This window comes from Natrix helvetica, assembly GCF_964273705.1.
Source record: "Natrix helvetica genome assembly, chromosome: 8".
Taxonomy (NCBI): Eukaryota; Metazoa; Chordata; class Lepidosauria; order Squamata; family Natricidae; genus Natrix; species Natrix helvetica.
The window spans coordinates 3,489,554-3,633,732 of record NC_138559.1 but is presented as its reverse complement, the minus strand read 5'-3'; the positions used below and the strand labels follow the sequence as shown (position 1 = coordinate 3,633,732).

The 144,179-nt window shown below is 45.1% G+C and overlaps 3 protein-coding genes and 3 long non-coding RNA genes across 10 annotated transcripts in view; 2 read left to right on the top strand and 4 right to left on the bottom strand.

Moving 5' to 3' along the window:
- The window catches only part of FER1L5 (fer-1 like family member 5), a gene marked incomplete at both ends in the record, with an annotated part of 116,643 nt that extends 99,917 nt beyond the window's left edge, over nucleotides 1-16,726 (bottom strand). Inside the window, 4 exons of the mRNA XM_081960703.1 lie at nucleotides 511-573; nucleotides 2,979-3,107; nucleotides 14,360-14,490; nucleotides 16,687-16,726. Coding sequence (XP_081816829.1) covers nucleotides 511-573; nucleotides 2,979-3,107; nucleotides 14,360-14,490; nucleotides 16,687-16,726 — 363 coding nt within the window. The remainder of the gene's footprint in view (nucleotides 1-510; nucleotides 574-2,978; nucleotides 3,108-14,359; nucleotides 14,491-16,686) is intronic.
- Nucleotides 16,727-16,959: 233 nt separating this feature from the next.
- LOC309395990 (neuropeptide FF receptor 1-like) lies at nucleotides 16,960-44,881 on the top strand (the record flags this gene model as incomplete). The annotated part of the gene is given in 3 exon segments (XM_081960702.1): nucleotides 16,960-17,208; nucleotides 44,016-44,774; nucleotides 44,777-44,881. Coding segments are annotated over 3 exon segments (1,113 nt in total).
- A 14,942-nt stretch (nucleotides 44,882-59,823) lies between these two features.
- Nucleotides 59,824-81,415, bottom strand: LOC309396173. Of its 4 annotated transcripts, none has more exons than XR_014176058.1 (4): nucleotides 81,238-81,411; nucleotides 80,257-80,350; nucleotides 79,776-79,905; nucleotides 59,824-60,002 (listed from the first exon to the last, which is right to left on the bottom strand). It is a non-coding gene; the product is annotated as an uncharacterized lncRNA (long non-coding RNA). The 4 variants fall into 4 exon arrangements; XR_014176057.1 differs by lacking the exon at nucleotides 59,824-60,002 and adding an exon at nucleotides 60,009-61,998 and having other exon boundaries at nucleotides 81,238-81,415; XR_014176059.1 differs by lacking the exon at nucleotides 59,824-60,002 and adding an exon at nucleotides 78,266-78,453 and having other exon boundaries at nucleotides 81,238-81,389.
- Nucleotides 65,381-68,654, bottom strand: LOC309396167 (small serum protein 5-like). 2 transcript variants are annotated; one of them, XR_014176054.1, is made up of 4 exons: nucleotides 68,504-68,648; nucleotides 67,504-67,597; nucleotides 66,875-67,004; nucleotides 65,381-65,547 (listed from the first exon to the last, which is right to left on the bottom strand). XR_014176054.1 is itself a non-coding variant. In XM_081961056.1 (4 exons), the coding sequence occupies exons 1-4, from the start codon at nucleotides 68,504-68,506 to the stop codon at nucleotides 65,439-65,441; spliced, it is 390 nt and encodes a 129-aa protein (XP_081817182.1). In that variant the 5' UTR covers nucleotides 68,507-68,654; the 3' UTR covers nucleotides 65,381-65,438. The 2 variants fall into 2 exon arrangements, 1 of the variants encoding a protein (XP_081817182.1); XM_081961056.1 differs by having other exon boundaries at nucleotides 68,450-68,654.
- A 6,911-nt stretch (nucleotides 81,416-88,326) lies between the features above and the next one.
- LOC309396225 lies at nucleotides 88,327-95,577 on the bottom strand. The gene is made up of 4 exons (XR_014176070.1): nucleotides 95,459-95,577; nucleotides 92,768-92,861; nucleotides 90,714-90,843; nucleotides 88,327-88,483 (listed from the first exon to the last, which is right to left on the bottom strand). It is a non-coding gene; the product is annotated as an uncharacterized lncRNA (long non-coding RNA).
- Nucleotides 95,578-95,727: 150 nt separating this feature from the next.
- LOC309396226 lies at nucleotides 95,728-97,873 on the top strand. Its single transcript, XR_014176071.1, has 3 exons — nucleotides 95,728-96,260; nucleotides 96,524-96,668; nucleotides 97,656-97,873. It is a non-coding gene; the product is annotated as an uncharacterized lncRNA (long non-coding RNA).
- The last annotated feature ends 46,306 nt before the right edge of the window (nucleotides 97,874-144,179 follow it).

Here is a 144,179-nt window from a genome sequence, read left to right as displayed (position 1 = left end):
CATGAGTAAAGGCACAGGTGGATGGTGAATGGCCCCTCCCATGGGGAATAAAGAGGAGTGAAAGGGGAGGGGAGTTTGCAGGAGACAATTAGTTTAATTCATTAGGGTGAAGATCTGCTCCTGACTTCTTGCCATGTAATTGCTGATACAGCATAGTGTTTGGAAGATATTGGCCTGGCAACTCTGCAAGCCTGATAAAGGTCTGTAGTTGTGAAGACTTTTGCTGGGACTTTGCTGGAGAAGAATTCCCTTTAACCTAAATAAAAGAGGTTTTATCAGGACGAGGAGTCGGTTTCATGATCTTGGGAAGCCTAGGTCAGAACAGGCAGGGCTTGCATGCACAAGCACCCATGGACTCCTGTGCACACACATATGCCCTTCGGCTCCTCCACCACCACCACCGGCCCACAGAGAATAACTAGAATGCTGATCCAGTCCACAAAGAAATCGAGTTTGACTATCAGGCCCATAATGGAATTCAGAACTCCAAAAAAGGCATTGCTTGCTTACCTGTATAGTAATAAACTCATCAAAAAGTCGAAGAGGGGTTTCATTGAAATTTTGGATGAAGGTCTACAAGATAAGCAAACCAAACTTTCATGTTACTTTCTTGCCATGGTACACAAGAATGGACTTTAGATTGGCCTTTGATGACTATTTTAAAGCAGAGACATGCTTCTAGTCATTAAAAAACAAATCCCATTTTTCAAAGGCCAATTCTCCCCCAACAAAACCTGCACAGCAGATGTCAGGATTCCAAATTGCTATTTGGAAAGCAAAAGTAAATCAGAGTCCAAGGCAAAGTATTGCTCAAAGTTCCAACTTATTAAGAGACCCACGCTGGCACCTCTGGGAAAACCCGAATCTGAAAGCTTCCCGGTTTTCCCCACCCAGTTGAAAGTTCAAGATCTTTCCCCCACACCCACCAGTCCATCACATGGTTCAATCATCTTCCACTGCCATGCTGGCAGCTTCCACCCATCCGGTCAGTTGCAGAGATGCAAAGACAAAGGATGACCTTGGCTTTCTAGAAAGAATTTTGTTATGGCTACATAGCATTTCACTCCTTACAATCCCCCCTCCCATTTCCCCACCATAGAAAATGCATAGTAGAATGATAGAAAGTTTGGCAGGCCTGAGATCTAAAAGAGAAGATGCTATATATTTTGTCCAATATTGGACAAAAATTTGGAAATGGGTGCAAGAAATTATAGGAGAACAGATAAAATGCAAACCGAAATCTTTCTGCTGGGAATAATCAAAGGGAAATATACAAAGAAAATTAAGTACATATTAACACATCTGCTAATCACAGCTAGAATAGCATATTCCCAATACTGGAAACAAAATAATATCCCCTCGGATGAATTAGTGATACAAAAGTTTTGAATTGTGCAGAGATGGGCAAATTAACACTAAAATTAAAAGATAAAGAAGATTCGGAATATTATGTACCAAATATATTTGGTACAAATGGCTGCAAAACAAGAATAAAATTAATTAAGCCGAAAAACTATATATATGTGTGTGTGTGTGTGTGTTTGTGTATTGTATTTGTGCTGATAAATAAATAAAGAAATATTTGGGCATACCAGGGGTTGTAACACACACATACACACACACACACACACACACACACACATGTTGTATTTGCGCTGATAAATAAATAAAGGGAGACTAGTATGGATCCATTTCAAGCTGTTTAGCTCTCATCAGCTAGCCATACCCTTACTGGGATTTGAACCTGGGATGTGTTACATATTAGGCAGACTTGCTAGCCACTACAGCACCGGTTCTCCTCCTTTATCAGCTAAGCCAGGGAAATAAGTATGTGTTTGTGTTACAACCCCTGGTATGCCCAAATATGGGAGGGAGCTCACTCCTCCCTCTTTCTGTCCTTCAGCTCATCACAGAAAACCATGCAGGCAGAAACCCATATTTTTATTTTTAATCTTGCCTTTTTATATTTGTGTTGTATTTGTAGTAAGGGTATGGCTAGCTGATGAGAGCTAAACAGCTTGAAATGGATCCATACTAGTCTCCCTTTATTTATTTATCAGCACAAATACAACACAAATATAAAAAGGCAACATTAAAAATAAAAATATGGGTTTCTGCCTGCATGGTTACATAAATACATACATACATACATGCATGCATGCATGCATGCATACATACATACATACATACATACATACATACATATATATATATATATATATATATATACATACATACATACACATACATACATATATACATACACATACATACATATATATGTATTTGTGTTACAACCCCTGGTATGCCCATACCTATTTCCCTGGCTCAGCTGATAAGGAGGAAAGCCTGTGGCTTAGTGGCTAAGATATCTGCCTAATATGTATACAGCCCAGGTTCAAATCCCAGTAAGGGTATGGCTAGCTGATGAGAGCTAAATAGCTTGAAATAGATCTATACTAGTCTCCCTTTATTTATTTATCAGCACAAATACAACATATAGATCTCAATCTTACATGGGATCTCAATCTTACATGGGAAAAGACCTGACAACAACAACAACAACAACAACAACAACAACACACGGACACACACACTGTGTATAAAGTTGTGTAAACAAAGAAGCGAAATAATATATACATGTACAGGTATGATGGCATAATAATGTTGATATAATGACTGTAAGGTGTTGTAGAAGGGAAAAAAATAATTAAAAACCTGCTTAAAAAAATAAAAATAAAAGAGAAGGGTGTGTGAACATTCATTCCAAATACCTGATCATTATCTTAAAATATTATTTTTTCTTTCACTTTCTGACAATTAAGACCATGATTTATCATTGTTGCTTGTGTTGTATACTGAGATCTATAGCTACAGTTCAATCCGTTGCATATTAATTAGCTGAGACTTTCTTTTAACTGAGCCAAATGCTCGTGAAAAATCTTCAAATCCCAGAAAACAATGTCCAGAATGCCAACCTCATTATAATATGGATTGTTTCCACGTCTAATTCTTGTCCGGAATGTATAATCTCCAATATTGACTTTCACCACTGGTTTGACGTTGTTTTCTTGCAGTTGTCGACATTCAATGATGATAACTCGCACCTGCAAGGGAGAAATGGGCAGTCAGTTCCATCCATCATGTTTTTTGTATGTGTATGTGTGTTTGTTTATTTATTTGTTTATTTATTTATTAGTTTTTCAAACATGTACAAGATAGCAGGTATAAGTATGAACATGGACATGAACAAAGGAAATGGATACAAATAAATGGGGACAGTAGGACAGGGACGGAAGGCATGCTGGTGCTCTTATGTACACCGCCTTTACAGGCCTCTTAGGAATGGGATGAGGTCCACGATACAGTTTAAGGTTGAAGCTGTGGGTGTGTGTGTGTGTCAATATATTTTTATTATTTTTATATTTAAAACCATGCAGTACCGCGGAGTCGAAGTGACCATACATTCACATCATATACAGCTAGTCTCAACCATTAACAATTAGCCTACTTAATACATTGTCTATCCTTCTAATTGTCTAGGGAAGTTCCACCCTTGAATTAATGAGGCGTGGACCGTTGGCTCTCCTAGTAGCATACTAGGAAAAAAATTTCTGGTTTAAACAAGATTTGGTCTCCCACCATTTGTTCTAACCATGATTGAATCATTTTCCAATATTTTTTTGCCTCATTACACGTCCACCACATATGATAAAAAGTGCCTGGCATTTTTTTTTACACTTCCAACAATTTGGGGCCAGATTTTTAAACATTTTGGAGAGCCGTGCTGGGGGGAGATGCCATCTGTAAAACATCTTATAAAGATTTTCTTTATATACCGTAGCCATTGTTGAAGCTGTGGGGGTTTGAGGATGTAACAACAGGTAGAGAATTCCAGGCGTTGACCACTCTGTTGTTGAAGTTATATTTCCTGCAGTTGAGTTTGGAATGATTTACCTTGAGTTTGTATCTATTGTTTGCCCATGTATTATTGTGGTTGAAGCTGAAGTAGTCGCTGAAAGGTGGGATGTTGTAGCAGACAATTTTGTGTATTGTGCTTAGGTCAGACCGTACGTGGCATAGTTCCAGGTTGTCCAAGCCCAAAATTTTGAGCCTGGTGGCATAAGGGATTTTATTGTGAGCAGAGGAGTGGAGGACTCCTCTCGTGAAATACCTCTGGACTCGCTCAATTGTATTAATGTCCAATAAACAGTGTGGATTCCAGGCAGAAGAGCTGTATTCGAGGATTGGTCTGGCAAAGGTTTTGTACGCCCTAATTAACAGTACAATGTTCTCATGAAGTTTCCCCAAATGGTTAAGGTACTCTTCTAGGTTATCCAGCTTTGTGCATCAGTGGATGGCTGCAGGAACTTCTGTTTCTCACTAGGAAAACATAAATGTTTGTTCCCACCCCCCACCACCATCAGGAATGTGTCATTCCAACTTAGGACCACCATACATGGCCTGTAAAAATCGGGATGACCATGAGATGTCACTGAAGAGATACAGAATATGTGACCATATTGCAGCCATATCTATCTATCTATCTATCTATCTATCTATCTATCTATCTATCTATCTATCTATCTATCTATCTATCTATCCCTCCCTCCCTCCCTCCCTCTCTCTCTCTCTCTCTCTCTCTCTCTCATATATATATATATGGATATGGCTAGCTGATGAGAGCTAAATAGCTTGAAATAGATCTATTGTTAGGGTTCTAAATACCATGCAGAAATAAATCATTGCCCAAGGCAAAACATCCTTAAAGGTGCAATTTATTCCGCAGGCATGTTAGCACGGCTATGGAAAATTCCAACTCTGGAAGTACATCCTCTAAATCCACCCAGTTGAAAGTTCATGATCTCTCCCCACACCCACAAATCCATCACATGTTCCAATCATCATCTTCCACGCTGGCATGTACACCCATCTTCTTCCGGCCAGGTGTCGAGATGCGAAGACAAAAGATGACCTTGGCTTCTACAAAAGAATGTCAACAATCCATTCTACAATCCTACTCCTTTCTATTCCCCCCCTCCCAACTACTACACTATTGAAACAGCATAGAAAATTATAAGAAAGTGTGGCAGGCCAAAGATCCTAAAAAGAACATAACTACAGGCCTGACAGGTGGCCTCTCCTCAAAAGAAAAACGTTTCCTGCAAAGAGAATAACATAAAAGTTAACATAACAAAATTAACCACCTTTTCTCCACCCAGGGGAACCCCTTGACTTCTCGGGAAACTTCCCATTGACTTGCTTTCCTAACTTCTCCACTTTTAGGTTCCCACTGTTCACCCAATTAGCTTCAGACCCAGGGTAACCCTTCCAATGCACTAAGTACTGTAAGCAACCCCTACTCAAACTGAAATCTACAATTTTTTCCACCTCAGATTGTGTTTCCCCTTCCATCACTACAGGAGGAGATTGAGCTTGGGTGGATGCTCTTCTGTTAGACCCAATTACTGGTTTCAACAAGCTACAATGAAATTCTGGGTCAATTTCCCCTAGACTTCTAGGTAGACCGAGTTGAACTGTAACTGAGTTAACTATCTTCACTATTGGGAATGGACCTAGAAATTTTGGACCCAATTCCTTGCTAAGCATTTCTAATCTTATGTACTTGGTAGATACAAAAACATTGTCCCCCACACGGTAGGGGTTTAGGAGTGAGCGACGTTGATCATCTTGCTTCTGGTAGGCTTCTGCCGCAACTGCTAGAGCCTTCTTCGTATTCTCCCATCCTTTCTTTAGCATGTCTATCCATTCACTCAAAGACATGAAAGAAGGAGGTTCTCTAGGCAACTCAGGCATGGCAACAACTTCCATGCCACTGGTAATCTGGAAACCCGCTAATCCTCTGCTGCTGTGGACCACATCGTTGTACGCCACTTTGACGAAGGGTAGCAAGTCCGACCAGTTGTCTCGCTGATAGTCCACAAAACACCGGATGTATTGTTCCACCACCGCATTGGCTCCCTCTGCTGCGCCGTTCATGCTGGGATGAACCTCTGAGCTCAATTCTTGAGTGGACCCAATGGATCTCAGGACCTCTCTCCAGAACTTGGTTGTGAACTGGACTCCGCGGTCTGAAATGATCCTCTTGGGTACTCCGTGCAGGCGATAAATGTGTTTCACAAACATTTTTGCTAATTCGTTTGCGGATGGCAATCCTGAGCAAGCAATGAAGTGTGCCTGCTTAGAAAACAAATCAATAACAGTCCAAATTACTTTATGCCCACTGCTGTCTGGGAGTTCCACGATGAAGTCCATTGCGACCTCTTCCCATGGCCGTTTAGGGCTCTCTGCTGCAGGTGCTGTAGGTTCTGGGCTCTTGGATTCAATCATCCACGGCTGGCCTTGTTCCTCCTCCGAGGCCTCCCCCTTGGTAGGACTCTTCGTCACCTGAAGTTGAGGGTCCTCTTCCAGAGGTCGGTTGGGCATTTCCCCCTCCAAGGCCTCCCCCTTAGTTGGACTCTTTGTCACCTTCAGTTGGGGATCCTCCTCCGGAGATTGTTTGCCCTTTTTCTCTTCCGAGGCCTCCCCCTTGGTAGGACACTTTGTCACTTTAAGTTGGAGATCCTTTTCCAGAGGCTGTTGGCCCAGATGACTTTTCTGTGCGGGCATCTGGGGCCCTCTCTTAACCACCGTGGCAATTGGTACACACGTTTGTTCTTCGGCAATTCCCTCCTCCGAGGCCTCCCCCTTGGTAGGACTCTTCGTCACCATAAGTTGGGGATCCTCTTCCGGAGGTCGTTTAGGCTTTTCCCCCTCCGAGGCCTCCCCCTTAGTTGGACTCTTTGTCACCTTAAGTTGGGGATCCTCCTCCGGAGAATGTCTGCCCTTTTCCTCTTCCGAGGCCTCCCCCTTGGTAGGACACTTCCTAACCTTAAGTTGGGGATCCTCTTCCAGAGGTTGTTGGCCCAGATGACTCTTCTGTGGTGGCATCTGGGACCCTCTCTTTACCGCCGTCGTGGTTGGTGCGCACGTTTGTGGCATTGGGGCTGGAGCCAAGCACTCTGACGCTCTGTGGCCAAGTTGACAACAATGGTGGCATTTAATTGGGCCCCACGAGGAATGGAACCTAGTTACATCTCTAAACTCAGGAACCATTTCATCACACTGCCTTGCTCTCCAACTTGCAGCTGCCCCCTTGGTAAACCCTTCTTCCATGGTGGAGATTGCTTCTCTGTAGGAAGGTGGAGTAAGAACCTTTTGGGGCCTTGCAGATGCACCTTGTCCCGCTTCCCATCTTGCAGGCCTGGCTTTGGTAATCCCTTCTTCCATGTTGGTGATTGCTACTCTGTAGGAAGGTGGAGTAAGAACCAGTTGGGGCCTTGCAGGCGAACATTTTCCCGCCATCCACAATGCAGGCCTCTGTTTGGTAATCCCTTCTTCCATGGAGATTTCTTCTCTGTAGGAAGGTCTGGTAAGAACCTTTTTGGACCTTGCAGGGGAGACTGGAACCGGTGGGGAGGTCAATCCCTCCGTTGGCCACTGCCCAGCTTTCTGCCATGGTGCCATCTGCTGAGGGAGGGCAGGTGCCCACTGGCATCCCTCCCATCCATGACCTGGGGTTAAGACCCATCCCGGGGTTGCCTGCTTCACAGGTTGCAGCTCAACCAATGATGGCTGGCTAGGGGGTTTTACGTGCCAAGGACCCTCCTGCTGGCTTGGAGGAGTTATGGGCCAAGTAGGTGCCCTTTGCTGGCTTGGATGAGTTATGGGCCAAGTAGGTGCCCTCTGCTGGCTTGGAGCATTTCCCCATGCTGATGGCAAAGGAGTTGGTAAGTAGCATCTCTTCCATCCAAGTCCTGGGAGGAAAGCCCAATTTACTGCCCAATTTGCTTCATTTACTGGTTGCAGCCCCATTTGTGGTGGCTTGCAAGTGACAGATGCTGGAAAAATCTCTTCTTCCTGCCTCCTTTGAAATTCCCATTTTGAAAGGGAATCTTTCTCCCAGCTAGTTGCAGGGTGATAAGCCATTTCATTTATTGCCGTCTGGAAGGAGCCCAACCCTCTCTTCTAGGATTTTTTTTTTCTCAACCTTGCTTCCAAGCTGGGGAGAAGGAGGGGGAGCATGCACTCACGGTTTGCTGAAGAAATGTGGTTTGAGACTTTCCTTCGTCTTGTCGTGTCTCCTCCTGCATTCCTCCAGATGCAATTAAACTGGAAGCAGCATTCCATTGCCTTTGAAGTTCCGCACTCAGCTTCTTATCACCAAAAGCTTCTCATTCATTCTTCGCTGATATTTACGCTGTCCCGGTCAGCGTTGGGAATGCCGAGACCCCATCACCAGATCTTCCATCACCAGCCCTTCCCCCTTGATAGGGGGAGGGAGCTAGTGAATTATTTTAAAGTGGAGAGTTGGAATAATGTTAGGGTTCTAAATACCATGCAGAAATAAATCATTGTCCAAGGCAAAACATCCTTAAAGGTGCAATTTATTCTGCAGGCATGTTAGCACGGCTATGGAAAATTCCAACTCTGGAAGTACATCCTCTAAATCCACCCAGTTGAAAGTTCATGATCTCTCCCCACACCCACAAATCCATCACATGTTCCAATCATCATCTTCCATGCTGGCATGTACACCCATCTTTTTCCGGCCAGGTGTCGAGATGCGAAGACAAAAGATGACCTTGGCTTCTACAAAAGAATGTCAACAATCCATTCTACAATCCTACTCCTTTCTATTCCCCCCTCCCAACTACTACACTATTGAAACAGCATAGAAAATTATAAGAAAGTGTGGCAGGCCAAAGATCCTAAAAAGAACATAACTACAGGCCTGACATCTATACTAGTCTCCCTTTATTTATTTATCAGCACAAATTGAACACAAATATAAAAAGGCAACATTAAAAATAAAAATATGGTTTTCTTCCTGGGTGGTTTTCTGTAATGAGCTGAAGGACAGAAAGGGGGAGTAGTGAGCTCCCTCCCATATTTGGGCATACCAGGGGTTGTAACACAAATACATACCTATTTCCCTGGCTCAGCTGATAAGGAGGAGAGTCTGTGGCTTAGTGGTTAAGACTCCTGCCTAATATGTAATACAGCCCAGGTTCAAATCCCAGTAAGGGTATGGCTAGCTGATGAGAGCTAAATAGCTTGAAATAGATCTATACTAGTCTCCCTTTATTTATTTTTATATATATATATATATATATATATATATATATATATATATATATATATATATATATATATATATATATATATATATATATATATATATATATATATATATATATATATATATATATATATATATATATATATATATATATATATATATATATATATATATATATATATATATATATATATATATATATATATATATATATATATATGTATGCTGGTTTTGTTGTATTTGGGTCTTTTCCTGTGTAAGATTGAGATTGTGTTTGCAACGTTTCGGCAAGATCTCACCTGCCATCTTCAGGCTTGGGCTTAAAATGGGAACGGAGCTGCCGACTTTCTGTAAATCTTGGTGGGAGGGGATGGGGTGCTGGCTTTGTTTCAGTAAGTGGAATGATTGGTTGTGTGGTTGTATCATGATTGGTAGATTGGTGTTGATTGGTGCTGGCTGTGTGTGCATTGTTGTTTTGTATTGTAATGGCTTGGGTGGTGGGTGGTGTTCGTTTGTTGGCTAGGGCTGGTTTCCAGATGTTTGGTAGGCGGGAGGTATCATCACGTTTATTCATGTTGTAGGGCTGTTTCTCTATTTCGATGGCTTCCATAATTATTCTCTTGTTGAGGTGTTCTGTTTTGGAGATTAACCTGGCTCCTTCAAAGTTGATTTCATGTCCTGTAGCTTTAAGGTGCTGGAAATCAGTGAAAAGATCCAGCAAAGAATCATCCCCAGAGAGAAATCTTCCAGATGCCCCAAACTCTATGGCCTCCCCAAGATACACAAAGAAGGAATACCAGTCAGACCCATAGTAAGCTCCATAGACTCACCTCTACAGAATCTTGCCAAATTCCTCACCAAACAACTCCAGCCCTACGCAGAATCCATCACGTCACACGTACAAAACTCACTCCACTTCATAGAAACAATAAAGAAACAAAACTTACAATCCAGCGACCTACTCGTGAGTTTCGATGTCATATCCCTCTTCACCCAAGTGCCTATAAAAGAAGCCTTGACAGCCATCCAGAAAAAACCCAACCCCCCTAAACACATCCTGGACCTGACCAATCACTGCCTAACCAACACATACTTCATCCATAATGGACAAAGATACAAACAGATAGAAGGAGCACCCATGGGATCACCCCTCTCACCTGTCATTGCAAACTTATACATGGAACATTTTGAAACCAACGCCTTAGACAAATCTGAACACAAACCCAAACTCTGGCTTAGATATGTTGATGACACTTTCGTGATTTGGCCACATGGAAAAGAAAAACTGGACAACTTCCTCACACATCTCAACAGCCTACACCCCAAAATACAATTCACCATGGAAATAGAAGCAAACAACCAACTTCCCTTTCTGGATGTCCTAATCTACAAAAAACCCAATGGCTTCCTAGGACACACCATCTACTAGAAAAAAACACATACCAACCTCTACTTAAATGCACAATCCCATCACCACCCTGCACAGATCAACTCTGTAGCCAAGACCCTCATCTCCAGAACCAAACACCTAGCCGACAAAGACCACCTGAAAACTGAATTACACAAACTCACAAATGTATTAATCTCCAATAGATTCCAAAGAAAAACAATCACAAACCTAATCCAAAAGGAGACTCCCCCAAAAAACCAAGACACAGAACAGGACAATGGCATCGCCCTCCTCCCTTACATCAAAGGCACCACAGATAAAGTCAGCAAAATTATCCACAAGCACAATATCAGGACAGCCTTCACCACTGACCAAAAAATAGCCAACGTCTTAAGAAGCCCCAAAGACAAAATCCAGCTAGAAAACCAAGGAATCTATGAAATACCATGCAAAATCTGCCCGGCAATGTATATAGGACAAACAAACAGGAGGATAAATGCACGCATCACAGAACACAAGAACACAGTAAGAAAAAAAGAAAAAAAGAAAAAACTTCCTCCCTTTTCCAGCACCTTAAAGCTACAGGACATGAAATCAACTTTGAAGGAGCCAGGTTAATCTCCAAAACAGAACACCTCAACAAGAGAATAATTATGGAAGCCATCGAAATAGAGAAACACCCCCACAACATGAATAAACTTACCAAACATCTGGAAACCAGCCCTAGTCAAGAAATGAACACCACCCACCACCCAGGCCGTTACAATACAAAACAAAAATGCACACACAGCCAGCACCAATCAGCACCAATCTACCAATCACGATGCAGCCACACAACCAATCATTCCACTTACTGAAAGAAAGCCAGCACCCCATCCCCTCCCACCAAGATTTACAGAAAGTCGGCAGCTCCGTTCCCATTTTAAGCTCAAGCCTGAAGATGGCAGGTGAGATCTTGCCGAAACGTTGCAAACACAATCTCAATCTTACATGGGAAAAGACCTGAATACAACAAAACCAGCATACGTACACCCGTGAAAATCTACGAAAACAAATATATATATATCAGATTTTATCAGACTAACTCTTGTAGGTTTAATAATAATAATAATAATAATAATAATAATAATAATAATAATAATAATAATAATAATAATAATAATAATAATAATAAAATTTATTTCTTAGCCGCACCCTCTCCCGAAGGACTCGGGGCGGCATACAACAAAACACATAAAAAACAATATGGACAATACACACACAAAACAAACGAATAGGTGTACATGGAGGAGGTAGGAAGATGAATAAAGACAGTTAAAAACACAATTTAAAATCCCCTAATAAAATTCCAAAAATCACAAAATTAAAAAACCTGTCAGGAGCAGTGTGAACGAACTATGGTTGAGCCAGGCCAGCTACTTGAAATAGGTGGGTCTTGAGCTTTATCCGGAAGGCACGGAGGTCAGAGGTAGTCCTAATATCCGGGGGAAGGTCATTCCACAGGGCTGGGCCCGCAACAGAGAAGGCTCTACTCCTAGACGCCGCCCCCCGACATTGGTGGACGGCACCTGGAGGAGTCCCTCTCTGTGCGAGCGAATTGGTCGCAGGGATGTATGGGGCAGGATACGATCCCGCAAGTAGCTAGGTCCTGAGCCATGGAGCGCTTTAAAGATCGTTATCAAGACCTTGAAACGCACCCGGTAGACCACAGGGAGCCAGTGCAGCTCGCGCAGGAAAGGTGTCACATTGGAGTACCTTGTACTCCCCATAATTACCCGCGCGGCCGCGTTCTGGACCAACTGTAGTCTACGAGTGCATTTCAAGGGAAGCCCCATGTAGGGAGCGTTACAGTAGTCCAGGCGAGACGTCACCAGCGCATGAGTGACTGTGCGCAAGGCATCCCGGTCCAGTAGGGGGCGCAATTGGCTCACCAGGCGAACCTGGTGGAACGCCCCCCTTGCCACGGCCGTCACATGGTCATCCATGGACAGCCGAGCATCAAGGAGGACGCCCAAATTGCGCGCCTGCTCCACCGGGGCAAGTTGTATGCCCCCGATGGGCAGAGATGGAATTAACTGGTTGAACCGGGGGGCCGGAACCCACAGCCACTCCGTCTTGGAGGGGTTGAGCTTGAGTCAGTTGTCATCCATCCAGACCCGTACGGCTTCCACACACCGGGACATCACTTCGACGGCCTCGTTGGGGTGGTTCGGGGTGGAGATGTACAGCTGAGTATCATCAGCGTACAGATGGTATCCCACCCCGAAACCACGGATGATCTCACCCAACGGCTTCATATATGTGTTGAACAGGAGCGGCGAGAGGACCGACCCCTGTGGCACCCCACAGGTAAGGGGGCTCAGAGTCGACCTCTGCTCCCCTGTCAACACACGTTGCGTCCGGCCGGAAAGGTAGGAGCAGAACCACCGTAAAACGGTGCCCCCGACCCCCAACCCCTCCAGTCGGCGCAACAGGATACCATGGTCGATGGTATCAAAAGCCGCCGAGAGGTCTAATAGGACCAGGATAGAGGAACAACCCCTATCTCTGGCCCTCCAGAGATCATCCACCAACGCAACCAAGGCCGTCTCCGTGCTGTGCCCAGGGCGGAAGCCGGACTGGCACGGGTCTAGATAATCATTTTCCTCCAGATGTCGTGGAAACTGATAAGCCACCACACTCTCTACAACCTTCGCCAGAAAGGGAAGGTTGGAGACAGGATGATAATTTTCCAGCTCCGTAGGGTCCAGGGAAGGCTTCTTGAGCAAGGGTCTCACCACCGCCTCTTTCAAGGCGGCTGGAAGGGACCCCTCACCCAACGAAGCGTTCACTAGGCCCAGGAGCCAGTCGCGTGTAACCTCCCAGGATGCCAGTACAAGCCAGGAGGGGCACGGGTCCAGTAAACATGTGATAGGTCGCAGTCGTCCACGCACTCTGTCCAAATCCTCGATGGCAACCAAGTCAAACTCCTCCCAGATAGGTCTCTCAAGACTCACCACGGACGCCTCTACAGGACTACTGGAAGGGATCCAATCCTTCCGGATTTGAGTGATTTTATCCTGCAGATATTTCCCAAATTCCTCTGCCCTACCCTGTAAAGGGGCCTCCCGCAGCCTCTGAAATAGGAGGGAGCGGGACACCCGAAACAGGACGGCAGGGCGGTTCTCTGCGGATGCAATGAGTTTAATATGAGGTTCCAAACATTTTTCTGGAATTGTGTCATTGGGAACAATAAATAGTTGTTTATAAATTAATGAAAGTCTCCATAGTTTAATAAAGAGGACTTTGTATAATTAAAATTGGGACTAGGGAGAAAATGATAGCAGTGTTCCAATATCTAAGGAGCTTCTACAAAGAAATGGAGGTCATCCTATTTTCCAAAGCACTTGTAAGCAGGACAAGAAGCAATGGATGGAAATAATCAAGGAGAGACCAAAGCAGAAGTTTCCAGACAGTGAGAACAAAATTAATCAGTGGAACAACTTGCCTCTAGAAGTTGTGAATGCTCCAACAGTGGAGGTTTTAAAGAAGAAATTGGACATCCATTTTTCTGAAATGGTATAAGGTTCCTACTTGAGCAGGGATTGGACCAGTAGACCTCCAAGGTCCCTTCCAACTCTGTTAGTCTGTTAAGTCCCTAGTACAGCTTTACTTCACTGGTGATACCATATTTGAAATAAATGATTTATGGTGTTTGGACTTTATTAAAGATCCATTTCCATTTGCAAGAATGACTCTTACAACAGAAATGGCATCTGCTGAAAAACTAGCAGTCTTCTCAATGTATTTCTTCCTTTCAAGTATCAAGAGCTGCGCTGTTGCATTACCTGGAACAGTTGCTTCTTGTTGGAAAGCTCCTTCATGGTGGTCGATGCTGGAGCTGGCATTTGAGGTGCCTCGGTTTCCTTCAGAGTAAATTCTTCTATGCCAGAAGCCTTGGCAAAGACAGGGCAACAGACTGGGGAACAGGACAAGAAGCAGCATTATCAACCAGAAGTAGTATTCAGAAGGTTCTGATCAGTTCTGAGAACAGGTGGTGGAAATTTTGAGTAGTTTGGAGTACCGGCAAACCTCTGACTGGCCCCACCCTCATCTATTTTCTCCCCCCCCCCGGAGTCCCAGCTGATCGGGAGAAATGGGGATTTTACAGTATCATCCTCCTGGAGTGGGGAGGAAATGAGGATTTTGCAGTATCCTTCCCCTGGAGTGGGGAGGGAATGGAGATTTTACAGTATCTTTCCCCTGGAGTGAGGAGGGAATGGAGATTTTGCAGTATCCTTCCCCTGGAGTGGGGAGGGAATGGGGATTTTACAGTATCCTTCCTCTGGAGTGGGGAGGGAATGGAGATTTTACAGTATCTTTCCCTGGAGTGGAGAGGAAATGGAGATTTTACAGTATCCTTCCCCTGGAGTGGGGAGGGAATGGGGATTTTACAGTATCCTTCCCCTGGAGTGGGGAAGAAATGGAGATTTTACAGTATCCTTCCCCTGGAGTGGGGAGGGAATGGAGATTTTGCAGTATCCTTCCCCTGGAGTGGGGAGGGAATGGAGATTTTACAGTATCTTTCCCGTGGAGTGGGGAGGAAATGGAGATTTTACAGTATCCTTCCCCTGGAGCGGGGAGGGAATGGGGAATTTACAGTATCCTTCCTCTGGAGTGGGGAGGGAATGGGGATTTTACAGTATATTTCCCGTGGAGTGGGGAGGGAATGGGGTTTTTACAGTATCCTTCCCCTGGAGTGGGGAGGGAATGGGGATTTTACAGTATCCTTCCTCTGGAGTGGGGAGGGAATGGGGATTTTACAGTATATTTCCCATGGAGTGGGGAGGGAATGGGGATTTTACAGTATCCTTCCTCTGGAGTGGGGAGGGAATGGAGATTTTACAGTATCTTTCCCTGGAATGGAGAGGAAATGGAGATTTTGCAGTATTCTTCCCCTGGAGTGGGGAGGGAATGGGGATTTTACAGTATATTTCCCGTGGAGTGGGGAGGGAATGGAGATTTTACAGTATATTTCCGTGGAGTGGGGAGGGAATGGGGATTTTACAGTATCCTTCCCCTGGAGTGGGGAGGGAATGGTGGTTTTGCAGTATCCTTCCCCTGGAGTGGGGAGGGAATGGGGATTTTACAGTATCCTTCCTCTGGAGTAGAGAGGAGATGGAGATTTTGCAGTATCTTTCCCCTGGAGTGGGGAGGGAATGGGTTTTTTACAGTATCCTTCCCCTGCCACACCCACCAAGCCATGCCATGCCCACCAAACCACACCCACAGAATCGGCCACTTTTCAGGCCTTTTTCAGGCCATTTTCGGGCTGTTTTTCAGGCTGTGTTTGGTCTATAGAATGGTCTGAAAACAGCCTGGAAAATGGCCCGGAAAATGGAGGGAAAACAACCAAAAAACAGGCTGTTTTGGGGCCATTTTCAGGCTGTTTTTTCAGGCTATTTTGTGGGTTGAAAAGACCTTTTAAATGGTCTGAAAACAGCCTGAAAGATGGCCTGAAAACAGCCTGGAAAATGGCCTGGAAATGGCCTGGAAAATGGCCCAAAACAGCCAAAAAACAGTCATGTGTGTGCCAGCCAGCTGGTCTTTTGGTTTCCAGCACTCTGGCACGTACACATGTGCACACGTGAATGTGCATTCCGGTTTGGGCACTCAGTGCCGAAAAGGTTCGCCGTCATGGCTATAGCTAATCCAGTCCCTTCACCTATAGACCGTGTCAGTTCTCAGTTAAGTGTGCATACTCAAGGTCTTCACACTAACCCCTGCATTCAGCCCCAAATAGACAGGAATCTTTCCTCTTGGGAAAAATTTGTCCGAATATCCAGGCATGGGTGTGTTATACCACAGCCCTCGATTTACAACCATAAGTGAGCCCAAATTTTCAGTTGCTAAATGAGACAGTTAAGTGAGTTTTGTCCCATGTCATGAACCTTTTTGCCAGTGTTAACTAACAAAAAGCTTCCATTTTTTTACTCCAATTCATTAACAGGAACACATAGATTTTGCCCACATCTCTTTTGTTGTTACAAAACACCAACCTTCTTCTAAACACAAAGAGCTCAAAACAGTCCAAACAAGGAATCAGAAATTAAAATCCATGCAAATTCCATGCAAAACACACTGTAGTCCATCAAAATAAATACCCAACACTTACTTAATTTCTTTAAATCGTGTTTTCTCCGGTGCACAACCATTTTAGGTTGGGGTGGTGAGAAGCAGATTTTTAGAGTTATGGTGCACTGAAAACATAAAATCACAAGAAAAAAAATCAACATTTTTTTGGGGGGGGGGCAATCCCCCTTTTTGTGCATATGTGAAGACAACCTTCTGCTTTAATATTTTGGAAATGAAAACAGAGGCAGTGAATAAAATGGTTTCACAGTCAATTAAAAATTTCCTGCCTGTATTAATATTGATAGGGAAAATAATGTTTATCAGCACTGAAGAGAGGGTGAATGTCATACCCCTGTCGGAGTCTGAATCTGCAGGGGGAAATGAGCTGGAACAAGAGCTGACAGAGACCGAGAGGGTGGCTCCATTGGCCTTGGAGGAAACTGGGGAAGGGGAGAGTCAATCCGGGCAAGGCTTTTCAGGATCAGAAAGGCTTATGGACAAGGAGGAGCAGGAAAGACAGAGCTCAGGCAAAGAGCAAGGACCACCCTCTTCTGATCCTAGAGTACGGAGAGAAGAGAGAAGGCGGGAACAACGCAGACTGAGCTGTCTACAAGGGAGGAGAGTGCCCCTCCCCTTCACAAGGCACACCTGGGGACTGAGATGTAAGGAGGTGCTGGTGGGAGGGAGATTTGTCAGGAACAAGCATTAAATCTGTGGAGCCTTGTGTGCCCTTGCCAATGCCTGGACATTACTGTGCTCTCTTGTGGGGCTTGCCCTGTTTCCCTGCTTCACTGAACTTCTTGCTCTGATTACTGTTTGGCTAACATAGCTTACTTGACTGCTGGCCCTGGTTACTGTTTGGCTAACATGGCTTACTGGACTGCTGGCCCTAACTATCTGGAGCTGCCAGATAACTAGTTTCCAAACACAAGGCAAGGCAACACTTGACACAGAGTCTCTTATAGTCACAAACAGAACTTTCCACTCTTGAAACGACCAAATGAATGAATTGTTTCCTGAAAAAGCCCCCTCCCTGTTCACTCCTCTTTTGATTCCTATGGGAGGGGCCAATCACCTCCAAAGTGTGGCTTTACTCCCAAGTCAACCCTACTTTCTTAGTTGTTCTTGTTTTCTGGCAGCTCTGCACATGCACACACTGGGAACAGGCTCCAGCTGTTCATCTGCCTCACTGCTGTCTAGCTCCCTCTCTGCCTCTGACGCAGAGCCCTCGTCTGAGCTTTCCTCAGCCCCCAGGACTGACCCATGTTCCTCCCCAACCTTCTCACTGTCCAACTCTGCTGCCAGCTCTCCTGGCCATCAGCGTGCCACAACAGGATTACCATAATGTTGGTGGACATCCAGTCTTAATTGTAGTTCACAGCGAAGCCCTTCAAGTTTTAAACACTATTTTTATTTCCTTCCTGACTTACCCCTGTTGGCTGCAGACTTTTGTTTTGCAGACTCTGATTCTTCTTCATAATCATAACATTTGGTTTTTCAGCTGCTGTTCCTAAGGCTACATCTGCACTGCCAAAATCCCTAAAGTTAGTAGAGAAGTGGAAAAGTCAAGATGGCGCTTCAAAGAAAGACAGGTTACTAGTAGCAACCACAAGGTTTAATTGGATTAGGACACAAGTTGGCAACCTTAAACACTCAAACACAGCCATTTGGACCTGTTTCCCACAGAAAAGAAAACACTGGGAGCCACAAAACAATTCCCATGCCTGTCTATTTCCTGAGTGCCCACAAAACTAGGTTCTGTTTTCTTCTGAAACTTTTCTTCTCTTGGATTTATCCTTGGTTGGCCTACTGGTTGGCTGTCGGGTGTCACACGTTGGTGGTTGTGACATACATTTTGAGTGACAGGGAGCCGCAGCAGAGGGATTGAAAGAGCCACATGAGGCTCCAGAGCTGCGGGTTGCTGACCCCTGAATTAGGAGGAAGAAAGATGTGACATCTCAGGAGGAAGAAGGAACTGAAGGAGAAACTTCCTCACAGTGATAGCAATTACTCAATGGAACAGCTTGCATCACTGAGTTGTGGGTACTCCATCGCTGGAGTTTTTTAAAAAAAAGGAAAACCAATTATCCAGGATGGAATTCCTGCCTTGGACTAGAAGACCTACAAGATCCCCTCCAGACCCATAACTATGAAAAAATAACACTTGATAGATGGACAAAAGAGAATGGAATAGAATAGAATAGAATAGGAAAGAATAGAATAGAATAGAATAGAATAGAATAGGAGAATGGCAGGGACGTGCGGTCAGGGGAGGCAGAGCCTCACCCCTCATCATGAAATAATATATAATATATAATATATAATAATAATATATTTCCTCCTATCCCTTTTACACAGCTCCCGCTAAGCTCTGGTAAGGAGAAGAGCCTTTGGGGAGTGAAGAGGAGGAGGAGGGAGGAGGCGGAGGAGGTGCGCGCATGGGGCGGTGCCAGCTGGGCAACCGGCGGAGGCAGGAGGGTTCTCAGAAGTGCCAATAACCTTCCTGCCTCCGCTGTACTTTGTGCACTCCTTGCGACTGCAATAGATGTCCAGATGTGGCAGGGGCTGTTGGGCTGGAAGCCCAAACCCCATTAGCCACAAAAGCCGCTTCTGGACATATATTGCAATCGCGAGGAGTGCACGAAGTCCAGCAGAGGCAGGGAGATTCTCATCATTCCCCAGTGGTTTCGTCATCAAGACGAAGTCCGGGAGCGCCGACAACATTTTTGCCTCCGCTGGACTTCGTGTTGATGATGTTGCCACAGCTGCGGGCGCGGACGGACGGAGGTAGCCAGAGTGGCACCGAGGCAGTCTGGCAGGCGAGTGACTGAGGATCAGGCTGCCTGATCCTCCATCACTCACTCGCTCGCTCTTTCGTCCGCCCGGACCACCTCAGCACCGCTCTGGCTACCTCCATCCAGCCGCGCCCAGAAGCTGCGGCAACATCATCAAGACGAAGTGGCTTGGAGGCGAAGTGCTTTTCAGTGCTTTTCTGTGCATCTGGCGTTTAGGTAGATAGCTGGATGTCCTAAACGCCAGACGCACAGAAAAACACTGAAAAACAGCTGCTGTTGGGTACCACGGAGCACTAGCCAGTGGAGCGCGCTCAGGAAGACGGGAATGGGATCATGTGTGCTGGAGGCTGAGCACACGTGGTCCCATTCCCGCCTTCCTGATGATATCACCAGCCTCACCAGCCATAAACCTCACCGCATGTCACTGGAGAATGGAATGGAATAGAATAGAATAGAAGAATGAAATGGAATACAATAGGAAAGAATAGAATAGGAAAGAACAGAATAGAATAGAATAGGGGAGAATAGAATAGAATGGAATGGAATGGAATAGAATAGAATAGAATAGAATAGAATAGAATAGAATTCTTTATTGGCCAAGTGTGATTGAACACACAAGGAATTTGTCTTTGGTGCATATCCTCTCTCTGTAAAGAGTTTATATAAGGAGAATAAAATACATTCATCAAGATTAAAAATATACAACACTTAGTGATAGTCAAGGTTACTAATAAGCTATCAAATCATACTAGGAAACAAATAAAAACAATATAAATTGAAAGATTCAAGCAACATGGTTATAGTCATAAGTGGGAAGAGATAGATACTAGGAAGGAAGAGAAGAATAATAGAAATACAGCCCTAGTAAATAGCTCAACAGTGTTGTGGGAATTACTTCTTTAGCAGAGTGATGGCATTTGGGGAAAAACTGTCCTTGCGTCTAGTTGTTTTGGTGAGCAGTGCCCTATAGCATCATTTTGAGCATAGGAGTTGAAACAATTTCTGTTCAGGATGTGAGGGGTCTGTAGATATTTTCACAGGTTTCTTTTTGACTCGTGCAGTATACAGGTCCTCAATAGAAGGGAGGGGTGAAATCCAGCAGGTTCTGACAGGTTCTGGATAACTGGTAGCAGAAATTTTGAGTAGTTTGGAGAACTGGAAAATATCACCTTTGGCTAGCCCCAGAGTGGGGAGGGAATTGAGATTTTGCAGTATCCTTCCCCTGCCACACCCACCAAGCCATGCCCACGGAACTGGTAGAAAAAAAATTGAATTTCACCACTGATGGAAGGCAGATTGGTAGCAATGGTTTTTTCCGCAGATCTAATTATCTGCTGAAGATAATTATTGATAATTATTGATAATTATTGATGACTGCCACCAAACCTAATAGGCTACCCATCTCCCCAAAACCCTGGGAGCAAAGAGCTTGTGATAGAAGCTTGTACGGGTGTTAAGAGTAGTTATTTAGAGATAAACTGAGTTCGCTAACTGAGTTGGCCTTGAGAGAATGAGGGGGTTATGTCCCCAACTCAAGTTCTTAACTTAGCTTGGCCCTGGACTGAATATCCCCTAGTTGAATACTCTCCCATTCAAATGGCTCTTTCCACATAGATCTAACAAGCCATGTAGACTTCCACTGGGTTGTAGACAGCAGATTTAGGTGAACCAAGCACTGTGAAATAGTGATACATCAAGACGCAACTCTAAAGCAAGTTGGGTCCACACAACACGTAGAGTCACATGTAGAGCTTTCTGATTTGCTGGAGTGGAGTTGACAACTTGCCTGCTGAGCTTCATTTCTATATAGGCCCATGATGGCGAACCTATGGCATACAGAGTGTTCAAACTACTCCAGCCGTTGCCCCAGCCCAGCTCCACCACTTAGGCACGCGCACTCCCTGGCAGCCAGCTGGTCTTCAGGTCTCTGCTGTGGATGCATGAGGAGGCGCATGCAGTGGATGCATGTGCATATGCACCAGTGGTGGGTTTCAAAAATTTTTGAAATTCTGTGGCCTTTTTGTGGGCATGGCTTGGCAGTCATGTGACCGGACGGGTATGGCCAACTTGACATCACTCATGCACACTCAGTCACATGACTACACCCCCCCCCCCAAGCCATGTGGCAAAAGGTTTTGGGACTCCTATGAAAGGGGGGGAAAGAGAGGGGAAAACCTCCCAAAAATAGACAACTGGAGGATTAAGGGCCGAAATTAGGGAGATCGAGAAGGCAGGACAGAGAGGAATCCAGTAGAAAGCTATCGCATGCTGGGGAAAGAACCTTGGGCGATCAGAGGAGGCAAGACAGAGGGGAATCCAATAGAAAGCTATCACACGTTGGGGAAAGAACTTTGGGAGATGGGAGGACAGAGGGGAATCCAGGAGAAAACTCCTGAGCTTGCTGCTGCTGTCTGATGGATTGTGCTGCTGGACCTCTCCATGCTTCTCCGTTCACCACCTCCACTCCCAGGTATTAGACTTGACACCGAATTGGGCTAGGATAGTGCGGATGGGTGGGCGGGGGGGGGGAGCGAGCAAGCCACAAGGCCGGGGCAGGCATTCCGGAAGTTACTTCTGGATCCACCGGTCGAACCTCCTCTCTTTCACCATCCGGTTCTCCCGAGCCGGTGCAAACTGGCAGAAACCCACCACTAATATGCACAGGGGGCGAGATGCACGTGCGAGGGATGCTCGCATTGCATTTTGGGACTTCGTGCACATGCATGCATCCCGCACTCTGTTTTGGGCCTGGAAGGCCTTCTGCACCAACCTGGAAGCCAAAATGATGGGGGGGGGGGATGCCAGTGGTTGGTTCCACGCGGTACGGCCTGGTACAGCCATACTGGTAGTAGCCAGGAGCAGCAGCCACCATACCGGTACAGTGGCTCGTTGGGCCCACCAGCCTGCCCGCATTACATAGCTGTTTTTGAAGTAACCAGGCTAATTGAGCACATGTACACAGCATGCGGTGGCTGTGTGACCTCCGCCAAGAAGCTGCATGACTGCACGACTGACTAGGACGCCCAGCCCTGTGCGCAGCATACCGGTTGCAACGGGGTCCAGGACCCACCACTGGGGGAGTGTATGCATATGCGCAGCAGTTCTCCCATTGCATTTTGGGGGTTAGCGCACGCATTCAGCACTTGCCCTAAAAAGGTTAATCATCCCTAATATAGGCATTTCCCCCTCTAATCCAGTTGACAGCTATGCATTATGGGGAGGGGGAAAAACCCTTCGTTTTATATCATGGCTTTTCACAGCCATTTCATCCTGATCTGCAGTGCCTCTTATGTCCATATCTACTAGTTGACCTCACTCCAGGGGAAAGATACTGCAAAATCCCCATTCCGTCCCAACTCCAGGGGAAGGATACTTCAAAATCCCCATTCCTGGGAGAAGGAGACTTCAAAATCTCCATTCCCACCCTACTCTGGAGCCAGCCAGAGGTGGTATTTGCCGGTTTTGTTTGTTTGTTTTGTTTCTTTTACTTGGATTTATATGCCGCCCTTCTCCAAAAGGACTCAGGGTGGCGTACAACATTAAAAAACACACATCCCAAAAATTAAAAAAAATTAAAATCCATATCCAAATTTTTTTAAAAAAGACAATACATTTAAAATAAGTTCAAATTAACAGGCCAGGCCGGCTTGCTGGAAAAGCCAACTTTTTAGGGCACGTCGGAAGGACCGGAGGTCAGGGATTATTCGAAGCTCCGGGGGCAGCTCATTCCAGAGGGAAGGCAGAGAAGGCTCTCCCCCTGGGGGTCACCAGCCGACACTGTCTGGCCGACGGCACCCTGAGGAGACCAACTCTGTGGGATCGTACTGGACGGTGGGAGGCTACTGGTGGCAGTAGGTGGTCTCGCAGGTACCCTGGGCCTAAGCCATGGAATGCTTTAAAGGTCATAATTAATACCTTAAATCGGACCCAGAAAACAACCGGCAACCAGTGCAGGACGCCTAAAAGGGGTGTAACATGGGAGCACCTAGGTACCCCCATGACAACCCGCGCGGCTGCATTCTGGACCAGCTGAAGCCTCCGGGTGCTGTTCAAGGGCAGCCCCATGTAGAGAGCATTGCAGTAGTCCAGGTGAGAAAGGACGAGGGCATGAGTGACTGTGTACAGAGCATCCCGATCCAGGAAGGGGCACAACTGACGTACCAGGCGCTGGTCAGGGCTGTCAGGTGTTCTTCTAAACTAAGCCATGTATCCAGGAGGACTCCCAGATTGTGAGCCTTCTCTGAGGGGGCTAAAATTTCTCCCCTATCATCAAAGATGGGACAAAATGTACAAATCGGGATGACAGAAACCACAGCCACTCAGTCTTGGAGGGATTGAGCTTGAGCCTGTTCCTCCCCATCCAGATCCGCACAGCCTCCAGGCATCGGGACATCATGTCGAGGGTATCGTTTGGGTGGTTTGGGGTAGAGATGAAAAGTTGGGCATCATCAGCATATTGATGATACCGTACCCCAAAACCACAGATGATCTCGCCCAGCGGTTTCATGTATATGTTGAACAGGAGGGGTGAGAGAACCGACCCCTGGGGCACCCCACAAGTGACGTGCCTGGGGGTCGATCTCTGCCCTCCAGTCAACACAAACTGCGACCAATCCAACAGGTAGGAGGAGAACCACCGTAAAACGGTGCCCCCCACTTCCAACCCCCCGAGTCGTCACAGTAGGATACCATGGTCGATGGTATCGAAAGCCGCCGAGAGGTCTAATAGGACCAGGACAGAGGAACAGCCCCTGTCCCAGGCCCGCCAGAGATTGTCGACCAACACGACCAATGCCGTCTCCGTGCTGTACCCGGGCCTGAAACCCGACTGAAACGGATCCAGGTAGACAGCTTCATCCAGGTACTGGGGAAGCTAACGGGCTACCACACTCTCGACAACCTTTGCTACAAAGCAAAGGTTGGAGACCAGACGATAGTTGGCTAAAGAAGCTGGGTCCAGGGAAGGCTTCTTAAGGAGGGGCCTCACCACCGCCTCCTTCAAGGCGGTGGGAAAAAACCCCTCTCTCAATGAAGCATTGGTAATCGCCTGGAGCCAGCCTCGTGTCACCTCCCGGGAAGCCAAAACTAACCAAGAGGGACACGGGTCCAGCACACAAGTGGCTGCACTGAGTCTCCCCATAATCCTGTCCATGCCTTCAGTGGTCACAGGGTCAAACTCATCCCAGATTGTCTCCTCAAGATTCATCCCCGTTGGCTCACCCGAATCTACCCAGTCAGAGTCCAAGCCTGTCCGGATCTGAGCGATTTTATCCTGCAGATACTGAACAAATTCTTCAGCCCTACCCTGCAAGGGGTCTTTCCCAGTTCCTTGGTTAAGTAAGGAGCGGGTCACCCTAAATAGGGCGGCTGGGCGGTTATCTGCAGACGCGATAAGAGCGGAAAAATATTCCCTTTTTGCCGCTTCTATCGCCACTAAGTAGGATTTAATATGAATTCTTACTAGTGTTCGATCAGATTCGGACCGGCTGGCCCTCCAGCCACTCTCTAGACGTCTTTTCCGGCATTTTATCTCCCGGAGCTCCTCGGTAAACCAGGGAGCCATCCGGGATCTACACCGGGTCAGAGGCTGCAAAGGCACAACCCGATCCAAGGCCCCAGCGGCAGCCCTATCCCGGGCTTCCACTAGGGCTTCGGTTGAGTTGTGAGCAAGGGATTCAGGAAAAGTCCCAAGCTCCATCACGAACCTTTCAGGGTCCATTAGGTGCCTGGGGCAGAACCATCTAGTCGGTTCCGCCTCCCTGCGGCGAGGGGTAGTGGTATGGAAGTCAAGCCTGAAGAGGAAATGATCAGATCATGACAAGGGTTGAATAGAAATATCCCCTAAATCTAGATCATTCATCCACTGCCCAGAGACAAAAATCAGGTCAAACGTGTGTCCCCCATTATGGGTGGGGTCTTGAATTAACTGAGTTAGGTCCATAACTGTCATGGAAGCCATGAACTCCCGAGCTGACTCGGATGACTGAGTGTGCATTCAGCAGCTCCGGCAGGGCTGATGAAACATAGCAGGGAGATAGGTATGTAACAAAAAGGCCCACCTGAGCTCCAAGGCCCCACTTCATAAAGAGGGACTCACACCCGCCTATCTGAGTCACAGTGACCTCCTGAGGTCTGAGACGTTCCCTGATAACCACAACCGCCACCCCGCCTCTGCCCTGGGCTCTCGGCTGGTGAAATGCCCGGAAGCCTGGTGGGCATAGTTCGCTAAGGGGCACACCCCCCTCATGGCCCAACCAGGTCTCCGTAATGCATGCCAGGTCCGCTCTACCCTCTTGTATGAGGTTGTAAATGAGGGGAGCGTTATGTACCACGGACCTGGCGTTAAGCGACACCAGCCGGAGACCAGGGTCCTGTAATCCCGAGCACCCGGGGGTGCGAGAAGGGCGATGAGGGTCGGAACAGGCGATCGCTCTTAAACAGCAAACCCACATCCTCCGAACATAATTTGGCCCTCGGCCGCCACCATATCTGCCTCTCCCACAAACAGTAGAGATGGTGAACCCCCCAATGGAATGGCTTAGCATCTCCGCGGAATCCCAACCCTTCCTAGCCCTCCCAACCCGCGCCCATTAGTTAGCTCTGGCCTGTGCCCTGGCAGACTCCCCCCCAAGCCTGTCTAAGCCATCCGAATCAAACCCCCCTCCCCCCTCTTAAAATTTGGTTTAAAAGCCCCTGTAAAAAACCCTTAAGAAGTCTCTTCTTCGCATGCCACCTCTCGGGATCCCAAGATCCATCATTAAGGAAGAGTCTTGATAGGTCAGAAGGCCATCCTCAGGAAAGGGGGAGTTCCCGGAAGGAATAAAGTTCTGTCGCAGTATAACATAGAGGACAGTGTGGCATCAACCAAACGGGATGATATCATGGGGAGATGGAACAAGGAGATGACATGTCCACAGGGGGGGGCAGCCGGCAGTGTTCAAGGGGGTAGCAGGAAGCTTATGTCCATCATAAAAATAGTTGATGCTGGGGACAATATGTAAGGGTAATGGACAGCTGTCCAAAATCGCAGCAGATGGTAGCTTGCGAGGTGGTGAAGCGGCCAGTGATGGCGGCAACGAGGACAGCAGTGGCATCTGCAGCTGCTCCAACTTCAACTCCAACAGCTAAGCTCCGCCCACACCAGCCGCACTCACATCCATTGCCAGGGCCGCACTCCGTTGACCCAGTCCATAATATCACAGGAGGGGGGGCCAAATGGGCAAATGGCACAGTACAGTGGCCCAGGCAACGGCGGCAACATGGGGGGGGGGCACAGCGAAGGACCCCCCCCACTCCAACCGCGCCCACGCCAACTCCCGAAGCCATCTTCCGCTGGCGTTAGTATCCATGCCAGCTGCCTCAGCCCCTTTATCGTGTTCATAAGCAAGGAGGAGGGGGGGAGCAACCGGGAGAACACCACAGTTCTCCAAACTACTCAACATTTCTGCTACTGGTTCTCCAGACCTATCAGAACCTGCTGGACTTCACCCCTGAATCTTACTCCTTATTTAATCCCATTTTAGCTTAATTTCCAATACCTTAAGTATCTAATATTAGAACAATCCCATTGTCATTTATTTAACTCTATTAGTTATTTTAACTATGAATACATTTTTTATAGATAACTTCTTTTAAAGCTCTTAATTCTTATGTCTATTCTCCAGCCACTGGTAAAATGTTCCTTCTTTCTACAATTCACCTGTTTTGGACTTTTGTGCCCCATTCAAGGAGTTTAATGACGGCAACAGAACTATCGTCCAGTACCTTCTCATCCAGATACCACATCAAAGTCTGGAGGATAAACACAAAGAATAATCAGCAATGTAACATTTGGAGGTCAGTCACTCACTCTTGTTTTGGACAAATTCACCACAAGCAAGACTACGGCAAGCTGTCAGTTTTGAAGCCATTTTGTGAGCATCTTCGAGGCTGCCACAGTGAGGCTGGGTGGAGCTGTGGGAATGTGAGGGGGGAGATAGCTGAGGGATGTGTACCAGTGGTGGGTTCCAGATCCTATGCAACGGTATGGTGCAACGGGGCCCGGCATCCACCACATGAACATGTGCAGCACGCATGCACATGCATACTTACTGCCTGTGATGCTCTGCGACACCTCCGTGACGCTCCAGCTGCTTGGCAGAGCGTTGCACAGGAACCATATGCTCCATGTGTGTGTGCTGAAGAGCTAAAATACCAGTAAGGAGAGTGGGTGGGTCGGTGGGCCCTCGGGAGCACTGTACTGGTACCCAGTGCTGCCAGTAGGCACTGGTACGCCCATACTGGGGTGTACCGGTCATAACCCACCACTGATGTGTAGCCAAAATAGCATTCCTTCTCATGGAAGCCAAGGATGTTCTACCAGGTGTTGGAAGGGCGTGGTGGACCAAAGCCAGCTGGAGTTGGGATTGCAACCTGATTGGATCACATGATGGACATGTGACCTGGAGGTTTTGCGTTTTGAAAACCCTGGGCCCTTCAGAGTCAGCTTTTCACCAGCTGTGTCAATATGACATCCCTAATAAAATTATGCTTTGAGGAATTTCTAGGCCTCAAGAGTTTTGATTGCTTTGGGGTTATTACTTGGAACCTTGACACCAGGATTCTTTCTGCTGTCTATCCACATCTACAAGTCAGTTTATCTGCTACGTTAAGTTGAAGTTGATGCATGCTCTTTCTTGGTCACCAGCAACATCTGGAATTCTGTGTCATGAGGGGAGTGACATCTTCATGAAGTACCATAGCTATCCACTTCCCTTCCTGGTCCTCTTCTCACAGCCTTCCCATACTCAGTTCTCAGCTTACCAACTCAGTTTATGTTGTATTGTACGTTTTGTACATGTTCATTTAAATATGAAACTTTATTGCCATCGTGTCCCCACTGTTTTAGATATTTCTAGAACAGTGATGGCTAACCTTTTTTGAATCACATGCCAAAAGTGGGGGAAGCGCAGTGGGGTCGTGTGCATGTGTGCTCACCCGTCTAATGCTATGCACGTGACCCCAGCATGCATGTGTGTGTGACCAGCGCTCCCCCCTGCTTTCAGCATGCTTTTTTCACCCTCCCCAGGCTCCAGAGGCTTTCTAGGAGCCTGAGGCGGGTGAAAACAGCCTCCCCCACCCCTCATGGAGACCTTCTGGAGGCTCCAGTAGCTTCCCTGAAGGCTCTGGAGTGCAAAAAAATGCCCTATAGGCAAACGGGAAGTTCGGGAATGGACTTCCGGTTTGCTCGTAGGGCCATTTTTCACCCTTTGGAGCCTTTAGGGAAGCCTCTGAAGGGCAAAAAACGGCCTTAAAAGAAGGCAGAAGTCAGCTGACCAGTGTGCACATGAGCGTTGGAGCTGACAGGGCAACGCCTCACGTGCCCTAACAAATGGCTCCGTGTGCCACCTGTGGCACGCATGCCATAGGTTCGCCCTCACAGTTCTAGACTTTATACTTTCATATTCAAGGCTATGTGGCGTTCTCCTCTTATCTCATTTGTCCTTCTGTATAAAGTACTGTGGAATGGCTTGATAAAATAAGATTTAGAACCTTGGCACTTCTTTTATATTAAAACTGCTATGTTATATTTCAAAGAATGTGCAGTTAGCTTCTTCATCCTTTGAGTGATATCATTTTTTGTTATCTTGCATTCTTACTGGAAAGCAACTCTTTCTGTATTTTGGGATTTTTGCTAGCAAATGCACACCCTCACACAACATAATCTATAATAACTGTATAATCTGGAGGTTCAGTGAAAGAGAATATGGAATTAGCCTAAGCATCCCCACCCACCCTTAGGGAAGCATTAAAAATGCCAGAACAATCATAAAAATGTTTAGGAGGCTAAACAAATTGGATAATAAGGAGTCGGGATACTTACAGACAAGAAAAACTAGGAAAAGTAAGGATTAAGAACAACAGAAAGGAACAGAAACATCAGAGTAACCACATTGTAGCTCCTTGTGGCTCTCAGAACTTGGGGGTTTTCTTGCAGACATTTCATTACCAAACTAAGTAACATCATCAGTGCTAGATATTAGTCTGCAAGAAAACCACCAAGTTTGAAGAACACCAAGGACCTCACAGTTCAACCCTCAGCTTCTAATATTCTCTTCTATCACTAAACCACGTTCTAATCTACATTTTTTCAGTCTTCATTCTCAGGGATTACACATATCCCCCCTCTTCCATTTTCTCTTGTTGATACAGCTTAGCATAGTAGTCTTGTATAATTTTCTTTTTCTCCGCATTTCCTTAATGAATTTGTCCTTGCTCGTCTCTTAGTTGGAGTATTTTCTTTGCCTCTCTCTCTTTTTTCAATTTATATGCCAACCATCTGCCTGGTTTATTTGCATTTCAAAGTAATTCTGTTTGGTGCCTCTAATTTTTTGTGCCAGCTCTTCCTTTTCCAGTAGATCTATTTTATGTTTGATTGTATCCATTTTTATTTTAACATCTTTTTTTGTGGCGATCTCTGTAACTCTTTTTCCAGTTTTTTATAGTCATTGTCTAGAGCTTTATGCGTTTGTCTTTTCTTTAGGTTTCTCTTCCTTGTGTAGTCTATTATCAGACCTCTAGTAACAGCCTTCATTGTATCCCAAAGGTTCTGCATTGATATATCTTATTTTCTATTTTCTTTAAAGAAAAAAGCCAATTCTTTTTCCATTTTCTGTGTAAAATCTTTTTCTTTCAATAAGATATTATTTAATGTCCATCTAGATCTTATCCTTTGGCCTTTCCATTTAATTGTGATTCGATTATGATCCACCCATGTGCTTGCTTCAATCTCAATTTCTTGTACATTACAAATCAATTCTGTTGAGGCCCATATCATATCAATTCTGGAAAATGATGAATGTCTATTTGAATAAAAAGTATATTGTTCTTTTGTAGTATTTCTTTCTCTCCATATGTCTTTTAAGTTTATTTCATCTATCATTCTAAAGAAGGATTTTGGAAGCAGTTTTCTATTTAACTTTGTTGTTTTGTGTGTTTTATAGTCCATGTTCTGGTTTACAATGCCATTAAAGTCTCCCATCATGCAAATATCAACGTAGTCCAAGTCCAAAAAAAAATTGTGCAGTTTTTTTATAAAATTCATCTTGCTTTTCATTAGGAGCGTAAATTCCAATTTAAAGTATTTTTTAAATATTATCCATAATTTCCACCATCAAAATTCTTCCCTCTTCATCTGCATAAATTAATTTTGCTGGAATATTATCTTTAATATAGAAGATCACTCCTCTTTTCTTGCAGTTTGCCAGTGTAGTAAATGTTTTCCCAAGCTTTGGTTGTATTAGTAAATGTTCATGTCTCTTTTGAATATGCACTTCTTGTAGACAAATTAAGTCACATTTTAATTTTTCTAGTTTATGAAATATGTTCTTTCTTTTAATTGTTGAGTTAAGTCCATTGATATTAATTATAATCATTTTTTCCTCCATGTTTATACCTTATATACAGGATTTATAGCTCTAGTTGATCTGGGTTCTCGTTGTTCTCTGAGGATTACACCACCCACCGCGCCTTCTTCCTTATCAATTCCGCCTACGGCTCCTTCTACTTTTTCAGTCTCGATTATAGGTGTCTCCAGTAGTTGCACTAATAATTCTTCTTTTCCAGTTTTCTCAGCCATTTCTCTAAAATGTTCTGCATAAAAAGCTTCTGTCTTGTCAATTGTATCTATTCTGTATCTTTGTCCTTGCCATGTAAATAATAAACCTTCCGGTATGAGCCATCTATAATTAACACCTTTTTTGATCAGGACCTTAGTCAAGAATTGATATTCTCTTCTCTTCTCTCTCACTCTTCTCGGAATTTGTTTCAACACTACAACCTTTTTACCTTTGTATTCTAGTTCTCTCATTTTTTGTAATATTTGTAGTTTGTTTGTTTGTTTGTTTATTAAATTTATATACCACCCCCTCTCCCCCAGGGACTTGGGGCGGTGTACAGACAGTACATATATAAAAACAACAGGGCAGAACACGAAACACTAGACAAACAATGTACACATACAGTCTGTATAATACCCAAACTAATTTATAGTTAAAAACAATCTAAAACCAAATTAAAACCCCCAAATTTACAATTTAAAAAGCCATCCAGGAAGGTCCGTAATAGGTTGTACTCGTAATTACAATTGGGCCAGGCCGGCTGATCGGAACAGGTGGGTCTTGAGTTTCTTACGGAAGGAGCGGAGATCAACAGTAGTTCTAATATCAGGGGGGAGTTCGTTCCAGAGGGTTGGGCCCATCACAGAGAAGGCCCTACTCCTGGGCACCGCCCATCCGCATTGCCTAGTGGAAGGTACCCGGAGGAGTCCCTCCCCTCCAAAGTTTGGTTGCTTACTTAGTAAATCTTACATGGACTTCCCTTGGAAGAGCAATTCTCATTGCATATCTTGCATATACTCGAAATGCTTCATCTATACCATCCATCATCTTCTCTTGGGATGTCTCTAAAACATTTGTCAATATCTCAGATATTATCTGTACTAAATTCTCTCCTCTTTCTTCTTCTATGTTTTGAAATCTTAAAAAAAATTTGGACCTATCCATCTCCCATGCTAATATTCCACTGCTCTCCCTTTTCACATCGCTCACTCTGCTATCTAACTCCTCAACTTTCTTCTCTTCTTGTTGAACTTTTTCTTCAATTTTTTGAACTCTATTTTCATATTTCATCATCCAGTTTTGCATATCTTCCATTTTTCCTTCCATTTTAGCAACTTTTTATTCTATTTTTTGGGTTTGCTGCTCTATGTTTTCAGTCTTCTTTACAATGGTATCTAACTTTTCATCCTTACTATCAGCTCCTGCTTGTAATTTTTGTATCGCTTGCATAATTGAATCTAAAGTTATTCCCTTCTCCTTTTCTTGTTGGAGCATCGACTATTGATCTTTGACCTCCTGCTGGTGAGGAGGCAGGGGTTGTTGTTGTGGAATCAACAGGTGTTGTTTTTCTGCTCATCTTCTAATTTTTTTTCCTTCTACAATCTGGTCCAGTTAATATCACAAAAAATTAAAATTTAGAATTTGTACATCAACTTATGGGGTTAAAAGTTTATAGATAAAGTAGAGGGTGAGAAAAAAGAGAAAAAGGAAAAGGGGGAGAAGAAAAAATAAAGCTCTTTCACTTAGAAAGGAAAGTAAGAGAGAGAAAGGGGAAAGAAAGGAGAGTAAAAAAGGATAGAGTAAAATAACAAAGTAAAAAAAAAGATAGTAAGAAAAAAAAGAATCTTCAATCCAATTTACTCATATTTAAAGCAAACCATCCATTTATGTCTAATATCTTCAAAAAGTAAGCATAAAATAAAGAAAGCAACAAGGAAGAAAAAAAATCAAAAATCAATACTTCAGAGAGCCCCCCCCCCCCGAAATCACCATCTTCCCAGCAAAATAATATGAAAATAGTATAAGAACTGCCACCAAGCTAAGAAAGAATAGATTCAGTCTCTTTGTTCCTATTTTTTTAAAGATAAGAGTCTTTCCAAGGTCACTCTGAGCTTTCCCTTAAAATTTCTGTTTAGTCTAAAGTAGATTTCCAGATACTGAAAGATTCCATAGAAAACAGCTGTTCAAACAAATGTATTTCTGCCTCTCACAGTTCTGGATTTTTGAGGGAAACGGCTCTGTCGAGTAACAATGTTTCAAGTCCACTAGATGGCAGTGTTACTTGTATCAACTCTCAATGCTTGCTTTTTTAAGGTTATCTTATAAACCAAATAATGCCAATATAACAAGAGTAGCCAAATCAAAAGAGAAAAAAGAAAGAAAGAAAGAAAAGAAAAGAAAAGAAAAGAAAAGAAAAGAAAAGAAAAGAAAAGAAAGAAAGAATCTTCAGGGCAATTAAGATTTAAATATGTTCAAAGCCCCCCACAAGGTCCAAAATTAAAAGCCTCAAAAAAAACCCGCAATGAGCCAATCCACATTGAGTTACGATGAGAGTCCAGCCTGGCTTCCGAGAGTAAAAAAAAAAAGGGGGGGGGAAAGGAGCTTTAATTGGTAAACTGATATCCGCCGCTTTTCTCTCTAGTCAGCCTTATTTTAAGTTAAGTTTCCAAATTCAGGGTGTTCTCTTTCCCATAGAAAAAAGGGTTTAAAAAACTCTCACCAACACGACATGCTTCTCTCCTGCGCTTACGTGTAGGGGCTGTCAGCAGCTTCAGCAGCCTTGTGGCTGATTCGCGATCGCTGGCAAAGGGGGCTTTTTCCGGATCACCAGAGACTTTGCGAATGTCTCTGGGACCACTGGATCTCCCCCTACCTTTCACCGTCTCTTCGGGACAGCTTAGACTCAGATCGAGTCATCCAGATGATCTGAATTTAGACGGCTATTCCAGAGAAATTGGAACAGACATCTTCTCGCTGCGACATCAGCCCCGCCCTCCCCAAGATATTTTCTGCTGAGACTAAAGCAACCAATATAAACTCCCCTTCTCTACTTGTATTTTTAATGTGCTTTCAAACTGCTAGATTGGCAGAAGCTGGGACAAGTAACGGGAGCTCACTCTGTTACGTTGCGCTCAGGATTTGAACTGCCGACCTTTCTGATCAACAAGGTCAGCATCTTAGCTACTGAGCCACTCCATCCTGACTCTTCATTATTAAACAAACTCCCAAAGGAGAAATTTCTCCTACAATGAGTTCCTGGCTTGTTTGAAAGTTAAGAGACCTGTGTATCATGTTAGATTTGGGACAAATAAAATGGCAATGAGATCCTCTCCAGTTTTCAACCAGATAAATGTGCTGATTGGGCCATTGTGAGCCCTGAGATAATTTAAAACATCTCATCACCAAAGAAGGCTCTAGAGTGTTGCACTATATTTTGTCATATATCTCCTTCCCCTTTCTAAGTTCTTATTAAGGGATTTTTATTTTCAAATATGAAGAAATTAGGAGGGAACTAACTCAAAAACCGAAACTGTCACCAGGGTTAAAGAGTTTAGGAAAAATATAGACTTCATTGATCCTAGCTTCAGTTCTGGTAACTTTATGGTATAACCAGACACCCTTCTGAACAACAGTAAAAAAAGGGGGTTTGCTGGAATCTTTTTTCCAGGACATTTCTCAACAACTTCCTTGTCTAATTTACCTCATTCCAAATTGGGTTTTGGTCCTTCTGCACCACTCTTGTGCTTCTTTCAATGCCTAGGTGAAAAAAAATAACTCTGGTTTAATTCCAGCTGTTTCCTGATGCTTTGCCTCTCACAAGCTATTCACGCTGATCGATCTCTATCTTCTTTAAAAAAACAAGTTAAATACATATTATTTATTATTATTATTATTTTGACTTCTTAGTCGCCCCCTCTCCCCCAAGGGACTCGGGGCGACGTACATCAGCAGCGGTCACAACAATACAATATGGAGGAGGTGGAACAATAAATAAATAAATTACAATAATTTAAAGCAATTAAAAACCCCAATGATAATTAAAGTTAAAAATTAAAATTAAAAATGCCCAAGAGGTGGAGAAGCTCTAAATTAAGCCAGGCCGGCTAGTTGGAACAGGTGGGTCTTAAGTTTCGTGCGGAAGGAGCGGAGGTCAATTGTTGTCCTAATATCAGTTGTTGTCCTAATATATAAAAGCCAGCTTTCTGAAATAAAGGATGGTCCTTTGTAAGAAAAGATGTATGATTCCTGCCGTGATACAATTAGTGCAAATTTTGCAAAATGCAAATAGGGCATGTTTGCATACTTCCCCTGCTCTTCGTAGAGGCAGGAAATGGCTATTTTCTTAAATTTTATCCTCCTTGGCATTTCCCCAATTTGCATTCATAATCAGAAGGTTTTTTTTAACTGAAAATATAGACAGATTGGCTTTTTTAAGTTCCCCAAAAGTAGGTTATGGACATAAACTATTTTAATATGCAAGAGCAAATAGGATTCGGATATGGTTTTACCTCTGAAGGTACCAACCACGAATGTGTTGGGTTGAATCGCAAGTTCAGGAGGCACGTGAGCTGACAGAACAACAATATGCAGCATCTTTGGTTCTACTCAGCTGTTTTATCTCTCAAAAATATATTACTGAGCAATTTTCATGATCATCTCTCTTTCTGGAGCCCAGTGGCCTGTGACTATTGAAGACCGTGCATCAGCTCTACAACTTCTTCACTCCAGGATCCACTTGAAGTCTTTTTTCAGAAGGTCCAGTGCAAACGATTCTGGAAGTGGAACTAAGGAAATCCGATGTCACAAAGCATAGAGCAAGGGGCTATGACAGTGATGGCTAATCTTTTTCCCATCGCTTGCCAAAAGCAAGGGGAGCACAGGAGGGTCATATGCCGGCATGCCCACATTCATAATTATATGCGCCCTCCTGCCCATGCATGCAAGCATGATCCCGCCCTCCCCCCGGGCATGTGCACGATGGACCCTCACCAGGCTCCAGAGGCTTTCTAGGAGACTGGGGAGGGGGAAAATGGCCTCCCCTGCGCCCCAGAGGCCTTCTGGAGGCTAGAAACAGCCCATTTTCTGACTTCAGGTTTATATGTTGGGCCATTTTTTGCCTTCCTGAGGTTTCAGGAGGCTTCCCTGAAGCCTCTGGAGGGTGAAAAACATCCCAACGCGCAAACCGGAAGTCCATTCCCGAACTTCCGGCTTGCCCATTGGGTTGTTTTTCACCCTCCAGAGGCTTCAGAGAATGGCCGAAAATGAAGGCCGAAATCAGAAATCAGCTGACAGGGCAATGCCTTGCGTGCCCTAAGAAAAGGCTCTGCGTGCCACCTGTGGCACTCATGCCATATGTTTGCCATCACAGGGCTATGACATAAAGCAAGGCAAGCAGCTATGACAACTTTAGGAAGTGAACACATAACTCAAGGTCTTCCCACTGGCTAATCAACTGGGTTGTAAAATATGATTTAAAATCATAGGGTTGGGTGGGGTGCCCTTGGAGGTCTTCTAGTCTAACCCCCTGCTCAAACAGGAGACCAGCGGTCCTCAAACGTTTTAAACAGGGGGCCAATTCACAGTCCCTTGGACTGTTGAGGGGTTGGACCAGCTGGGTGGGTGTGGCTAGGTGGTCATGTGACTGAGTGGGCATGGCCAATTTAGCAGTCCATTAAACCTACAAACAAAGTTTTTATGCTCCTGGAGATGGAAAGCAGGTTAGTGAAGGGATGTGGTTGCCTTGAGGGTGAGTTTGGTGAGGAACTTCTCTCTCTCTCTCTCTCTCTCTCTCTCTCTCTCTCTCTTTCGCTCTCTCTCTCTCTCTCTCCCTCCCTTCCTTCCCCCTGCCTGCCTCCCTGCATACACACACACACACACACACACACACACACACACAAACCAGCTAAGCCATGCCCAGGCTCTGAGCCATCTGAGTCACCAAACAGTCCCCATTGGCTGACCTGTTACCATGTCTATTCCAATTCATGAACTCTTATACATTGACAAATAGTCAACTGGATTGAAATGGATCTTGACTGGAATCTGGAAATCGATGATTAGGATGAAAGTCTTGAGTGTTTATATCAGCAACTTGCCAGGAAGACTAATGAGCTAGAACTGGAGGTAATAATTAAGACCTCATTTTTTCCCCTCTCTACATTTTTTTTATCTGTGAAAAAAAAACCCAAGTGGCTAATGATGATAACTAAAAATTGGGGGGCGGGGGGAATCTCTATTTCCAGACTTAAAATCTAATCACGACTATAAAAAGTAGTAGGATGAAATGACATTAGAAAAATGAGGAAAGCAAAGCATTCCGTGCACATTTTTTTCTAATGTACCGAAGGAAAATTGGACAACACTTGAATGAAAATGGCACATTAAAAAAAAGGAGATGAAAGGAATGTTTTTGCAGCCAAAAAATAATCACTGTGAAAGAATTTCATTAAGAGAAAATTAGAAAGGCATTTTGGGTAGCAAATGCCAGCTGCATAAAATACTCAGACTGTTGTCAAAACACAACAACAATAGCAGCAGCAGCAGCAACAATCTACGATCAAGTTGAAAAGTATAACACTGGCATGTATATAAATAATATATATTAACAGTCAATAAGCATTACTGGATATATTAAGTCACAGACAAAGCCTCTGAAAGCGATGGAGCAAAGTATTTATGGGATTTTTAAATTCAGACTGATTGACATCCTGAACATAATACTCTAGACATGATTGCCATTGAAAAAAAAACTGTTTGATTTATCGATACAGTCATTCCATGAGAGTGCAATTGTGTTTATTTCAACAAATTATGCCAAGGACATGACTTCAGCAGCAATGTTGAAGGCAAGAAATGGGAGAAGCGGAGTGTCAATTCGCGAAGCCTTTCTGACCAGCTCTCGAGTTGCCATAGGCAGGAGGATGGGAAACTGAGCCTCGCAGCTGCAGCAAGGAAATTGCACTTCAGTCAAAACCAAGCACATTCCAGCTGGTAACATCAAGGTCATCTCCATGGAGTTCCACAGTGGCCAGAGGGAGGGACTTCTACAACATGCAAAATTGCTTTGTTGGGGAATGTGACTGATGACACACCTTGGGGGGAGGGGGAGACAGGGTCAGAGCCAAGGCATGAATGAAGTGAGGTCAGAGTTGGCTTCACTTGGTCCATGCAGCTCTGACACTCCTAATAAATAACTGGAGTTCTTTTGAAACTCGGCTTGAGGCTCATGATTTAATTAGGGCATCGGTTGGAACTCCCTTAAGGGAGGAAAGTCACAGCGGTGCCAATGCTTATGGGATATTAGACACAATATCAAAATGCTTTAGAAAAAAGAATTTGGATTCCTAAATTTGGAGCCCAATGACACCCCAACTACAAACAACCGTTGGCTACCACATACATAAGACACAAGTTTTATGATTCTTTACAAATGTATCTTGTCTTTTTATGTACACGGAGAGCATCTGCACCAAAGACAAATTCCTTGTGTGTCCAATCACACTTGGCCAATAAAGAATTCTATTCTATTCTATCCCTAGTCACAAACGGAAAGTGGAAACTTTTACCTTTTTATCTTTACGAAGGAAGAATTAAGGGAGCTGTTTCATCCTGTCTCAGTTCTTTACTGAGAGTGAGATGCAGGCAACATCAAGGGGAGAAATCAGAAGAAAAAGTTTGAGAGAGGATGCTTTCGTGGAACCTGGAGGCTCCAGCTATATTATCTAATATAGCCTTCAGAAGCTACTGGAAAATTTTGGAAGAATTCTATGTGGGTTCTTAGATATTTGGGGGGGGGGGAAATTCAAAAGGAAATTGTTGGCCAACTTTCAACATTGTTCAACCAGTGTACAGATGTGACTCAGAGCTGAATAATGCCTTAACTTAGTAGGTAGTGTAAATATTGTAAAGCTTAGCCATGCAGAGAAGATGTGTCATTAATCAAAGGTGAAGAAATGCTGGTAGGACTATGCAGAGGACAAGTGGTGTGTCCATTTCGTTCTGGTGCTTTCCGTGGTGCTGCAAAGCTTAAAAACATAATAATTTTGTCTTCTCCTGCTGCTGCTGCTTATAGATTTATACTGTCTCTTTGAAAGCTTCACATCTGCTTAGCAGTAAGCAGGTATATAATTCATAACAAGTGCAAATTTGTTATATCCGAGATTTTAAATCCACGGGAACAGAAATAACAGTATAAAAATGCAAAGGGGGCATGCAGAATTATGTTTTTCATGTCTGTAAGCTTGAGAACAATTGCAAATCAGAGGGTGAAACTTTATTTTTTTTTCTCCATGCACACTAGAAGAAGGTACTGGCTTAAAAACCAGGAGACTGGGAATTCTAGTCCTGCTTTAGGCATGAAAGTTGGCTGGGTGACTTTAGTTCAATCACTCTTTCTCAGCCCAACCCATCTCTGCAGAGTTGTTGTTGGGACAACAGAATGGGGAAGGTGCATTAGGTATGTTTGCTGAGGTGAGTTAATTAGGAAGCAATGCAAGTGAGATAAAAAAATATCTATGCTAAATTACATCAATCTTGTTAAATTAGGGTTTGTTGGATCTGGGCTAAAATAAATTTGGGTGACCAGTAGATGACAGTCAGAGCTAGAATTTTTGGCAACGCTTTGCTGCCACCTGCACAATCATCTCAATTTTTACACTTTGAGGCACACACAAACAAAAAGCTTGTGTGCATTATATGTTAACAGGCTGCGGAGGAGCCATAGAATTAGAAGATAGAATAATGCAGTTGGAAGGGACCTTGGAGGTCTTCTAGATCTATGGCGGGAGATCCTATACTACTCCAAACAAATGGTTGTCCAATCTCATCTTAAAAGCCTCCAGCGATGGAGCACCCACAACTTCTGGAGGCAAGCTGTTCCACTGGTTAATTGTTCTCACTGTCAGGGAATTTCTCCTTGGTTCTAGGTTGGATCCTCTTTGATCCTCTTCCATGCCTTCCTTCTTCTCCTTCCCTCAGGTGCTTTGGAGAACAGATTGATCCCTTCTTCTGTGTGGGAGTCCCTTAAACATGATTGATTGATTGTTACTGAATATCAATTTGCATTTCCCCATAGTTTTAGTAATAATAATAATAATAATAATAATAATAATAATAATAATAATAATAATAATAATATTATTTAATGCTTCTAGACCGCCCCCTCTCCCGCAAGGGACTCGGGGCGGTGTACAGTTCATACAAAATATAACAGGATACAATAAAATTAAATTAAATATGTACAGTTGACAATTGACATGGAGGAGGTTAAAATGTAGTTAAAAGAACTGTACAAAGCAGATATAAAATAAATTCAAACCCCTAAAAACAAATACAGTAAATTAAAAAGCCCCTAAAATAACCAGATATAATACATTTGCCAGGAGGGACAGTTGAATTATGCCAGGCCTGCTAATCGGAACAGGTGGGTCTTCAGTTTTTGCCGGAAGGAGCGGAGGTCAGAAGTGGTTCTAATGTCGGGGGGGAGGTCATTCCAGAGGGTTGGGCCCATCACAGAGAAGGCCCTACTCCTCGGTGTCGCCCGCTGGCATTGCCTAGTGGACGGCACCAGGAGAAGTCCCTCCCTGTGTGAGCGTATTGGCTGCAGGGATGTATGTGGGAGGATGCGATCCCGCAAGTAATGTAGTAATGATTCATGCCACACAATTTTGTGGCCATGCATGACCTACTGAGACAGTAGACAACCAATTAAATATGAGCCAGCAATGTGCGGTGGCAATCAAAAAAGCCAATGAAATCCAAGTGGCATTACCAGAGGGACACAATCAAGATCAAGTGAGATACTAATACCACTTTATAAAGCAGTGATGGCGAACCTATGGCACGTGTGCCACAAGTGGCACGCGGAGCCATTTGTCAGGGCACGCGAGACGCTGCCCCGTCAGCTGGCGAGCGCGCATGCGCGCACTGGCCAGCTGAGTTCACCTTTTTAAAAGCTATTTTTCGCCTTCCCCAGGCTCCAGAGGCTTTATAGGAGCCTGGGGAGGGTGAAAAGAGCCTCCCCAGCCCCCCCGGAGGCTTCAGGGACCATCCGGAGGCTTCCCTGAAGCCTTCGGAACGCTTAAAACGACCCTCCGAGCAAACCGGAAGTGACCGGAGGGTTGTTTTAAGCGCTCTGAAGGCATCAGGGAAGCCTCTGGAACGCTTAAAACGACCCTCCGAGCAACCCGGAAGTCACTTCCGGTTTGCTCGGAGGGTCGTTTTAAGCATTCCGAAGGCTTCAGGGGAGCCTCCGGACGGTCCCTGAAGCCTCTGGAGGGCCTCCGGGGGGGCGGGGGAGGCTCTTTTCACCATCCCCAGGCTCCTATAAAGCCTCTGGAGCCTGGGGAGGGCGAAAAAAGCATGTAAAAATGGGGGGTTTGCGCGTTGTGCGCGCATGTGCACTGGGGGGTTGCACATTGCATTATGGATGTGGCACGCCCGCACATGACCCCCCCTGCGCTCCCCCCACTTGTGGCACGCGAGCCAAAAAAGGTTTGCCATCGCTGTTATAAAGCCTTAGTAAGCCCACATCTAGAAAACTGTATTTAGTTTTGGTCCCTACGCTATAAAAAAGATGTTGAGACTCTAGAAAGAGTGCAGAGAAGAGCAACCAGAATGATTAGGGGATTGCATATTAAAACATGATGAATGGTTGGAGGAACTGGGCATGGCTAGTCTAGTGAAGAGAAGGACCAATATTTGAGGGGCTTCCAATATTTGAGGGGCTTCCCCAGAGAGGAGGGAGTCAAGCTATTTTCCAAAACAGCTGAAGGCCAGACAAGGAATAATGGATGGAAACTGAACAAGGAGAGTGTCAATCTGGAAATAAGTAGAAACATTCTGACAGCGAGAGCAATCAACCCTTATAACAGAAGTTGCCTTCAGAAGTTGTAAGAGCTTCATCCCTGGAAGCTTTCAAGAAGAGACTGGACTGCCCTCTGTTAGAAATGTTGTAAGGTCTTCTGCTTGGGTGGGGGGTTGGACTAGATGACCTACAAGATCCCTTCCAACTCTGTTAATCTGAAAAACATTGACTATATGACTTGGGCTTGCTAGGTTACAATGGGGTTGGTTAGTTTGTGAGTCTGGTGTGTCTCCAAATACAGCCTTAGAATTAAAAGAAGCAAAGAAAGATGTCTTAATTTACAAGACAAATTTATGGATGATTCTATAAGCCTTACCTTGTAAGATGGTGTTACCAAAGAGTTAAAAATATTTTTTTTGAAATAAGGAAAAACTTGTCAAAGAGATCCTTAGGGTGATTTGAGTACTTCTGATAAGTGCTTGTAGAAGCCCAAAGGAAAAAAATAACAGAAACTTCAAGGATTATTATTAAAATGATGCTCCTCAGATTTATTTGGTTTTCTTAAAAATAATTCATAATCTGAAAAGACCCAGGAAAGAGAATTCTTAGCAGTTGCATATGAGCATCAGAATTTGCTGCTGGCCAGCCATACTTCGCTAGATGCCCATTTGCCTCACATAATGTGAGAGGGCATCTGTGGGATGACAAGGGGGTTGGGATAAGGGGGAATCGAAGCCCCACATCATGTGAGAGCCGCCGGCTGGTCCAAGGTCACAGCGTGGAATGCAACACCCTTTGTCACCCTGCAAAACGACTGTTGTGGCCCCACCATCAGAACCAAAAATTCCAAATATGGTAGGCTTGATGGAAAAGCAGAAGGAGACAATAGAGACCCATTTCGGTAGAGTGCAACCGATGCCCTAATTAAATCATGAGCCTCAAGCTGAGTTTCAAAAGAACTCCAGTTATTTATTAGGAGTGTCATGACCGCATGGCAAGGGCATGGCAAGTTACCAGGAGTTGAACTCCTCCTAAAAGAGATTATGTGTTTACTTTCATAAACAGCTAAGTGATGATGGGAACACCCACTTTTTAGCAAAGTACTATTTAAAATGCTCCCTGTGGAGAAAGAGACAACAGGAATTAAACATTGTTTGAAAAGAAGAAGTCATTTTATGGGTTGTTAAACCTTAATCTTATGAACCTGGAACCATTGTGAAATCTCTTACTCTGTTGTGGGCATTTAAAGCTTTGGATTCTCGATAGAACGTTTTGTTCAGATTCAAAATCTATTTATGTAGAATTGTAGGGCTGGAAAGGACCTTTGAGGACCTAGTCCAACTCCCTGCCCAAGCAGGAGACCTTATACCATCCCAGACAAATGGTTGTCTAATATCTTCTTGAAAACCTCAGGTGATGGAGCACCCACAACTTCCGGATGTAATCCGTTCCAATGATTAATTGTCGCAATTTTCAGGAAATTCATCCTTAATTCAAGACTAGAGCTCTCTTTTGATAATCTTCCATCTACTGCTTCTTGTCCTGCCTTCTGATGCTTTGGAAAATAGGTCAACCCCTTCTTCTCCGTGACAGCCCTTCAAGACTTCTATCACATCACCCCTAAACCTTCACTTTGTTGGGCTCTGGAGCCGCATGTGGCTCTTTCATCCCTGTGCTGCGGCTCCCCGTTGCTCAAAATATGCATCACATCTGCCAATGTGTGACACCCGCTGGCACATGATTTATTGAGCTTTTCAAGCCCCAGTAGGCCAACCATGGATAAATCCAAGAAAGGAAAAGTTTCAGAAGAAAACATAAAACTTAATTAAGTTTGAGCCAGTCAGTATCGAACTCCTGGCAGGGGGCAGAGTTTGCCTGCAATACTGCATTTTAACCACTGTGATACCAGGAAGGAGAAGGAGAAAGGGAATATGAGAGAGAGAGAGGAAGGAAGGAAGGAAGGAAGGAAGGAAGGAAGGAAGGAAGGAAGGAAGGAAGGAAGGAGACTTATTTACAACTTTCCAGCCTTCTCTAAGTGGTTTACAGAGTCGGCTTCTTGCCCCCAACAATCTGGGTCCTCATTTTACACACCTCGGAAGGATGGAAGGCTGAGTCAACCCTTGAGCCTGGTGAGACTCAAACTGCAAGCAGCCAGCAATCAGCAGAAATAGCCTGCAGTACTGCATTCTAACCACTGCACCATCATGGCTCATGTGTGTATATATAGATTAGGAGTGGGGTTCCTAGGTATTTATGTATCGGTAGTCATCTCTCTTGTGCCCAGCACATTCCTGGCTCTGCTACTAGGATTTTTTGGAGCTGAAACCCAAACTTCTGGAACGGGTACCAGATTGGAACAAAGATAATACAGATTAGTTTTGCTTTTTCTAAGTCAGTTTCTCACTTCTGTCTCTGCATTGTTCTCCCTTTCCATGAGAGGCTCAGCCTTCCCAAGGCCTCGGTGATTATTATTGTGGTGTGGTTGCTCTCCGTAGCCATCATGTGCCCTTCAGCCATCATGCTCACTGTTGGCCAGCTGGAAGACCACTACATGGTTCTTGGCAATGACAAGAATGCCACTTACCCCCTCTACACCTGCTATGAAGCTTGGTCAGACAACAGGATGAGAAAACTCTACACAACAATTCTCTTTGTCCATATCTACTTGGTGCCGCTGACACTCATTGTCTTCATGTACGGAAGGGTTTGCCTAAAGCTTTGCAATTCTACTGTGCCCATCCCTGAACACTTGCCTTGTGCCAACCGAGCCAATGGAACCTCCAAAAAGAGAATCAAGGTCATCAAGATGCTAATCTTGGTCGCACTCCTCTTCATGCTCTCCTGGTTACCTTTGTGGACTCTCATGCTGTTGGTGGATTACATGGATTTGGCTGATGATCACCTGGACTTGCTAACTAGTTACGTCTTCCCTTTTGCTCACTGGCTGGCTTTTTCTAACAGTAGTATCAACCCTGTCATTTACGGCTACTATAATGAAAACTTCAGAAGGAGCTTCCAGGCTGCTTTTAAGTTCCAGTTCTGCTCCCAGGAGATGACCATGCAGGAACTTTATTCTGAGCACCCACTCGGCCCCATCAACAAAATCTTCACCCAGGCAAACTCATCTAACTCTTCATCCTCGCAGCTGACTCCTCGAGGAAAACTCAACCCAAGTACCCAAGTTCTATCTTAGAAGACATTGATAAAATTATGACTTACCATGTTGTTAACCAGGCTTGGAAGAAAACCAGAACTTAAGAACAATGAAAACAAGGGTGTTAATGAAAAAAACCCCACCTTTTCCCATACATTGCTACTTCTCCACTTGCCCCCAAATCTCAGCCGCTCTATGTTGTATAATGTAGAACAATGTTTCTCAATATTGCTGACTTATAAGGTTTGTGGACCTCAACTCCCAGGATTTCACAAACTAAGGATTATTCAGATAAGAAGGAAAACAAAAGAACATCAACCTTGATTGAATAAGGATGTACAAAATCATGTCTTAGTTTTATGACTTCCTATCAGGGTGGTATTCAGCTGGTTCTGACCAGTTCTAATGAACTGGTAGCAGAAATTTTGAGTAGTTCGGAGAACGGGTAAATGCCACCTCTGGCTGTCCCTGTCCCCATCTATTTGCTGCCTCATAAGTCCTAGCTGATTGGAGTTCCACCCGATTGGCTGGGTCTTCTTTTGTTGCCCTGCACAGAATGAAGCTGAAAAGCAGGTTAGTGGGGTGGGGAGGAGAAGGAATGGAGCTTTTACAGTATCCTTTTAATAATAATAATAATAATAATAATAATAATAATAATAATAATAATAATAATAATAATAATAATAATAATAATAATAATAATAATAATAATAATAATAATAAAAATTTGAATTTATTAGCCGCTCCCTTTCCAGATAGGACTTGGGGCGGCGTACAATAGAACATATAAAACATAAAACATATATACAAACACATAAACATACATATATACAAGGACATACATGCACGGAGGAGGTAACAAGTTACATCACATTAAACAGTTAAAAATCACCGTTAAAATACCCCAATTATAATAACACAATTTAAAATTTAAAATTTAAAAAATTTAAAAGGACTGTCAGGAGGAATAAGAAAAAATTTACGGTTGAGCCAGGCCAGATAATTGAAAGAGGTGGGTCTTCAGCTGTACACGGAAGGAGCGGAGATCGGAAATAATCCTGATGTCACGGGGGAGGTCATTCCACAGGGCTGGGCCCATCACAGAGAAGGCTCTGCTCCTGGGTGTCGCCCCCCGAGTTTTCCCTGGAGTGAGGACAGAATGGTGATTTTACAGAACCCTTCCCCTGGAATGGGGTGGGAATGGAGTTTTTATCGTATCCTTTGCCCAGGAGTGGGGAGGGAATGGGGATTTTGCAGTATCTGTACCCCAGGAGTGGGGAGGGAGTGGAGATTTTGCACTATAGTTCCCCTGACATGCCCACAAAACCATGCCCACAAAACCAGTAGTAATTTTTTTTGAATCCCACCACTACGGTCACTAGCTCACTGGATGGAATGTATTTATTTGTACAAATGAATCCCAAAAGCCAAACAACCAGACTGAAAAGAAATAGCAACAACTTAATGCAAGCCACAAACCAGCCTCAAGAAATGGTAATGATCACAGAAAGTGTGTTAATTTCAGGTACCAGAAAGCAACTAAAATTGCCAGGAGTGATATGGGGAAAAATTCCCATTGATGCGCCAAAGATAGTCAACTGGATTCTGGGTGAAGTTCTCTGGAGGAAGCAATCCATGGAAAAGGAAGCTTCAGGGATGTCCAAAAGGAAGGGCATAAAAGTCAAGGTGATTGTGCCATCATTGACACCATCTTGACTTGTTGACCTCCACTGCAGACACCTTTGGTTGTCTTGATGCAATAGCCAGAAAGTCATCTGAAATAAGGAAGACTCTTCTCCAGAGCAGATCACAATTCCCAAGGAAAAACAGCAGGTTTGAACTGAGTTCTTCGCAATCTTCCACTGGTTCACTCCTGATTTTATAATAATAATACTTTATTTACAGTCACAGACCAAAACACGAACAGTACAAAAGAGACACAGCAACCAGTCACCAAAAGCCCAACTAAGGGAGGTTACAGCTCTCTCCTCTAATGGTCACAGCTCTCAAGAAAAACCTGGAAACCTGAGAGGTGATGTACGAGGAGACATCCCCAAGGCAATGCACATACAAATCACGGCCATCAGGACCAGAAGGGACGATTTCAGGAAGAGACAGTAACCTAGATCTGTCCGCGCTATACATAGGGCAAAATAGAAGGACATGCTCCGCTGTCTCAACCTCGGCTCTGTCACAAGGGCACAGCCGCTTATTAATCGGGAGCCTCATGTAACGACCATCCAGAAGTTCTGAGGGCAAGACATTGAAGCGAGCTAGGGAAAAAATCACTCCTGATTTTATATATTCAATTTCTACACCACCCATCTCACCTAAGGGACCCTAGGTGGCCTGCAACAACCCCAACCAAACCAGCCACTTCTCACTTTCAAAAAAAGGTAAGCATAAGAACACCAAGAACACGCTAACACATTAATGGAATAGTTTCCTTAGTTAACTAGACATTTTTCATCCTCACAAAGGTTTGTACTGAATGTGGCATTTGCTATACCTTGATAAGTGAAAAAATCCAGTATGGTTTCCTGAACATTTTGTAGGACCAGGGGTGGGATTCAGTTGGTTTGCGCTGGTTTGGGCGAACCGGGTATTAATGTTATCTCCAGTTCAGCGAACTGGTAGTTCCGATGACTGGCTGGCCCCGCCCCACCTCTCCCCTCCCAGGAGTCTCCACACACCCCGTTCTAGCCTGTTTTTGCTCCTAGCAGGCTGCAGGGAGGCTTCCTAGGCCCAAAATGGGGCACGAGGGAGGTGCATCCCCCTCCACGGCCTGTTTATGCTCCCAGGAGGCTGCAGGGAGGTCTACTAGACCCAAAGTGGGGCATGGGGAAGGCACCCCCCCGGGCCATTTTTGCTCTCAGGAGGCTGCTGGGAGGCCTACTAGGCCCAAAACGGGGCATGGAAGGGCGGCACGCTCCCCCTGTGGCACATTTTTGTTCCCAGGGTGGTGAAGGAGGCCGAGTGTTACCTGTCACACTCCTGGCCACGTCCACCATAGCCACACCCACCTAGCTGGTCATTAGGGTAGAGAGCCGGTTGCTAAATTAGTTGAATCCCACCACTCTATAGGACCGTTTATAAATGGATCAAATCCATATCAAATGTTTTTTGAGATGAAATTAATCGGAACTATACCAAAAGTTTTTCAGCTTTTAATGCCACTAAAGCTACAGAGACTATACTGTCTAAGGTCCAAAATAAATTATCCAAGGCAAGGCAGAGTAATGGACATTTTCCCCGAGTTGAACAGTCTGGAAGAGTAATTACAGTGTCTGCTGCTGGTGGTACACTTGGTGTATTGCAGAAAAAATTGGATAAAATACAATCTCATCATCAGTTGCTTCACTGGAGTAACACTTTTCAATTTCAACCCGCACATAGGTTTCTGACAGTGCAGGAGAAAATAATTTTCTCTGCCTCTTCTTAAAGCAAAGCTCTGATTAACACTAATAAGATACTGAAAGTAGGACAAAGAACACCAGATATCTAATTTGGAGGCTGTCCGTACAATCACAACTCAAAATTGGTGCTTGCATTCAGTCTGTTCTACCTGCCACCTCTCCATCCTAAATACAGAATCTAGGAACTGTGCAGAAGTACTGAGAAAGTTTAGCAGAGGGAGAAAAGAGATGAATGCACCTAATGATCTTTAAGAAGTTCTCTAAAATGCCAGAGATATGTATAGTGTGCCAGATTCAGATAACAGATTAACAGAGTTGGAAAGGACCTTGTAGGTCATCTAATCCAACCCAAACAGGGGGCCCTACACCATTTCTGACAAATGGCAGGCCAGTCTCCAGGGATGAAGCTCCCACAGCTTCTGTAGGCAACTTCTGTTCCATCTGTGGGACTTCTTCCACTACAGATCTGAACCTTAGATTTCATGTTTAGCATTTACTGATAGAGAGGTTCTCCAGGAATTTCTCCCACTCTTTATCTTTTTAAAGGACGATTCCCTATTTCCCCGAAAATAAGACCTCCAAGGCAAAGCGCTTATTTAGGAGGTCAAAAGAAAATAAGACCCTGTCTTATTTCCAAGAAACACGGTTGTGGCCATATCAAATGATAACAATAGCCATAGCATTTAGCAATAGCTAAGTGCTTTTTTTACATGATGATGATAATAATAATAATAATAATAATAATAATAATAATAATAATAATAATAATAATAATAATAATAATAATAATAATAATAATAATAATAGTGCCACATAACTATGATGTCTCTCTTGGACAACTCCACAGGTTCCTCTTCAGATGTCAGCTCAAGGGAACTGTGAAGCCTCAAAATAACATGAAGGATGATTCCATTCCTGGCACGGCAGGAATTGAGTTGATCGATGGCTCCGAATAGCCGGCAGGAAGAGATTTGAAGGAGCTTCAGTGAAGAAGAGGAGGAACTGCCTTCTGCACCTGATCTAAAAACCCGTAGAGCAGAGAAAAGGAAGGAGCAGCGGAGGTCACCCAGACTACTTAAGAAGTCCATCTGTCTTGATGGGCTGCACCAGGAAGCTGGCTATTTATCACAGTAGACAGAAGGAAATGCTAGGAACACTGTGTTTGTTTTCTAGTTGTGTTGTTTTTGACTGTCGTATTTCCTGCTTCACTCTGTGTGTACACCATGTTTGGAATGGATTCGTGCCTTGGAGACTCTGGGATTTTCTTGCTTTGTGAGTGTAGGGGTTCTAAATACCATGCAGAAATAAATCATTGTCCAAGGCAAAACATCCTTTAAGGTGCAATTTATTCCGCAGGCATGTTAGTACGGCTATGGAAATTTCAACTCTGAATTACATCCTGTAAGTTCACCTAGTTGAAAGTTCATGATCTCTCCCCACACCCACAAATCCATCACATGTTCCAATCATCATCTTCCACGCTGGCATGTACACCCATCTTCTTCCGGCCAGGTGTCGAGGTGCTGAGACAAAAGATGACCTTGGCTTCTACAAAAGAATGTCAACAATCCATTCTACAATCCTACTCCTTTCTATTCCCCCCTCCCAACTACTACACTATTGAAACAGCATAGAAAATTATAAGAAAATGTGGCAGGCCAAAGATCCTAAAAAGAACATAACTACAGGCCTGACAGGCGGCCTCTCCTCAAAAGAAAAACGTTTCCTGCAAAGAGAATAACATAAAAGTTAACATAACAAAATTAACCACCTTTTCTCCACCCAGGGGAACCCCTTGACTTCTCGGGAAACTTCCCATTGACTTGCTTTCCTAACTTCTCCACTTTTAGGTTCCCACTGTTCACCCAATTAGCTTCAGACCAAGGGTAACCCTTCCAATGCACTAAGTACTGTAAGCAACCCCTATTCAGCCTGAAATCTACAATTTTTTCCACCTCAGATTGTGTTTCCCCTTCCATCACTACAGGAGGAGATTGAGCTTGGGTGGATGCTCTTCTGTTAGACCCAATTACTGGTTTCAACAAGCTACAATGAAATTCTGGGTCAATTTCCCCTAGACTTCTGGGTAGACCGAGTTGAACTGTAACTGAGTTAACTATCTTCACTATTGGGAATGGACCTAGAAATTTTGGACCCAATTCCTTGCTAAGCATTTCTAATCTTATGTATTTGGTAGATACAAAAACATTGTCCCCCACACGGTAGGGGTTTAGGAGTGAGCGACGTTGATCATCTTGCTTCTGGTAGGCTTCTGCTAGAGCCTTCTTCGTATTCTCCCATCCTTTCTTTAGCATGTCCATCCATTCACTCAAAGACATGAAAGAAGGAGGTTCTCTAGGCAACTCAGGCATGGCAACAACTTCCATGCCACTGGTAATCTGGAAACCCGCTAATCCTCTGCTGCTGTGGACCACATCGTTGTACGCCACTTCGACGAAGGGTAGCAAGTCCGACCAGTTGTCTCGCTGATAGTCCACAAAACACCGGATGTATTGTTCCACCACCGCATTGGCTCCCTCTGCTGCGCCGTTCATGCTGGGATGAACCTCTGAGCTCAGTTCTTGTGTGGACCCAATAGATCTCAGGACCTCTCTCCAGAACTTGGCTGTGAACTGGACTCCGCGGTCTGAAATTATCCTCTTGGGTACTCCATGCAGGCGATAAATGTGTTTCACAAACATTTTCGCTAATTCGTTTGCGGATGGCAATCCTGAGCAAGCAATGAAGTGTGCCTGCTTAGAAAACAAATCAATAACAGTCCAAATTACTTTATGCCCACTGCTGTCTGGGAGTTCCATGATGAAGTCCATTGCGACCTCTTCCCATGGCCGTTTCGGGCTCTCTGCTGCAGGTGCTGTAGGTTCTGGGCTCTTGGATCCAATCATCCACGGCTGGCCTTGTTCCTCCTCCGAGGCCTCCCCCTTGGTAGGACTCTTCGTCACCTGAAGTTGGGGGTCCTCTTCCAGAGGTCAGTTGGGCATTTCCCCCTCCGAGGCCTCCCCCTTAGTTGGACTCTTTGTCACCTTCAGTTGGGGATCCTCCTCTGGAGATTGTTTGCCCTTTTCCTCTTCCGAGGCCTCCCCCTTGGTAGGACACTTTGTCACTTTAAGTTGGAGATCCTCTTCCAGAGGCTGTTGGCCCAGATGACTTTTCTGTGCGGGCATCTGGGGCCCTCTCTTAACCACCGTGGCAATTGGTACACACGTTTGTTCTTCGGCAATTCCCTCCTCCGAGGCCTCCCCCTTGGTAGGACTCTTTGTCACCTTAAGCTGGGGATCCTCTTCCAGAGGTCGTTTGCCCAGATGACTTTTCTGTGCTGGCATCTGGGGCCCTCTCTTTACCACCATGGCGACTGGTACACACATTTGTTCTTCGGCAATTCCCTCCTCCGAGGCCTCCCCCTTGGTAGGACTCTTCGTCACCATAAGTTGGGGATCCTCTTCCAGAGGTCGTTTAGGCTTTTCCCCCTCCGAGGCCTCCCCCTTAGTTGGACTCTTTGTCACCTTAAGTTGGGGATCCTCCTCCGGAGAATGTCTGCCCTTTTCCTCTTCCGAGGCCTCCCCCTTGGTAGGACACTTCCTCACCTTAAGTTGGGGATCCTCTTCCAGAGGTTGTTGGCCCAGATGACTCTTCTGTGGTGGCATCTGGGACCCTTTCTTTACCGCCGTGGTGGTTGGTGCGCACGTTTGTGGCATTGGGGCTGGAGCCAAGCACTCTGATGCTCTGTGGCCAAGTTGACAACAATGGTGGCATTTAATTGGGCCCCACGAGGAATGGAACCTAGTTACATCTCTAAACTCAGGAACCGTTTCATCATACTGCCTTGCTCTCCAACTTGCAGCTGCCCCCTTGGTAAACCCTTCTTCCATGGTGGAGATTGCTTCTCTGTAGGAAGGTGGAGTAAGAACCTTTTGGGGCATTGCAGATGCACCTTGTTCCGCTTCCCATCTTGCAGGACTGGCTTTGGTAATCCCTTCTTCCATGTTGGTGATTGCTACTCTGTAGGAAGGTGGGGTAAGAACCACTTGGGGCCTTGCAGGCGCACATTTTCCCGCCATCCACAATGCAGGCCTCTGTTTGGTAATCCCTTCTTCCATGGAGATTTCTTCTCTGTAGGAAGGTCTGGTAAGAACCTTTTTGGGCCTTGCAGGGGAGACTGGAAATGGTGGGGAGGTCAATCCCTCGGTTGGCCACTGCCCAGCTTTCTGCCATGGTGCCATCTGCTGAGGGAGGGCAGGTGCCCACTGGCATCCCTCCCATCCATGACCTGGGGTTAAGACCCATCCCGGGGTTGCCTGCTTCACAGGTTGCAGCTCAACCAATGATGGCTGGCTAAAGGGTTTTGCGTGCCAAGGACCCTCCTGCCAGCTTGGAGGAGTTATGGGCCAAGTAGGTGCCCTTTGTTGGCTTGGATGAGTTATGGGCCAAGTAGGTGCCCTCTGCTGGCTTGGAGCATTTCCCCATGCTGATGGCAAAGGAGTTGGTAAGTAGCATCTCTTCCATCCAAGTCCTGGGAGGAAAGCCCAATTTACTGCCCAATTTGCTTCATTTACTGGTTGCAGCCCCATTTGTGGTGGCTTGCAAGTGACAGATGCTGGCAAAATTCCTTCTTCCTGCCTCCTTTGAAATTCCCATTTTGAAAGGGAATCTTTCTCCCAGCTAATTGCAGGGTGACAAGCCATTTCATTTATTGCCGTCTGGAAGGAGCCCAAACCTCTGTTCTAGGGTTTTTTTTTTCCAAGCCTTGTTTCCAAGCTGGGGGGAAGGAGGGGGAGCATGCACTCACAGTTTGCTGAAGAAGTTTTCTGAGATTTCCTTCGTCTTGTCGCGTCTCCTCCTGCATTCCTCCAGATGCAATTAAACTGGAAACAGCATTCCATTGCCTTTGAAGTTCCGCACTCAGCTTCTTATCACCAAAAGCTTCTCATTAATTCTTCGCTGATATTTATGCTGTCCCGGTCAGCGTTGGGAATGCCGAGACCCCATCACCAGATCTTCCATCACCAGCCCTTCCCCCTTGATAGGGGGAGGGAGCTAGTGAAATATTTTTAAAGTAGAGAGTTGAAATAATGTAGGGGTTCTAAATACCATGCAGAAATAAATCATTGTCCAAGGCAAAACATCCTTTAAGGTGCAATTTATTCCACAGGCATGTTAGTACGGCTATGGAAATTTCAACTCTGAATTACATCCTGTAAGTTCACCTAGTTGAAAGTTCATGATCTCTCCCCACACCCACAAATCCATCACATGTTCCAATCATCATCTTCCACGCTGGCATGTACACCCATCTTCTTCCGGCCAGGTGTCGAGGTGCTGAGACAAAAGATGACCTTGGCTTCTACAAAAGAATGTCAACAATCCATTCTACAATCCTACTCCTTTCTATTCCCCCCTCCCAACTACTACACTATTGAAACAGCATAGAAAATTATAAGAAAGTGTGGCAGGCCAAAGATCCTAAAAAGAACATAACTACAGGCCTGACAGTGAGCTCTCTTGTATGCGGATTTAAGTTTGTTTGCTGGAGTCATTTTGTTTGAGCAACCGTCAATTACTTTGTGGACTATTGGGCCATTGCTCTGTCGACTAATCGTGGCCTGCTTGTAGTTGGATTTCATTGGGACAGTTCTGAGTTTTGGTGAAGGGAATTGCTGGGGAATATTGATAAACTCACTGAACCATAGTTATGTGTGTGTGTTGTGGTCCCCCAGGGGCCTGTGGAGCTGGCAGTGGAGTCAGACAGTGAGGAAGTTGGGGAGGAACATGGCCAGTGCTGGAGTCTGGAGAAGGCTCAGACGAGGGCTTTGTGTCAGAGGCAGAGAGGGGGACAAGGCCATCCAGTAGTGATCTGCTGCCTCCGGATCATCCAGAGTCTGACATCAAAGATGGGTGCTGTTCTGTAGGGAGAACGAGGCAGATAGGAACTGAGGCAAGGCAGATTGAAGCTAACACAACCTTCATTAACAGTATAACACAGCAAAATGTAAGACAAATCTTGACCCAGCAAACAGCAGTATTTGACAGCTGACAGCCCTTTTTATACTAGAGCTGTCAGACACTGAACCAATAGAATGGTTGCATTCTCCTGCTAGCTGGCTGCTCACATCTCAACCAATCAGGGGCTGGCAATGATAGTCAATGGCATCATAGCCTCGAGGACTTAACACCACTCTCCTTCCAGTTAGCACATGCGTAGTCAGCCAAATACGCCAGCTGGTGTCAGCTCCGCCCAGATCGCCTTAGTCCAGGGATGGTGGCCAAAGGAGGAGCCGCTGGTGGAGAGTCCTGTGGAACATCAGGAGACTGCGCAGCTGAGTCAGCAGGAAACTTGACTGCTGCGGGACTGACTGGATTCTCAGGTAAGCCTGCCGATGAGAACGCATTGGTGGGGGGTGTTGCATGCGGGTCTGTCTGTGCTGGAGCAGCCTCTGTCGATATTACTTCCCCGGGGCAGGATTGGGCCTGCACTGGATGTTGGTCCACTGCGCTGGTGACTCCCCATCTGAGCTGGTTGATGTGTTGGCACCACATTCGCCCGTCACTGAGCTGGACCTTATAAGAGTAAGGTCCAGTTAGTTGCATGATTTGTCCGGAAAGCCACCTTGGTTTGGCCCCATAGTTTTGGGCGTAGACTGGGTCTCCCACATTCAAGGCCCATGTGGAGTTGCCTGCGAGGGGGCTTTTCTCTGCTGTATAACCGGGATGTAGCCAGTCTAGGGTTGTCCGGAGCTAAGCTGTTCTGTGGGACTTTGCTTGGTGATTGGGCACGGGGTTGTATGCTGTGCGCCAGGAGGTATTGGGACAGTTTGTCATGCCAATGCCCTGGCCCCAGGCGGCCCAATGTCTCCTTAGCTGACCGAATGGTTCATTCTGCCAGGCCATTTCTGGCTGGGTGGAATGGGGCTGTCGAGGCGTGTCGTATGCCATGCTGGCCTAAAAACATCTGGAAGGGTTCCAACGTGAACCGGGGCCCATTGTCAGTCACCACCATGTCAGGCAACCCATGGGTCATGAATAGCCTCCCCAGAACCCAAATTACGGCCTCCGAAATGGTGGATGGCATGAGTGCTAGCTCCACCCACTTTGAGTTGGCATCTACGAGGACCAAGAAGTTCTGCCCTAAGAACGGACCGGCGAAATCCAAATGGACTCGTGCCCATGGAGCCCGGGGCATGTCCCGTTCTCTGATGGGCACAGAAGGGGGAGGCAGTGTAGATTGCTGGCACTGCTGGCTGGTAGCTACCCAGTTTTCTATTTCCTGGTCAATCTTGGGCCACCACATGTAGCTTCGATCCAAAGCCTTCATGCGCACAATGCCCAGGTGAGCAGTGTGCAGGAAACTTAAAATTGGTGAACTAAGCTGTGGGGGAGCTACCACCCTATTGCCCCATAACAGGCACACGTTAAGGATGGACAGCTCATGCTGCCGTATATAATAGGGGTGAAACTCAGGATCTACTGGCCCCTGTGGCCACCCCCTGTGCACCCAGTCCAAAACTTGGGCCAATATGGTGCCTGTGGCAGAGAGCCTGGCAATATCCCAGGTGGATACTAGCATGGCCAACTCTTCAATTAAGAGGACTGAAACTGTAGGAGCAGGGTCCAAAACAGGCGCTGGCAGAGGGCAGCGACTGAGGCCATCAACGTGCCCCAAGTTTTTTCCTGGCCTACATTGTAGCTGATAATTATACGCCACTAGAAAAACTGTCCATCTGGACATTCTTGGAGACAAAATCTGAGGAGGTTGGCAATTCCCTGCCAGAAGTCCTGAGGGGTTTATGGTCAGTCACTGTGAAAAAAATGACCATAAACGTAATCATGAAACCACTTTACCCCTGCTACAGCAGCTAGGGCCTCCTTATCCAGCTGACTGTAATTTCTTTCAGCTGCTGAGAGTGTGTGCGAATAATAGGCAATTGGGGCTTCTGAGCCATTAGGTAGGATGTGACTCAGAATGGCCCCAATGCCATAAGGCGATGCATCGCATGCCAAAGTCAATGGGAGGGGATCACTGTATTGCACTAATAAAGATTTGGATGTAAGGACATCCTTAACTAAAGGCTTGGGCTTCCTTAGACCCCCAATGCCAGGGCGTCTTGGAATCCAGGAGCCTATGAAGAGGTTCTGCCAAAGACACCTTATGGGGTAAAAAATGGAGTAAAAATTAAGCAGCCCCAGAAAGGCTTGCAGTTCAACCTTAGAGGAGGGTGTGGGGGCTTTCTTAATTGCCTCTATCTTAGATGGAGTAGGGTGGATACCTTTGGAATCAACTAGATACCCCAAAAATTCTACACTGGGGACTCCTATGCTACACTTTTCTTGTTTGAGTTTCAGCCCCGCTTGGCGGAAACGGGTCAGGACTGTTCTTAATTTATCGACAAGCTCAGCTTGATCCAAAGTGGATATAAGCATGTCGTCGAAATAGGGTACCACCCCTGGCAGCCCTGGAGCATCCGCTCCATTAGGCTTTGGAAAATACCTGGGGCTACACTGACCCCAAATTGCAAGCGTTTACATTTGAAAGCTCCCCGGTGCATTACGATAGTTTGAGCCATGGGAGTGGCTTCATCCACCAAGAGCTGCTGGTACACTTGTGCCAAGTCTAACTTGGCAAAAATGTTTCCCTGGCCCAAGAAATGGAGCAGATGTTGAACCACTGGCACTGGGTAAGGGTTGGTTTGCAACCCTTTATTAAAGGTGCATTTAAAATCCCCGCAAATTCTAATACTACCATCCTGCTTAATAGGTATTACTATGGGAGTCTCCCAGGGGGAGTGGTCTACTGCTTCGAGCACTCCTTGTGCCATTAATTTATCTAGCTCTAAATCTACTTTGGGCCAAAGAGCAAAAGGCACTCTCCTGGGTTTTAGATGTATTGGTGCTACCTGGGGTCCAAGTTAAAAGAAATGGGGGTCCCATTATATTTACCAAGCTTGTTGTCAAATACGTCCATTAACTCGCTGGCCAGTGCGGCGAAGGAATCTGGAACAATGGAGTGGATGCCGGAGACGTTGAGCCCCAATGCGGAGAACCAGTCAAGCTCCAGGAGGCTGGGCAGATGGCCATCTACAATGATGAGGGGAAGAGGCCCCTGGAAGTTATTGCTGGCTATGGTGAATGTGCCACAACCCACAATGGGTATTGGCTGTCCTTGATAGTCTCTGAGTTGAAGTGGGCACTGCCTGAGTTGAGCTTTGGTCAGGCTGGGCACTATCCGTTTGATAGTAGCCCAAGAGACCAGGGATTTCGAAGAGCCAGTGTCCACTTCCATCTTGCAGGGCTCTCCCTATATGCACACAGTAAGGTATATCTTATGGGTAGGCTTAGTCAGGGACACATGGCTGATAGCCCAATCAGGGTGCTGCTGGTTACCGGCGATGGCAAAGCAGTCTTCGCGGTGTTTGGGAAGTCTTTTTACGAATTGTCTAGACAAGGCGGGCTCCAGAGGTGGGTCAGCGATTGGCATGGCTGTCTGCAGACTGTGGCTAAATGTCCTTTCCTGTCACACCAATGGTATATTGCGGCTTTGAACCTGCAGACTGACCTTGCATGGTTCCCGCCACAACTCAGGCAACCCACCTGAGGTAAAAAATCAGCCTGAGTCCATTTTTTCCTGGTGGCCAGTTTGAGGTGGCTAATCTCTTCTTCCTTGTCTGAGAAGTTTTCTTTGTTGTCTTCTTTGTGGTGGACAGAATGGCCCCTGCTTGCATGGGTGGCCGGTGGCAGAAATCTCTGAATTTCTGCGGTGGAGTTGTCCAACATTTCATATGCCGTGGCTTCATCCATGGTTGCCTGAAGGCTCAGCTCTTTTTGTGCCAGCAAGCGTCGCTGAAGTCTAAGGTCTTTGATACCACAGACCAGCTGTTCTAACAGGGCATCATCCAGCACAGGGAAGTCACAGTGCAGGACCGCTGTTCTGAGGGAAGCCATGTAATCACTCACAGATTCCCCTTCTCTCTGGGTCCTCTGCCTAAACGCATAACATCTGGCTATATGTGAGGCAGTTGGAGAGTAATGATTTTTAAGTTTTTCCAAAAGAGTCGCTCAAGGCATCGAATGGATGGATTTAGGGGCTGCTAAAGCCCTGGCTGTTCCAAACATCTCGTGGCCACATGCACTGAGAAAATATCCTCTTTTATGGCCACTGGACAAACTGGTGAAGTTGTTTGCCTCCAGGAAGCACTCGAACTGCTCGAGGTAGGCGTCCCATGTTTCAGTTGGTGGGCTGAATGCCATGAATGCCGGTAGATTACCCATCCTTAGAAGTATGGAACTAGCCTTGGAGCGACTTCTCATTGCCTATGACTTGAGGCAGCTCTTATTAATGACTTCGCTTTTCCTTTACCTCAGTCCTGATCCCATCCTCATCACCAGTGTTCTGTAGGGAGAACGAGGCAGACAGGAACTGAGGCAAGGCAGGTTGAAGCTAACACAACCTTTATTAACAGCATAACATGGCAAAATGTAAGGCAAACCTCAACCCAGCAAACAGCAGCATTTGACAGCTGACAGTCCTTTTTATACTAAAGCTGTCAGACGCTGAACCAATAGATTGGCTGCATTCTCCCACCAGCTGGCTGCTTGCGTCTCAACGAATCAGGGGGCGGCAATAATAGTCAATGGCGTCGTAGCCTCGAGGACTTAACAGGTGCTTATCAGCATTACCCTGAAAGACTGTGGCAGACATCTATCGGACTCTTCACAGACTGTTTGTGAATCATTACAGGCTGTGAATGACCATAATTCACAGCCATTTACATAAACCAGGCTTGTTGGGACTAAGTGTGTGATTTATGCTTTATCAAGAAGCCTAGGTCAGAATAGTGTGTGTGAGCAGGGTAGCATAATAACATGCCAAAGTTAATACTTTTCCATAAGAAAGACAAAAAAAAATTGGATTGAGGATCTGGAGACAACAGAATAGAACAGGAAGACTTTAAAAACTGGTTGGTTCACGTGATACTTTATGGCCATCATGACTTAAAATCGTGTGGGCAGATTCCATTACAGTCATAAGTCAAGGAATCCCTTTTCCCCTCTCCCAGTTCCAGTTTGGGGCATTTGTAATAGTAGGGAAGCGCAATCTCTATACAGCTCCAAAAAAGCTTTGCCCCAAAATTTAAAAAATGTTCTTTTGGTGGCTGAATTAAACTCTGTTCACCAATCCATGAGTTGGCCCAAAACCACACTGATATACCATGTCCTGTGCAAGCTGCACCTTGGCAGAATGATAATGGTAGCATAAGAGGAACCTCCTGAAGAATGCCAAAATGAAAAATCTACTGTGAATTCTCACTTCTAGTGCTTTTAATTCTTTCTTGCGTTTTATGAGTTTTTCAACGAACAAGAGAAATGCTCAAGCATTGATACACTAACAAACCAATACACAAGCATTGACCCACTGAAACACTAATGCACAAGCATTGATACACTGACTCACCAATGCGCAAGAAATGGTACACTGATACACCACTGCACAAGCATTGATACATGGACACACCAAACTATAGGCTGTATTCTCCTGTACTGCATGGCTGACATGACATGAACTTCATGTTTTACATAACTGTTATTTAATCAAAAGAAAAGGCAAAAATGTTTAGATGCTGATATGAGAAATTTATTCAGGTTCATTTGCACATGAGAAATTTAGTTCTGTTCATCCATGTGAAGAGATCAGACATCACAGCGCTGCGATGGGTCATCAAGTCTATAGAACTCATGTTCACATGTCACAGGATTTACCACTGCTTTGCACCCTTGCCTACCTGCAGGACCACCATACCTTTGAAGGAGAAAAAAGGGAGCAGGAGGAAGAGGAAGAAGGAGGGGTTATGGTCGGTCAAAGTTTCTATCTTCATTGTATCTACAGAATATTTCTCCCATTATTTCTCCCATTATTATAACCAAAGTATGACTCTTGGTTCATGGCTGTCCCCAAGGGGCCCCTTCATTCCTCCAGCCATTCTCTTCTCAGGTCCAAGTCAATTAAAACTCTTCTTGCAAATGAAGAACAAACCACATTAGAAAGATGACGTAGTGACAAACTGTTGGCTTGTGTTATTCTTTTTGTCAGTAAAATAAAGGCTAGTCAAAATTGAGCAAAAAACCCCATAGCCATGGTTGCCACTAGCTTCTTCAAAAGGAACTGTGAGTTTAAGAAGACCCTCCCCAAAATTGTGTACCAGCTCAATCTGGGGGAGTGCCATCCAGTATAGAGTCAAAGGTGATATATGACCTGGTCCTTTGGGCAGGGGGTCAAACCCCCCACCCACCCATTCAACATTGCCACGGTTGAGTCAAAACTGCTTCCTCCTCATCCTCTAAGGACCAACACGGACTTGTCCAGAACCACCACAGCATCATCTATGTGAGTAGGGGTAGGTCTATATCTGGGTTTCATCAGCATTTTGGTCCTGTACCAGATAGTGATGGAGGACTCCCCGCAAAACTCCACATACAGGATGAAAAGGAGAGATGGGAGTCTTGACCCCTGAAGTGTCCACATTGCAGAGGACTTAATGCAATGCAATACAATAGAAGAGTTGGAAGGGACCTTGGAGGTCTACTAGTCCAACCCCCTGCCTAGACAGGAAACCCTATACTGTTTCAGACAAATGGCTATCCAACATCTTCTTAAAGACTTCCAGTGTTGGGGCATTCACAACTTCTGGAGGCAAGGTTGATATCTCCTTCTCTACCAACACCAACTGGAACTGGCCATGGTGGAAAGAAGAGAACTACTGAAGACAATGTCTCGCAGAAAGTTGGTCCGGGAGGGAACCATGGTTGATGGCATTGAAAGTCACTGAGACCTTCAGAAAAGCCCGAATGGTTGCCCCACTCCATCTCAAGCTCTCCAAAGAACATCCACAAGTGTCACTGATGACATTTCAATGCTGTGTCCCACTCTGAAACCAGAGTCTGGGTAATTTGCTTCAACCTGGTCCCTCTGTGCACTCTCTCAATAATCTTCCTCAAAAAGAGATGATTTGAAAGTGGATGACAGTTGTCTGTTGGGTGTAAGCCTCATAAGATGGAAGGTGGTTTCAAACTCTTCCACAGAGGCATTAAATATTTTCAGATCAACCACTTGCTCTCTCCCAGGAAGGAGAAGGATCTAGGTCACCAATTTCACACCTACAAAGACCATGTCTGGTTCCTCAAGAGTGACTGGCCAACTTTTCCTAGAGAACAAGGATCACCCTTAATTACACTTTCCTGTCCATTTCTCTTTCACCAGCAGGTAAGTTCTAAAGTAGGTTCTCACATGCCTTCTTACGTCTGCCTCCAGCAGTGCAATAGGTATCTCTAATGCAGAAGATTTATGTAGAAGGTCTGTTTGTGTGCCTGAATACTTTCTATCTCAAAAAATGTTTGTGCTTTAACCTGTGTTCTAGGCATCTCTAATGCAGAAGATTTACTGGTATATAGAATGTCTGTCTGTCTGTCTGTCTGTCTGTCTGCCTTTCCTTCCTTCCTTCCTTCCTTCCTTCCTTCCTTCCTTCCTTCCTTCCTTCCTTCCTTCCTTCCTTCCTTCCTTCTGTCTGCCTGCCTGTCTGCCTGCCTGTCTGTCTGTCTGTCTTTCTGTCTTTCCATCTTTCTTTCTTTCCCTCCTTCTTTCTGTCTTTCTGACTTACTTTCTTTCTTTCTTTCTTTCTTTCTTTCTTTCTTTCTTTCTTTCTTTCTTTCTTTCTTTCTTTCTAAATATGCCCTATCTCAATAAATTCCTGTGGCTTAACCTAAAAGAAAATGTGCATATTAATATATCTGATGCCTGCCTGGAACCTCTTCCTACCTGTGGCAGCAACTCAATCCAAATTTGGTGCACTCGCATCTTAAACAATGAGCTGTGTTCCAAGTGGACCCAATGAGATACTTTCTCCCATCATGTTCATCAAGACATGTGCTTGGACGCATTGCTTTACCTAAGAAAAAAAGAATGGAAGAGTTGAAAGTTGAACCTTCAACCGAAGCCAAATTGCCATGCTGTACTGAGAAACATGCTGGAGGTTTAGAAATCTGCTCTTGGACAAATGTGACAAATTCTCCATATTTGTTGAATATCATTATATTTTAATGATTGTTTAGATTTGTAAATATCCTTGATCAAACAACTCCTGCATTAATACAGTCGTTATGTCTTGGCCCACCTTAATGAAAACCTGGATTGTGAAAATTAAGCCCAAAACATTTTTCCTGCCATTACTAAACCTTCGCAAGCAGTACAGCAATGATTTGTTCAAACGTAAAAAGAGTTTGATTACCATTTTCAAACTTAACTTCAAATGGTTTCCCAAAGCATGCTCCTTGACATGAAGCCAGCACGAGAGAGAAGAGGATCAGGCTGAAGAAGACTTTCTGAGAAAGGGAAAGAAAAAAGAAAGAATAAGCCATGAGAGATCTTACTCATTGTTTCAGAAACTGGATCTTCAAAGTCTTTCTAATTCCCCCTCTGATGATGCGATGAAGTTCATGAACTTTGGAACAAGCCCTCTAGGTTAAGTTTACAATCTTGTGCAAGTGTGCAGTTCGGTCTCTGTTGCACAAGAGGGTCAACCTGGAACATCTCCCTCCCCTCTTTGTGCCAGCTGCACACAAAAAAGGATACCTAAATATCTCAGCGATTTGTTCATCCACCTAGTAGTCCTCAGGATGATGTATTTTTCAGTCCTTCCCCGCTCCAGAGGCAAAACTTTCCATTGGTATCATTGGGATTGACCCCACCACCACCACAGATATCCCTTAGCCCCACATCAGTTTCCTCCCCTTCTCATACCTTTTTCCACCTGGGATGCTTTGTGGGAGCTAAGTGACAATCCTGACTCTCTATTCCTGACTTGATTTGCCCTTCATACCAAATAGTGCAGAAATGTGTATCTATCCGTAATACGGTTGAATAACTAGAAAATAAACTCTACTTATGAGTCCTTGCTCAAAATGTAGGCCAGCAATGTCTGTGAAACTTATTTCACAGAACCCAAAATGTAATTCATTGGTTTTGCAAACAGTTCTGTTTGTGCCATCTCTATTTAGGAGCTCTGAAGAAGCATCTGATGACATCTGATGACCTTCATTTCTTTCTGCCTTTCTTGTATCTAAATAATGTACAGAGTATTTTTTCCATTATTACAACCACAGCTACAACTCTCAGTTCTGTTGTGGAAAGTGTGACTGTCCCAAAAGAGCCACTTTATTCCTCCAGCCCTTCTATACTCACATCCAAGTCAGTTAAAGCTCCTCTTGCAAATGAAGAACAAACTGTTGTACTTACCATCTTGGCTTTGGGGAAGACCCAGGAAATCTCTTGGCAGCGAGGAAGGACAAGGAGCAGCACTTCCCTCTGAGGCCAGCAAGGAATCTGCTCCTCCAATTTATACAGAAACCAAGACTGCCCCTTGTGCACTTTAAAAAAAATGCTGAGTGAAAGTTTTGTCAGAATAGCCACTGCCAGAAGAAAAAACATTTGCTTTTGACTACCAGTAATTTGTGTTTGTTTTGGAGATGTGATAAAGAGAAAGCATTTCATCTGCTTCAGATCCACCTTCCTAGAAAAAGACCAAATGATGGAAAGATTGAACGTCTCTGGCAGAATGTGAGAAGTTGAAACAGCCAGATGTGCAGCTTCCTCCCCACCTCCTCCCAAGATGAGCCCTACCTATTTTGAGGATTGTAGCCCATTCAGCAATTGGTTGTCCTGCTCTTGGGAGTGGGACTTACTCTCATTACTTTCCAGGGATTCCCAAGCCAAAATTAGGCATTTTAGAGCCTCTGGACTACTCTGAGTCCAGCATTTCCCCCCCTCCCCCTGCAATTTTTGTCTGTCCATTCAAATCTTCAAAAAGGCATTTGACAGCATAGGCTTGCTTTCCCTGCAGACTCCTTCTCTCTTCGTTATAATCTCACAGGTTCTTGCCTACTTGCTCTCTGGCTCTTCTCAAGGAGAACTGCGTACTCTCCCATGAACATTTTGCAGATTTTTTTCCTCTTTGTGTTAAAGGTGCAGAGTGCTTTGCCGCTTCCTTCCTCCTTCCTTCCTTCCACCCTCCCTCCCTCCCTTCTTTCCTTCCTTCCTTCCTACTCTCCTTCTTCCTTCCTTCCTTCATTCTTTCCTTCATTTTTCAGTCTGTCTTTTGGCCATTTTCAGACCATTTTGAGGGCATTTTCTGGGCTGTTACGAGGCCATTTTGGGGCATTTTCCAGCCCATTTTTGGACTAGTTTTTTTTTTGCCATTTTCAGGCTATTTTGGGGTCATTTTTTACCTGAAAAAGGCCAAAACCATCCTGGGAACCATCCTGAAAATGGCTGAAAAACGGGCTGAAAAATGGCCATTTGGGATCCATTTTCATTCATTTTTTGGCCGTTTTTCAGGATTTCACTTGAAAAATGTATGAAAATGACATGGAAAACCACTCAGAAAATGGCCCAGCAAATGGCCTAGAAAAAAACCTGCAAATTCCCCAAAACAGCCCAAAAATGGCACAAAGATTGTCCAAAAATTGCCATTTTCTGGGCTGTTTCTCAGCTCATTCCCCACACACACACACACCTTTTTCCTGGGGAATTTTTAAGGCTGTTATTCACTTAAAACCATGTGGGCAGATTCCATTACAGTCATAAGTCAAGGACTCCTTTTTCCCCTCTTTCAGTTCCAGTCTGGGCCATTTGTAAGAAATTTGCCCAATTTTTTTTTAAAAATGTTCTTTTTGTGGGCTGAATGAAAATCGGTCCACCAATCCATGAGCTGGCATAAAAGCACACTGATGCACCCTTTCCTATGCTCACTTGGGCACCTTGGCAGAATGATAATGCCAGCAAAAGAGGAACACCCTGAAGAATGCCAAAATGAAAAATTCGACAGTGAATTCTCACTTCTAGTGCTTTTGATTCTCTCTTGCTCTTTATGAATGACCAAGAGAAATGTACAAGCATTGGTTCACTGATACACCAATGCCCAAGCATTTACACTGACCCACCAATGTGCAAGCATTGACACACTGACACATCAATGCGCAAGCATTGATAAACTGATACACCAAACTGTAGGCTGTACTCCCCCATACGGGATGGTTGACATTATGGCATGAGCTTCATGTTTTACATAACTGTTACTTAATAAAAAGAAAAGGCAACAGAATAGATTTAAGATGAGGATGTGAGAGATTTATTTGGGTTCATTTACACCTGAGAGATTTATTTCTGTTCATCCATGTGAAGAGATCAGACATCACAGTGCTGAGATGGGTCATCAACTCTATAGAATTCATGTTTACATGTCACGGGATTTACCACTGTTGTGCACCCTGGCAGAAGTGCAGAACCACCATACCTTTGAAGGAGAAAAAAAGGGAGGTGGAGGAAGAGAAAGGTTATGCTCAGTCAAAGTTTCAGATGGCATTTCTGTCTTTATTGCATCTAAATGATGTACAGAGTATTTCCCCATTTTTTTTCTCCCATTATTATAACCACATCTATGACTCTCAGTTTATGGCTGTCCCCAAGGGGCCCCTTCATTCCTCCAGCCATTCTCTTCTCACATCTAGGTCAGTTAAAACTCTTCTTGCAAATGAAGAGCAACCCACATTAGAAAGATGACGTAGTGACCAACTGTTGGCTTGTGTTATTCTTTTTGTCAGTAAAATAAAGGCTAGTCAAAATTGAGCAAAACCCCCCATAGCCATGGTTGCCACAGCTTCTACAATAGTCGCTGTGAGTTTAAGAAGACCCTACCCCAAATTGTGTACCAGTTCAATATGGGGGAATGCCATCCAGTATAGAGTCAAAGGTGACGTCTGAACTGGTCCTTTGGGCAGGGGGGAAGTGATGGCATTTCAATGCTGTGTCCCACTCTGAAACCAGACCAAATAGAGTCTGGTTAATTTCCTTTAATTTGGTCCCTTTGTGCATTCTCTCAACAATCTTCCTCAAAAAGGGAAGATAAAAGCTGTCTGTTGGGTCTAAGGATGGGCTCTTATGAAAGCAGGTGGTTTTACTCTCTTCCACAGAGAGGCATTAAATATCATTGGATCAACCACTTACTCTCTCCCAGGAAGGAGAAGGGTCCAGAACACTGGTCACCAATCTCACACCTACATAGACCATGTCTAGTTTCTCAAGAGCAACTGGCCAAACTTTTCCTAAATAACATGGTTCAGCCAGGATCTGCCCAGCTAGGAGCCAACTCTGAGGAAAGCTGAGCTCTGTCTGAGAGATGGAATATTCCTTCCACAGCCACCCTAGAAAGCTTCCCCCACCTCCGTGTACCAAAGAGGGACCTGATCACCCAAAATAGGGCTGATGGTCAGTTATCTGTAAATGCAAAAAGGGTGGAGAAGTAATTACACTTTCCTCTCCATTTCTCTTTCACCAGAAGATAAGTCCTAAAGTAGGTACTTACATGCCTTCTTTGGCCTTACTCTTTGTCTGCCTCCAGCTGTACAATAGGAATCTCTAATGCAGAAGATTTATGTAGAAGATTTGTTCTTCCTTCCTTCCTTCCTCCCTCCCTCCCTCTCCCTCTGTCTCTCTCTCTCTCTCTTTGTCTCTATCTCTGTCTATCTGTCTCTGTCTATCTCTCCCCCTCTCTCCGTGCTAACTAAATAAATGCTTGTGGATTAACCTAAGAGAAAATGTGCTTGCTTGAAACCTCTTTCTACCTGTGGCAGCACCTCCATTCATCTGTGCCACACCCACATCTTAAACAATGGGCTGTGTTCCAAGTGGATCCAAGGAGATGTGTTTTCCCATCATATACATCAACACATGTACCTGGAGGCACATCTTTACCTGAGAAAAAAAGAATGGAAGAGTTGAATGTTGAACGTTCAACCGAAGCCAAATTGCCATGCTATACTGAGAAACATACTAGAGTTGGAGGCTACTTTGAGAAATCTACTCTTGGACAAATGTGACAAATTCTCCACCTTTATTGAATATCATTATACTGTATTTTAATGACTGTTTAGATTTGTAAGAATTCCTGATGATCAATCAACTTCTGCATTAATACAGTCAGTGTTTCCTGGCCAATTGGACAAAAGTGACTAGTATTCAAATTCTCTGCATTTGATGCAAAGCATGTTATTGATTGGTCAGGTTTGGAAGGACCCCTGAGGATGAAATGACTTCTACATTGATACAAAAGATGTTTTGTGGCCCAGTTAGGAAACCTTTAATTAAAACCTGGGGTGTAAAAATGAAGCCAGCAACATTTCTCTAGGTATTTGCTAAACCTTTGCAAGCAGTACAGTGATGACTTGTTCAAATGTATAAAGAGTTTGGTTACCAGCATGAGATTTCGGTATCAAGGGACCTTGCATGCATGCTCCTTGGCATTCAGCCAGCAAGAGAGAGAAGAGGATCAGGCTGAAGAAGACTTTCTGAAAAAGAGAAAGAAAAAATAAAAGAAATAAGCCATGAGATTTCTTACGAATTGTTTCAGAAACTGGCTGTTCAAAGTATTTCTAATCCCCCCTCTGATAATACGATGAAGTTCATGAACTTTGGAACAAACCCTCTAGGTTAAGTTTACAATCTTGTGCAAGTGTGCAGTTCGGTCTCTGTTGCACAAGAGGGTTAACCTGGAACATCTCGCCCCCCCTCTTTGTGCTAGCTGCATGCAAAAAAGGATAGCCAAAAATCTCAGCGATTTATTCAGCCACCTAGTAGCCCTCAGGATGGAGTATTTTTCAGTCCTTCCCCGCTCCAGAGGCAAAACTCTCCATTGGTGTCATTGAGATTGACCCACCATCACAGATGTCCCTTAGCCACACATCATACCTTCTTCCACCTGGAATGCTTTGTGGGAGGAAAGTGGGAATCCTGACTCTCTATTCTTGACTTGATTTGCCCTTCATACCAAAAAGTCCATTGCTGCATTTGTGTATCTATCCGTAATACTGTTGAATAACTAGAAAATAAACTCTACTTATGAGTCCTTGCTCAAAACGTAGGCCAGCAAACGTCTGGATTGCAAACTTATTTCACAGAACCCAAAATGTAATTTATTGGTTTTGCAAACAGTTCTGTTTGTGCTGTCTCTATTTAGGAGCTCTGAAGAAGCATCTGATGACATCTGATGACCTTCATTTCTTTCTGCCTTTCTTGTATCTAAATAATGTACAGAGTATTTTTTCCATTATTACAACCACAGCTACAACTCTCAGTTCTGCTGTGGAAAGTGTGACTGTCCCAAAAGAGCCACTTTATTCCTCCAGCCCTTCTATACTCACATCCAAGTCAGTTAAAGCTCCTCTTGCAAATGAAGGACAAATCAGTTTATTTACCATCTTGGCTTTGGGGAAGACCCAGGAAATATCTTGGTAGCAAGGAAGGACAAGGAGCAGCACTTCCCTCTGAGGCCAGCAAGGAATCTGCTCCTCCAATTTATTCAGAAACCAAGACTGCCCCTTGTGCACTTTAAAAAAAAATGCTGAGTGAAAGTTTTGTCAGAATAGCCACTGCCAGAAGAAAAAACATTTGCTTTTGACTACCAGTAATTTGTGTTTGTTTTGGAGATGTGATAAAGAGAAAGCATTTCATCTGCTTCAGATCCACCTTCCTAGAAAAAGACCAAATGATGGAAAGATTGAACGTCTCTGGCAGAATGTGAGAAGTTGAAACAGCCAGATGTGCAGCTTCCTCCCCACCTCCTCCCAAGATGAGCCCTACCTATTTTGAGGATTGTAGCTCAAAGTAATTGGTTTGTCCTGCTCTTGGGAGTGGGACTAACTCTTATTACTTTCCAGGGATTCCCAAACCAGAATTATGTATTTTAGAGCTTTGGTTATATTTGTATGATTTTTCCCTGCATCTTTTTTGTCTGTCCATTCAAATTTTCAAAAAGGCATTTGACAAAGTAGACTTGCTTTCCCTGAAGGCTCTTTTTCTCTTGGTTACAATCTCACATATTCTTGCCCATTTGTTCTCTGACTCTTCTCAAGGGGAACTGCGTAGTCTCCCATTGATTTCCTGCAGATTTCCTCCTCTTGCACAGTGTGCTTTCCTCCAATTCTTGGTCTTTGCTGAGACAAGATTTCCATTTTCCATAATTTCAATATTCCAAGACAGTTGATGGCCCAGAGCAATAAGAGGCTTCCATAATTCTCTGCTTCCTTCTTGTGTGGTTCTTTGCACTGCCCACAAAGGTTGCTGTAAATCACTTCCAAAGCATAAGGCGTTTGATGCTTCTCAAGAAATGTGCATCCAATCTTTTTCTTTTAAGCAACAGGAATCCTTGATTGTAGTGGTGGGATTCAAATAATTTAACAACCAGTTCTCTGCCCTAATGACTGGCTGGGTAGGTGTGGCTGGGTGGTCATGTGACTGGATGGATGTGGCAAACTCGATGTCACTCATTACACCCAGCCCCACCTACAGGCTACTCTTCCTTTCCCCAGGCCTTGGGCCTATATGCAATACTTCCAGAAATGAAAGGGTTAACCAACCCTCAATTTCCTGGTGCATATACCACCCAGTGAAAGGATGGGGAGTGACCATTACCAAGGAAAATAAGACATTGGAGGCTGAGCTTATTAAAAAGCAACATATTGTATCATAACAGCTAACATTTCACACTGAGCTAGCAAAGGCAATAAATCCCATTGACTCCTCAGAAGCAATTTACAATTAAAGCCCATGTTCACCCCAAAAATAATAAATAAATAGCAGAAGGAGAAGGATTGATGATACTTCTGTGCAGGCAATTCTAGAAGAAATTAAGCTAAAGCTGGATTAACTCCTCCCTCCCTTCTTTCCTTTCTTCCTACTATCCTTCCTTCCTTCTTTCTTTCCTTTTTCAACTATATTTTGGCCGTTTTCAGACCTTTTTTGGTGCCATTTTCTGGGCCATTTCTGGTCATTTTTAAGGCCATTTTAAGGCTGTTTTTCACTGAAAGAGGCCAAAACTGCCCCAGAAACCATCCTTAAAAATGGTCTGAAAAACAGCCATTTTGGGAGCAGTTTTCACCCATTTCTGGCCATTTTCAGTATGTTTTTCACCCAAAAATGGCCAAAACAGCCTGGAAAATGGCCTAGAAGATGACCTGTAAATGGCTGAAAAATGGCCAAAAAACAGGCCAAAATGGCCACAAAAAAGCCCCCAAATTGGCCATTTTCTGGGTCATTTTCGGCCCTTCTTTCAGCCATTTTTGGGGCCCCTTTTCAAGCTGTTTTTCACTTCAAACCATGTGGGCAAATTCCATTATAATCATAAGTCAAGGACTCCTTTTTCCCCTCTCCCAGTTCCAATCTGGACCATTTGTAATAGCTGGGAAGCTCAATCTGAATACAGCTCCCAAAAAGCTTTGCACATTTTTTTAAAAAAAATGTTCTTTTTGTAGGCTGAATGAAAATCGGTCCACCAATCCATGAGTTCATTTCATTTGTTACATTTTCATTTATTAAATTTATAGACTGCCCCCTCTCCCCGAGGGGACTCGGGGCGGTGTACAGACAAAAGCTAAAACCGTATATACAATAACAATATTAAATACCCCTTATTAAAAACAAATTAAATATAGGGTCTGTACAGTGATAATAAAAATTAAAACAGGTTAAAAAGGCAACCCCTTAAAATTTAAGATGCCGGCCAGGAGGATTGAAAATTAAAACTACGATTGGGCCAGGCCAGCTAATTGGAACAGGTGGGTCTTGAGTTTCTTGAGGAAGGAGCGGAGATCGGTAGTAGTTCTGATGTCGGGGGGGAGGTCATTCCAGAGGGTCGGGCCCATCACAGAGAAGGCCCTACTCCTGGGCGCCGCCCACTGGCATTGCCTAGTGGACGGCACCCGGAGGAGTCCCTCTCTGTGAGAGCGAATTGGTCGTAGGGATGTATGGGGTAGGATGCAATCCCGCAGGTAGCTAGGTCCTGTGCCATGGAGCGCTTTAAAGGTGATAATCAACACCTTGAAACGCACCCGAAAAGCCACAGGTAGCCAGTGCAGCTCGCGCAGGAGAGGTGTTATAAGGGAGTACCTAGTACAACCCATGATTACCCGCGCGGCCGCATTCTGGACCAGCTGCAGCCTTCGGGCGCATCTCAAGGGGAGCCCCATGTAGAGAGCATTGCAATAGTCCAGGCGGGACGTCACAAGCGCATGGGTGACTGTGTGAAGGGCGTCCCGGTCCAATAGGGGGTGCAATTGGTGCACCAGGCGAACCTGGTGGAACGCCCCCCTTGCCACGGCTGTCACATGGTCGTCCATCAACAGCCGAGCATCCAGGAGGACGCCCAAATTGCGCGCCCATTCCACGGGGGCCAGTTGTTCACCCCCGATGGCCAGTGATGGAACCCACTGGTTGAACCAGGGCGCCGGTATCCACAGCCACTCCATCTTGGAGGGGTTGCGTTTGAGTCTGTTGCTTCCCATCCAGACCCGTACGGCCTCCAGGCACCGGGACATCACTTCGACGGCCTCGTTGGGGTGGTTCGGGGTGGAGAAGTACAGCTGAGTATCATCAGCGTACAGATGGTACTCAACCCCAAAACCACGGATGATCTCGCCCAGTGGTTTCATGTACGTGTTGAACAGGAGGGGCGAGAGGACCGACCCCTGTGGCACCCCACAAGTGAGTGGCCTCAGGGTCGACCTTTGCTCCTCTGCCAGCACGCATTGCATCCAGCCAGAGAGGTAGGAGGAGAACCACCGCAAGACAGTGCCCCTCACCCCCAGCCCCTCCAGATGACGCAATAGGATACCATGGTCAATGGTATCAAAAGCCGCTGAGAGATCTAATAGGACCAGGATGGAGGAGCAACCCCCGTCCTTGGCCCTCCAGAGATCATCCACCAACGCGACCAAGGCTGTCTCCGTGCTGTGACCGGGCCGGAAACCGGACTGGTGCGAGTCTAGATAATCAATTTCCTCCAAGTGGCGTGGGAACTGTTGCGCCACCACACTCTCTACAACCTTTGCCAAAAAGCAAAGGTTGGAGACAGGACGGTAGTTGGTTAACATAGCTGGATCCAGGGAAGGCTTCTTGAGTAGGGGCCTCACCACCGCCTCTTTCAAGGCGGCCAGCAAGGACCCCTCTCTCAAAGAAGCGTTGACTAACTCCTGGAGCCAGCCTCGTGTAACCTCCCAGGATACCAGTATAACCCGGGAGGGACACGGGTCCAGTAAACATGTAGTGGCTCGCAGTCGCCCACGCAACCTGTCCATATCATCGGCAGCAACAGAGTCAAACTCCTCCCAGAATGGTCCCTCAAGACTCGCCTCCGACGTCACCCCCGGACTACTGGGGGGGACCCACTCGCTACGGATTTGATCGATTTTGTCCCGCAGATATTCTCCAAATTCCTCTGCTCTACCCTGCAAGGGGGCTTCCCACGGCCTCTGCGAAAGGAGGGAGCGGGTCACCCGAAACAGGGCGGCAGGGCGGTTATCTGCGGATGCAATAAGAGTGGCGCTTGGCCACTCTTAATGCCACAAGGTAGGTCCGTAAATAGGCTCTTACCTGTGTTCGGTCAGATTCGGAGCGTGAAGGTCTCCATTTGCTCTCTAGGCGTCTCTTGCGGCGCTTCATCACCCTTAGCTCCTCGGTAAACCAAGGGGCCAGGGTGGCTCGCTGCCGCAGGAGAGGCCGCAAAGGCGCAACCCGGTCCAAGGCCCCGGCGGCCGCATTATTCCATGCGGCCACCAGGTCTTCCATCCGGGAGCGGGTCAGGGCTACAGGAAATGGCCCAAGCTCCGTCTGGAACCTTTCAGGTTCCATCAGGCGCCTGGGGTGGAACCATCTAGGACCTTCTGGTTCCACCTCCCCGCGATGGGGGGTAGCGCCTGGGAAGTCGAGCCGGAGAAGCAAGTGATCTGACCATGACAGGGGTGTAATAGCTAAATCCCCTATTCCCAGATCACTCTTTTTTTTTTTTTTTTTATAAATGTTTATTTATTTTTTTCTTTAAAAAGACAAGACAAAACATAAAGTACAAGAGCAGGGAAGTAAAAAAAAAAACACATTTTCATCAAGCATGTCGTTTGGTTACAAGTTTTTGTGCGATGGTTTTTACAATTAAGGATGCGGTCACTAATTATCCATTAAATATAGTTAAATATTTCATTGAGCATTGCATGTTCAAATTACCATAGTATTCTTTCTTTTATGACAACCCTTATTTCTTTATCTCTATAATTATGTACTAAGTAGCAATAGGTCTTTATAAAATTGTATCACCGTTCTCTCAAAAATAAAGGTGGAGATTAAGTCAAAGAAAAAAAAGAAACTCATTACTTCATATAAGACATTTCTATTTTCCATTAATCTTAAATTTTCCAGTCATCCTCGACTCCAAATTTAATTTCCCGTTATTATTTGTCAATCCATGTCGTCATTAAATATTTTAATCTATATTCACATCCATTGTTCATTACATCATCATTATTCCATTTTATATTATAAAATAGTCACCAGCCACAATCATAGCTAACAATTTAAATCATCTCACTCTTATACATTAAATACATTATTATTCTTATCTCGTATAAGTAAATGGTCTATTTCATAATAAAGGCTTAATATGTATAGAAAGAGAAAAAAAAGAGAAAGAAAAAAGAGAGAGATTTTTTCAAAACATTAAGTATAACTTTCTATTATTATTACATATGAGATAGGGTAAAGAAAAAGAAAAGATTCACTTCCAAGTTTTTTTATCCAACCATTGATAAAACAAGTCCCATACTTTATAAAATTGCTCATCCTCTAATTCTCTAATTTCAAATGTAAGTTTACTCATTTCTGCACAGTTCATTATCTTCCGAACAATTTCCTCCTCTGTTGGTACTTTCTCATTTTTCCAGTATTTAGCAAATACAATTCTAGCAGCTGTTAACACATTTATGATCAAATATTTCAAGTCTTTATTGTATGTTTCTGGTATTATTCCCAATAAAAAAAGTTCTGGTTTCAGGTCTATATGTTTATGTATCATTTTCTCCAACCACATGTGTATTTTAGTCCAGTATCTTTTAGCTTCAGGACAAGTCCACCACATGTGGTAGTATGTGCCCGGTGTATGTTGACATTTCCAGCATTTTTCAGACTTATTCTTCGACATTCTTGCTATTCTCGATGGGGATAAATGCCACCTACAAAACATCTTATACAAATTTTCTTTATATGCAGTTGACATTGTCATTTTATAATTTTGAGTCCACAATTTTTGCCATTTTTCTAAATCAATCCCATGTCCAAAGTTTTTTCCCCAGGCTAACATAGTTCCTTTCACTTGTTCTTCATATAATTTCACCTCTAATAAATAATCATAAAATTTTTTAATTAATTTTTCATCGTTACCTGTTAAGATTTTATCTAATTCAGTCAGTTTATCATAAAAACCCTCATTTTTTCGATCTTCATTGTATCTAGAGTGTATTTGCACATATGAGTACCAATTGAGTTCAATACCTTCTTGTTTCAATTCTTGTATAGATTTAAGTTCACCCTCTGCATTCAATAATTCAGCATATCTAACTGCTTCTTCCCTTTTAAATACTATTGGATATGAAAAGGCTTCAATAGTTGATATCCAGACTGGAATTTTCAAGTAGTGCAACCTCTTAACCTTCTGCCAATTTAATAACAAAGCCTCTCTTATAAAATGGTCTCTAAAGTAACCATGTTTTTTAGTTCCTTTATACCATAAGTATGCATGCCATCCCAACAGCAAATCATGACCTTCTAGATTCAAAAGCCTATCATTTCTTAGCATTATCCATTCCTTAATCCACATCAAACTAGCTGCCTGATAGTATAACTCCCAATCAGGTAGACCCCACCCTCCCCTTGATTTGGAATCTTGTAACAATTTACGTTTTATTCTTGCTTTTTTCCCTTGCCATATAAATTTCAACACCATTTTATTTAATTCTTCAAAATATCCTTTCCCCAACTTAATTGGAATAGTCTGAAACAAGTATAACAGTCTAGGTAAGATATTCATTTTAATTGTTGCAATTCTGCCAATCATTGATAATTGGAGGTTCTTCCATTTCGCCAAGTCTGTTACAATTTGTTGCTTCAATTTAAGATAATTATCTTCTTTGAGAGTGCTGCATTTGGCTGTTAGGTGAATCCCCAAATATTTAACTTTATTTGTGATTTGCATTTCCAAGTTTTCTGCCAATTCTTCTTTTTGTTTTTGGGGTATATTTTTTGTTAAAATCTTTGTTTTGTCTTTGTTTATTTTTAAACCTGCAACTTTTCCATACGCCTCGATTTCTCCTATCAGTTTAGGTGCAGATTGAAATGGCTCCTCAAGAATGAAGACTAAGTCGTCAGCAAATGCTTGCAACTTGTATTCTTCCTTTTTAATGGTCATTCCCTTTATTTCTTCCTCTTCTCTAATCTTTCTATTTAGTACTTCTAATGTTAAGACAAAAAGCAGTGGTGACAGTGGGCAGCCTTGTCTCGTACCTCTTTTAATTTCAATTGGATCCGTCAGCTCTCCATTTATCATTATCTTGGCTGTTTGCTTGTGATATATCGTTTGTATGGCTTGAATAAAATTCTTACCAAAGTTCATTTGTTCCATTTGTTGAATCATAAATGTCCAATTCACGTTATCAAAGGCTTTCTGCGCATCCAAGAAAATCAAAGCCATTTGCTTCTCAGAGTGGACCTGATAATATTCTAAGGTGTTTAGAATTGTCCTTATATTATCTCTAATTTGCCTCTTTGGTAAAAAACCATTTTGGTCCGGATGGATAAACCCATTTAGGTATTTTTTCAGTCTCTCTGCCAGTATTGAAGCAAATAGTTTATAGTCTGAGTTCAACAAGGAGATAGGTCTATAGTTCTTAATTTGCGTATGGTCTGCCTCCTCTTTGGGTATTAATGTAATATATGCCTCCAACCATGAATTAGGTATTTTACTTTCAATCATTACTTCATTCATGACTTCTAGTAATGGAACGGCCAAGGATTTTTCTAATGTTCTATAGAATTCCACAGGAAGGCCATCCGGTCCCGGGGCCTTCCCATTATTTTGTCTTTTAAGGGCCTCAGTTAATTCCATCATTGTTATTTTATCTTCAAATATAGTTCTAGTATCATTTGGTATTTGGGGGAGTTTGGCGTTTTGTAAATATTGTTTCACTTCTTTCTCTTCTATGTTCTCTTGTTGATACAACTTAGCATAGTAATCTTGAATAATTTTCCTTTTTTCCATATTTCCATAATGCAATTGTCCTTGTTCATCTCTTAGTTGTAGTATTTTCTTGGTCTCTCTTTCTTTTCTCAGTTTATAAGCCAGCCATCTGCCTGGTTTATTTGCATTTTCAAAATAGTTCTGTTTAGCACCTCTAATTTTTTGGGCCAGGTCCTCCTTTTCCAGTAGGTCAAGTTTGTGTTTTATTGTGTCCATCTTTATTTTAATCTCTTTCTTTTGTGGAGATTTCTGTAGTTCTTTTTCCAGTGTGCTGTAGTCTTTTTCTAGATCCTTAGACACTTGTCTTTTCTTTAAGTTTCTCTTTCTTGTATAGTCTATTATCAAACCTCTAGAAAAGGCCTTCATTGTATCCCAAAGATTCTGTAAGGACGTGTCTTCTTTTTTGTTTTCTTTAAAGAAGAAAGTCAATTCTTTTTCCATTTTCTTTACAAATTCTTTCTCTTTCAATATCCTGTTATCTAGTGTCCATCTAGATCTTCTTCTTTGTTGTCTCCAACCTATTGCCATTGGATTGTGGTCTGCCCAGATGTTTGGTTCAATCTCCACATCTAGTGCGCTGCTGGATATGCCCGTTGAAGCCCAAATCATATCAATTCTAGAGAGCGATGAGTGTCTATTTGAATAATCTATTCCCAGATCACTCTTCCACTGGCCAGAGACAAAAATAAGGTCCAGCGTGTGGCCTCCCTCGTGTGTGGGGCCCTGAATTATTTGGGTCAGGTCCATGGCTGTTATGGAAGCCATGAACTCCCGAGCCACCTCGGATGACTCGCCTATCGATGGCAGGTTGAAATCCCCCATAACCAATAGCTTGGGGGTCTCAACCGCCATCTCTGCAATCATCTCGAGGAGCTCAGGCAGGGCCGCTGATGCATAGCGAGGAGCCAAGTATACAATCAGCAAGCCCAACTGTCTCCCTGGGCCCCACTTCACGCCTAGAGACTCACACCCAGATATCTGTGGCACAGTGAACTCTCTCGGCTCCAGATCCTCACGTATAATCACCGCTACCCCACCACCCCTACCCAGGGCCCGCGGCTGATGGAAAGCACAGTATCCTAGTGGGCATATTTCCATGAGGGGTAAACCCCCCTCGTGGCCCAACCAGGTCTCCGTTATCCCTGCAAGGTCCGGCACCCCCTCCGAGATCAAATCATTAATGAGGGGGGCCTTGTTGACAACGGACCTCGCGTTGCACAATATCAGCCTCAGGCCCTGGCTCTGTAGCTCCTGGCCACCTAGGGTGCAGGGGTTGGTACAAATGACCGGGCGTGTCCAATGGCCACAGTCTCCCAACCGACTGAAGAGTCTTCGTCTATCCTCGCACCCACCCCTCCCTACGATCGTTGAAATCAAAAGACCCTCCGATGGAAGAGTATTCTCCCTCCCCTCCCGAGCTCCGCTCACTTCCCTCCCGACCACACCTGTTCGCCTGGCACTAACCCCTCCCTTGGCTGGGCTAACCCTCCCCCCCACCCTGGAACCCACTAAAACATTTAAAAAACATTTGACTAAAAACCCCCTAAGTCTCCGCTTCCTCCAGTTGGCATAAAAGCACATTGATGCACCATTTCCTATGCTCACTTGGGCACCTTGGCAGAATGATAATGCCAGCAAAAGAGGAACACCCTGAAGAATGCCAAAATGAAAAATTCGACAGTGAATTCTCACTTCTAGTGCTTTTGATTATTTTTTGCTTTTAAACAAGCAAGAGAAATGTGCAAGCATTGACACACCGACACACCAATGCGCAACCATTGATACATTGACACACCAAACTGATGCAGGTTGTATTCTCCTGTACTGCATAGCTGACATTATGACATGAGCTTCATGTTTTACATAACTGTTATTTAACAAAAAGAAATGGCAAGAAAAAAGATTTAAGATGCTAATGTGAGAGATTTATTCAGCTTCATTTACACACAAGAGATTTATTCTGGTTCATCCATGTGAAGAGATCAGCCATCACAGCGCTTTGATGGGTCACCAAGTCTATAGTGTTCATATTCACATGTCATGGGATTTAGCACTGTTTTGCTTCCTGGAATATTGCTAATACCACCATATCTTTGAAGGGAAAAAAGGGAGAAAGGAGATGAGGAAGAAGGAAGAGAGGTTATGGTCAGTCAAAGTTTCTGTCTTTATTGTATCTAAATAATTTTTCCTCCCATTATTATAACCAAAGTATGACTCTTGGTTTGTGACTGTCCCTAAGGGGACATTTCATTCCTCCAGCCATTCTCTTCCCAGGCCCAAGTCGATTAAAACTCTTCTTGAAAATGAAAAACAAGCCACATTAGAAAGACGAAGTAGTGACCAACTGTTGGTCTGTGTTACTCTTTTTGTCAATGAAATGAAGGTTAGTCAAAGTTAAGCAATATCCCCATAGGCATGGCTGACGCCATCTCCTTTAGCAGGAAGTGTGAGTATAAGAAGACCCTCTCCCAAATGGTGTACCAGCTCAATCTGGGGGAGTGCCACCCAGTATAAATATGATATATGACCTGATCCTTTGGGCAGGGGGCAAAAGCCCACACCCTTCTATGTTGCCATGGTTGAGTCAAAACTGCTTCCTCCCCATCCTTGAAGGGCTGCAGAGAGGCCTTAAATATTCTCGGATCAACCCCTTCCTCTTTCCCAGGAGGGAGAAGGGTCTAGGTCACCCATCTCTCACCTACAAAGACCATGTCTAGTTCCTCAAGAGCAACTGGCCAAACTTTTCCTAGAGAACAAGGATCAGCCAGGATCTGCCCAGCTAGGGGCCAACTCTGAGGAAAGCTGAGCTCTGTCTGAGAGATGAAATATTCCTACCACAGCCTCCCCGGAAAGCATCCCTTTCCTCCCATGGACCAAGGAGGGACCTGATCACCCAAAATAGGGCTGTTGGTCAGTTATCTGTAAATGCAAAAAGGTGGAGAAGTAATTACACTTTCCTATCCTTTCTCTTTCACCAGAAGGTAAGTCCTAAGGTAGGTTCTTACTTGCTCTCTTTAGCTTTGCTCTTTGACTGTCTCCAGCTGTGCTCTAGGCATCTCTAATGCAGAAGATTTATATATAATGTCTTTCTTTCTTTCCTTCCTTCCTTTTTTCCTTCCTTCCTTCCTTCCTTCCTTCCTCCCTTCTTTCTTTCTTTCTTTCTTTCTTTCTTTCTTTCTTTCCTTCCTTCTTTCTTTCTGTCTTTCTATCTTTCTGTCTTTCTATCTTTCCTCCCTCCCTCCCTTCCTTCTTTCTTTCCTTCCTTCTTCCTTCTTTCTTTCTGTATTTCTTTCTTTCTTTCCTTCCTTTTCTTTATTTCTAAATACGCCCTATCTCAATAAATTCCTATGGCTTAACCTAAAAGAAAATGTGCATATTAATATATCTGATGCCTGCCTGGAACCTCTTCCTACCTGTGGCAGCAACCCCATCCAAATTTGGTGCACCAGCATTTTAAACAATGAGCTGTGCTCCAAGTGGACCCAATGAGATGCTTTCTCCCATCATGTCTATCAAGACATGTGCTTGGACGCACTGCTTTACCTAAGAAAAAAAGAACGGAAGAGTTGAAAGTTGAACCTTCAACCGAAGCCAAGTTGCCGTCCTGTACTAAGAAACATGCTAGAATTGGAAGTAACTTTGAGAAATCTACTATTGGACAAATGTGACAAATCCTCCACGGTGGTCGAATATCATTATATTTTAATGATTTTTAGATTTGTAAGGATGCCTGATGATCAAACATCTTCTGTGTTAAGACAGTCAATGTTTCCTGGCTCATTTAATGAAAACCTGGATTGTAAAAATTAAGCCCACAATGTTTCTTCTGGCATTACTAAACCTTCGTAAGCAGCACAGCATTAATTTGTTCAAACGTATAAAGAGTCTGGTTACCATCTTTAAACTCCACTTTAAAAGGATCCAGAAAGCAGGCTCCTAGACATGTAGCCAGCATGAAAGAGAAGAGGATCAGGCTGAAGAAGACTTTCTGAGAAAGGAAAATAAGAAAAGGCAAGCCATCAGAGAACTTGGTGGTTGTTGAGGCAACTGACTGTTCAAAGTTTACTAATATCCTTTTGATAATACGATGTCGTCCATGAACTTTAGGAAAAGTCCTCTTGGCTAAGTTTACAATCTTGTGCAAGTGTGCAGTTCGGTCTCTGTTGCACAAGAGGTCAATCAGGAACATCTCCCTCCCCTCTTTGCGTCAGCTGCACACAATCCAGGATACACAAATATCTCAGTCCTTTGTCCGCCTCCCAAGTAGTTCTCACTTTGGAATGTCTTTCTGTCCATCCTACCCCCTTCCGGAGGCAAAACTCTCAATTGGTATCATTGGGGTTGACCCATCACCACAGACATCCCTTAGCCCCACATCATACCTTCTTCCACCTAGGATGCTTTGTGGGAGGAAAGTGACAATCCTGACTCTCTATTCCTGATTTGATTTGCCCGTCATATCAAATAGTCCATTTCTGTATTTGTGTATCTATCTGAAATACTGTTAAATAACTAGAAAATAAACTCTGCTTATGAGTCCTTGCCCAAAAATTAGACAAGCAACGTCTGGATTTTAAACTTATCTCACGCACCCCAAAATGTCATTTATTGGTTTTGCAAACAGTTCCATTTCTCCTGTCTCTATTTTGGAGTTCTGAAGAAGCATCTGATGACCTTCATTTCTTTCTGCCTTTATTGTATCTAAATAATGTACAGAGTATTTCTTCCATTATTGCAACCACAGCGATGACTCTCAGTTCTGCTGACAGAGCGTGACTGTCCCAAAAGAGCCACTTCATTCCTCCAGCCATTCTCCTCTCACATCCAAGCCAGTTAAAGTTCCTCTTGCAAATGAAGGAAAACCATTTTACTTACCATCTTGGCTTTGGGGAAGACCCAGGATACTTTTGGTAGGGAGGAAGGGCAAGGAGCAGCCCTTCTCTCTGAGGCCAGCAAAGAATCTGCTCCTCCAATTTATACATAACCCAAGACTGCCCATTGTTTACTTTTTCTAAATGCTGAGTGAAAATTTTGTCAGAATAGCCATTGCCAGAAAAAAAATGCTTTTGACTCCCGGTAATTTGTGTTTGTTTTGGAGATGCAATAAAGGGAAAGCATTTCATCAGTGGGGATTCTGCCTTTTGAGTTACATATGTCATGCCTGAAAGCGATCTTTTCTTTTTGGACTTCAGGTACGCCACACTTTCTACTGTGGGAAAATGGGAGGGGGGGGGAATATATGGAGTTGGGTGATATATAGCCATAATAACATTCTTCTTAGAAAGTCAAGGTCATCTTTGTCTCTGCACCTGGCCAGAACTGGATGGGTGGAATCTGTCTTCATGGCAGTAAAAAGATTGGACCATGGGATGGACTTGTGGGTGTTGGGGCAGGATCTTGAACTTTCAACTGGGTGGGAAAACCTGGAAGCTTTTAGATCCAGGTTTTCCCAGATGTGCCAACATGACATCTCTAATAAAGTGGAATTTTGAGGGAACTCAAACCTCACAATTTAATTTTGTTGGGGGTGTTTTTTGGAACCCTGCAAACATATCAATGATGGTTTTCAATTTTTACTTCACACCCTTTGTGTATCCTATCGTTTATTTAAAACAACCCGGATTGCAAATCGGAAACGTTCTATGAATAATTGAGTGAGAAGAGCCTTACTTCCACATTGCTTTCTGCCCCCTTTTTATGCCTTCTGAGGTAAATCCTGCCTCAGTATTACTGAGTTGATATGTACTCCATTAAAAATAGCGTTTTTGTGCAGTTGTGTAACAACCGTTAGATAAATTCTATTCGAGTCCTTGCCCAAAAGTTACAGCAGCAAATATTGGATTTTGCATTCATCTAGACCAGTGGTGGGCAACCTTTTTTTTTCAACTGAGCCAAATCTCGCCAAAACCACAATTGAAATTTATTTTGAGAGCCACATTTTAAAAACCGAAAATACATAGGATGGTACACTGTTTTTAGTTTCAATAAACTCTGGCATTTGAAGCACGCAAGTCTTAAAGCTGTCAAGTTACAAGATCCTTGCACCCCTAACCCTTTAGAAAAAAACCCCAGGGGTCTTCAAACCTGACAGCTTGAAGACTTGTGGACTTCAACTCCCAGAATTCTGAGAATTGAAGTCCACCAAGGGCATCAATCATATTAGCCCAGGGATCTGCAAAATTGGCTCTTAAGACTGGTGGACTTCAATTCCCAGAATTCTGAGAATTGAAGTCCACCAGTCTTAAAACAGCCAACTTTGCAGACCCCTGTGTTAGCCCAAAGCCTGGTGCTGGGCCTTGCTCCCCCATTGGTGGAGCCCCAAGAAGCGAGGAGGGAGAAAAAGAGACTGAGGCCAAGGAGCTTCCCCCCGCCCCCTCCCAGCAAAAATCTAACCGGGGAGCCGGGCAGTAGCAAATTAGCCAATCATGCGAGGAAAGTGAGGTCTGACCGGGTGGGCAGCGAAACTCCAGGGCTCTCTGTTCTAATTCCCCGTGAAAACTGTTGCCTCTGAAGCGTTTGCTCTACTGTTTGAACCTTTAAGCGTCCCTTTCCCTTTTTTCTTTTCAACCCACAATGATTAGGGAGGATCCTGAAGTCGGGCGGGGATTTATTTATTTATTTATTTATTTCTTGGATTTCTAGACCGCCCCCTCTCCCAAAAAGGGACTCGGGGCGGTGTACAGTCAATGCAGATAAAAATACAATCATAAAACAACTAAATACATTTGGATGGAGGAGATAGGCTGTACAAGAAATAAATATATTCTAAAACCCTAAAAACATCCCCAATTAAAAACCCAAACCCAATTAGAATAAATCCCCGGGAGGTAAAACTAAGAAAGTGCCAGGCCAGCTGATTGAAATAGGTGAGTCTTTAACTTTTGACGGAAGGAACGGAGGTCGGTGGTGGTTCGAATGTCGGGGGGGAGGTCATTCCAGAGGGTTGGGCCCATCACAGAGAAGGACCTACTCCTAGGTGTTGCCCGCTGACACTGCCTAGCGGACGGCACCAGGAGGAGTCCCTCCCTGTGTGAGTGAATAGGTCGCAGGGACGTGTGTGGTAGGATGCGATCCTGCAGATATCTAGGTCCTATGCCATGGAGCGCTTTAAAGATAGTGATCAATACCTTGAAATGCACCCGAAAGGCCACAGGTAGCCAGTGCAGCTCGCGCAGGAGCGGTGTTACGTGGGAGTAACGTGTACTCCCCATGATAACCCGCGCGGCTGCGTTCTGAACTAGCTGCAGTCTCCGGATGCGTCCCAAGGGAAGCCCCATGTAGAGGGCATTGCAGTAGTCCAGGCGAGACGTCACCAGCGCATGAGTGACCGTGCGCAGGGCACTCCGGTCCAGTAGGGGGCGCAATTGGCGCACCAGGCGAACCTGGTGGAACGCCCCCCTTGCCACGGCTGCCACATGGTCCTCCAGTGACAGCTGGGCATCAAGGAGGATGCCCAAATTGCGCGCCCGCTCCACAGGGGACAGTTGTTCGCCCCCTATGGCCAGCGATGGTGTCAGCTGGCTGAACCAAGGTGCCGGTACCCATAGCCACTCGGTCTTGGAGGGGTTGAGTTTGAGTCTGTTGTCCCCCATCCAGACCCCAACGGCTTCCAAACACCGGGACATCACTTCGACAGCCTCGTTGGGGTGGTTTGGGGTTGAAATGTACAGCTGAGTGTCATCAGCGTACAGGTGGTACTCAACCCCAAAGCCACGGATGATCTCACCCAGTGGCTTCACATATGCGTTGAACAGGAGAGGTGAGAGGACCGACCCCTGCGGCACCCCACAAGTGAGTGGCCTCAGGGACGACCTCTGCCCCCCTGTCAACACACATTGCTTCCGGTCGGAGAGGTAGGAGCCGAACCACCGCAGAACAGTGCCTCCGACTCCCATCCCCTCCAACCGGCGCAATAGGATACCATGGTCGATGGTATCAAAAGCCGCCGAGAGGTCTAATAGGACCAGGATAGAGGAACAACCCCTATCTCTGGCCCTCCAGAGATCATCAACCAACGCGACCAAGGCTGTCTCAGTGCTGTGTCCGGGTCGGAAGCCGGACTGGCGTGGGTCTAGATAGTCGGATTCGTCCAGGTGTCGTGGAAACTGCTGCGCCACCACATTCTCAACAACCTTCGCCAAGAAGGGGAGGTTGGAGACTGGACGGTAATTAGCTAGCTCCATTGGGTCCAGCGAAGGTCTCTTGAGCAAGGGTCTCACCACCGCCTCTTTCAAGGCGGTTGGTAAGTAACCCTCACCCAAAGAGGCGTTCACCAGGCCCAGAAGCCAGCCTCGTGTCACCTCCCAGGCTGCCAGTACCAGCCAGGAGGGGCACGGGTCCATTGAACATGTGGTGGGTCGTAGCCATCCACGCAACCTGTCCAAATCCTCGGGGGCAACAGAGTCAAACTCCTCCCAGAATGGTCTCTCAAGACTCGCTGTTGACGGCTCGTCTGGTCCACTGACGGAGGTCCATCCACTCCGGATCTGATCGATTTTGTCCTGAAGATATTCCCCAAACTCCTCTGCTCTTCCCTGTAAGGGTGTCTCTCACGTCCCCTGCGATAAAAGGGAGTGGGTCACCCGAAACAGGGCGGCAGGGCGGTTATCCACGGAAGCAATAAGGGCAGCACAATGTCTGCGCTTGGCCGCTCTTATTGCCACAAGGTAAGTCCGCAAATAGGCTCTTACCTGTGTTCGGTCAGATTCGGAGCGTGAGGACCTCCACCTGCTCTCTAGACGTCTCCTGTGGCGCTTCATCACCCTTAGCTCCTCAGTGAACCAAGGAGCCCGGGTGGGTCGATGCCGCAGGAGAGGTCGCAAAGGCGCAACCCGGTCCAAGGCCCCAGTCGTCGCCCTATTCCAGGCAGTCACTAGGTCCTCGGAGCGGGAGCGGGACAAGGCTACAGGTATTGGCCCAAGCTCCGTCTGGAATCTATCCGATTCCATCAGGTGCCTGGGGCGGTACCAGCTTGTAGAGTCTGGTTCCGCCTCCTCACGGTGGGGGATAGCGCCAGGGAAGTCCAGCCGGAGGGATGAGTGGTCTGACCATGACAGGGGCGTGATGACTAAGTCCCCTATTCCCAGATCACTCGTCCACTGTTCAGATACAAAAATGAGGTCCAGTGTGTGGACCCCTTCGTGAGTGGGGCCCTGCACTAATTGGGTCAGGTCCATGGCCGTCATGGAAGCCATGAACTCCCGAGCCACCTCGGAAGCCGCTCCCGTTGACGGCAAGTTGAAGTCCCCCATGACCAAAAGTCTGGGAGTCTCAACTGCCGTCGCTGAGATTAGCTCGAGGAGCTCGGGCAGGGCTGCTGATGCATAGCGAGGAGCCAAGTATACAATCAGCAAGCCCCACTGCCTCCCTGGGCCCCAGTTCACACCAAGGGACTCACACCCAGGTATCTGAGGGACAGTGAACTCCCTCGGCTCTAAACATTCCCACATAACCACCGCCACCCCACCACCCTTACCCAGGGCCCGGGGCTGATGGAATGCCCGGATGAGAAGCGAGGAGGCAGAAAAAGAAACGGAGCCTCCTCGCTTCTCGTCCCCGCCCGACTTCAGGATCCTCCCTAATCATTGTGGGTCGAAAAGAAAAAAGGGAAAGGGGCGCTTGTTTTGAAGTGCCTGAGAGGAGGGAGGGGAGCGGGCGCTTCAAAACAAGCGCTCCTTTCCCTTTTTTCTTTTCGATCCACAATGATTAGGGAGGATAATAATCCGGCACACAGAAGAGCCGCCGCATTAAAATGTGTAAAGAGCTGCTTGTGGCTCGCGAGCCGCGGCTTGCCGACCACTGATCTAGACCATTCTCACAATGTAATTCATTGGTTTTTCCAAATAGTTCTTTTTGTCCTAGAAAGAGTAACCAATGCCCTTTCAGCCCTCCAAACTTTTCATTGAGAAGTATAAACAATGCCGTTTCATTTCTGAATCCAAACTGAAAAAAATCTGGACAATTTGCTTCATCTTGGACCTCTGTGTACCAACCACCCTTAAAAAGGGAAGATTGGAGATTTTTTGCAGATTCAGGCTATTTGCTGGTATTATTGTATACCCCTCCTTCCATTTTTTAAATATTTGATCTTTTTGCCACTTAATTGGTCAGAGAGCTCTTTGTGCAACTATGCTAGTATTGTGTGGCATCTTTCTTTTTCTCTCTCTGTAGTATCGTAGTCTTGTTCCAGCCCCCAATGTTCTCTCTTTCTACTTTCAACACTGTCAACCCTGAAGCTGACCTGACCGAAGCCTTTTTGGCCACTTCAATGTTGCCACACTGGAGCTGAGGGTTAGGGAGGGGGGATTTGAGATAGAGGAGATTCTGTACCCAAAACATTTTCTCTTGGGAACCAAGGACATTCTCACACCTGGTCGGTGGAAGGAGGAGTGATGCTACCCAATTGCCAGAACGCACCGTGGTTGGACCATGTAACTGATTGTTTGAGAAAGTGGGAAAACTTTTACTTTTAATTAGGTGAAAACTCTGGGAGTTTTCAGAGTTGGTTTTCACCAGATATATGCCATATGATACTTCCAATAAAGCTATTACTTGGAAACCTGACACACATTTTACTTTTATAAGAAAAAGGAATGCTAGTTCTACCAAAGGGCCTATGGTAACTGTGCCATTATGGGTGTCCATAAAAGTCCTTTGGCTTTTTAAAGATTGTCATTCTCTGGGATGTGAGGTGGTGGTAGGTCCATGTGGGCCAACCTGCAGCTATAAAGGCATAGAAGACCAAGTGTTAGGGTGCCAAATAGCATCCAAAAGTAAAACAGAGTCCAAGGCAAAGGATTCCTCAAAGTTCCAATTTATTAAGAAAGCCATGTTGGCACATCTGGGAAAACCTGAATCTGAAAGCTTCCCAGTTTTCCCCACCCGGTTGAAAGTTCAAGATCTTGCCCCCACACCCACAAGTCCATCACATGGTCCAATCTCCCACTGCCATGCTGCCAGCTTCCACCCATCCAGTTCTGGTCAGGTGCAGAGGTGCAGAGACAAAGGATGACCTTGGCTTTCTAGAAAGAATTTTGTTATGGCTACATAACATCTAACTCCTACAATCCCCCCTCCCATTTTTCCACAATAGAAAATGCATAGCAGAATAATAGAAGTGTGGCAGGCCAAAGACCCAAAAGAAAAGATGGCTGCAGGCCTGACACTAAGACTGATGTGCCGTTATTAATGGCATATAGCTGGGACCTTCTCTTAAATTTGCACCAATGGAGATGTTTAATCCCAATTCCTTATCTTCTAAATTTTTCACTGGTATCTACAATGCAACTGTTGTAGGCGAAAATGGCGAGAACGAAGAGCAGAATATGCCAAGGCACATTAGATTCCTGGCTAAGACCCAAACAAAAACTTCTTTAGGTTTAGCATCAGAGGATGGACTTCAAAGAATGTTGAAGCGAGTGATTGGCAGCAAATTCTCACTTCTAATGATTTCAATTCTTTCTTGGTCTTTCTTGTCTTTTCAATCAGCGACAGTAATGAGCTATGGTGGCGCAGTGGTTAGAATTACTTCAGGCTACTTCTGCTGACCGCTGGCTGCCTGCAATTTGGCAGTTCGAATCTCACCAAGCTCAAGGTTGACTCAGCCTTCCATCCTTCCAAGGTCAGTAAAATGAGGACCCAGATGGTTGGCAGGCATAGGCTGACTCTGTAAACCACTTAGAGAGGACTGTAAAGTGCTATGAAGCAGTATAAAAGTCCACGTGCTCTTGCTATTGCGGAGGAAGGAAAGCAGCAATAGCACTGATACACAGCGCAAGCATTGTTACACTGACCCAACAATGTGCAAGTATTGACACACTGACACATCAATGCACAAGCATTGATAAACTGATACACCAAACTGTAGGCTGCACTCTCCCATACTGCATGGCTGACATTATGACACCAGCTTCATCTTTTACATAAGCCTTATTTAATAAAAAAGACAAGACAAGAAAAAAAATGTAAGATGCTGATGTTAGAGATTTATTCAGGTTCGTCCACGTGAAGAGATCAGACACCACAGCGCTGCGATGGGTCATCAATTCTATAGTGCTCAAGTTTACATGTTACTGGATTTATCACTGTTGTGCACCCTCGCATAACTCCAATACCACCATATCTTTAAAGGAGGAAAAAAGGAGGTGGAAGAAGAGGAAGAAGAAGGGGTTATGGTCAGTCAAAGCTGATTTTAATTGGGAAATGCCTCTAAGATTATTTGCCACCTTAGTAAGAGACTCAAGTCAGGATCTTAACCCAGCTAAGGTCCAACTCTGAGGAAAGCTGAAATGCTCTACCTGAAACATGGAATATTCCTCACAACCAGCCAGGAAGTCATCCCGCACCTGCCCTTTACCCAAGAGACACCTGATCACCCAAAATAGGACTGCTGGTCAGTTATCTGCAGACGCAATAATGGCAGAGAAGTACCATATTTTTCAGATTATAAGACACACCGAGCTATAAGACACGCCTAAATTTAGAGGAGGAAAACAAGAAAAAAATAGTTATTGGCCTCCCAAGCCCTCCACATCAGAGGTGGTATTCAGCAGGTTCTGACCAGTTCTGGAGAACCGGTAATGGAAATTTTGAGTAGTTCGGAGAACCAGTAGATACCACCTCTGGTTGGCCCCGTCCCCATCTATTTCTGCCTCCTGAGTCCCAGCTGATTGGGAGGAAATGGGGATTTGGCAGTATCCTCCCCCTGGAGTGGGGAGGGAACAGAGATTTTGCAGTATCCTTCCGCTGGAGTGGGGAGGGAATGAAGATTTTGCAGTATCCTTCCCCTGGAGTGGGGAGGGAACAGAGATTTTACAGTATCCTTCCCCTGGAGTGGGGAAGGGATGGAGATTTTACAGTATCCTTCCCCCGGAGTGGGGAGAGAATGGGGATTTTACAGTATCCTTCCCCTGGAGTGGGGAAGGAATGGAGATTTTGCAGTATCCTTCCCCTGGAGTGGGGAGGGAATGGGGGATTTTACAGTATCCTTCCCCTCGAGTGGGGAAGGAATGGAGATTTTACAGTATCCTTCCCCTGGAGTGGGGAAGGAATGGAGATTTTACAGTATCCTTCCCCCGGAGTGGGGAAGGAATGGAGATTTTACAGTATCCTTCCCCCAGAGTGGGGAAGGAATGGAGATTTTACAGTATCCTTCCCCCGGAGTGGGGAAGGAATGGAGATTTTACAGTATCCTTCCCCCGGAGTGGGGAAGGAATGGAGATTTTACAGTATCCTTCCCCCGGAATGGGGAGGGAATGGGGATTTTGCAGTATCCTTCCCCTGGAGTGGGGAGGTAATGAAAATTTTACAGTATCCTTCCCCTGGAGTGGGGAGGTAATGAAAATTTTACAGTATCCTTCCCCTGGAGTGGGGAGGGAATGGAGATTTTGCAGTATCCTTCCTCTGGAGTGGGGAGGGAATGGAGATTTTGCAGTATCCTTCCCCTGGAGTGGGGAGGGAATGGAGATTTTACAGTATCCTTCCCCTGCCATACCCAGCAAGCCATGCCATGGCCACATAACTAATAGTAAAAAAAAAACTTTAAATCCCACCACTGCTCTGCATGTCCGGTTTTCAACAAAAACAGGCATGTCTTTGGCCTACAGAATGCTTCTGAGTGCCAGAGAGGGCAAAAACAGGAAGCGTGGAGTGTTCGGGAGACCAAAAACAGGACACACAGAGGGTTTGGGAGGCCTATTTTTGGCCTGCAGAGTGCTTCTGAGGGTTGGGGAGGGCAAAAATGGGATGGGCAGAGGATTTGGGAGGCCTAAAACAGGCCCGTATTCAGTCTATAAGATGCACAGACATTTCCACCCACTTTTTTTGGGGGGGAGGGGGGGGACTATGTCTTATACTCCGAAAAATACGGTAATCATTTTTCCTATCCCTGTCACCAGAAGGTAAGTCCTAAGAGAGGTTCTTATTTGCCATCTTTGGCTTTGCTCTTTGTCTGCCCCCAGCAGGGTTCTAAGTTTCTGTAATGCAGAAGAGTTATGTAGAAGATTTATCCATGTATACCTGAATATATGCTATCTCAATAGATGCTTCTGGCTTAACCTAAGTGAAAACATCATCATCTTTTAATGACCCCAAAATCCCTTGTGGGGTGGAGTCTGAGCAACTGAATGGTGTTTAGTGGCCAGATACCCTTCCTGTCGCCAATGCGGAGTTTTGTTCAGTAGATATATTCTCACCATGCCCAGAGAGAGAAATATCTTCCTCTGCCTAGGATTGAACTCAAAACCTCCTGATTGTGAGGCAAGAAGCTCCACCTCTAGGCCACCGTACCACTAACCTAAGAGAAAACATGAGCAAATTAATATAGGTGATGCTTGCTTGGAACCTCTTCCTACCTGTGGCAGCATGACATTCCATCACTGTCGCACTCACATCTGAAACAATGAGCTGTGTTCCAAGTGGACCCAATGAGATGCTTTTTCTTATCGTAGATATCAACACATGTGTTGGGACTCACCACTTTCCCTGAGAAGAGAGAATTGGAGAGTTGAAAGTTGAACCTGCAGTAGAATCCAAACCGCCAAGCTGTTGCAAGAAACCTACTCGAGTTGGATACTACCACCAGAAAACTACTATTGATTAAATGTAAGGTGACCAACCGTCCTCCTTTAGGGAGGACAGTCCTTCTTTTGTAAGTTCTGTCCTCCCTCGAAAAGTGTCCTCCTACATGTCCTCCTTTTTGATATTTGAAGGCTAATCTGTTGCGCGTTATGTGACGTATTTTATTGAACAGTTTTTAATGGTGTTTTTTTTTACTTCATCGCAAGTATATTGAACAGATATTGAATCTTGTGTTGAATTTTTATCTAAAGAAATGCTAGACATTAAAATAGATGACAATAGTCTCTTTGAAGAAATTAGAAGACTGAATGTATATTTAAAGTCTGAAAAATTAATACAATGGGAAAATCAACATGTTGAAATTGATAAAAGATGGGTGGATATTTTCAGCCATTTCAAAAATGAACATATTCCATGTGAACATTTATTTATACTTGTTCAATTTACGTTGTGCTGCCCTGGAACTAATGCAGCAGTTGAAAGAGTTTTTTTCAATTGCCAATGATTTTTCGACAAGTGAGAAATCGAGATTGAATGTTGATACTATAGCTGCAGCATTTGCCGTAAAATTCAATATGAAGGATATTTCTTGTTCAGATATTTCCAATATATTGTTAGAAGATGATACATTGACAAAAAATATTAATTCAATGGAAAAGTACTCATTTAAATAATAATTAACAGGAATGTAAGCATAATTACAATATAAAATGTTGCAAATGTTTTATTATGCATATATCATATTTTAGTGTATTATTGTTGCAATGAATAAAATATTTCTTTTATTTACGATATATTTTTTCCAATTTATTTGACCTCCTTTTCATTGTAAAAAAGTTGGTCCCCTTATTAAATGTGACAAAATTGTAGAGATTCTCTGTCATCCAGGTGGGACACCCATGATCTGGATGACAGAGAATCTCTACAGACCTTTAGCTATACAATTTGGGATGGACGCCCTTGGAATCGTGTGGGAGTAGGAATGGATTTCCAGAAAAATTGGACTACAGGAACCTTTAGTATTACTCAGGTGAACTTGAGGACAGACGTAGATAAACCTCCAAGTGCTTCAAAGATTCTCTAAAAAGATGCAAATGACCAGCTGTCTGCAAGGAATATAAATCCTTCCATTCCCCACCATCCTGTCAGAGGTGAAGAAGCTTCTTGGATGAAAAGCGAAACCTTTTCAAAGAAAAAGCAGGAAAGTCCAGTTGCCTCCTCAAAAAGCCCCTTTGGGACAACCATGACCTGAATGATTGAGACTCTCTACAGAGTTTTAGCTAAACAATTTGGGATGAACACCCTTGGAATGGTGCGGGAATAGGAATGGGTTTCTAGAGGAAAAATTGCAGACTGCAGGAACCATTTGCACCACTCAGGTGATCCTGAGGACACAGAGAAACCTCCAAGCAGCTTCAATGACCCTCTAAGAGGATGCAAATGACCAGCTGTCTGCAAGGAGTATCAATCCTTCCCTTCCCCACCATCATGTCAGAGCTGAAGAAGCTTCATGTATGAGAAAAGAAATATCTTCAAGAGAAAAAAAAACAAAGTCCAGTTGCCTACCGAAAAAAACACTTTTGGAATAAATGTGAGAAGTATATAAATTCTCTGCATTGACTGACTACCATTATATTTAAATGATTGATTAAATTTCTAAGGATCCCTGATGATCAAACATCTTCTGCATTAACACTCTCGGTGTTTCCTGGCTATTAATGAAAATCTTGATTGTAAAAATTAAGCCCACAACATTTCTCCTGGCATTACTAATCTTTCGCAAGCAGTACAACGATAATTTCTTCAAACGTATAAAGAGTTCGGTTACCATCTATAAACTCAGCTCCCATGGGGGCGTGAAAGCATGCTCCTTGACATGCAGCCAGCACAACAGAGAAGAGCATCAGGCTGAAGAAGACTTTCTGAGAAAGGGAAAGAATAAGCCATGAGAGATCTTACTCATTGTTTCAGAAACTGGCTGTTCAAAGTCTTTCTAATTCCCCCTCCGGTAATGAGATGAAGTTCATGAACTTTGGAACAAGCCCTCTGGGTTAAGTTTACAATCTTGTGCAAGTGTGCAGTTTGGTCTCTGTTGCACAAGAGGGTCAACCTGGAACATCTCCCTCCCCTCTTTGTGTCAGCTGCACACAATCCAGGATACCCGAATATTTTGGCCCTTTAACAGAGGCTATCAGATTAACAGAGTTGGAAAGGAACTTGGAGGTCATCTAGTTCAACCCACCACCCAAGCAGGAGACCGTACACCAGTGATGACGAACCTATTTTTATGGCGTGCCAGAATTGCGCACGTGCACGCTATTACACGCACCCGCGTGCCCACTCAATTCCACACCCAACTGTGCATGCGCACGTGACCCCTGTGCATGCACATGCAACCACTCCCCAGGCTCTGGAGGCTTTCCTGAAGCCTGGGGAAGGCGAAAACGGCCTTCCCCGCCCCCCTAGAGGCCCAATGGAAGTCAGAAACGAATCAGTTCCAAACTTCCAGGTGTCCAGTTGGGGCCATTTTTTGCCCTCTCCAGCCTTTGGAGCTTTCCTGAAGCCATTTCCGAGTTCTGCAGGGCTGGGGGAGGCCATTTTTGCTTCAGGAGAGGGTGGTTATGAGCCTCAGGGCACTGGGCGGTCCATGTGCGCAGGGCACTAGACTGGCTCCGGTTGCAAAATGTCAGAAAATTCCCCATTTTGCAAGGCAGCTCTCAAAGAGAATGAAGCGGGATTCTTCCATTCTTACAATGAGTAGTAAGGGAAGTGAGTGCCGGCCTCCTTCCTCCAAGAGCTCGCACAACAGCAAGCGGTGTGTGTGTGTGTGTGTGTAAGGGAGGCTGGCAAAGAAGCCTTGGTTTTCCCACTGCTGCGGCTCTCGGGGCTCTCATCTTGGTGCAGTGGGGGTGGGGGCTCTGCCTTTGCAGAAAGGGAGCGGGTGCATATGTGCAGCAGCCCTGGGCCACAGCATCTTCTCTGCCGCCTCTCTCAGTCCCATCATAGCGTCTGCGTTTCCACCAAAGGCTGCCCACTGGCCAGGCTGGACGCTGATCTCAGAAGGCTAGCGGGCATCGGGATCTGCTGCTAAGACCACGTGGAAGGCAGGGAAGCATGGCAGGGCCAGGGGGAAGGGGGAAGGGGTAGCTAGCTAAGCCACAACTCGCAGTCTTACCTAGCAGGGGCTCAGCGCTTCAGGCAGGTAAGCTGCAGAGTAGAGCAGGGGACTGGGCGGGCAGGGAGAAGCAAGCGGTGACCAGGTAACTGGTTCAGGGGCGAAAAGGCCTCCCCTGGCCCTCCGGAAATATGAAAAACCAGCTAGCCGGCACGTGCATGCGCGTAGGAGCTGACAGCTGGCTTGCCACTCAATATGGCTCCACATGCCATCACCGCCCTACACCATTTCTGACAGATGGCTGTCCAGTCTCTTCTTGAAAGCCTCCAGTGATGAAGCTCCAATAACTTCTGAAGGCAACTTCTGGTCCATGGGTTGGTTGTTCTCACTGTCAGGAAATTTATCCTTATTTCCAGGTGAATCTCTCCTTGATCAGTTTCCATCCAATAATCCTTGTCTGGCCTTCGGGTGCTTTGGAAGATAGTTTGACCCCCTCCTCTCTGTGGCAGCCCCTCAAATATTGGAAGATGCTCTCATGTCCCCCCTGGTCATTCTCTTCACTAGACTAGCCAGGCCCAGTTCCTACAACCGTTCACTGTATGTTTTAGCCTCCAGTCTCCTAATCCTCTTGGTTGCTCTTCTCTGCACTTTTTCTAGTCTCAACATCTTTTTTTATAATGTGGTGACCAAAACTGGATGCAGGATTCTAGGTGGGGTCTTACTAGGGCTTTAGAAAGTGGTATTAGTACCTCCCTTGATCTTGATTGTATTTCTCTGTTAATGCAATTTAGGACTGCATTAGGATTTTTGGCTGCCTTTCAGTGGTGAAATCTACCGGTTCTGTGGTCATGGCTTGGTGGTTATGTGACCAGGTGAGCTCAAAAACCAACTTTCACCTTTACACACAAACAACACAAAAGCCACACAATTGACTCACACACAATGCAAAAGCACACAAAATGGCCCCTGCAACAACAAGCAGGAACCTCACAGAGCCACAAAGAGCTCAAAAACCAACTTTCACGCTTTACACAAAATTAACACAAAAGCTACACAATTGACTCCTACACAACTGACTCACATGCAATGCAGAAGCAGCTGGACTTCACACAAAATGGCCCTTGCAACAAGCAGAAACCTCACAGAGTCACGGTTAGGGCTAATAGGTAGCAAAAAAAATGCTTTAAAAAACCAAAATAAAAAGGGGAAATGTTTCCGACAGTCCCTGGAGAACCAGTAACAGAAATTTTGAGTAATTTGGGGAACCGCCAAATACCACCTCTGGCTGGCCCCAGGAATGGATATTTTGCAGTATCCTTCCCCTTCCATGCCAACCAAGCCACGCCCACAGAACTGGTAGGACAAAAATTGAATTTTCCCACTGGGTCAAACCATTGTACTTACCATCTTGGCTTTGGGGAAGACCCAGGAAACTCTTGGTAGGGAGGAAGGACAAGGAGCAGCACCGCTCACTCTGAGATTGGAATGGAATCTGCTCCTCCAATTTATACAGAAACCAAGACCACCCCTAGTGCAATTTTTTTTAAAAAAAGCGCTGAGTGAAAGTTTTGTCAGAATAGCCACTGCCCGAAGAAAAATATTTGCTTTTGACTACCAGTAATTTGTGTTTGTTTTGGAGATGTGATAACGGGAAACCATTTAATCAGCTTCAGCGACATAATGAAAGGCTGGATAATCTAAAATTTGCAAGATTAAAAGGTCACAAGACAACCTTAACTGATTGTCGGAGATCTAGATTTAGAGATTTTTTCAGGTTTTCAATAATCTTCAGCCCTCATTATCAGAAAATCACAAAATGGGACCACATGACCCTGGAACACTGCAACCGTGATAAAGATATTGCCAAGGGACCAAATTTTGATCCCATGGCCAATGGGGTGTTTTGACCAATGGTCATAGGTGTGAAAAATGATCCTATGTTACTATTTTTCAGTACCGTTGCAAATTTTGAACAGTTACGAAACAAACAGTTTTTGCTGATACCTGGATCAACATTTAATCCACATTTCTCCTGCCATGATTAGACCTTTGCAATTTGTTCAGGTGAATAAGGAGTTGGGTTACCATCTTTAATCTTAGGGAGAAAAAGATTCCCGATACATTCTCCTTTTACATGTAGCCAGCATGAAAGAGAAGAAGATCAGAATGAAGAAAACTTTCTAGAAAGTAAGGAAAACAAGAAAAAGTAAGTCATCAGAGAACTTAGTAATTGTTGGAGCAACTGAGTTCAACGTTTCACAAAGGTCCTGTTTGATAATGTGATGTTGTCCATGACCATAAGGAAAATTCCTCTGGGTTAAGTTTACAATCTTGTGCAAGTGTGCAGTTTGATCTCTGTTGCACAAGAGGGTTAACCTGGAACATCTCCCTCCCCTCTTTGTGCCTGCTGCACACAATCCAGGAGACCCGAATATTTGCTTTACAAATATTTTTGTGTTTGTTTTGCAGATGGGATGAAGGGAAAGCATTTCATCAGCTTCAGATCCACCCTGCTAGAAAAAAGATCAAATGATGGAGAGACTGAAAATCGCCCTCAGAATGTGAGAAATTGAAATGGCCAGATGGGCAGCCTCCACCCCAGCTTCCCCCAAGGGTAAGGTGACCAGACATCCCGCTTTTGGCAGGACAGTCCCGATTTTTAACAATTTGTCCCGCGTCCCGCAGCGTTTTTAAAAAGTCCTGATTTTTGGAAAGAATGCACAAGCTAGGGAATGGCGGGAGAATGGGAAGGGAATATACGATTTTCGGGGGCCATGTGGCTATTTAGCCAGGATCACTGTTCCCTCTAACATTGCAACTGCCGGGCAGTGATTTCTACTGTCACAGGCTCCAGAAGCAGGGGAGGTCCTTTGCAGGCGGCTAGAACTGGCCGCCTGCAAAGGACCTCCCCGGACTTGTTTTTATGAGTGCGTGGCGACTGATGGTAGTTTGCGCCGGCCACGCCCGCTCAAACTATTGTCAGTCGCCCCGTGTTCAGCAAAGCAAGCCAGGGGAGCTCCTTTGTGGGTAGCCAGTCCTAGCCGCTTGCGCCTGGCACTGCGGCTGAAGTGAACCCCGAAAGCCCCCGCTGCCACTAGAATAACTGCTGCCGCCTCCTCCTCCTCCTCCTCCTCCTCCTCCTCCTCCTCCTCCTCCTCCTCCAACAGCATCACCACATTTGCTGCCTGACACTGCGGCTGAGGTGAAGCTGCCAAAGCTCCCGCTGGCGCTCCTGCCCGTGGCAGTGGCGCCTCCCCCTCCACTCGGAGCACCTGAGCTGGGCCCTGTGTTACCCCTTTGGGAACTTTGAGAAAAGCCCTCTAGGTTAAGTTTGCAATCTTGTGCAAGTGTGCATTTGAACTCTGTTACCCAAAAGGTTCAACCTAGAACATCTTCCTCCAGAATACTTGAATCTCTCTCTCCATTGGTGTCATTGGGATTGAGCCCACCATAGATGGGCAGAGATGTGCCTTACCCTCACCTTGGTGGTATCTGCCACTTTTTCATGCCTTCTCCCACTCCTGATGCTTTGGTGGGAAGGGAAGGAACAATCCTGATTCTGTAATCCTGAGATAATATGTTCCCTGTTGTGGCCCAGCAGGAGCCGTTGGAGTTGCCACCACTCAGACAGCGAGGGTCCCTATGAGTCAGCTCAGGAGGATGTGGAGGACCCTGGCCAGGGTTCTGACTCTGAGCAGGGCACAGAGAGGCTGGTTGGCCACCAGGAGGCGCCTGAGGCATGGAGCAGTGGTGAAAGTCAAAGGAAGGGGGCTCCTGATGTCATGCCTTGGAGCAATGGGGAGGAGTCACGGGACAGTGAGTCAGACATCAGCAGTGATTTATTAGATGCTCGTTACCGGCGTGCTACCCAGCGTAAGGAGCAATTGAGCAGTTACAGGAGGTAATTGCTCTCAGCTGCTGATAATTATACTCCTCTCCAGACTATAAAGGGGCTGCTTGTGGACATGCCCTTTGCAGGAATCAACTGATCATTAGAGTTGGAGACGCTCTCAGATCTGTGTCGTAGCTTGGCAGACTGGATTGCTGCCAAAGTGTTTGCCTGGATTGCTGCCAAAGTGTTTACCTGGATTGCTGCCAATCTGTTCCCTGGACCTCAGCAGGCTGGAGTGCTGCCAAGGTGGTTATCTGGATCTTGGTAGCTGGATTGCTGCCAAAGGGTTCGCTGTAGCTGGATTGCTGCCCAAAGTGCTATCTTGACCTTGGCAGGCTGGATTGCTGCCAAGGTTGAACCCGTATGTCAATAAACATCTTGAAGAGACTTTGTGTCGGACTGACTTGGTATATGAGAGGGGGGGTCAGAACAGTTCCCTATACAAAAACATGTGTTTCTGCATTTTTGTGTCCACTGTTAAACCTACTAAATAGCTAGAGAGTAAACAAAATGCAAGAATTCTGGACCACATAGCACACCATGGAAGTTGTGGTGTTACATTCACCCCACGTATCACAAAATGTAATTAATTGGTTTTGTGTGCATGTGTATGTGTGTGTGTGTGTGTGTGTGTGTGTGTGTGAGTTTTTGTAGATTTTCATGGGTGTAGGTATGCTGTCTTGTTGTATTCAGGTCTTTTCCCGTGTAAGATTGAGATTATCTTGGCAACATTTCGGCGAAGTCTGGGGCTGGTGTTTTTGGCTTAAAGCGTGGCTGGAGCTGCCGTCTTTCTATAAATCTTGGTGGGGGTTTGTGGAGTGCTGGCTTTGTTTCAGTAAGTTGATTGATTGGATGTGTAGCTGTATCGCAGAACACAAGAACGCAGTAAGAAAAAAAGAAAAAACTTCCTCTCTTTTTCAGCACATTAAAACAGGACATGAAATTGATTTTGAAGGAACCAAAGTTTGGAACAGAACACTTCAACAAGAGAATAATTATGGAAGCCATCGAAATAGAGAAACACCCCCACAACATGAATAAACATGATGATATCTCCTGCCTACCAGACATCTGGAAACCAGCCCTAGTCAACAAACAAGTCCCACCCATCACCCAGGACATTACAACACAAAACAACAACAGACCCACAGCCAGCACCAATCACCACCAATCTAGCAATCATGATACAGCCACACATCCAATTAATCCACTTACTGAAACAAAGCCAGCACTCTACACCCCCCCCCCACCAAGATTTATAGAAAGACGGCAGCTCCAGCCACACTTTAAGCCAAAAACACCAGCCTGAGGATGGCAAGTGAGACCTTGTAGTGGTAATCTGACCTACCACTGCCTATCCAACACATACTTCATCTATAACGGACAAAAATACAAACAAATAGAAGGAGCACCCATGGGATCACCCCTCTCACCTGTCATTGCTAACCTCTTCATGGAACACTTTGAAACTCAAGCTCTAGAAAAATCCGATCACAAACCCAAACTCTGGCTCAGATACGTAGACGACACCTTCATAATCTGGCCACACGGGAAAGATAAACTGGACAACTTCCTCACACACCTCAACAGCCTACACCCCAAAATACAGTTCACCATGGAAACAGAAGCCAATAACCAACTCCCCTTCCTGGATGTCTTAGTCTATAAGAAATCCAATGGATCCCTAGGACACACCATCTACCAGAAGAAAACACACACAAACCGCTATTTGCATGCACTCTCACACCACCACCCAGCACAGATCAACTCTGTAGCCAAGACACTCATCTCCAGAACAAAACGCTTAGCTGACAAACAACACCTCAAAACCGAACTACACACTCTCACCAACGTACTAACATCCAACGGATTCCAAAGAAACAATATCACTAACCTAATCCAAAAAGAAAACCCCACTAAAACCCAAGACAGTGAACAAGAAAACGGCAAAGCCCTCCTCCCATACATAAAAGGCACCACAGACAGAATCAGCAAGATCCTCCACAAACACAACATCAAGACAGCATTCTACACAAACCGAAAAATATCCACCATCCTAAGAAACCCCAAAGACAAAATAGAGTTAGAAAATCAAGGAGTATATGAAATCCCATGCACCACCTGCCCCGCCACATACATCGGAGAAACCAACAGAAGAATAAAGGCACGCATTGAAGAAGACAAAAACTCAGTCAGAAAGGAGGAACCAACTTCTTCCCTGGTCCAACACCTCAAAGCCACAGGACATGATATAGACTTTAAAAAGACCAGAACTATTGCCAAAATTGAACACTTTAACAACAGAATAATCAGAGAAGCTATTGAGATAGAAAAACGACCACACAGCATGAATAAACGAGATGATACCTCCCGCCTACCAGCCATTTGGAAACCCGCCCTCACTGACAAACGAGTCCCTAACACAAAGAATGATACCAGACCCACACTCATGAAAACCACACAGGATGTCACTATCACACATCCACGCAAAAAGCAAGCCCAAACCCACACCGATAATGACCACAAACCAGAAGCCGGACCAAAAACCAGAAGCCAGACCACAGCTGCATTATTAGCCACTTTAAACCCCTCCAATCCATACATTAAGCAAACTGATGCCCACCACGGAGATGTGGCACGACCACAAATGCAAAGCCAAACAACAGTAAAGCAGCTCACCAGCTCAAATCCCTCTGCAACTCAGACTAACACAAGCACAACCAGGCCCCCACCCAAACAGAACACGCCCCCATCCAATCAAAGCACAGCCAAACTCCCATCCAATCAGAGCACAGCCAAGCCCCCTACCAATCAAAATACACCTCCAACCAATCAGAATGCAGCCAAGCTCCCACCCAATCAGCACAAACCCCCACTGGCAGTTAAAAGGAGGAACCGGCTGAGATCTCACATTGCTCCTGGAAGCACCAAGCCAGAAGCACCAAGCCGGAAGCACCAGCCTGAAGATGATGAATGAGACTTCATCGAAACGTCGTGAAGATCCAATTCTACGTGGGAGAAAACCCGAACAACCAAAGACCCGAATATATATATATATATATATATATATATATATATGTATGTATGTATGTATGTATGTATGTATGTATGTATGTATGTGTATATATATATATATATATATATATATATATATATATATATATATATATATATATATATATATATATATATATATATTCGGGTCTTTTCCCATGTAAGATTGAGATTGGATTGGCAACGTTTCAGCGAGGTCCCACTCACCAGCTTCGTGCTTGTGCAAGTAAGGCATGGTCGGAGCTGTCGTCTTTCTATAAATCTTGGTCTGTCTGTGTGTGGAGTGCTGGCTTTGTTGCTGTAAGTGGGTTGATTGGCTGTGAAGTTGCATCCTGATTGGTAGATGGAGTTGATGTTTGTAGATTGGTGTTTCGTATCATCCTGTGTGGCTGAGGTGCTGGCTATGTGTCTATTGTTCTTTTGTGTTGTAATGACCTGGGTGGTGGGTGGGGTTCATTTGTTGACTAGGGCTGGTTTCCAGATGTCTGGTAGGCGGGAGGTATCATCACGTTTATTCATGTTGTGGGGGTGTTTCTCCATTTCGATGGTTTCCATAATTATTCTCTTGTTGAAGTGTTCTGATTTGGAGATTAATTTAGTTCCTTCAAAATCAATTTCATGTCCTGTTGTTTTAAGGTGCTGGAAAAGGGAGGAAGTTTTTTCTTTTTTTCTTACTGCCTTCTTGTGTTCTGCAATGCATGCATTTATTCTCCAATTAGTTTGTCCAATGTATGTGGTAGGGCAGATTTTGCATGGTATTTCATAGACTCCTTGGTTTTCTAGCTGGATCTTGTCTTTGGGGTTTCTTAAGATGTTGGCTATTTTTTGGTCAGTGCTGAAGGCTGTCTTGATATTGTGCGGGTGGAGAATTTTGTTGATTTTATCTGTGGTGCCTTTAATGTAAGGGAGGAGGGCGATGCCGTTCTCCTGTTCTGTGTCTCGCTTCTCACCAATCTACAAACATCAACTCCATCTACCAATCAGGATGCAACTACACAGCCAATCAACCCCAACAAAGCCAGCACTCCACACACCCCCACCAAGATGTATGGAAAGACAACAGCTCCGAACACGCCTTTCTTGCAGAAGCACGAATCCGAAAACACCAGCCTGAAGATGGCAAGTGGGACCTCGCCGAAATGTTGCCAAGACAATCTCAATCTTGCATGGGAAAAGACCCGAATAATACCTACACCTGTGAATGTATGTATGTATGTATGTATGTATGTATTTGTGTTACAACCCCTGGTATGACTAAATATGGGAGGAAGGTCACTACTCCCTCTTTCTGTCCTTCTGCCTGCATGGTCTTCTGTGATAAGCCGAAGGACAGAAAGAGGGAGTAGTGACCTTCCTCCCATATTTAGTCATACCAGGGGTTGTAACACAAATGCATACCTATTTCCCTGGCTCAACTGATAAGGAACAGAGCCCGTGGCTTAGTGGCTAAAACTCCTGCCTAAGATATATACAGCCCGGGTTCAAATCCCAGTAAGGGTATGGCTAGCTGATGAGAGCTAATTAGCTCGAAATAGATCTATACTAGTCTCCCTTTATTTATTTATCAGTACAAATATAATACACACACACACAAAACCCAATGGCTCCCTAGGACCCACCATCTACCAGAAAAAAACACACACCAACCGCTAATTAAATGCACAATCCCATCACCACCCTGCACAGATCAACTCTGTAGCCAAGACCCTCATCTCCTGAACCAAACGCCTAGCCGACAAAGACCACCTGAAAACTGAATTACACAAACTCACAAATGTATTAATCTCCAATGGATTCCAAAGAAAAACAATCACCAACCTAATCCAAAAGGAGACTCCCCCAAAAAACCAAGACACAGAACAGGACAATGGCATCGCCCTCCTCCCTTACATCAAAGGCACCACAGATAAAATCAGCAAAATTCTCCACAAGCACAATATCAGGACAGCCTTCACCACTGACCAAAAAATAGCCAACATCTTAAGAAACCCCAAAGACAAAATCCAGCTAGAAAACCAAGGAGTCCAAAAAATACCATGCAAAATCTGCCCGGCAACATATATAGGACAAACAAACCGGAGGATAAATGCACGCATCACAGAACACAAGAACGCAGTAAGAAAAAAAGAAAAAACTTCCTCCCTTTTCCAGCACCTTAAAGCTACAGGACATGAAATCAACTTTGAAGGAGCCAGGTTAATCTCCAAACAGAACACCTCCACAAGAGAATAATTATGGAAGCCATCGAAATAGAGAAACACCCCCACAACATGAATAAACATGATGATACCTCTCGCCTACCAAACATCTGGAAACCAGCCCTAGCCAACAAATGAACACCACCCACCACCCAAGCCGTTACAATACAAAACAACAATGCACACACAGCCTGCACCAATCAGCACCAATCCACCAATCATGATACAACCACACAATCAATCATTCCACTTACTGAAACAAAGCCAGCACCCCATCCCCTCCCACCAAGACTTACAGAAAGACGGCAGCTCTGTTCCCATTTTAAGCCCAAGCTTGAAAATGGCAGGTGAGATCCTGCCGAAACGTTGCAAAGACAATCTCAACCTTATACAGGAAAAGACCCGAATACAACAAAACCAGCATATATATATGCTTAGTTAGTGGCTAAGCTTAGCTTAGTGGCTAAGACTTCTGCCTAAGATATAATACAGCCCAGGTTCAAATCCCAGTAAGGGTATGGCTAGCTGATGAGAGCAAATTAGCTCGAAATAGACCTATACTAGTCTCCCTTTACTTATTTATCAGTACAAATACAACACAAATATAAAAAAGGCAACATTAAAAATAAAAATATGGTTTTCTGCCTGCATGGTCTTCTGTGATGGGCCGAAGGACAGAAAGAGGGAGTAGTGACCTTCCTCCCATATTTAGGCATACCAGGGGTTGTAACACAAATACATACCATATACACACACACACACACACACACACACACACACACACACAGAGTATGTATGTATGTATGTATGTATGTATGTATGTATGTATGTATACATATATATATATGTGTGTGTATACATACATACTTAGTGGTTAAGACTCCTGCCTAAGATATATACAGCCCGGGTTCTTAGTGGTTAAGACTCCTGCCTAAGATATATACAGCCCGGGTTCTAATCCCAGTAAGGGTATGGCTAGCTGATGAGAGCTAATTAGCTCGAAATAGATCTATCCTAGTCTCCCTTTATTTATTTATCAGTACAATTACAACACATATATATACATATATATACACACACAGTATATATGTATTTTTAAGCTCACAGCTTGAAGATGGCAGGTGAGATCCTGCCGAAACGTTGCAAAGACAATCTCAACCTTACACGGGAAAAGACCCGAATACAACAAAACCAGCATATATATATATGTATGTATGTCTTTGGATGTTCGGGTTTTCTCCCGCGTAGAATTGGAAGTATCTTCACGACGTTTCGATGAAGTCTCATTCATCATCTTCAGGCTGGTGCTTCTGGCTTGGTGCTTCCGGCTTGGTGCTTCCAGGAGCACCAAGCCTGGAGCACCAAGCCTTGCTCCTGGAAGCACCAAGCCGGAAGCACCAAGCCAGAAGCACCAGCCTGAAGATGATGAATGAGACTTCATCGAAACGTCGTGAAGATACTTCCAATTCTACGTGGGAGAAAACCCGAACAACCAAAGACATACATACAAACACCCGCGAAAACCTCAGAAAACAAATATATACATACATACATACATACATACATACATACATACATACATACATACATACATACATACTGTATATGTTGCATTTGTGCTGATAAATAAATAAAGGGCATATTTGGGCATACCAGGGGTTGTGACACAATACATGTGTGTGTGTGTGTGTGTGTGTGCATATATATATATATATATATATATATATATATGTGTGTGTGTGTGTGTGTGTGTGTGTGTGTGTGTGTGTGTGTGTTATACAGTGACGTGCAGTGAGGGTTATGGCTGGTGAGGCTGGTGACGTCATCAGGAAGGCGGGGAATGGGACCACGTGCGCAGGAGGCTGAGGCAGCCTCAGCCTCTAGCACACATGGTCCCATTCTCCGCCTTCCTGAGTGAACATTAAGGGGACCGCGGAGTGCACTGATCCGCATAGCATTGCTTCCTCCACCGGCGCCAGTCCCTTCCCCCCCCCCACTCCTTCAAGGTCTCCCACCAACCCAAAGCCCGATCCCCAGCTCCCTCGGGTAAGGCTTGAGCGGGGTGAATGGGAAAGCAATGAAAGGGGCTGCACTTTCACCCCGCTCAAGCCTTGCCGCCTGCAGCCACCGCCTGCCCTCGCTGCCCCTTTCGTTGCTTTCCCGCCAGCCCTCGCTGCCCCTTTCATTGCTTTCCCATTCAGGCAGCTGCGCTTCCCATTCCCACTTCCCATGCAGGCGGCAAGGCTTGAGCGGGGTAAAAGCGCAGCCCCTTTCGTTGCTTTCCCATTCAGGCGGCTGCACTTTCGTGCCTTTGTCATCCGGCAGCGCTGACATTTCTGCCTCCGCCCTCCGCAGCTCCCGGGCGCACCCAGACAGAGGTAGCCAGAATGGCGCCGAGGCAGTCCGGCGGGCGAGCAACCGAGGATCCGACAACATTTCTGCCTCCCGGGCGCGGCCGGACAGATGTATATAATAGTATATAATATTATATATATATTATATACTATTATTTCATGAAGAGAGGTGAGGCTCTGCCTCCCCTGCCTCCCCTGACCACACGTCCCTGTGTATATATATGTGTGTGTGTGTGTGTGTGTGTGTGTGTGTGTGTATGTATATGTATATGTATATATATAAAACAATGGTTTTTTTAAAAAAATTAAAGCAATCTTTTTCTTAACACAGTGATTCAAAGCACATCAGTGAAAGCATTCTTTGGGGCTCCTGGGAAAGCTCTCACTGCACTTCTGCTCCGTGGACCTCATTGGCTCCTGGTCTGCTTCTGAGTGCAGTTCAAGGTGTTGTCGATAACATTTAAAGTCTGTGAAGTCAAGGCCATCCTATTTGCACGGGCAGACAGGGTCTACTTCGGATCCTGTCAGTCCAAGAACCTCTCAGAAACAGTCTTCTAGTTACAACAGTTCCTTTTGTGATCATTTGGCGTTACAACAGCACTAGAAAACAGTGACTTATATCCATTTTTAGCATTTATGACCATTGCAGAATCCTGATGGTGACATGATTTACATTGACAATTGGTTCATATTTATGACCTTTTCTGTATCCTGATCAGAGGTGGATTGCTGCCGGTTCTACTACTGGTTTGCTTCGCACACGTATCCACAGTTCAATGTACATTGTTCTCCGTGCATGCGCAGAACAATTTACAGTGAACTGCACACGCTCGTGCACTTCTACACAGCATGTACCAATGGGAGTACCGACTAGGAAACTGGTCCGGGGGTGTGACCAGCCTGGGCTGCTGCCAGTTCTGCGACCCAGGCCTAAATGCCACTGGCGGTTCAGCCGAACCGGGCCGAACTGGGAGCAACCCACCTCTGGTCCTGGTGTCATATGATGCTCTTTTTGAGACCTTCTGACAAGCAAAGTCAGTGGGGAAGTCAGATTCACTTAACAACCGGGGTACTAATTTAACAACTGCAGTGATTCACTTAGCAACTGTAGCAATAAAAGTTGTAAAACAGGGCAAAACTCACTTAACTAATTTCTCACATAAATTCTGAGCTCTGTTGTGTTTCTAAGTTGAGGACTACCTGAAGTGATTTGCTTAACAATGACCACACGGACAAAACAAAGATAATAACATATGGTTGGTTTACAAGATGAAATACTTTATGGCCATCATGACTTCAAACCATGTTGGCAGTTTCCATTACAGTCATAAATCAAGGACTATTTTTCCCTTCTCCCAGTTCCAGTTTGGGGCATTTGTAATAGTGGGGAAGCTCAATCTTGGAACAGCTCCAAAAAAAGCTTTGCCCCAAAAATTTTTTAAAAAATGTTCTTTTCGTGGCTGAATTAAAATCGGTCCATCAATCCATGAGTTGGCACAAAACCACACTGATACATCATTTTCACTTGTGCACCTTGGCAGAATGATAATGCCAGCAAAAGAATGCCAAAATGAAAAATTGACACTGAATTCTCACTTCTAGTGCTTTTAATTCTCTTTTGCTTTTAAACGAGCAAGAGAAATGCCCAAGCATTGACACACTGACCCAGCAATGAGCAAGCATTGACACACTGACACACCAAACTGATGCAGGCCGAAATCTCCCATGCTGCAGGTTATGCAGCTTATGACATGAGCTTCATGTTTTCCATAACTGTTATTTCATCAAAAGAAAAGAGAAGAGACAAGATTTTAGATGCTGATGTGAGAGATTTATTCTGGTTCATTTACACATGAGAGGCTTATTCCAGTTGGTCCACGCGAAGAGATCAGACATCACAGCGCTGAGATGGGTCATCGAGTCTATAGTATTCAGGTTCACATGTCAGGCGATTTATCACTACTTTGCACTCTGGAATTTCTCTAAAATTTCTTTGGAGGAGGAAGAAAAGGGAGGAGGGGGAAAAAGGAGAGGAAATGGTCAAAGTTTCAGATGGCATTTCTGTCTTTACTGTATCTAAATATTGTACAGAGTATTTCTCCCATTATTGTAGCCACAGCTACGACTCTCAATTTTGCTATGAGAGCATGACTGTCCCAAAGGGGCCACCATATTCCTCCAGCCATTCTAGTCAAAATTGGGCAAAACCCCCCATAGCCATGGCTGCTACCAGCTCCTTCAGCAGGAGCCATGGGTTTAAGAGAACCCTCCTCCAAATTGTGTCCCAGCTCAATGTTGGGGAATGCCATCTAGTACAGAGTCAAAGTTGATATATGACCTGGTCCTTTGGGCAGGGGGTCAAACCCCCCACTCACCCATTCTACATTGCCACAGTTGAGTCAAAACTGCTTCCTCCTCATCCTCTAAGGGCCAACAGATACATGGCCAGAAGTGCCACAGCCTCATCTGTCTGAGTAGGGGTAGGTCTATAACTGGGTATCATCAGTATGCTGGTACTATACCTGATACTGAGGAATGACTCAGTCCTAGTATCATACTATCCTATCCTAGTCACAACTCTAAACACTTGTCCAGAAGGGAACCAGAGTTCATGGCATTGAAAGTCCCTGAGAAGTCCAAAAAAGCCAGAATGGTTGCCCCACTCCATCTCAAACTCTCCAAAGAATACCCAGAAGTGTAATTCATGTCATTTCAATGCTGTGGCCCACTCTGAAACCAGACTGGATAATGTCTGAGAAATTTCCTTCAGCTTGGTCCCTTCGTGCACTCTCTCAACAATCTTCCTCAAAAAGGGAAGATTGGGAACCGGATGAAAGTTGTCTGTTGGGTCTAAGCCTCTTAAGACGGAAGGTGGTTTCACCCTCTTCTACATTAAATATCTTCTGATCAACCATTTGCTCATTCCCAGGAGGGTCTAGTAGTTCACCAATCTCACACCTACAAAGACTATGTCTAGTTCCTTAAGAGCAACTGGCCAAACTTTTCCTAGGTAACAAGGTTCAGCCAGGATCTGCCCAGCTAGGAGCCAACTCTGAGGAAAGCTGAGCTTTGTCTGAGAGAAGGAAAATTCCCTGCACAGCCACTCAGAAAATCACTCCCTACCTCCCGTGAACCAAGGAGGGACCTGATCACCCAAAATAGGACTGATGGTCAGTTATCTGTAAATCCAGAAAGGGTGGAGAAGTAATTACACTTTCCTCTCCGTTTCTCTTTCAACAGAAGGTAAGTCCTAAGGTAGGTTCTTACTTGCCCTCATTGGCCTTATTCTTTGTCTGACCCCCACCTGTGCAATAGAAATCTCTAATGCAGAGCATTTAAGTAGAAGATCTTTCTTTCTTTCTCTCTCTCTCTCTCTTTCTTTCTTTTCTTCCTTCCTTCCTTCCTTTCGTCCGTCCTTCCTTCCTTCCTTCCCCCCCCTCTCTCTTTCTTAATACGTGCTATGTCAATAAATGTCTGTGGCTTATAGAAATGGCTAGTTTCTATTATTATGAAAAAGTAGAAAGTTGTAGGTAGATCTTAATGCCTTATTTTACTGCACCAAAGGAGTTGGAGGTCAATGCATTCCCCCCCTTGCTTTCCTCTGTTATCCATTTCCCTTTTTCCTTTCCAAATTTACCTAATATCTACTCTTCTATTCTTTTTGTATGTCATAGCAGGATTTCCTGCTTTCGAGCGAATAAAAATCATATGGCACAGCTGATTGTCGCACAGCTGATCGTCAGAACTTTTAAAAACTTTTTTAAAGCATTTTTTTTATTACTGTTTTGGGCCAACCGGCATGAACCAGTAGCATTACACCTCTCTTGTGGCTTATGTTAAGAGAAAACATGCAAATTAATATATCTGATGGTGGCCTGGAACTTCTTCCTACCTGTGGCAGCAGTATAATCCCTTCCTGTTGCACTCACACCTATAACAATCCTTTGCAATCCAAGAGGACCCAATGAGATGATATGTCCCATCGTAGACATCAACACATGTGTTGGGAATCCTCACTTTACCTGAGAAGAAAGAATTGGAGACTTGAAAGTTGAACCATCAGCAGAATCAAAAACACCAAGCTGTTGTGGTGGGACAACCATAACCTGGAGGACTGAGAATCTCTACTGACTTTTAGCTATACAATTTGGGATGAAGATCCTTGGAATGGTGTGGGAGAAGGAATGGATTTCCAGAGGGGAAAATGCAGATTACAGGAACCATTTGCACCACTCAGGTGACCCTGAGGACATAGAATAACCTCCAAGTGTTCCAACAACCCTCTCAAAGGATGCAAATGGGCAGCTGTCTGCCAGGAGTATCTATACTTCCATTCCACACCATTCAGTCAGAGCTGAAGAAGCTTCTGGATGAGAAGCAAAATCTCTTCAAAAGAAAAAACAAGAAAGTCCAGTTGCCTCCTGAAAAAAACAACACACCTTTGGGATAAATGTGCCAAGTACATCCATTCTCTCCATTGGCTGACTAGCATTATATTTAAATGATTGATTAGATTTGTAAAGATTCCTGATGATCAAACATCTTATGCATTAACATGGTCGGTGTTTCCTGGCCAACCTTAATGAAAACCTGGATTGTAAAAATTAAGCCCGCAATGTTTTCCTGGCATTACTAAACCTTGCCAAGCAGTACAGTGAAGATTTGCTCAAAAGTATAGTTTAGTTACCACCTCTATACATATCCTCAAAGTCAACCAGATAGCACGCATGACATGCAGCCAGCACGAGAGAGAAGAGGATCAGGCTGAAGAAGACTTTCTGAGAAAGGGAAAGAAAAAAGAAAGAATAAGCCATGAGAGATCTTACTCACTGTTTCAGAAACTGGCTTTTCAAAGTCTTTCTAATTTCCCCTCTGATAATACGATGAAGTTCATGAACTTTGGAATAAGCCCTCTAGGTTAAGTTTACAATCTTGTGCAAGTGTGCAGTTCGATCTCTGTTGCACAAGAGGGTCAACCTGGAACATCTCCCCCCACTTTATGCCAGCTGCATGCAAAAAATGATACCCGAATATCTCAGCAATTTATTCAGCCACCTAGTAGCCCTCAGGATGGAGTATTTTTCAGTCCTTCCACCATCCGGAGGCAAAACTCTCCAGTGTCAGCTGGACACCCTAGTAGTCCTCACCGTGGAATGTTTTTCAGCATTTTTTGCCTCCTGAAACCACCCCTTCACCAAACAGCATACAGCATTTTTTGCCTTCTGAAATCACCCCTTCACCAAAATGGTCAACCTGGAACATCTCCCTCCCCTCTTTGTGTCAGCTGCACACCCTAGTAGTCCTCACCGTGGAATGTTTTTCCATCTTTCTCCCCTCCAGAGCCAAAATTGTTGGGATTGACCCCACACAGTGAAGGGAAATATGCTTTACCCAGATACATCAGTTCCTTTTGTTCCCTTATCAGGCCTTTCCCCACCCATGATGCTTTGTGGGGAGGAAATGACCATCTTGATTCTGAAGCCCTAACTTGTGATGTCCTTCATACCAAAAGTGCATTTTGGTATTTATGTATCTGTCATTAATCCTTCTAAATAGCTAGAAAATACACTCTGTGTTTAAGCCCTTGTCCCAAAATTAGGCCAGCAACATCTGGATTTTAAACTCATCCCACTCACCCCAAAATGCCACTAATTGGTTTTGCAAACAGTTCTCTTTGTCCTCTCTCTCTTTTGGAATTCTAAAAAAACATCTGATGGCATTTGATTTCTTTCTGTATTTCTATTTTTTATCTAAGTAATGGACAGGATGACCCTCTGATTATTTTCCCCACAGTTACAACCTTATAGAGTGACTGTTCCCAAGGGCCCCCCTTCATTCCTCCGGCCCTTCTCTTCTCACGACCAAGTCAGTTAAAGCTCCTCTTGCAAATGAAGAACAAACTGTTGTACTTACCATCTTGGCTTTGGGGAAGACCCAGGAAATCTCTTGGTAGCGAGGAAGGACAAGGAGCAGCACTTCCCTCTGAGGCCAGCAAGGAATCTGCTCCTCCAATTTATACAGAAACCAAGACTGCCCCTTGTGCACTTTAAAAAAAATGCTGAGTGAAAGTTTTGTCAGAATAGCCACTGCCAGAAGAAAAAAACATTTCCTCTATGACTAATTTGTGTTTGTTTTGCAGATGGGATGAAGGAAAAGCATTTCATCAGCTTCAGATCCACCTTGCTAGAAAAAAAGACCAAATGATGGAGAGACAAAAAAATTGGTCACAGGATGTGAGAAATTGAAATGTCCAGATGGGCAGCCTCCACCCCAGCTTCCCCCAAGAAGCCCTATACCCATATTGATTACTCAGGATTGTAGACCACTAGGTGATCTGTCTGTCCTCTTGGAAGTGGGATTTACTCTCACTCTTTCCTAGGGACTTCCAAGACAGAATGGGGCATTTCAGAACCTCAGGAGTGTCCTCTCTTGATTTGGCGTTCCATGCCGGTTCTTTGTGGGTCAAAATCTCGGGGATTTCTTTTTTTTTATAAAGAATTTTTTTTATTTTAATTGAACAAAAACACACAAAAAAAGAATCATCCTTCTATACATCTTGTAGAAAGCATGTCGATTGATTACAAACAACTTTTGTGCATCTTTTCCATAGTCAATACTTGCAGTTCATAATAGATTATACACTTTAAATCAAAGATCTTTATATATCTTACCATCAATATATCACAATTCTCATTTGACTACAATTATTTGAACGTGCTTCTGCCTGAACTTATTCATACTTAAAAACACAACCACATAATAACACTTGTTAGCTATTTCAGAAATCCTCCAATAACATTACATTTTATGACATATTCTGAGTAAAAATCAATTAATAAAGTTTCTAAGCTTTTTTTTCGCTGTTTAGAATATTATATCCAAGTTGCTTTTAAAATACCAGAGCATGTATATATTATTAAACAATATCCATTCACATTTCCTTGTTGTTATTATAATTAGCTAAAAGTCCTTTATTATTTATATCCCAACTCCTCTCGTCACCCCCCCACCCCCCAAAAAAACATTACACCTTTATGACAAAACCTAAATAGAAGTTTGTTGGTAAAATTTATAGGTCTTTTTCCCAGGTCACAATTTGCAATCTATATCCAGATTTCTTTTACTAGTTTAACAGTACATAGTATATATCATTAAGTTGTATCCATTATCATTCTATTATTGTTAATTATAGTTATTTAATTGTTAATGAATAAACATTTAATAACAATCTAAAACAATCTAAAAATTACTAAATTCCTACTTATTGCTAAACCGATTAATTAATTTTTTTATTAAGAACTTTCATTGTCAATCTGTATCTTTCCAATAACAAAACAGTCTTCTCTCTCTTGCTAATTGTGGTGTCAGTCTTCTTTTTATCTCCTTTATAAGGTTTTTATAGATTTCTCTCCACACTTTGTTGCTTAAAGGATCTCTCAGGTAATCTCATTGCCCTCCAATTATTTTTAAAATTAGCTTGTTTTTTGGTTATCAATCATGCTTCTGAAAGAGTTTCTCTTCTAAAATCCATCATCATTACCCTTTTTTTATCTTCTGTATCTTGAAATCTGGGGTAGAGCACTAATTCATCGAAATCCCTCTTCCATGTTCCCTTCATTCCACTTCCACCCACATTTGCTCCATTAATAAATTCATCAGTTGTCTTGTCTTTATCTTCTATATCTTCATTTTCCCCTTTAATTTTTGGGGTTCCAGCCCCTTCATCTTTTGATGTGAGAAATACTAGTTTTTTCCAACTTCTTCTCAATTCTCTCGTATCCTTCCAATAAATTTTGAATTCCAGCCAAAATATTTTGAAATTTTAAGGTTTCCTCCTCTGAATATTGATCCATGTTTCCAAAAAAGAAGAAAGAAAAGAATAACTAATAGCCACTGCCACTCTAGTCTTCCAAGCCTCTTTTATTTTTTAATTTTAGATTGATTTAAGCACGGTTTTTTGTGTTCTTCAAAAGAGAAGGATTCTATTTTGTCTGTTTTTTCCCCTTTTCTCTCCCCTGCCAAAACAGTTCTCATGGGCACCTGCAAAAACAATTTGTGCCCTTGGCTCCTTATCAGTTTGTATAAACAATTTACAAACCCTTCTGCTACAAAGTCAGTGAAAACAAAGAGGAAAAAAAGGAGAGATACATTGTTTCAAAAACTCCAGCTTCCGACTCCCGAGTGGTTATGTTGCTACTTTTCACTTTCACTATCTCAGGCTTAAATGAAATAAAGTTCTTTAATAAAATTTAATAACAAGTAATAGGAAGAATTGTTAAAAACAAAAAGGAAGGTTTTAGTCCAGAAATCAAAAAATAAAATGACAAAGAGCAGAAGAAGAAAAAAGGTTGATCTGTTCACTTTAAGAGAAGAAACGAACAACTTTACGAGCATTTCAATCCACAAAATATGGTTACAAAGAAAAAAAGCTTTCCAATGCAATCCAGTATTAATTAATTTCGCAGCTTAATTCTTGCTTGAGAATCTAATTTGACTTTTTTTTAAAAAAAAAGGTTTCGTTGGGCGCTTTCCCCCAAAATAGAAAAAAAAATCTCACCATATGGACTCACTTTCTCTTTTCACTTCCTTCCTTCCAGAGCATCCCTACTTCATCAGCCTTTGGGCTGCCTGTTTACTGCCAGCTTGAAGAACTTCCCTTGGGTTGATCAGAGACTTTGCGATGTCCCTGAGACCAGCAAGGCTTTATCTTCCTGGTCACTGTCTCTAAGGGATGGTTTAGGTCCAGCTGGACTGTCCAGTGGCAAAAGTGTCAATGACGGTTTCAGAGTGTCGAGACCGCACATTGTGTGATCGCAACGTGGCTCCTCCTTCTCAAAATCCACCCCCCAAAAACTTTTCCCCATATTCTTTCCTTTTATTATTGTTAGTTTCTTCAAATCCAACTTTAAATGCAATAATCTTCTTGGGCTTTGGTGTTTTAGCTTCCTCTTTGTCCTTCTCCCTCCATGGAATTTCCCAAAAGTCAATTAGCTGCTAATTTCAGCTTCAGGGCATCTTTTAATGTCCAAATTCAAGTTTTCTTTTGGCCAATCACTCACCCGGTTGCAACAATCAATTCCAATTCCTGCACAAAAACTTACTCTGGCTGCCCCAGCTTCAGAGTGGTATTTTTCCAGCTGGTCTTGCCGTGACGCTTCCAGTTTCTGTTAAATGTTCTAATGTCCTCTTTCATAATATGATGTTGTTCATGAACTTTGGGAAAAGCCCTCTAGGTTAAGTTTACAATCTTATGCAAGTGTGCATTTGAACTCTGTTACCAACAGGTTCAACATAGAACATCTTCCTCCAGAATATTTGAATCTCCCTCTCTCCATTGGTGTTGTTGGGATGAGCCCACCATAGAGGGACAGAGATGTGCCTTAACCTCACCTTGGTGGTATCTGCCACTTTTTCATGCCTTCCCCCACTCTTGCTGCTTTGGTGGGAAGGAAAGGGATAATCCTGACTCTGTAATCCTGAAATGATATGTCCCCCATACAAAAACATGTGTTTCTGAATTTGTGTACTGTTAAGCCTACTAAATAGCTAGAGAGTAAACAAAATGCAAGAATTCTGGACCACATAGCACAACATGGAAGTTGTGGTGTTACATTCACCCCACAAAATGTAATTAATTGGTGTTGTGTGTGTCTGTGTGTATGGTTGTGTGTGTGTGTGTTTGTGTGTGTGTGTGTATTTGTGTTACAACCCCTGGTATGCCCAAATATGGGAGGAATAAATAAATATAAATAAATAATATTTAGCTATTTAGCTCTCATCAGCTAAACACAAATATAAAAAGGCAACATTAAAAATAAAAAATATGGTTTTCTGCCTGGATGGTTTTCTGTAATGAGCCGAATGACAGAAAGAGGGAGTAGTGAGCTCCCTCCCATATTTGGGCATACCAGGGGTTGTAACACAAATACATACCTTTTTCCCTGGCTCAGCTGATAAGGAGGAGAGCCTGTGGCTTAGTGGCTAATACAACTGCCTAATATGCAATATAGCCCTGGTTCGAATCCCAGTAAGTGTATGGCTAGCTGATGAGAGCTAAATAGCTTGAAATAGATCTACAGTAGTCTCCCTTTATTTATTTATCAGCACAAATATAACACAAATATAAAAAGGCAACATTAAAAATAAAAAATATGGTTTTCTGCCTGGATGGTCTTCTGTAATGAGCCATATATATTTGTTTTCGTAGATTTTCACGGGTGTAGGTATGCTGGTTTTGTTGTATTCGGGTCTTTTCCCATGTAGGATTGAGATTGTCTTGGCAACATTTCGGCAAGATCTCACTTGCCATTGATGGCAAGTGAGATCTTGCCGAATTGTTGCCAAGACAATCACAATCCTACACGGGAAAAGACCTGAATACAACAAAACCAGCATATCTCTATATCTCTATATCTCTATATCTCTATATCTCTATATCTCTGTATCTCTGTATCTCTGTATCTCTGTATCTCTGTATCTCTGTATCTCTGTATCTCTGTATCTCTGTATCTCTGTATCTCTGTATCTCTGTATCTCTGTATCTCTGTATCTCTGTATCTGTATCTGTATCTGTATCAGTACCAGTATCTGTATATGTATGTATATGTATATGTGTGTGTGTGTGTGTGTGTGTGTGTATGTGTGTGTGTGTGTGTGTATGTGTATGTATGTATGTATATATGTATATGTTTATGTATGTATGTATGTGTGTATGTGTATGTGTATGTGTATGTGTATGTGTATGCGTATGCGTATGCGTATGTGTATGTGTATGTGTATGTATGTATGTATGTATGTATATATATGTGTTTGTGTGTGTATGTGTGTGTGTGTATATATTTATATATGTGCATATATATATGTGTATATATATGTGTGTATATATATGTGTGTGTGTACACACACACACACACACACACACACACACACACACATATATATATATATATGCTGGTTTTGTTGTATTCGGGTCTTTTCCCGTGTAAGGTTGAGATTGTTTTTGCAACGTTTCGGCAGGATCTCACCTGCCATCTTCAAGCGTGGGCTTAAAAAGTTTAAGCCCACGCTTGAAGATGGCAGGTGAGATCCTGCCGAAACGTTGCAAAGACAATCTCAACCTTACACAGGAAAAGACCCGAATACAACAAAACCAGCATATATATATGCTTAGTTAGTGGCTAAGCTTAGCTTAGTGGCTAAGACTTCTGCCTAAGATATAATACAGCCCACAATAATTATGGAAGCCATCGAAATAGAGAAACACCCCCACAACATGAATAAACGTGATGATACCTCCCGCCTACCAAACATCTGGAAACCAGCCCTAGCCAACAAACGAACACCACCCACCACCCAGGCCGTTACAATACAAAAGAACAACGAACACACAGCCAGCACCAATCAGCACCAATCTACCAATCATGATACAACCACACAACCAATCATTCCACTTACTGAAACAAAGCCAGCACTCCATCCCCTCCCACCAAGATATACAGAAAGACGGCAGCTCTGGTCACACTTTAAGACCACAGCCTGAAGATGGCGAGTGAGATCTCCATATCCTACCTCCTCCATTTACCTATTTGTATATTTAAGTATACCTATATTTTGTATTCATACTGTTTTAATATGACTGCACACCGCCCCGAGTCCTGTTTAGGAAAGGGTGCGGTTTATAAATTAAAGATTATTATTATTATTATTATTATTATTATTATTATTATTATTATTATTATTATTATTATCTCGCTGAAACGTTGCAAAGACAATCTCAATCTTACATGGGAAAAGAACCGAATACAACAAAACCAGCATATATATAAAATCAGCACAAATACAACACAAATATAAAAAGGCAACATTAAAAATAAAAATATGGTTTTCTGCCTGGATGGTTTTCTGTGATGAGCCGAAGGACAGAAGGAGGGAGTAGTGAGCTTCCTCCCATATTTGGGCATACCAGGGGTTGTAACACAAATACATACATACATACATACATACATACATACATACACACACACACACACACACACACACACACACACACACATTTCCAATACAATATAATACAATACAATACAATAGTAGAGTTGGAAGGGACCTTGGAGGTCTTCTAGTCCAAACCCCTGCCTAGGCAGGGAACCCTATACCGTTTCAGACAAATAGCTATCCAACATCTTCTTAAAGACTTCCAGTGTTGGGGCATTCACAACTTCTGGAGGCAAGCTGTTCCACTGATTAATTGTTCTAACTGTCAGGAAATTTATCCTCAGTTCTAAGTTGCTTCTCTCCTTGATTAGTTTCCACCCATTGCTTCTTGTTCATCCTCAGGTGCCTTGGAAAATAGTTTGACTCCCTCTTCTTTGTGGCAACCCCTGAGATATTGGAACACTGCTATCATGTCTCCCCTAGTCCTTCTTTCTCTTAAGCTAAACATACCCAGTTCCTGCAACCGTTCTTCATATGTTTTAGTCTCCAGTCCCCTAATCCTCTTTGTTGCTGTTCTCTGCACTCTTTCTAGAGTCTCCACATCTTTTTTACATCGTGGCGACCAGAACTGAATGCAGTATTCCAAGTGTGGCCTTGCCAAGGCCTTATAAAGTGGTATTAACACTTCACGTGATTATTTATTTATTTATTATTAGCGTTTATATACCGCCCCCTCTCCCGAAAGGGACTCGGGGCGGTGTACAGTCCGTATCCAAATACAACAGATTAAAACATAGAAATAGTTACATAAATACATGTATGAGAGGAGGATAAAATATACCAAACTGTACAGCTAAATAAATAAATCAATACAAAAGTTTAAAATATCAGGTTAAATTTAAAACATTATCCCTCTAAAAACCAGTACGAATGTGTATGCCAGGAGGTGGATGTTATAAATTATGCCAAACCAGCCAGTCGGAACAGGTGTGTCTTCAGTTTCTGTCGGAAGGAGCGGAGGTCAGTAGTGGTTCTAATGTCGGGGGGGAAGTCATTACAGAGGGTTGGGCCCATCACAGAGAAGGCCCTACTCCTCAGTGTCGCCCATTGGCATTGCCTCGTGGACGGCACCAGGAGAAGGCCCTCCCTGTGAGAGCGGATTGGCCGCAGGGATGTATGTGGGAGGATGCGATCCCGCAGGTAACTAGGCCCTATGCCATGGAGCGCTTTAAAGATGGTGATCAGAACCTTGAAACGCACCCGAAAGACCACAGGCAGCCAGTGCAGCTCGCGCAGGAGAGGTGTTACGTGGGAGTACCGAGTACTCCCCATGACTACCCGCGCGGCTGCGTTCTGGACTAGCTGCAGTCTTCGGGCGCATCCCAAGGGAAGCCCCATGTAGAGAGCATTACAGTAGTCCAGGCGAGACGTCACCAGTGCATGAGTGACTGTGCGTAGGGCATCACGGTCCAGAAGGGGGCGCAATTGGCGCACCAGGCGAACCTGGTGGAATGCCCCCCTTGCCACGGCTGCCACATGATCATCCATTGACAGCCGGGCATCAAGGAGGACGCCCAAATTGCGCGCCCGTTCCACGGGGGCAATTGTTCGCCCCCTATGGCCAGTGATGGAATCAGCTGGCTCAACCGAGGTGCTGGTAGCCACAGCCACTCCGTCTTGGAGGGGTTGAGTTTGAGTCTGTTGTCCCCCATCCAGACCCCGACGGCTTCCAAACACCGGGACATCACTTTGACAGCCTCGTTGGGGTGGCTTGGGGTTGAGATGTACAACTGAGTATCATCAGCGTACAGATGGTACTCAACCCCATAACCACGGATGATCTCACCCAGCGGCTTCACATATGCGTTGAACAAAAGGGGCAAGAGGACCGACCCTTGCGGCACCCCACAAGAGAGTGGCCTCGGGATCGACCTCTGCCCCCCAGTCAACAAATATTGCATCCGGCCGGAGAGGTAGGAGCCGAACCACCGTAAAACGGTGCCTCCGACTCCCATCCCCTCCAGCCGGCGCAGTAGGATACCATGATCGATGGTATCAAAAGCCGCTGATAGGTCTAATAGGACCAGGATAGAGGAGCAGCCTCTATCTCTGGCCCTCCAGAGATCATCCACCAACGCGACCAAGGCTGTCTCGGTGCTGTGCCCGGGTCGGAAGCCGGACTGGCGTGGGTCTAGATATACGGATTCGTCGAGGTGACGTGGAAATTGCTGCGCCACCACATTCTCAACAACCTTCGCTAAAAAGGGGAGGTTGGAGACTGGACGATAATTAGCTAGCTCCGTTGGGTCAAGTGAAGGCCTCTTGAGCAGGGGCCTCACCACCGCCTCTTTCAAGGCAGTCGGTAAGGAACCCTCGCCCAATGAGGCGTTCACCAGGCCCAGAAGCCAGCCTCGCGTCACCTCCCAGGATGCCAGTACCAACCAGGAGGGGCACGGGTCCATTGAACATGTGGTGGGTCGCAGCCGTCCACGCAACCCGTCTCAATCCTCGGCGGCAACAGAGTCAAACTCCTCCCAGAGTGGGCTCACAAGACTCACTGATGACGGCTCGTCCGGTCCACTGGGGGGGGGCCATCCGCTCCGGATCTGAGCGACTTTGTCTTGCAGATATTCCCCAAACTCCTCTGCTCTTCCCTGCAAGGGTGCCTCCCGCGTCTCCTGCGACAGGAGAGAGCGGGTCACCCTAAACAGGGCGGCAGGGCGGTTATCCGCAGACGCAATGAGAGCGGCACAATGTCTACGTTTGGCCGCTCTCAATGCCACAAGGTAGGTCCGTAAATAGGCTCTTACCTGTGTTCGGTCAGATTCGGAGCGTGAGGACCTCCACCTGCTCTCTAGACGTCTCCTATGGCGTTTCATCACCCTAAGCTCCTCGGTGTACCAGGGAGCCCGGGTGAGTCGTTGCCGTAGGAGAGGTCGCAGAGGCGCAACCCGGTCCAAGGCCCCCACCGTCGCCCTATTCCAGGCGTCGACTAGGTCCTCCGACCGAGCGCGGGTCAGGGCTACAGGTAAAGGCCCAAGCTCCGTCTGGAACCTATCCGGTTCCATCAAGTGCTTGGGGCGGTACCAGCTTGAACAAACTTGATTCTATCCCTCTGTTGATGCAACCTAGAACTGTGTTGGCTTTTTTGGCAGCGGCTGCACCCTGCTGGCTCATATTTAAATGGTTGTCCACTAGGACTCCAAGATCCCTTTCACAGTTACTACTACTGAGCAAGGTATCACCTGGACTGTACCTGTGCATTTTATTTTTGTTGCCTAAATGTAGAACCTTACTCTTTTCACCATTGAATTTCATTTTATTAGATAGTGCCCAATGTTCAAGTTTGTCAAGATCCTTCTGTATCTTAAGCCTATCTTCTGGAGTGTTGACTATTCCTGCCAGCTTGGTGTCATCTGCAGATTTGATGAGTTCCCCATTTATTCCCTCATCCAAATCATTGATGAAGATATTGAAGAGTACTGGGCCCAAAACAGAGCCTTGGGGTACTCCACTGCATACCTCCCTCCATGAAGATGCAGTTCCATTGAGGACTACACGTTGAGTGCGGTTGGTCAGCCAGTTACGAATCCATCTGGTGGTTGTTAGATATTAGCATATATCGCAGCAAGTCTCCTCTCTGGTCCGCCGCTACGGCGGGAAACAGGTATCGTTCTGATTGGTCGAGAGGCGTACCCGATCCCTATAAAAGGGGAAACCTCCGGCCACAGAACAAGCTGGATCACTACTACTACTAATAAAGAGCTGTTAAGTCACTACGTGTCCGGAGTCTGTTCTCTCGTTGCCCGAATCTAACATTGGCGACGAAGGTGGGATCGAGAGACAGATAGGACGAAGAGGCTACCTCCAGAATCCAAGGATTCGATCCAGCCTAGGGATTCGGCGGGAATTCCGGCAGCCATCTCAGCGCGGCAAATTCAATCAGCAAATTCAATTCCGAATCAGCAGAAAGATCATCGGAAACCATACAACGTGGGTTCAACACAAGCCAACCAGCACCAAGACACACCAGAGTCCACTACGAGGACACAAATCCAGACTTCGAGGATCCCGAGTTCGAGGAAAGTCACCTGATACGAAGCAGTCACATGCGGCCTGGGGGGAGATCCGGATTCCGTTTACCACCCTGCGCAAGCTGCGGAGGAAACCACCCCCGGTCTACCTGTCAGTTCAGGAACGTTGTTTTTTCACACTGCGACAAACTTGGGCACATCGCACGAGTGTGCCGGAGTGAAGTCCCTGCCTCACGGCAGCCGCCTACGTACCGCCAACGGAAGCCCAACCCAGGGGCTTGGCGAAATCAAAAAGGGCGCCCAGAGAGAAATCCACAAGTGTTTACCCAGAGAGACAATTCCCAAAGAGCTGAAAGGGCGTATTCCCAGAGAGATTATACACAAAGAGCTGAGAGAGCGTTCTACCAAGACGCTCAACGAGAGTATTTTCAGGATACAGATGCTGAGATAGAGTTGACCCAGAGAGAGGAATTGCGAACGTATCTCACCACAATAAGCCAGGTCCGCACCAAGCGGCCTAAAAAGCTGAAAGTCACTGTCCTTTTGGAGGGCTCTCCTTGCGAGCTGGAAGTTGACACAGGATCATCCCTGATGATCATTTCATGGGCCGCCATGAAAAAGGCTATCCCTAGCCTCAAAAAGAGCCAACTACGCGCACCAGACATCCTGCTACGAGACTACCAGGGGAACCGAGTCCCCATCGTGGGCCAAGGCACGTTCCAGGTTCGCTTCAAGGACATCGTAGCCCAGCTGCCCGTGACCATCGCCAGCGCCCCGTTACAGAACCTTCTAGGACTAGATTGGTTTGAAGCCTTGGGCTTAGAAGTCACCGGGATCAACGCCGTGGAGAACAGCAGCGCTGAACAGATTTTTAAGGAGTTCGAGGATGTGTTCAGCCCCGGTCTTGGTAAGTATGTGGGTAAACCAATATCCTTCAATTTAGACCCAAAAGTGGCGCCAATCCGACTTAAACCGAGACAAGTGCCTTTTGCACTCCGCCCAAAAATAGATAAAGAAATCGATAAGCTAGTGGAGCAAGGAATCCTTGAGCCGGTGGATCACGCACGCTGGGAAACTCCCATTGTGACCCCAGTTAAACCAGACGGGTCAGTCCGCATCTGCGCGGACTATAAATGCACGATTAATGTCGCGCTACAACAAAGAGCATATCCTGTGCCTGTAGTACAACACTTATTGCACTCGTTGGGGCCAGGAAAGATATTTGCTAAGTTAGACATGGCACAAGCTTACCAGCAGTTGCCTGTGGATAGCGCCACAGCAGAGGCCCAAACTATAGTGACGCATAGGGGAGCATTCAAATGCAACCGGCTACAATTCAGTGTGAGTATTGCTCCAGGTCTGTTCCAGAGCGTCATGGAACGGCTTTTGCCGGGAGTCGTCCCCTATTTCGACGACATCTTGGTGTCCGCTGCAAACGAGGAGCAACTAATGAAAAGAGTCAGAACTGTTTTGGCCAGAATCAGAGAAAAGGGCCTCCGCCTCAAAAAGGAGAAATGCCAAATTAATGTGCCTAGCGTAGAATTCCTGGGATATAGAATCGATGGTCAGGGAATACACCCCACTTCAAAGAAAATTAAGGCGATCCAGGACGCCCGCACACCACGAAATCAGACCGAGTTGCAGGCCTTCCTCGGACTACTTAACTTCTACAGCGTTTTTCTGAGACAGAAGGCGACCGTTGCTGAGCCATTACATCGACTACTCCAGAGGAACACAACATGGAGATGGGGACAATCCGAAGCAGCAGCTTTTGCCGCAGTAAAGCGCCTGCTCACCACTGACTCGCTGCTAGTACAATACAGCCAGAAGCTACCGCTGGTATTGACCTGCGATACTTCCCCATTTGGAGTCAGCGCAGTCCTTAGCCACAGGATGCCAAACGGGAACGAAGCACCCATCGCCTTCTACTCCAGGACTCTTTCATCGGCCGAGAGGAATTACAGCCAGATGGACAGGGAAGCGTTAGCTACTGTAGCTGGAGTAAAACGTTTCCACGAATACCTCTACGGCCGCGATTTTGAACTGATTACAGATCACAAACCGCTGTTGGGACTTTTGGCGGGAAACCGCCCCACACCAGTCTCCCTTTCTCCACGCATGACCAGGTGGACTGTTTTCCTGGCCGCGTATTCATACAAGCTAATTCATCGACCGGGCTCCACTCTAGGACACGCAGACGCACTCAGCCGTTGCCCACTTCCGGATCTCTTGCCAGACCCCACTCCCGAGTTACCGGTGTTGTTAATTGACTGTTTGGACTCAGGACCGGTTTCTTCCTGCGACGTTGCCAGATTCTCTGCTAGGGACAACATAATAAAGCAAGTTCAAACCTGGGTCTGGAGGGGGTGGCCGAAGGGAAACGTGGGCTCGGAATTCAAGTTATTTTGGGGGAAACGTGATGAGCTTTCAGTGTTACAAGGTTGTTTATTGTGGGGGGATCGAGTTGTTATTCCATATGCGTTACGTAGAAATGTATTAGAGGCATTACATGTGGGGCATCTGGGGATCGTTAGAATGAAGGCGTTAGCAAGAAGTTACGTTTGGTGGCCCAACATGGACAAAGAAATAGAGGAATGGGTGGCCACTTGCGATCTATGCCAGGAATCGAGACCAGCACCCCCGGAAGCGCCCGCCACAGAATGGGAGAAGCCTAAAGCACCCTGGTCGCGAATACACATCGATTTTGCAGGGCCAGTCCAAGGTCAGACTTTCCTTATAGTTGTGGATGCATACTCCAAATGGCTAGAAGTAGTCCTAATGACTTCAACCACGGCAGAGGCAGTCATTAAGGTTCTACGGCGACTTTTCGCCACTCATGGCCTGCCCGACCTCCTGGTCTCCGATAATGGGCCCCAGTTCACGGCCATGCAATTTGAAACGTACTTAGCAGGTCAGGGAATTCGGCACGCCCTCGTCGCACCATTCCATCCGGCATCAAACGGACAGGTGGAGAGAATGGTGCGATCCGCAAAAGAGGCCCTCGCTAGGATGGGTCCAGGTGATTGGCAAACACGCATTGACCATTACCTCCTAATTCAACATATTACCCCCAGCGCAACGACGGGTAGGAGCCCCGCTGAACTACTCATGGGCCGCCGTCTACGGTCTCACCTGGACCGTCTTCACCCAAATTACTCTGCCACAGCGCCCCCAGACTCTACAAGCAAAATTTGGAGTTTTCGCATAGGGGATTCAGTATACACCCACAACTATGCAGGGGGAACATTGTGGATACCGGCAAGGGTCATTGGCATCACGGGGCCACGATCGTATCGGCTAGAGCTTGAAGATGGACGGAATTGGAAAAGGCACATCGATCAACTACGTGGTTGCCTGGCACACTCAGATCTGCGGGCTGACGATGAAAACTATCTGCCTGCACAAAGTCAGCCGCTCGAGAGCCCCATCACAGAGAACCACGACACCAACGAGCCCAGGGTAGAACAAGAGGTCGAAAGAGAAACCGAACAACGCCAAAGCAATGAAAGTCTGCAGACCCCCGAGCGCGAAGCAGAAAAAGCAACCGATCCTGAACCCACTCCAGATCAACCAGAACTGCGACGTTCCACCCGTGTAAGGCAAACACCCACGTATCTTAAGGACTATGTAACTAACCGGAATGCGCCGTCTAAGAGGGGAGGGGTGTTAGATATTAGCATATATCGCAGCAAGTCTCCTCTCTGGTCCGCCGCTACGGCGGGAAACAGGTATCGTTCTGATTGGTTGAGAGGCGTACCCGATCCCTATAAAAGGGGAAACCTCCGGCCACAGAACAAGCTGGATCACTACTACTACTAATAAAGAGCTGTTAAGTCACTACGTGTCCGGAGTCTGTTCTCTCGTTGCCCGAATCTAACAGTGGTGATGCTGTCTAACCCACATTCTTCTACTTTATCTAGTAGTAGGTTATGGTCTACCTTATCAAAAGCCTTACTGAAGTCCAAGTAAACTATATCGACGGCATTCCTCTGGTCCACTAATGTTGTCACATTATCAAAGAATGCAGTAAGATTAGTCTGGCATGATCTGTTTTTGACAAATCCATGTTGGCTTTTGGCTATTACTTTGTTTGCTTCTAGGTGTTCGCAAATTCGTTGCTTGATTATTTTTTCCAGAATCTTTCCTGGTATTGAGGTCAGGCTGATAGGTCTGTAGTTTCCTGGATCTAATTTTTTCCCTTTTTTGAAGATGGGAACCACATCAGCTCTTTTCCAGTCCTCTGGTAGTTCCCCGGTGTTCCAGGATCTCTGAAAGATATAATTCAGTGGTTCTGAGATCTCCTCTGCTAGTTCCTTCAGAACCCTGGGGTGTAATCCATCCGGTCCTGGTGATTTGAACTCATCTAGGGTAGACAGGTGCTCACTTACCATTTTCTTCCCTATTTCAATTTGTGTTCCTAATCTGATTTTTTTTAAAAAAAAATTTATTGGTTTTTTAACATTTATAAGGGAAAAGGTAATGGAAAGGTATACTGTCCCTCAGATACCCGGGTGTGAGTCCCTTGGTGTGAACTGGGGCCCAGGGAGGCAGTGGGGCTTGCTGATTGTATACTTGGCTCCTCGCTATGCATCAGCAGCCCTGCCCGAGCTCCTCGAGCTAATCTCAGGGACGGCAGTTGAGACTCCCAGACTTTTGGTCATGGGGGACTTCAACTTGCCGTCAACGGGAGCGGCTTCTGAGGTGGCTCGGGAGTTCATGGCTTCCATGACGGCCATGGACCTGACCCAATTAGTTCAGGGCCCCACTCACGAAGGGGGCCACACACTGGACCTCATTTTTGTATCTGAACAGTGGACGAGTGATCTGGGAATAGGGGACTTAGTCATCACGCCCCTGTCATGGTCAGATCACTCATCCCTCCGGCTGGACTTCCCTGGCGCTATCCCCCACCGCGAGGAGGCAGAACCAGACCCTACAAGCTGGTACCGCCCTAGGCACCTGATGGAATCGGACAGATTCCAGACGGAGCTTGGGCCAATACCTGTAGCCCTGTCCCGCTCCCGCTCCGAGGACCTAGTGACTGCCTGGAATAGGGCGACGACTGGGGCCTTGGATCGGGTTGCGCCTTTGCGACCTCTCCTGCGGCATCGACCCTCCCGGGCTCCTTGGTTCACTGAGGAGCTTAGGGTGATGAAGCGCCACAGGAGACGTCTAGAGAGCAGGTGGAGGTCCTCACGCTCCGAATCTGACCGAACACAGGTAAGAGCCTACTTGCGGACTTACCTTGTGGCAATAAGAGCGGCCAAGCGTAGACATTGTGCCGCCCTTATTGCGTCCGCGGATAACCGCCCTGCCGCCCTGTTTCGGGTGACCCGCTCCCTTTTGTCGCAGGGGACGCGGGAGACACCCTTACAGGGAAGAGCAGAGGAGTTTGGGGAATATCTTCAGGACAAAATTGATCAGATCCGGAGCGGATGGACCCCCGTCAGTGGACCAGACGAGCCGTCAACAGCGAGTCTTGAGAGACCATTCTGGGAGGAGTTTGACTCTGTTGCCCCCGAGGATTTGGACAGGTTACGTGGACGGCTGCGGCCCACCACATGTTCAATGGACCCGTGCCCCTCCTGGCTGGTACTGGCAGCATGGGAGGTGACACGAGACTGGCTTCTGGGCCTGGTGAACGCCTCATTGGGTGAGGGATACTTACCAACCACCTTGAAAGAGGCGGTGGTGAGACCCTTGCTCAAGAGACCTTCGCTCGACCCAATGGAGCTAGCTAATTACCGTCCAGTCTCCAACCTCCCCTTTTTGGCGAAGGTTGTTGAGAATGTGGTGGCGCAGCAGTTTCCACGACACCTGGACGAATCCGATTATCTAGACCCACGCCAGTCTGGCTTCCGACCCGGGCACAGCACAGAGACAGCCTTGGTCGCGTTGGTTGATGATCTCTGGAGGACCAGAGATAGGGGTTGTTCCTCTATCCTGGTCCTATTAGACCTCTCGGCGGCTTTGATACCATCGACCATGGTATCCTATTGCGCCGGTTGGAGGGGATGGGAGTCGGAGGCACCGTTTTGCGGTGGTTCGGCTCCTACCTCTCCGACCGGAAGCAATGTGTGTTGACAGGGGGGCAGAGGTCGTCCCTGAGGCCACTCACTTGTGGGGTGCCACAGGGGTCGGTCCTCTCGCCTCTCCTGTTCAACACATATGTGAATCCGCTGGGTGAGATCATCCGTGGTTTTGGGGTTGAGTACCACCTGTACGCTGATGACACTCAGCTGTACATTTCAACCCCAAACCACCCCAACGCGGCTGTCGAAGTGATGTCCCGGTGTTTGGAAGCCGTCGGGGTCTGGATGGGGGACAACAGACTCAAACTCAACCCCTCCAAGACTGAGTGGCTGTGGGTACCGGCACCTCGGTTCAGCCAGCTGACGCCATCGCTGGCCATAGGGGGCGAACAACTGTCCCCTGTGGAGCGGGCGCGCAATTTGGGCGTCCTCCTTGATGCCCGGCTGTCAATGGAGGACCATGTGGCAGCCGTGGCAAGGGGGGGCGTTCCACCAGGTTCGCCTGGTGCGCCAATTGCGCCCCCTACTGGACCGGAGTGCCCTGCACATGGTCACTCATGCGCTGGTGACGTCTCGCCTGGACTACTGCAATGCCCTCTACATGGGGCTTCCCTTGGGACGCATCCGGAGACTGCAGCTAGTTCAGAACGCAGCCGCGCGGGTTATCATGGGGAGTACACGTTACTCCCACATAACACCTCTCCTGCGCGAGCTGCACTGGCTACCTGTGGCCTTTCGGGTGCGTTTCAAGGTACTGATCACCATCTTTAAAGCGCTCCATGGCATAGGACCTAGTTATCTGCAGGATCGCATCCTTCCACACACGTCCCTGCGACCTATCCACTCACACAGAGAGGGACTCCTCCTGGTGCCGTCCGCTAGGCAATGCCAGCGGGCGACACCTAGGAGTAGGTCCTTCTCTGTGATGGGCCCAACCCTCTGGAATGACCTCCCCCCCGACATTCGAACTACCACCGACCTCCGTTCCTTCCATCAGAAATTAAAGACTCACCTATTTCAATCAGCTGGCCTGGCACTCTCTTAGTTTACCTCCCGGGATATATCTTAATTGGGTTTGGGTTTTAATTGGGGTGTTTTTAGGGTTTTTTATAGTCTATTTATTTCTTGCACAGCCTTATCTCCTCCATCCAAATGTATTTAATTGTTTTATATTACTATTGTATTTTTATCTGCATTTGACTGTACACCGCCCCGAGTCCCTTTCTGGGAGAGGGGGCGGTTTAGAAATCCAAGAAATAATAATAATAATAATAATACAAATTTTGGCAGTTGCAAAGTGTGGCAGGCGCCCCCTCCCTCCAAACTCATAGTATACATCTGAGTATAAAACATTAATACATAGTCATATATAATCAGCATATTAATTCTGTTGGTATTTTCAATCAGTTTATACATTGTAATATATAATCCACATATAATTCCATTACTACTTTCGGTCAGTTTATAACAATGAGATTTTCTTATTCATTTTTGTGATCTGAGCTTTCTTGGTATTGCCCCTTCTCCCCCCGCTGGCAGAGCTCCGGCCCCTCCCGTGTCCTGCATATCCGTTGTAGGATCTTCTGTTTTTTCTAGGTGTGTTTTGTTTTTTTCCATAAAGGCCTGTGCCTCTATGGGTGTGTTAATTCTAATTCTTGTCTCCTCCCAGAATATCAGCATACCTTCAGGCATCAACCATCTAAACCACACCCCCTTCTGGTATAATTTATTCGCCAATTGCGAATAATTTTTCCTTTTTCCCCTAATTTTCTTGGGGATCTGCTTCAAGATGGTTATTTCCCTATCGTGGTATGTCAGTGCCTGCCCCCTTTGTACACCCAGAATTTCGTCTCTTGTGCTTTTTCTAAGAAATTTAATATGGACCTCCCTGGGTACATTGTGTGTTCTGGCATAAGCTGAGTTCACTCTGTAGACCAGATCTATCTCCCATTCCATCTGTTGTTTTTCTTTGTGTATATATTCAGCCAAAATGTTTGTCATGATGTCCCTTATATTTTCCCCATCTGCTTCTATGACATTTTGAAATCTAAGATAAAAGGACATTCTCTCAAATTCTGTTTTCATTTGCTGGGTATCAAGTTCTTTGTTTCCCTTCTGCACCGCTTCTACCCCCCCTCACCTCCGCCACCCCACCCTCCACAAGGTCCAGTCTCTGTGAGTTCTTATAGATTTGGACTTGGTTCTCTTTAATTTCTTCTTTCATTTCCTTTAATTGTTTCTTAATTTCCTCCTGGCCCTGTATAAGTTGCTGAAGCATTTATTGCAAATCCATCTCTGTACTCTTAGGTTGCATCAGGTCTGTAATCTTTGATTGTGTAGCAGGACTAGATGTTGCAGATGTCGGGGCAGAGGTAGCAAAGCCAGATTTCCCAGGGGGTGGTCTTTTAGGAGACATAGTTTATAAAATAAAGAGTTCAGTCAGTATGGAGAATGGACAACTGGAGAAGCAGAGCAGCCAGATGAGTCCAGGAGGCAGAAGATCCAAGCAGAAGAGAATTTCTCTAGTCAGTCTGGCAATAGAGAAAAATTTCCCCCCCAGAGAGTTCAAAGAATAACAATCCACAAGAGATTCTTCTGGGTGGCACGGAGACAAAGACCGGAAGCCTGAATTTTAAAGGTGGAGTCAGGTTTCACAGTTCATGAAGACAACGGAAGTGTGCCATCTTGCCCTGCCAGCTTTGGGCTCAGAGGCATAACAAAGTTTTAAAAGTTCCCAAAGTCCTCAGATCATCACTAAGTTATGGAGCTAGGTTCAATAAAAAGTCACTTTAGCAAGGGTGTGGCATCATTGGTTGGCTCTCCCCCCTCCTCCTTCCCCTGGGGCTGAGAGCAGAATTGTTCCAAGCCGCTTGTCCAAGGTGGGGGAAATCCCCCTCCCTCCACCCGCGCCTCCAAAGTAATCCGAAAGTAAAAATTTTAAAATGCTGAAAAGTCCTTCAAGTCAAGAGAGGGAATGAAGGGGGATAGCACCTCACCACACCTCCGCTGCTTCCTTCTGTTTTTTCATTCTCCGATCAGCCTGTTGCGAAGATGCGAAGTGCCCTCCGAAACTGCTCCCCGATGCCTAGAGCGAAGCGGGGGCCCCCCACCAGCCGCCGCCGATGCAGGAATCCCCTGCATAGCCACTCCTCTGGCAGGACGCCTCTCCGGGGCGTCCTGTGCCCCCCAAGAAGTGGGGAAGCCCACCGGGGAGCCGGAGCGGGCAAACGACTTGCCCGTCGCCGTCAGCCGCCGGAGCCGGAAGTCCCTAATCTGATTTTTGTGGTGCTGCTTTTGATAGGTTGGACTGTTTTATCCCTTTGTGTAAAGACAGATGCAAAACATGAGTTAAATAGTTCTGCTTTCTCCCTGTTGCTTGTCACCTTCTTGCCACTTTCTCCTAGCAATGGTCCAATTGTTTCCTTAACTTTTTTCTTGTTTTTAACATGTTGGAAGAAGCTTTTTTTGTTAATTTTTACTTTTGTGGCAAGCCTTTCTTCATTGTGAGCCTTAGCTTTCCTCACTTCATCTTTACAGGATCGGGCTATTTGCTGATATTCTGCCTTAGTTATGTTCCCCTCCTTCCACTTTTTATACTTACCTTTTTTGTCTTTCAGTTTGTCAGATAGTTCTTTATGCAGCCATGCTGGTTTCTTTTGGGAGCTGTTAATTTTCTTCTTCATTGGTATTGTGCTAGACTGGGCTTTTGTAATCTCATTTTTCAAAATTTCCAAAGCTTCTTGAGTTGTTTTCCCCTTGAGGATTCTCATCCATGGAATTTTTCCCAAACTCTCTCTAAGTTCATTGAAATTAGCTTTCTTAAAGTCCAAGACTCTAGTTTGACTTTGTTCTACTACTTGTGTTTGCATAATGTTGAATTCCAATATTGCATGGTCACTTGCCCCCAGGGTTCCTATGGCTTCAACACCTTCTATCATTTCCTCTCTGTTAGTGGGAATTAAGTACAATATGGCTGATCCCCTTATTCCCTTCTCTACTTTTTGGAAAACAAAGTTGTCTGCTAGGTTTGTTAGGAACCTGTTGGATCTTCCACTTGGTGCAGAGTTTGTTTCCCAGTTGATGTCAGGGTAGTTACAATTTCCCATTACTATTGTGGTGTGCTTCCTACATACCTTAGTTAGCTGACTAGCAAAAAGTTCATCTACTTCCTCTGCTTGGTTGGGTGGCCTGTAGTATAGACCTATGGCAATATCATTTCCCCCACAACCTTTAATATTGACCCAAATGCATTCAAGATAGTTCTCATCATTGTTGTGCTCTATTTCTGTAGAGACGTAGTTATTTCTTATATATAGTGCAACTCCACCTCCTCTTTTATTTGGTCTATTTCTTTTAAATAATTTAAATCCTTCTAGCTGTATGTTGCATTTGTCAGTTTCATCCCACCAAGTTTCTGTAATGGCAATAATATCGTATCTGCCCTCTTTTACTTGAATTTCTAATTCGCCCTGTTTATTCCTCATACTCTGTGCATTGGTGTATAGACATTTGAGTCCATTTTGATTGACCTTGTGTTTACTGTCTACATAACCTGTGTTATGCCTGACTGCCCCTATTTTCTTGCCACTTGTGTGATTCATGTACATGGTATGGCAATCACTATTACATGCTTGGTTTTGCTTGACAGCAGGAGTGATAATCTTACCCACACACACATCTATGTTACATGCATTTATAACCCTATGAATTTTAGTTTGCTGGGGACAGAGATGTTCTGTATCTATTAATTCTCTGTCCCCGCTCTTCAGTTTAAATGTTTATCAAGAAAATCTGTGAATTTAATGCCAAGTAACTCAGTCCCTTTCTTGGATGGGTGCAACCCATCTCTTTTGTACAGTTTTTCATTGGACCAGCTACAGGCATCATGACTAACAAAACCAAAGCCTTCCCTTTTACACCACTCCTTTAGCCAAACATTAAACTCTGCTACACGCTGGCCCTTCCCTTTTTGTTCCTTATATACAGGTAAAACCTCTGAAAAGATAAGCCTACAACCTATACTATTAAGTTCATGTCTCTTTTTGTCTCTTATGAAGTTTTAAAGAAACTTTATCTGATGGCATTCGATCGCCATTTCTTTGTGTTATTTCTATCTATTTTATCTAAATAACATACAGAATGACCCTCTGATTATTTTCCCCACAGTTACAACCTTGTAGAGTAACTGTCCCCAACCCCCCTCTTCCTCCATCCCTTCCTGTTGTGGATTGGCCACAAGAAGGAGGCAGGACGCGTTCTGAGGAGAACTGAACAGCTTTATTAACGTAACAACCAACTATAAACAGCAAAAGGATAGCTTTCCCCTGCCTGACAGCTATTTATATGGAGCTGTCAGGCAGGCAAACCAATCAGCTGTCCTTGACAGCCCGCGCTCAGCCAAGCCGCGTCTTAGCCAATCAGACGCGACTTGGCTGTTGCTAGCCTGGCTGTTGCTGGCTGCCAGGACAGAACACTCCTTCCCCCCCAGCGAGGACGCAGGCGCGAATGTTGCGCAAGCGTACTCTCTTAAATAGGCGGGGTGGCACCGGACCCGCCCAGATCGTCTCAGTACAGGCGGAGTCGTCGCAGAGGGAAGAGGCACCCGTGGAAGCTCCTCCCGGGAGGGAGTGTAGCTCCGGGTGACGTCATCCAGGCCCGCCACAGGGGGAGGAACAACAGTCTCAGGTAGGCCTGGGCGAGGGGGCACGGCCGTGGAGGGCGGAGTAGAACACGGTTGCCGGTAGGCGGCATCTTGGCAGGTGAGGCCTGACTGGGGGAAGGCCTGGGAGAGTTCCGAACGTGGAAGAGCATGCACGGATTGAGATGGCCATTGTAAGGGCAGCCTGTCCGCAGGCCCTGGGTAGGCGAGGCCTGACTGGGGGAAGGCCTCATTAAGAACCACCTCTGCCGGTTGTGGTGGAACATCGGCTGGTCGCGGGTCATGGTGGAATGGACCCTCGGTTGGATGGCGGCGCCTTAGCTGATCCACGTGGTGCCGCCACTCGGATCCATCGGGAAGGAGGACCCTGTAGGAACAGGGACCAGTTACTTCCATGACCACAGCCGGCGCCCATTTAGGGTCCCCCGAGAAATTTCTTGCCCATACCAGTTCCCCCGCCCCAAACAAACGGGGAGGGGCCCCCAGGTTGCAAGGCTGCTCCCCTGAATAGAGTGGGTGCATTCTATCCAGGGGTGTCCGCAGGCGCCAGCCCATCAGCAGCTCAGCGGGGCTTTTGTTGTCACTGGGTCAAGGGGTGGAGTGCTGGCTTAGCAGGTAAGCCGCCACCCTTGCCGGCCAATCGCCCCGATCCATCCTGCCAAGAGCCTCTTTGGCCGAGCGGACAGCACGTTCTGCCCGGCCATTGCAGGCAGGGTGGTAGGGAGCGGTGGGCGCATGGTGGATGCCCTGCATGGCCAGGTATTGCTGGAAAGCCGTGGATGCGAATTGCGGCCCGTTGTCGGACACTATAACATCCGGCAACCCGTGAGTGGCAAACAAGCGTTGTAATGCCAGAATAGTGCTCTCCGCTGTGGTGGACGTCATAAGAACAAGCACCTGGTGGCGGAGTGGGTGGGGAATGATGACCCTGTCCCCCCACAACAGGCATCCACTGTGGATAGCCAGTTCCAGTTGTCGAGTTTTGAAAGGACGAAAGTCCTCATGGAGTTTGCCCAGGGGCCAGCCTCTTAAAACCCAAGAGACTACCTGGGAAAAAACAGGATCAGCCTTAGTGTGGACAGCCACGTCTGATGCCGTCAGGGGCAAATCCAAAGAGGCAATGGATAGAATAGAGGAGGACGGAACCGGGGTGGGGTCACCCTCCGGCAGGGGGCAGCGGCTAAGGGCATCTGCATGCCCTAGCTGCTTGCCTGGACGGTAGGACAGCGTATAAGAATACGCTGCCAGGAACTCCGTCCAGCGGGTCATCCTGGGGGACAGGATGGGAAGGGTAGGTTGGTCATCGGCCAGAAGCCCAAGGAGCAGCTTGTGGTCAGTATACAAGGTAAAATGCCGACTGTATAGGTAATTGTGAAACTTTTAAATCCCGGACACTGCAGCCAGAGCCTCCTTGTCAATCTGGCTGTAGTTCCTCTCCGCCGGGGAGAGCGTCCGAGAGTAAAAAGCCACGGGGGCTTCTGAACCATTTGGGAGGACATGGCTCAGAACCGCCCCCAGACCTACGGGGGAGGCGTCACAAGCAAGAGTCAGCGGCAGCCTGTCACTATAGTGGACTAGGACAGCCGCTGACGTAAGCATGCCTTTGACAGCCGCGAACGCATGCGCTTCGCGGCTGCCCAAGCGCCAGGCCGCGGATTGGTCGAGCAACCGATGCAGCGGCTCGGCTAGTGACGCCTTGTGAGGGAGGAATGGCGCGTAGAAGTTTAAAAGGCCCAGGAATGCCTGAAGCTCCGCCTTGGAGGCAGGTGTGGCCGAAACCTTTGCAGGAGTAGGGTGGATGCCCTGGGCATCTATTAAGAAGCCCAAGAATTCCACCCTAGGCACAGCAAATACACATTTGCTGGGCTTTAATTTAAGACCCGCGCCCCTAAAACGATCGAGGACCTTCCTGAGTACTTCGATGAGCCCTGAGCGACTGGAAGCAGCAATCAGGACGTCATCGAAGTACGGAACCATGCCAGGGAGCCCATGGAGCAAGCACTCCATGAGGCTTTGGAAGATCCCCGGGGCCATGGAAACGCCGAATTGGAGGCGGCGACAACGAAAAGCCCCTCGGTGGGTGACGATGGTTTGAGCAGCCGCCGACTCGTCATCCACCGGGAGCTGCTGGTAGGCCTGCGCCATATCCAGTTTGGCGAAAATACAGCCCTGCCCCAGGGAATGGAGCAAGTGCTGTACGACAGGGACTGGATAGGGGTTTGCCTGGAGGGCAAGGTTGATTGTCGACTTATAGTCGGTGCAGAGACGAATAGACCCGTCGGCCTTGACAGGGACCACAATTGGGGTCTCCTATCTGGAATGATCGACGGGCTCTATTACGCCCTGCGCCAATAATTTGTCTAGTTCGGCGTCAACCTTGGCCCTCAAGGCAAAAGGCACCCTGCGGGCCTTCAGCCTGATTGGTGCAACCTGGGGGTCGAGATTTAACGAGATGGTGGTGCCCTTATATTTCCCCAATTCCCCACTGAACACGTCAGCATAGGTGTTAAGCAGGCTGGCAATGTCAGGGGGAGTGTCCATTGCGAAATGGACCCCGTGCACATAGAGCCCTAGCGCAGGGAACCAGTCAAGCCCTAAAAGGGCAGGAAGGGGTTTTTCAACTATAAGGACAGGTAGTTGCCCTTAAAACCCCCATACTCCACCGCCACAGGGAAACACCTAAGGATAGGAATAACCGCCCCCTGATAGTCCCGCAGGGAAGTGTCCGGGGAGGACAGCTGGCTTCTCTTGACCCCTGGGCACAGACGCTGGAATTCGGCCCAGGACAGGAGGGAACGGGAAGAGCCCGAGTCCACTTCCATGGAGCACGGCAAGCCTTGGATCAAGAGGGAAATTCGGATCCTCGGCGCACCTGCAGCCGAGGTGAAGACCTGCTCTGCAGGGGTGGTCGGTGGAAGTTGCGGCCTGGAGGGTTGGCTGGCTGAGACGACCCGGTCGCTTGCCCGCTGGTGCTGGAATGTTGGGGCACGGAAGCCCTGCAGACCTGCGCCAGATGCCCCTTCCTCTGACAGCGGCAGCAAACTGCTGCCTTGAAGGGGCAATCTGCGCGATTGTGATTGCCTCCGCAGCCCGGGCACGGTGTTGACATCTGCCGGGAATGCTGCTGTTGCTGGGGCCGCCTCCTCGAGATCACCGCCAGGCGGGCCACCAGCTCTTCCTCCTCCTGGTCCGACATGGGCACCAGCTGGTCGATGAGGCAAGTGCGGCCAGGAGGTGGAGGTACCTGGAAACGGACCATCTCGGCTGCGGACTGTTCTGACAGCTCATCCGCCCTAGCCTCGGCGATGGCTTCGCCAGGGTGACCTCAGGTCTGGCCAGGAGGCGCCTCTTGAGGCGAGGGTCTTTCACCCCGCAGACGAATTGCTCGACCAGCGAGTCATCTAAGTCCAGGAATTCACAGGGGATGGCCATCGTGCGGAGGGATTGGAGGAATTGACTTACTGATTCCTCCGGCTTTTGTATGCATTGCCTGAATGCGTAGCGCCTCGCTATTTTCGATGGTGTGGGCACGTAATGGTTGCGGAGCTTGGCGATAAAGGTGTCCCAGTCTAATGAGTGGACTGGTCGGGGGGCAGCCAGTGCCCTAGCGGCATTGAACATGGCTGGCCCGCAGCAACTGAGAAAAAAACTACATTTCTCATCCATTGGCAAGTTGCGCTTGCCATTCGCGATTAGAAAGCACTCGAAGCGCTTGAGGAAACCAGCCCACGATTCGCCGGCTGTCCCGTAGGGAGCGAAAGGCGGCAGGGATGCCATAGCCGTTAGGAGGAGATCGCCGGTCTGAGGAGAGAACAGCGGAATTCCGTCCGGTGGAGATAGCGCTGGTTGTAGCAATGTCAGCGGTGTCAGCGTGGCCTCAGAATCCCACCTTCGTCGCCAGTGTTGTGGATTGGCGACAAGAAGGAGGCAGGACGCGTTCTGAGGAGAACTGAACAGCTTTATTAACGTAACAACCAACTATAAACAGCAAAAGGATAGCTTTCCCCTGCCTGACAGCTATTTATATGGAGCTGTCAGGCAGGCAAACCAATCAGCTGTCCTTGACAGCCCGTGCTCAGCCAAGCCGCGTCTTAGCCAATCAGACGCGACTTGGCTGTTGCTAGCCTGGCTGTTGCTGGCTGCCAGGACAGAACACTCCTTCCCCACCAGCGAGGACGCAGGCACGAATGTTGCGCAAGGCAAATTCTGCTTGCAAGTGAAGGACAAACCATTGTACTTACCATCCTGGCTTTCAGGAAGACCCAGGAAATTTCTAGTAGGGAGGAAAGACAAGGAGCAGCACTTCTCTCTGAGGCCGGCAAGGAATCTTACATATGAATATATGATTCTTAAACAAATGATTCCAACGTTGCTCCTTTTCATTCAAGATTTTCCAATCAATGCAATTTTGTATGGTACATAGGTTTGCATCTTTGTAACAAGTTTTTATATACCACATTTTTGGCGTATAAGACACACTGGAGTAAAAGACACACCAAGATTTTGAAGGGGCAAATTGGAAAAAAAGTTTTGCACTCTGCAGACCTCCCAAAAATGGCCCATTTTTCACAAAAGCGTCCCATTTTTATCCTGAAAAAGGGCATGAATAGCCTTTAGGAGGCTTGTAGAGTGCTCCTGGGGGGTGGGAGCCCCAAAACAAGCAGAAAACAGCATGTTTTTCACAAAAACAGGCCCGTTTTGTGTAAAAAAAAGGGCATGCAAAGACTTTAGGAGGCTTATAGAGTGCTCCTGGGGGCTGGGGGGGCAAATTGAGCAGGAAATGGCCCGTTTTTCACTCATTTCTGCCCTCCCTAGCCTCCAGGAGCCCTCTGGAAGCCTTCTAAAGGCTATGCACGACCATTTAGGTGAAGGGGTGGTTTCAGGAGGCAAAAAATGTTGTATTCAATGTATACGATGCACCCAGATTTTCAGCCTCTTTTTTGAGGGAAAAGGGTGCGTCTTATATTCTGAAAAATACAGTATCCTCTTTCCCTGAAAATAAGACCTTCCTGGATAATAAGCCCAATTGGGCTTTTGAGTGCATATGCTAAAATAAGCCCTCCCCCCCAAAATAAGCCCTCTCCAAAAATATTACAACACAGCAGCCGCCATGAGGTGACCTCGCTCACGGCTTCCTTTTTTTAGAAGTGACTTGACTAGAGCTATTTTTTTTTTGTTTTATTATTTCACTTTATTATTTTTAATGCCTGAAAAAAAATTTTTTGCTTAGTCTAACTTTCCCTTTTACTAAAGGCAGCGCTTTAGGGGGCTAGGGACTGGATACATTTTAACACTGCCATCCAGCAGACTTTGAAACATTGTTACTAATTCCTACTGCTAGGACTATTTTGAGAAAAAACCTCCTACTCAAGGTCAAGACCTGATAAGAGGCAAGAAGTACAGCTGTTTACTGCAGGCTGTTTCTTGTGGAGCTTTAAGGTCTGGAAACCTATCTTGGAAGACTTATAAGAGAAAATTGGAGTGACTTTGGAAACTACATCAAGTGTTTATACTATTCTGCTGGGGATGTGATGATTTTTCTTTTTCTTGGTTGGTGCGTGTGCTGTTTGTCACACTCCAAATTTCTTTTTTTTCCCCCTCTTGAAGTCTGGAAGCGCTGAATAATTTTTTCTCTTTTTTCTTGGTCCTTAAATTTTTTTCCATTTCTTTTTTTCCCTCTCCTTTTTGAAATAACAGAGATACAATTTTTCTTTCTCTCATCCCACTCCCTTCATCTACCCTTATTTTTCTTATATAGATTGCTTTTTTCCTTTTTTTTGCCCTTTTCTTTCTCCTACCTCTTTTTTGTACCCTTTATCATACTTTTCATATTCTGTGTTTTCTATTGTAATCTTGACCTCTCTGCTTACTATTTCTATCTAACTACTATATACTCTTTCTCCTTCTTTCCTCCTCCCTTCCTCTTCCTTTTTTTAAATCTTTTTTTCTCCTAGAGTTTATTGCAATTGGATTGAACTACAAAATGAAGAAGAAGAAGAAGAAGAAGAAGAAGAAGAAGAAGAAGAAGAAGAAGAAGAAGAAGAAGAAGAAGAAGAGAGAATAAATTAGCAAGATGAGTAGAAAGCCAACACCAGTGGGCTCTACAACAACAACCCCTACCTCCTCTTCGGCAGGAAGACAAAGATCAATACAATCTATGATTCAACAGGAAAAAGAGAAGACCATATCATTAGATTCAATTATGCAATCAATACAGAAACTACAAACAAGCTCCGATGAAAAAATTGATACACTTATAAAGAAATTGGGCAATATGGAAATGAAGATGGAGACAATGGATCAGCGAATTGGCAACATAGGAAAAAAAACAGATAAAGCAGAGGGAGAAATAGAAGATATACAACAATGGGTCAAAAAACAAGAAGATAATATGCAAAAAATTGCTGAAAGAGAGAAGCAAAGAGAAAAGAGGGATGAAGAATTTGATTCTAGATTGAGTGAAGTGGAAACAGAAAGCAGTGCAATAATCGGATGGGAGATGGAGCGTTCTGAATACTTTCTAAGATTTCAAAATATAGTAGAAGAAAAGGGAGAAAATTTGCCACAAATAATATCTGAAATCCTCATAGAAATGTTAGAGATACCTGAAGAGAAGATACTGGATGGTATAGATCAGTGGTGGGCAACCCGCGGCTCGGGAGCCACATGCGGCTCTTTACACCCTTTAATGCGGCTCTTCTGTGTGCCGGGTGCCCGCTCCCCTCCCTCCTCTCGGGCTTCGGAGGGAAGCTTCTGCAAAAGCCCGGGCGAGTGACAACCAATTTTGGTTCTATGACTGCAGAATGCTGCAAAATACCATAAATGCAGGCCAGTTGTTGAGTGTTTCAAATGTGATTGGAACACTCAACAAGGTGACCACAGTGTGTGTGTGTGTGTGTGTGTGTGTGTGTGTGTGTGTGAGAAAGACAGACAGAGAGAGGAACAGAGAGAGGGAGTGAGGGAGGGAATCAGAGAGAGACTGACAGACAGACAGACACACACAGACAGAGAGAGACAGAGAGGGGGAGGGAGGGAGAGAAAGATAGACAGACAGAGAGACACACACAGAGTGAGTGATTAAATGAATGAGTGAGAGACAGACACACCCACATACACAGAGTGACAGAGAGAGAGGAAGGGAGGGGAGAGAGACAGAGGGAGAGACAGAGACAGACACACACAGAGAGTGAGTGAGAGACAGACAGACACAAACACACACACAGAGTGACAGAGATGGGGGAGGGAGGGAGAGAGAGACAAAGAGCCAGAGAGAGAGAGAGAAAGAAAAAGAAAAAAAGAAAGAAAGTGGGAGAGAGAGATGAAATTAAAAACAACATACAAACCTGACTTACTCAAACTATCCAAGGAAATGCAAGGCCAATGTTCACATTAGTGGTTGTGACTTTGTCAGTCAATGTCAGGATGTAATTTTCTCTACATTGTAAGGCAAATTTTACGGAATTTAACGTTATCGATAAATAATATCGTTCTAAAGTTTTTGTTTTATTAGTTCTGTTATTTGTATCCTCCCGACCTATGTGGATACTTGCATGCAGAATATTCTCAATAAAAACTTATTGAAACTAAAAACAGTGTACCATCCTATGTATTTTCGGTTTTAAAAATGTGGCTCTCAAAGTAAATTTCAATCGTGGTTTTGGCGAGATTTGGCTCAGTTGAAAAAAAAGGTTGCCCACCACTTGTATAGATGAGACATTTCGAATTAATACAAGATATGCAACGAGAAACTCCCTCCCAAGGGAAGTCCACGTAAGATTTACTTAAAAAGCATTAAAATTACAAATCCTGCAAAATACAAGACATAGAAAATTGGAATATAAAGGCAAGGAGATTGCAATTCTAAAGCAAATACCAAGAAGGGTGAGAGAGAAGAGAAGAAAGTACCAATTCTTGACTACAGTTTTACTTAACTATATATGGCTGATTCCGGAAGGCCTAATATTTTTATGGAAAGGACAGAGATACAGAATTGATACAATTGAGAAGGCAGAAGCTTTCTACGCAGAACATTTGAGAGGAAAGGCAGCGAAGCCTGGAAATGAAGAACTACCAATTCAACTGTTAGATATACCTATAATTGAAACTGAGAAGATAGAGGGTGCTGCAGGTGGAATTGACATTGAAGAAGGTGCTGTTGGGGGTGTAGAGATTAGAGCACAACGGGAACCAAGATCAACTAGAGCTATAAATCCTATATATAAAACATAAGGATGGAAGGAATAAAATTACTTTCAATTAATATAAATGGACTTAATTCACCAAATAAAAGAAAGAAAATATTTCATAAATTAGAAAAATTAAAATTAGACATAATTTGCCTACAAGAAGTACATATCCAGCAAAGAAATGGCCACCTATTAGTACAACCAAAACTGGGGAAAAATTCACTTCGTTAGCAGACTGTAAGAAAAGAGTGACCTTTTATTAAATTTAAGGAGTGACCTTTTATTAATATTAAAGATAAAATTTCTGCGAAACAAATTTATACAGATGAAGATGGAAGAATTTTAATGGTGGAAATAATGGATAATATTAGGAAAATACTTTCAATTGGAATTTACGCACCTAATGAAAAACAAGATGAACTTTATAAAAAAATCCATAAGAAACTTTCTGACCTAGACTATGTTGATATTTGTATGATGGGAGACTTCAATGGCATTGTAGACCAGAACATTGACTATAAAACCCATAAAACAACAAAATTAAATAGAAAAACACTCCCAAAGTCCTTCTTCAGGATGATGGATGAAATAAACCTAAAAGATGTTTGGAGAGAAAGGAACCCCACTAAAAAACAATATACCTTCTACTCAAACAGATATTTATCATTCTCTAGAATTGATATGATTTGGGCCTCAACGGACATATCTAGCAGTGTACAAGAAGTGGAAATTGAGTCGAATACTTGGGCGGATAACAACCAAACGACAATAGGATGGAGACAACAAAGAATAAGATCTAGATGAACACTAAATAATATGATATTGAAAGAGAAAGAATGTGTAAAGAAAATGGAAAAAGAATTGACTTTCTTCTTTAAAGAAAACAAAAAAGAAGATATGTCCTTACAGAATCTCTGGGATACAATGAAGGCCTTTTCTAGAGGTTTGATAATAGACTATGCAAGAAAGAGAAATTTAAAGAAAAGACAAGTGTCTAAGGACCTAGAAAAAGACTACAGCACATTGGAAAAAGAACTACAGAAATTTCCACAAAAGAAAGAGATTAAAATAAAGATGGATACAATAAAACACAAAATGGACCTACTGGAAAAGGAGGACTTGGCTCAAAAAATCAGAGGCACTAAACAGAACTATTTTGAAAATGCAAATAAACCAGGCAGATGGCTGGCATATAAATTGAGAAAAGAAAGAGAGACCAAGAAAATACAACAACTAAGAGATGAACAAGGACAATTGCACTATGGAAATATGGAAAAGAAGAAAATTATACAAGATTACTATGCTAAGTTGTATGAACAAGAGAATATAAAAGAGGAAGAAGTGAAACAATATTTACAAAATGCCAAACTTCCCTGAGGCAGCAGGTAAATAACCCCCTCATTTGAAGGGTATAGGAGCCCCCAGACTCCTTGATAAAACGCCTTGATAAAAGCATTGATTAAGTCTGCATATTAAAAGGACTTCTGTAGCTGGCATAGGAAATATTACACATCTTAGTGACCCATAGATTACGAAACGCTTCATGGTAGGGTACAGAAAAACAGATGTTGTAAGATAAGGAATGAGGAAGTGGCATTTAGCATTTTAATCAACTTTATGTAGAGATTGCCTAGGCTAACAAATCATTTCTCTTTTTTTTGTACAATGTTAGCATTTTCTACTTCTCTTTCTTTGTAATCAACAAATTCACTTCTGTTTCTGTAAAATGCCAAAGAGAATATTTGTAACATTTTACTGTAAAAGTTGTGATGACAATGAATCCAAAATGTACCTCCCCTTGACCCTCCTTTTTCTCTTGGAAGAACACGCCTGTGTAACCCCCAAAATTCCAAAGGGGTATTAAAGTTCTGTCCTGGCCTAGCCAGGGCAGTTCAGACTTTGCTGTGTTAAATGCTCTGAACTCTGATGCATCATTAAACCTGTCTTCTCTTTTACCTTGTGGTCTCACGTCCTATTTCTGGCTGACTGAGGTTTCCTGCCGCAGTCTGCCGCAACATTTCTGGCGACTCCGCCGGGACTCGAACCCGGAACCTTTGAATTAGAAATCCAATACATATTTGCAGGGGCAACCCATGGGCCTGGGAACTCAGGATTGGAGCTAATGAAAGGGAGGAAAGTGCTGTTGAACTTTGGAGGGGCTGGCAAATCAGATGGCGATGTCCATTTGGTATAATTGACATCCCATGGCAAATCAGATGGCCCACCGGGAATGATCCATTCCGGACAAAGTAATTCCGTCCCACCAAGTTTGTGGTGAGCGTCCAGACTATGCCTGATGGATCAGTTCTGGTAGTGATATTGCCATCTCGACTCATGTTGTTATATACTTCGGGGCTAGTTTCCAAAGCTTCCCATGGCCACTGTTCTCCCATGTTGGTTCCACCACACACAAAGCAGTTGTTGACTGCGAGGGACTTAGCAACGACCTCGGCCATTTCCACAAATAAATTGACTGCCTTAGTACTTAGAGGGAGAGGTTCTTCCAACTCTCGAAGGCTGTCATAAACTGACCATCCAAGAGACTTTATTTCCCCATCATTCTTAGTCTGGAGGCGAATGGTAATATAGGTAACAGGATCCCTCCCTGACCCCTCAATCCCAATACCATAACTAACCTGAGGGGGGTGGTCTCGAGACACCTGGATCGATACCAGATTACTACCGGGGATCCTTTCAAACTTGGCAATGTGCGGACAACCAGAGTGTGTTCCCTGGCCTGTGTATTTGCATACACAATCCCAACCTGTACATACCATTCGATTTT

Excerpts from the sequence above, each read along its gene's own strand:
- LOC309396167 (XM_081961056.1), bottom strand. The coding sequence starts at position 68,506 with ATGGTAAATAAACTGATTTGTCCTTCATTTGCAAGAGGAGCTTTAACT. Across the intron at positions 67,005-67,503 it reads GATACCGAAATCTCATGCTG|GTAAAGATGTGCCTCCAGGT; the intron begins GTAACCAAACTC and ends TTTTTTTCTCAG. Across the intron at positions 65,548-66,874 it reads GAATGGAGGTGCTGCCACAG|GTATGGTGGTTCTGCACTTC; the intron begins GTAGAAAGAGGT and ends TCTCCTTCAAAG.